The sequence below is a fragment of the Euleptes europaea genome, chromosome 9, assembly GCF_029931775.1.
Source record: "Euleptes europaea isolate rEulEur1 chromosome 9, rEulEur1.hap1, whole genome shotgun sequence".
NCBI classification, from domain to species: Eukaryota; Metazoa; Chordata; class Lepidosauria; order Squamata; family Sphaerodactylidae; genus Euleptes; species Euleptes europaea.
In genome coordinates, this window is record NC_079320.1 from 13,040,980 (window position 1) to 13,184,740 (window position 143,761).

Consider the following 143,761-nt stretch of genomic DNA (forward strand, 5'->3'; position numbering starts at 1 on the left):
CCTTCCCTTCCCCCTCATACCAATCCAACGCTAAAATTGCAAATAATAATTTAAAAGAAGAACCCTTCTCTAAAAGAGAATGAAGAAAAGCCATTGCCATTCTCCAAAGTTTAGAAGCCGGGTAGAAGACAGGCGCCGTCCTTAAAAAGAAGAAAAAGTTCAGCTTTAAAAAGGTACTCATCATTATAAAGGTCTTCTTGGTTCGATATTAACGTTAAGCCGATGCAAACTAAAGCAGCACCAAATTAAGAATGAAAACACTATCACTATCATCAGCTGCTGCCAACCAGAAAGTGTCCCTGTGCCTTTTAGTGTCCTCCGCTCGGACCACGGCTCGCTCTTGAGACGGTCAGCAGTTCATGGCACAAGCATCGCTTTTGGACTTTCCTGCCGCGTTGATGATCCTCATCAGGCAACGCCCAAACTCCTCCAGGATCATCCGTTCCGCCATTGCTTTCGACTTCCCCGCCTTCTCGGCCTGCTCGGCTTGCGCGAGTAAGCAGTCGCACGTTGCGTCTGTGACCTCCTTGGTGACAAAGGTGAACGGCAACCTAGGAGGGAAGGAGCAAATCTGAGTGTCCGCGTGCAACACAAAAGTGAATACCAGATTTTTTTTTTCTTAAGGAGTACAGAGCGTATTTGTAAGTAAGAGAGGGCAACTTTAGAGACATTTTCTACAGATAGGAGTACAATTCCTCAAACTGTGTGTGAAGTTCAGAACGTTTTCGTACCTCTCCTCTTTTCCCATAAAATCTATGAATAGGTACCTATGTGCCATCAAGTCACAACAAACATATGGTGCCCCCAAGCAAGGGGCTTTCAAGGCAAGTGAGAAGCAGAGGTGGTTTGCCATTGCCTTCCTCTGCACAGCCTTCCTTGATGGTCTCCCATCCAAGTACCGATCCTGCTTAGCTTCTGAGACCTGACGAGATCGGGCCATACCATACTGCCTGCCCTCCTAAGATCTATTAATACAGACTTATTATTGATTTTAACCTCTCTCTCTCTCTCAAGATTTATAGGGACACTGGCCCTTTAAGCCTGGAATGAGAAAAAAAGACACCAAGCAGCCAAAAGTGCCTTTTCTTTGGCTAGGAATAGCAGCAGCAGTGAAGGAAACATAAGAACTTAAGAAAGGCCACGCTGGATCAGACCAAGGTCCATCAAGTCCAGCAGTCAGTTTACACAGAGGCCAACCAGGTGCCTCCAGGAAGCTCACCAACAAGATGACTGCAGCAGTAACATCCTGCCTGTGTTCCACAGCACCTAATATAATAGGCATGATCCTGATCCTGGAGAGAATAGGTATGCTTCACGACTAGTAGCCATTTGGACTAGTAGCTATGAATAGCCCTCTCCTCCATGTACATGTTGCATCTTTGAGGGGAGTGGACAACAGAGAAGAGCTGAAGGGGTATTGTAAGGGGGAATGGGTAGAAGAAGAATGCAGGAGAAGCCCGGGGGAGCGGCAGTCCCCACTTCACAAGTTATTGACTTGCCCTCCTTATAGCCTCCTTCAGCTTGGGATTTCTTTTGAAAACTCAACAAAACATAGTACGCGAATTCACCTTCCCCCTCCACTGGACAGCGCTGGTGCCGGCCTGGTTAGCAGGTCCGAAATCTGCGAGGAGAGCTTTGTCTTGGCAGCCGTTTGTTGCTGGACTCGCACCTCGGCAGCGTCTGCCAAATGCATTAACGTCTTCCGCTCCGGGCTTTCTTCAAAGTTCTTGCAGCCGATACATTTACAAATCGAGGAACACATGATCTTCGCCTAGAAAAGAGGAAAATACAAGCAAAGAAAAATATTGTTTCCCCCATACTGTGGAACTGTGTGGTTTCTGACTTTACCGGTACACACCACAGTAAGAAAGTTGATTCATTTGAAATGTGGTGCTGAAGGAGAGTTTTACAGATACCATGGGCCGCCAAAAAGACAAATAAGTGGATTCTCAATCAAATCAAGCCTGAACTCTCCCTATAAGCGTTACCACGCTAACAATAAAATCGCCGAGTATCTAAGAACTCTAGTCATCAAAGGTAAAATCAGCCTATTTCTGACATCCCGATAAAATACACAATACAATAGGATATGGGTAACTGCCTCAGTTACAACAGAGTTACTCTAACTGAGCATAAATTTACCTGTGTTTCTCCCCTCCCACAGCAGCCTGAAAGCCCCTCTGAAATCTTGCTCCTATAGGACAGGGGACCCCCCAAACAGGATTTTTTGGGGGGTATTTGGGCTGCCATGGGGGAGCCAAGCAACTTGTGCTGTGTGGGTGGAGCTTCTTGCACCTGCGGAAATGCTGTGCTCGATCCAACTCAATGTTTGCAGATCTGAAATCCAGGCTTACATTTAACCTGAAGGCCTTCCTCCGATGAAACACCACATACCGCACAGTCGTTTCCCCAAGAACAAGCTTTTATCCACTCAAAAGGAACAGTATGAAGATTGTTATGTAAAACAAGCTATCATGTTAGATCATGATAATTCCAGTCTAGAACATAGTAAACGAACACATCTTCAAGGATATGTTGGTTAAATGTGACTAGTTTTGTACACAATTAATTGGCCATATAACGTGCATGATATAGACCAGTGGTTCCCAACCTTTTTTTGGCCGTGCCCCACCTAAGCATCACTAAAATCTTGATGCCCGCCCCCGTGACATATAATTCTTAGCAGGCTTTCCCCCTCTCCATTGTCACCAGCTGACTGCCGTGTACATTCTGATTAATTTTAAAAATGTGTATGTCACAATATATATTTATGTACTGTATATGAGGCCCCTAGAACCATAAGAAATGCAAAAAAACCACTGTTAATAACTCATTCTCGAATTGACCCCCTTAAAAATCAAATTGCCCCACATTGGGAACCACTGATATAGACAATTGAAGAGTCTAGTGTTTTACAATGTCCAAATATGCTAGTAGCCCTAGTCTGACTGTATGTAACACTTTATCTGCAAATAATACACTTTCTTCTTATGCTGGTCGTTGACCGGGATAATAAATACTGCTACACTTTCTTTTGCTTACTCTAAAATTTGTTTTCTGTTTTCAGAGTTTACTTTTTCCTACCTCTCAGATGGCAAAAATTAAGATTCAGGTGCAGCTCTCTGTTGTACCGAATAAATTGCTTGTAACAAGTTAAGGCATTTTATATTTTTAAATTATACAAATATGCCAAATACTAGAATCTTACAGGCTAACTAAACTATAAATGATACCATTTATGTCATTAAAGCAGTAAAGTGTTGCATATATTTCAATTTTCCCTCCAAAACAAAACAAAAATCTTGTTTCCCCCCATGACTTCCATGTTTCTGGAAATTTTACATCTCAGCCTCAGACAGCAGTTTCCAAAAGACAAGTCATAGAACCTTGTAAGTAGAGTATATTCTTGGTGCCTGATATATGGAAGGGACTGAAATAGTAAAGGCATGACAGAGTATTTTACCAGAAGTTACTTCCTGGCTCTGGAACACCCTCTCCCCTGCAGGTTAGCCAAAGACAGAGCCTCAGCCTTTTCCAGAAGCCATAAAACTGTTATTTCAAGTGAGCTTTTAGTGGCTGGAGATAACTTTGGCATTAATATAGTTGCAAGGCTATTTGAGTAGTTATATTAACAGGGCCTAAAAACAGTGTGGTTAGGGCTTTTCAAAATTTGGAACCACCGAGGAGCTTCCGCGAGATTCAACTAGAGAATACGAAAAAAAAGGACTCCGAAAAGAGAAAAATGCAGTTGATTTCAATTCTCACCTCGTAGCATTCACAATAGTTTTTGAGGCATCCGGACCTCTTACAGTTGCAACCTTTGCTGTGCCGTCTGTCAGACTCGCCTTCTTTTCCCTTTCCTATTTTGGGCTTGAATGCCTCAGGGTTTCTGTCAAGGCAGGCCTAGCAGGACAGACACAAAAACACAAAAAACAACAACAACAATCAATGTACATGCAAGGAAACAAGGGCCAGAGAATAATCTCTGACAGTACCTGTGGGCACCTGGCCAACACCTTTCCAGCATGGTATATTGGTTAAGAGCGGTGGTTTGGAGCGGTGGAGTCTGATCTGGAGGAACCAGGTTTGATTCCCCACTCCTCCACATGAGCAGCAGAGGCTAATCTGGTGAACTGGATTTCTTTCTCCGCTCCTACACACCAAGTCAGCTGGGTGACCTTGGGCAAGTCACACTCTCTCAGCCCCACCTACCTCACAGGGTGTCTGTAAGTTGGTTTGAGTCTTCCTTAAGTGATAGAGAAAGTCAGTGTTTAAAAACCAACTCTTCTTCTTTCCTGGTGCCAATGAAGTGTTTTTGGAAGAGGCCAAGTAGTACTTTTGCCCAGCAAGGGTTCTAAATGGCCACCGGGGATCAGATTGGCCGGGCAGGTTTTTATGAATCTTGCTTAGGCAGCAGCTGCCACCACAGCACAAGGATCTCTGTGCGTGACTGAAGGTAAGCTGTGGTAGCCTTTTTGTGCTGGCTCCACCTCCTGGTGACAGCCATTTTGTGGCTGTACCCACTATGCTGCGTCAGAATTCTAAAGGTGCTCGCAGGGTCAAAAAGGTTGGGGTCCCCTGGGCTGTAAGGCCCCAGTCTTATAAAGTAATCCTTTCATCCAACCCAGAGAGGGTGAACAGTCTAAGATCCTCCCACAAAGGAGGATGCTAAAGCAAGAGGTTTACTCCCCTTTCACAAGTCCCAGCAAACTCAGTAATACGGATCCCCCAGGAAGATTTTTTTACCTTGATCGCTTTTTGTCTCTCGTTTTCATGGTCCAGGTTATTGTAACAATTGGTACAGTTGCAGTTGTTGCAGAACTCGCCGTTGGCAAAGCAGTCGCAGTACCTGAAAGGAGATCCCAGGGAGGACTTGAACACCAGAGTCTGCACGGGGTGTGCCCGTGTGAACCCGGGAGTTCCACAAGACCTTCCCCGCCGACAAACCCCCCCCCCAAGTGGGTTTAACCCAGCAATTCTCAAAACTCTCCTGTAATGAGCGTTAAGTAAAAATGCCCACCAAAGCGAAAAGTTTCCAGTCCCAAGCTAATGGGACGTCCGTGCTTAGAAAAGGAGACCCCTTCTGACATTCCCCCCTTGGCTGCAGGCTGGCCTGGTGCCAAGGGAAATAGAAAACGTGGATCTTCTGTCAAGGTAGAAGCTGCAGAGTGGGTCTGCGATTTGTGGCTCCCGTGCCAAAATGCTACTTTCACTGTACCGCAACCTGCCAATGATGTGCCACCAGCCAACTGTAATATGGTAAAGTGTGGTCTGGCAGCAACATTTTTGCTTTCAAGACCAATCATGTATTTGGCTCTCAAGAAATGCACGCCACCAAATAGGCTATCAACCATATGGAGTTCAGTGGCAGTGTGTGTTTAAGATGGAAATGCACAAGTATACCATCCACTGCAAAGTAAATCTGGGATGAAGCGGCGCCCTTAAAGTTGAAACCTAGGGACATTTGATCTCCATTGGTTACTGACCATGTGTTTTCTTTTCTGCATGTATGCATCACAGATAGGAAAATTGGGTTTTTAACATCTGAGGGGAACAACACACCAAGGCTATACTTACAACTTCAGACACAGGGATTTTGTACAATTGCATGGTTTTCGGGGACGATTTGCAGACTCTGAGGGTATTATTCTAGAACACAAACAATTTTAACAATGGCTTTAGCTTCTTCCTCTAAAATAAGAATGCAGAGCTACTGATAACTGGCCATCTGAGTTGCATGAGGGGGACCATCCATCATCCCTCCACCCCAGATCAACCTAGACAACCTAACCCACCTTGTGCCACTATCACATATCAGGAGCATCAGAGAGTATAGCTCCACCAGAGAATATACCACAGCATACGTTCCTTCCACCCAAACAGTACCGGGGCCAGGAGAGAATTGCTAGTTTGTCACACATGTCTTGGCTAATGGAAATCTAGGAAACTTATCAGAAAGGCTACCCTCACCCAGACATCCCATCGTAACTTACGCCTGGCCTAGAATGTCCTCTTACACCCGAATTTGAGCCCAGTAGTACCTTAGAGACCTACAAGATTTTTGGGGTAGGAACTTTTGAGAGTCAGAGCTCTCTTCATCAGATAGTAGTAGGAACGAAGATCCCTGAGTCCTTGTACCACAGTCAGAACAAGGGACTCCCCAGAGCTGAATAGGGACACAGGATTCTTATCTCACTTCAGATGCTAATATACAGATTCTTAAGTGTAAGGATGTGTCACTGGCAACCAAGATGAAGTTAATTCATGCTATCATATTCCCTATTACTATGTATGGGTGTGAAAGCTGGACAATGAAGAAAGCTGATAGGAAGAAAATAGATTTTTTTGAAACGTGGTGTTGGAGGAGAGTGTTACGGATACCCTAGACCGCCAAAAAATCAAATCAGTGGGATTTAGATCAAATCAAGCCTGAACTGACCCTAGAAGCTAAAATGACTCAACTGAGGCTGTCATACTTTGGTCACATGATGAGAAGACAAGAGTCACTGGAAAAGACAATCATGCTAGGAAAACCTAAAGGCAGAAGGAAAAGAAGAAGGCCCAACCTGAGATAGATTGATTCTATAAAGGAAGCCACAGCCCTCAGTTTGAAAGATCTGAGCAAGGTTGTTAAGGATAGGATGTTTTGGAGGACACTGATTCATAGGGTCGCCATGAGACGGAAGCGACTTGACAGCACTTAACACACACACTAAACAGTTATTTCCCATGAGCCTTGCAGGAGGAACAAACTGCTAAACACATTGAAACAAACAAACAAAATGACGGGCCAGTGAGCCAAGACCACACATTACGCAGAAAGCAGAAAAGCCCCCGGCCCCACTAGCTAATCTGCTCGGGGGGGGGGGGGGGAATCTTAACCTAAATAGTGCTGAGATCTCAGCTCTTTCAGTAACTGAATACCGAATAACTCCCAATAGAGCTTCCAAGCCCTTCCCTTTAATTGCCGTCAAAAGATGGCGCAAAATGTGTAAAACTTATCTATGAAAATACACACCCATTGAATGGCAGTCGGGCTTGGGTTTGGATGCTCGATGTCGCGCTGAGACCAGTGTTGCTTGCTATGGATACATAGGAGGATTGCTGTAGCTAACAAAAACAGGAAGTTGGCACAAGACGTAATGTTTGTCATTAGTCCTTCCACAAATAGTTGCATTGATCGCATACCCCCTTTTACTCTGCACTTAAAAGGGTCAGAAGATGCTGGCTGCTACTATACTTAGGTAAGAGGACATTTACATTTAGTTACTGTAATATAGAGGAGGGTGCCAAGTTGTTTTGTGTTGCTCCAGAAGGTCGGACCAGAACCAACGGGGGTAAAATTAAATCAGAAGAGTTTCCATCTAGACATTAGGAAGAATTTTCTAACAGTTAGAGCGGTTCCTCAGTGGAACAGGCTTCCTCAGGAGGTGGTGAGCTTCCCTGGAGGTTTTTAGGCAGAGGCTAGATGGCCATCTGTCAGCAATGCTGATTCTATTACCTTAGACTGATCATGAGAGGGAGGGTATCTTGGCCATCTTCTGGGCATGGAGTAGGGGTCACTGGGGGTGTGTGGGGGAGGCAGTTGTGAATTTCCTGCATTGTGCAGGGGGTTGGGCTAGATGACCCTGGTGATCCCAACTCTACGATTCTGATTCTACATTCCTCGATATGGAGAGTTGGATCTTAAGAGTCCATTTCCAACGATGGAAGGTTACTTCTGGGGGGGGGGGGTGAAGGGGGCAACTTGTTTTGATCCCTTCCTCCCACTGCAGACTCCCACGTTGCTCCCATGAGTATCCCCTGGTCCCCAGGAAGAGTTTTGGGAAGCTCAGTAGCCTGTGGCAGGAAAGCAAGTAAGAATAATCCTGCTTTGGGAGTTGTGCTCATAGATCTCCCAGAACCCAAGCTTCTGCCTTGGATTACATGCAACCAATCCTCAAAGCTACATGAATTTCGTTAGGTTCAATTTCGTCAGGTTCACATGCTTTTTCCAATTTTTGCTCTTTTTTTTTTCATGGTGTCATTCTGGTTTTCAGATTCAGGATCTCTTCCCTCTGTTAAGAAACTGATGGCCCATCTATCTTCAACAGTGCTTCCTTCCCAGAATGCACTTGCACCTTACGCTCCAGATAGCTCTGTTTTTTCATACTCTTATACTCTTCCAGCAGAGAGAAATCTTCCTTTCCATTTTCAGCTGTGATTTGAGAGCAGATGGGGCTCGGTTTGGGTTTCAAGGCACTGTTCTAAGAGCTGGCAGGAAGAAAATTCCCCGCAGGCATTAGGTTACATATACTTCTGGCAAAAAGCTTTTCCCAACTGTTGTGGTGGTTCACTGTGGTTCCCCTTTGTACATACCATTTTTAGGGATGTGAGCTGAAAAGGTCTCTCTTCTCTGCTTACTTTTTCCTTCAATTGCTAGTGGGAGGAGATCCTCCTCACTGCCCTTTCTGGCAAGTGAGCTCAATGGTTTGTTCTCCATTAAGCCTCTACACAGCTGTGCCAGCTACAATGATCTATTCCAAGCCTTTGAAGGAAAACAGATACTCTCCGGCCATGCCAATCGACACACCTTCCACTCACCACAAATTTCTCAGAGAGATTCCTAAACTGTGTGCATGCTGCAACAGTAGCTGAAGCACACCTTGAAAAGTCAAGCCAGCACATCTGATGTATCTACTACACTCTTTGCCCATAGCAGCATGGATTTCCCCTCTAACCTAACACACTGTTTGATGTATGCACATCCTTAGAAGCCCAGCATGAAATATAAGGTGGGGCATGTGAGCCATATTCTAGTGTATATGGAATAAATAATTTTACAAGAAGCTTCATAATACTAGAAGGGCTTTTATGTGTGTTCTACTATGCATTATATTATATTGTTAGGATGTGTACTGGACTACAATTCTATGTCTGACCACTGAGGAACGGCTTTTTGAGGCTGAAACATGTTTGGTCCTTATTTGCTCCTACTTTTGGCCATTGTACAATTTCACATCAACTGTGTATGAGTTTTATGTATTTATTGATTGTGAATGACTCACCTATGATATAGGCCTTAGTTTTTTAACTTTACTGTGCACCATATTAAAATTTATTTATTTGTAATTTTAGTGTTTTTAGCTCAACCTTTTTGCTTTGGTTTCCCCTCTCTCCACCAATATATGGATAGCGACATCATGCTAAAGAATAAAAATGCACTAGAATCCCCCAATACAGACTGCAAAAAGGCCTGACAGTTATGAGAAAATTCCAGAAGTATTACCACGGAAGCTGATGCAGAAAACACTTGTGTGAGTTTTTAGCATAAGAGTGAAATACGCTTCCAACTTTAATCTGGGGAAAAACATACGCATCAAAAAACAAAAACAAAACCTGTGCTCCAAGATATCCGTCTTTCGGGGAACAACAGACTGGAACTTGCTAGCTGTAGCAAATGTTCCCAACCAACAGAACACAGAAACCAGAACATCTTGTTGCACCCCAAGAAGGCTCTCTTTCTTTTAGTCATAAAAAGAATCAAAACCATTTTTAAAAAGGATGATACACCAGGATATTTGAACCTAAATTCTTCACAGTGGGTAGCCGTGTTAGTCTGTCTGCAGTAGTAGAAAAGGGCGAGAGTCCAGTAGCACCTTAAAGACTAACAAAAATATTTTCTGGTAGGGTATGAGCTTTCGTAAGCCACAGCTCATACCCTACCAGAAAATATTTTTGTTAGTCTTTAAGGTGCTACTGGACTCTTGCCCTTTTCTACTAAATTCTTCAGACAGCTATATTAACAAAGCCCCCTCCCCTGGCCAAATGTAATAAGTATATGAATCACAAACTTCTTACGAGTTATATATTTCGGTCCATTTAATCTGCATGGTAGTGCTGTACCTGTGTGACGTACTGAGCCGGGAGAACTGCATATCCCATGTTCCCTGTGCCAGGGGCTGGAGCCAGCACGGTGCCCGGGGGAAGGTTGGTGAGGTTTGGTTGGATCTGCGGCAGTGGTGTGGCAGGCATAATAAGTCTCTGCTGCGGCTGGCTCGTGGTAACTATCTGTGAAGTTGTGTTCACTGGTTTGGGCGCCACCTGCAAGGAAGGAAATCCTCATGATATTTATGATATTTGGGGAGGGGCTGTGGTTCAATGGTAGAGCATCTGCTTGGCATGCAGAAGGTCCCAAGTTCAATCCCCGGCATCTCCAATTAAAGGGACTAGGCAAGTAGGTGATGTGAAAGACCTCTCTGCCTGAGACCCTGGAGGGCTGCTGCCGGTCTCAGTAGACCAGGGATGGGGAACCTCAGGCCCGGGGGCCGTATGCGGCCCCCGAAGACATTTTCTGCAGCCCTCGGGAGCTCCGGGGCCAGGGGTGTGGGGGGGGAGGCGTGGAGGTTGGGGCCTGGTCGCGTGGGGCCGGCGTGCACAGGTGTGTGTGTGGGGGGGAAGGCTTTTCTTTCTTTTCTTTTTCTGTCACTCTCCTTTCTCTCCCTCTCTCCCTCTTTTTCTGTCTCTTTGTCTGTCTCCCTCCGTCCTTTTCTTTCTTTCTCCCCCTCCCTCCATTTCTTTCTCCCTTTCTCTCTCTTTCCCCCTCCCTCCCTTTTCCTCTTTCTCTGTTTTCTTTCCTTCCTCCCTTCCTTCCCTGTGGATCGGCTGCCTCCTGGCGCCTCGTTTGCTCAGGCCTACCGCTGGCTGCCCTCCCGCCTGGGAGTGGGGGAGGACAAGGGAGCGGGGGTGCCCTCCAGACCTTCTCTGCGTGGTCTCCCCTGGGGTTGCAAACCTCCAGGTGGTGGCTGGAGACCTGGAAACCGTAGTCTCCCCCCCCCCGGGAGATCTACACCTAGTTATGGCCCCCGAATAATGTTATAAATGCGCAAATGGCCCTTGGCAGGAAAAAGGTTCCCCACCCCTGCAGTAGACAATACTGATTTCGATGGACTGAGGGTCTGATTCAGTAGAAGGCAGCTTCATGTGTTCAAGCCATTTATTTATTTTCTAAGCTTATATCCCGCCCTCCCCAGCAAAAGCCGGGCTCAGGGCAGCTCACATAATCTCGTAAAATTCTGCTATAAAATATAATAAACTCTTATTAAAACAATGATTAAAACCTACCCCATAACATCAATAAATAAGGATCAATGTATCAGATGGCACATTTAATTGTGACATAGAGGCCACAGCAGGACCTGCAGGTAGTTCAAGCCCCCCCACTATCTTCAGTCTTACTCTTCTGCAGAAAGTTACTTTGTAAAGGTCTTCAGAGATTCTGAGTAAATGGAGGTGTCTTTGAAAAACTTTGGATTAATAATAATAATAATAATAGTTGGTTTTTATATGCTGACTTTCTCTACAACTTACGGGAGACTCAAACCGGCTTACAATCGCCTTCCCTTCCTCTCCCCACAACAGACACCCTGTGAGGTAGGTGGGGCTGAGAGAATGTGACTTGTCCAAGGTCACCCAGCTGGCTTCATGTGTAGGAGTGGGGAAACAAATCCAGTTCACCAGATTAGCCTCCACCGCTCATGTGGAGGAGTGGGGAATCAAACCCAGTTCTCCAGATCAGACTCCACCGCTCCAAACCACCGCTCTTAACCACTATACCACGCTGGCTCTCAAGCAGTCTAACTCACAGTTCTCTGGTACCCATTCACCAGCCTAAGTAACATGAGAACAAAACAAGAGCACACGTAACTCACCTGTTTGACGGTCTGCGCTGCTGGTACAATCGGAACAGACATCCGCACGGGGGTCGCGTTCACTACCATTGGCTTAGCTGTTCATAGAAAAATGGGATCAGATGTGTAGCATGCAAGCTTCTGTGCAAAAACACAGAATGCTGGGCAAGTTCATCAGGTGATTTTGGTTAGATTCAAGTCCAGTAGCACCTTAGAGACCAAGGTTTTCAGGATATGAGCCAAGTGCATAGGTGTAAAGAAACTCAATATTTTGGTATATTTTATTCAACAGTAGATCACTTCAAAAAGGATGTGGACAGAATCGAGCGGGTGCAGAGGAGAGCGACAAGGATGATCAGGGGCCTGGAGACCAAGCCCTGTGAGGAAAGGCTGAGAGAGTTGGGAATGTTCAGTCTGGAGAAGAGGAAGTTGAGGGAGGACATGATTGCTCACTTTAAGTATTTAAAGGGCTGTCATTTAGAGGAGGGCAGGGAGCTGTTCCTGTTGGTAGCAGAGGATAGGACTCGCAATAATGGGTTTAAATTGCAGACGGAAAGGTACCGGCTGGACATTAGGAAAAAAATTTTTACAGTAAGAGTGGAATCGGCCACCTAGGGAGGTGGTGAGCTCCCCCTCACTGGCAGTCTTTAAACAGAGGCTGGACAAGCACTTGTCAGGGATGCTCTAGGGCCTAGGCTGATCCTGCATTGAGCAGGGGGTTGGACTAGGTGGCCTGTATGGCCTCTTCCAATTCTATGGTTCTATAATCAACTCAGCTCCAGACTAAGTGATGATCCTGAGCACTTATCCATACCTTTTGTCTTCATACCTTTTGTCAAACTGACTTAAAACATTAAGAATAAGAACAACTCCATAAGTTGCTCTAATACCTAAGAATGTCCAAAGGGGGTGGGGGACAACAGAAACTATGGCAAGCAACTACTGACCGGTCGAGCACACACACACCCAACTCAGAGCCCAAAATGCAAGGAACTGCAACAATTGTAATATGACTTTTACACAATTTTGAATAAATAGACTACCTGCATGCACCAAATCTTTGTTAATACAGGTTGAGAATCCCTTCTGGACATCTGATATCTGGACTGACGCGAAAACCAGATTTTTTGAGCCGGCATGCAGGCATTACTCACAGGCCCCCAGCAGCATGCCAATTTGCTTTCTGATGGTTCAATATATACAAAATTATTTAAAATTACATTCAGGCTATCTTTATAAAGTTGTATATAAAACATATATAAGCCGTAAATGAATTCCGTGTTTAGACCTGGGTCCCATCTCCAAGATATCTCATTATGTATATGCAAATATTCCAAAATGTGGAAAGATCTGAAATACGGACCACTTCTGGTCTGAGCAGTCCAGATAAGGGATACTCAACCTGTACCTCTTTGATCAACAACTGTGAAAAATCATGACAAGCTAATGCAAACAGACTCTTACTTCTAAAGCACTTTCGAGAGAAATTCAGGAAGAAGTACAAGGCAAATGAAGTCATGTTCTCAATTTAGTACTTGAACCAAGGCATAAAGAACGTAACAGTGATTGGGCACAAGTCGCACACCACACGCTCTTTTTGGAAAACCAAGTCAGCAGCAACACAGCTAGGCAAAGACCATCTGTAAACAAGCGCCCGTGACTAAACCATTAATCCAAGCATTATGAGGAAACGCAGAAGAGCTGGCATCTGACCTGCACAAGTCCCATCTTTGCCCAATGCAAACATTGCTCAGTTCCTTCACCAATCCTCGACTCCCTTTCCCTATTTGTTTTTCTCTTAAACCCATTCAAATGACAGCAGAAAACATTCAGCGAAGAACAGCTAGATTCGAGTCCAAGTAGCCCCTTAGAGACCAACAAGGTTTTCGGGGTACGGAGCTTTCGAGAGTCAAAGCTCCCTTCGTTAGTCACAGCCCCCTAACGAAGAGTCCCTAACGAAGCTCCCTAACAAAGGAAGCTTTGACTCTCGAAAGCTCTGTACCCCGAAAACCTTGTTGGCCTCTAAGGGGCTACTGGGTTAGAATCTAGCTGTTCTACTGCAGACCAACGCAGCTACCCTCTGAAGGTATTCAGCTAAGAGACTACGAACCTTGCTGCAGGGGGGCAGTGCTGGTGCTGGGGTTCTGAGCGATGGGCTGTGCCGAGCTGTTGGCGGTGGTGGCCGTGACGAGCCGGACGTAGTGGAACTTGTTTCCGGGTACGTGGATCTGCTGGACGTTGGACGCCGTCGCCAAGGGAATTATGGTTTTAAACTGGGATGTACTCACTCCCCCCACAGTGAGGGTCTGCACTGCAGATTTCACAGCCTGTCAAACAATACCATTATAAAATTACCGCCGTGGCTTTATTCTATCACCTTCTTTGATCGTTAACAAAATTTACAACCCGCCTTTCTGTGCTCACAAGGGCCACCAAGGCAGCTAACCAATTAAAACATACATAAGAGCCAGAGTGGTGCAGTGGTTAAGAGCGGTGGTTTACTGGTTAACAGCAGGTGGTTTGGAGTGGTGGACTCTGATCTGGAGAACAGGGTTTGATTCCCCACTCCTTCACAGGAGCGACAGACACTAATCTGGAGAACTGGATTTGTTTCTCCAGTCCTACACAGGAAGCCAGCTGGGTGACCTTGGGCTAGTAACAGCTCTCTTCGAGCTCCCTCAGCCCCACCTACCTCACAGGGTGTCTGTTGTGGGGAGGGGAAGGTGACTGTAAGCTGGTTTGATTCTTCCTTAAGTGGTAGAGAAAGTCGGCATATAAAAACCAACTCATAATAATAATAATAATAATAATAATAATAAAATCACATTTTTAAACTATTAAAACCACCCACCCAAAGTAATTATTTCTAATGAGGGTCAATATTATTCTCCTTCACATTCCTGATTAAAGCACTTAGAGGGAAGCACTTGAAATATGCTATGTGTTATTATTACAGGTTGAGTATCCCTTATCCGGACTGCTTGAGACCAGAAGTGGTCCGTATTCTAGATCTTTCCATATTTTGGAATATTTGCATATACATAACGAGATATCTTGGGGGTGGGACCCAAGTCTCAACATAAAATTCATTTATTCGTTTATATACACTTCATATAAATCACCGGAATGTAACTTTAAACAATATTTTTAATAATTTTGTGCACAGTGAGCCATCAATGTGCAGACCAACACGGGCCTGTGAGTAATGTCTGAATGCCGGCTCAAAAAGTCTGGTTTTCGGGTCAGTTCAGATATCGGATATCTGGATAAAGGATACTCAACCTGTATTAGACCAGATGCCATTTGCTGGTTATAAGCCAGCATTTGTTATTTGCCTTGGGCTTATGTTCCCCACACTTCTCCATTTGGCTCATCAAAATTAAAATGAAACAGAGTGTTTGAGATCATACAGTCTGGCACTGCATGCCAGAGGAGAGACACAAAAAAGAAGTAGAAGCGGCCGGAAAAAGAGTAAGGTGAGCATACCTGAGCGGTTGTATTGTTAGCTACCGCCTTGCCTGGGGAAGTGGGTGTTGAATGCTGCACTGTGAGGATCTGCTGTCCCAGGGCTACGTTGAGAGGGACACCGACCGCTTTCTGTGGGGAATTTGGAGGCTGCGAAGCGACTGACACCACCGTCAGCTGTTTTAACAAATGGATGACACCTCAGATAGTGTTCCATGGCAGACAGCTCAATACAGTAGCAGTTCCTTTCAGCTTGAAAACTTAGTGCAAATTCACAAAGGTCAGGGAGATTTTTATGTCGTTGATTGCCAGCAGTCTTTCACTGAGAAGAAGCAACACATCCTAGCGAGATTCACAGGAGGATTAGAGCCGGGGTCCCCAACCTTTTTGAGCCTCCAGGCACCTCTGGAATTCTGACACAGAGAGGGGGCACAGCCACAAAATGGCTGCTTCAGGAGGCGGAGCCAGACACAACATGGCTACCACAGCTTACCTTCAGCAATGCAGTAAAGATCCTTGTGCCAAAGCAACGTTTTTAAAAATCTGCTTCGCCAATCAACCCTCCAGTGGCCTGTCACAAACCTTGCTGGGCAAAAGCCCCACCAGGCCACACCCACTTTCTAAAAACACTCCGCAGGCACCAGGAAAGAGGTCAGTAGGTGCCATGGCGGGAACCCCTGATTTAAGCTAACCAAATGTAGCACAAATTTATCTGAAAAGCATCCTGAGTTTGTCAGTTATGTACAGGATTATGTAAACCACAAATCTAAAAGATACACCACACAGTGATACATTCATCTGTACTGCTATATTGATCTGATTAACTGTAATTCTGTGATCAGAATTATCTACGGTTAGCAATAGATGGCAATCAATAAGGCATCTGCCATCCACATATGCTAGATAGTGAGCTTTGTCTCCAGCATAAGAACAGCACCACATAAAAACTCTCTCTTATCAGGCGGATATAACAATTTATACCAGCTTAGACAACAATACACTGCAGGAGATACAGCAGTTCAGAGCCTTTTTTTTTTTCAACCAGTGGATTTTAGTAATATCCAGAGAAGTCCAGCTTAAATTAAAGAAACTTGGATTGTAAACCTTCATGCTTCATGGCTGCAGAGAAACTGAAAAACACGTTGTAAAGAAATACTAATGGGATTAAAAAAAAGCAGAAGACAATAAGGAACAGCTATTGTGAATTTGAAGTCAGTAGTTTGGCTTTTCAAGAAGCTAACATACATTTCCCATATTTGAGATTTAGAACCAGAGAACTATTACTGAAGAGAAACACGTCTACCAGTTGCAACAGTTTTTACACAGCGAAATCACCATACCCTTCACTTCAATGGAATCATGATTGCAAGAATGGTCCTTTAATATTTATTAACAGAGAAATCCAGTAACATATTAGGGGCCATTCACAGAACAATAAAGTAAAACAAATTCACTTGGTTTTTTTACCTTGTTCGGGGACTTCAGGGGGGAGATAGCTATTTTATTTGGTGTCTGCTGTATAGTAGAACTTAACGAAGTCCCAATAACTCCACTTTCTGAGATCGTTACAGTTTTGGGAGGTGTTCCTGGATTAGTCTGTGACAGAACTCTACCTGCAGGGAAAAAAGAATCACAGCAGCAATTTAGCGATTCTAGTCTCAAAAGCCTGTTCAGTCTCAGCTGCATGCACTGAATATTAAACTGCTTGCCAATTCACAGGTTCATATCATCCCACTAGAGACACTGCCCATATCATAGAATCATAGAGTTGGAAGGAACCACCAGGATCATCTAGTCCAACCCCCTGCACATCTCCTTCCCTCCCACACCCCCAGTGACCCCTACTCCATGCCTAGAAGATGGCCAAGATGCCCTCCCTCCCATGATCTGCCTAAGGTCATAGAATCAGCATTGCTGACAGATGGCCATCTAGCCTCTGCTTAAAAACCTCCAGGGAAGGAGAGCCCACCACCTCCTGAGGAAGCCTGTTCCACTGAGGAACCGCTCTGTTAGAAAATTCTTCCTAATGTCTAGATGGAAACTCTTTTGATTTAATTTCAACCCACTGGTTCTGGTCCAACCTTCTGGGGCAACAGATAACAACTCAGCACCATCCTCTATGTGACAGCCCTTCATGTACTCATCCTTCTTTCCTTATCACAGACTAGACAATTCTTGGACTTTCTGACAAATGCCAAGATGTTTTGTTTTTTTGGTGTGTGTTTTTTTTGGTAAGTTGCAGAGACTGTAAAGGAGTCTGAGGAAAATCTTATGCGGAAGATAGGATGAGATCTAGAAAAAGCTGGCAATATACCAGGCCACCATCTAACTGAAAAGCAGAAGCTTCCATTAGAAAGGCTGACCATTTTCTTACTAACTTTATTCTGGTAACTTCGAGCAGTCACCCCTACACACATTTATACTTTTGTGCCCCTAACGAAGGAAGAATTATGTACTAGAATAAAAATTCTAAATAAAAAGCAGGGGAAAAGCCATCTATATATAACCTTAGAGATAAACCCCACAAAGCCTTATCAGGGTCAGGAAATCTTCTATAGCATTCTGTCAGCAATAAACTGCTTGACTGGGAACCAAGATGAGTCCCCTATGCACGTCAAGGCAAGTCTGGGCAAACTGCAGCCCTGCCCAGACCATTACTGTTTCCTTTCCAATTCTAGCTCCAACTTTTATTATACTGCCTACTAAAAGTCAGAGGGGAATGAGACATGGGAATTTCTGCAGGTAGATCTCAACTTGAAGAACACTGGTCATTCATGTAGATCATGCCTCTTCCAGTATCTCAATCCATTCCCATTTGTTGGGGGGGGGGAGTTACCGTGGGAGTGTGGCTACATAGTAGCCACCAACCACTGGATGCAAAACATGATTTCCATAAAATGGAAACTATGAGCTTGTAAGCAATTCTGAGCGCCAGCTCCACTACCCAAGAATAAAGAATGTTCCAGGAATTTAACAGCAGCATTCCCACAAGTAAAACATGCACTCACTGATCTGAGTTATAAGTGCCTTCTCCCCCATCACAGGAGGACACATTTTCTGAACATGTAGGAAAAAGACTTCCTGATGTTCCAGAACAAATATGCAGCTCAACAATATTCAAGTTAGCAAACTGATGACAGTAGAAAGCTTTTGGCACAGGGGTCCCCAAAGTGGTGCCTCCAGGCACCATGGCACCTGCAGGCATCTTTGCTGATGCCCACCAAGTGTTTTTAGGAGGTGGGTGGGGCCAGGTAGGGCTTTTTGCCCAACAAAGCCATTGCCACCACAGCACAAGGATCTACACTGCGTTACTGAGGTTAAGCCATGGCAATCATTTGATGGCTGGCTCCGTCTCCTAACCACAGCCATTTTGTTGCTGCACATACTATGCTATGTCAGAATTCCAAATGTGCCCACAGGCTCAAAAAAGTTGGGGACCTATTTTGGCACATGAGAAACAAATCCCTTTCTATAGAGTTGGAACTCTAATCAGGTACCATCTGACTCCCCACAGTATCACCACTCCTTACCATCACCATGCTAAGTGAACTCCAATTCTAATTCCAGGTCCTAATGACCACTTGGGGTTAAAGACAACCACGTTACGATCAAGCAACTCCCCACAGCTTTATCACAGGGATGGAGCATCCTATGTTTAAGAAATTGTTGGCCAGCTCACATAACATGCACAGGAAGTCACATGACTCAGTTCTTTCACCCAGAATTGTTAGTACCGATAAAGAGTCCTAAGCAAATTACTGCCTAAGCTCTTGGGTTTTATACCAAACCTTCTGTTCCACCAGTCATGGAACCAGCTCACTTTGCTGCTGCACAGCCAGACAACACGCACAAGTAGGATACCACCCTTATATGTGGCACTACCACCGGTAGAATCACCACTGCCCTTCCCCATTTTCATAAGAATAGATCTATATTGGCATATCTGCTCATAAGCCTGCAGCAGGAGCAAATTCACCTCTGCCAGGAATGTGTCAGGAGGCAAAAACAAAAAACAAAAAACAAAAAACAGATGACTAGCCTAGCTCTTCATTTCCCCTATGACATGTCTTGCCTGCTTCCTGTCCTGTTACCACCAAATATGTTGAGCAATCACTTATGGAAGGCCAATTCGTGATTCTGAATATATGTTTTAAAGACATATGATCATGATCATCCAATTTTTATGCGTCATGTTGACATATACTGAACAGTGTTGTTTACTTATTTACTTTATTTGTATCCCACCTTTCTCCCCAATGCAGCTTACATTGTTCTCCTGTCCTCACACCAGCCCTGCCAGGTTGGTTAGGCTGAACGAATTGGCTATAATGCATGCTTGTATCTGGAATGAGGGTGATCTTTATCACGACTGTATTAATGCCATTTAAAGACATTTCAGGAAGTTATACCTGGCATATTTGGCAATAAGTGTCTGCATTTCTGAACATGACACAAACGGAAACTGGCTTGTGTTTATTACCCAAACATCTGGAAAATAGATGTTAAAGGGTCTAGGCAAGTAGGTCTCTGCCTGAGACCTTGGAGAGCCGCTGCCGGACTGAGTAGACAGTTCTGACTTTGATGGACCAAGGGTCTGATTCAGAATAAGGTAGCTTCATGTGTACATGTGTACAAAATAAGGTTTTTTTGTCCTCTGTTTAAATGTTAGCAAGGTACAGCGAAACAAATCTAGGTCAGATATATATCAAATAGGAATAAAATGTGCATTTAGATACAGACTTGGATCCATCAGAGGATTTACACAGACACAAGGGGGTGGTGGAATGATTTTTTTCCTCACCGCACTGCAGACTTCTAATTCTCGCCTGATGCTGTTCCTGGAGATCCCTGTCCCTCAAGAACAGTCATGGGCTGCAGTGGGAAGGCAGAGGAGAGGAGATCATGCTCCGAAGACAGAAATCGCTCCCATCTGCAGAAATTACTGATGGATCCACATCACAAACTGCCATCATGTTTCTACAGTAGCTGCAAATTACATTGCTACCCAGGTCAATGAATGCTTCATGGTTGCTGATACTTGTGCTTTTTATATATGGCTGTTTGTTATATATATGTTTGTTATATATATGTTTGTTTCATAGATGGAGCAGAAAGCAGCTGCTGCCAGAAGATCTGGAGGCAGCAAAGCTTCCTAGTAATCTTTCTCCATACTTTTAATTAAAAGTTAACCAATCAGTGATCCTTTAAGCTGCACCCTGGTGTAAATAAAGCCTGTTTAAAACAATTGCCAGCTTTCCAAAGCATTTGGGATGCATGTGATATAAATTAAAGCAAACTAAAAAAAAGTCAATTAAATTTTGTGTTTTTTTATTTAACACAGGAAACAGACTTTTTTAACATCTGAAGCAAATTTTGAACTATAGTATGAATGATTAAAACAAAGTTACAGTACAGTAAACCAAAGGAAAGCTTATCTGATCCATCAGATAAGCAGACACTTTATAGTAACTTAAAGTTGCAATTTTTCCAGGTAATTAGCGAAAGAGAAAAAAAAGTTTTTAGCGCATGGATTAGGTTGAATTAAGATTCTCCTTTAGAAAAGAAAAATTTGCTAATCATTTTATTTACATTGGTGTGCTGATTGCAAGAGCTATTTTATGTTCTAAAAATGCTAATAAAATCTTAAGAATAATTTTGTCCTGAAGAATTTGCATGGAATTGGAGTGAAGACACATGAGGAAGAATTTTACTTAGTAATGAAAGAACCAAAGACACAAAATTCAAAAGGCAATTAAATACAGGCACAAATGTATAATTGCAAATCTAAACAGTTTTGGTTAAGTTCCCTAGCAACAAAAAGGAAGTGGCATGTCTCTATGCGCCCTGACCTGCATGGCCCAGGCTAGCTTGATCTCGTCAGATCTCAGAAGCTAAGCCTCTGTTAGTCTCTTGCCATGAAAACCCCAAAAAAGGGGTTGCCATATGTCGGCTGCAACTTGACGGCACTTTACACACACATGTCTCTATGCTATAACTGTTTTTAACCTGTTAGAGCACAATAAAGTCATTCCGTAATCTGAGCCCGCATCTGAGGGAAAGTCGTTACGGCTTTGAATGCATTTTAATCATTTAAAATAATCTTACTGTTGAGATTCTGATATTTTACATAAATTTCACCTGCCCTGAAGAAACGTTTGAGATGTAGGGTGGAAGGTTAAGTTTGTGGCTAGGATCCAAACATTTTATGTATAGTGGGGGGTCTCCAACCTTTTTAAGCCTATGAGCACCTTTGGCATTCTGGCACAGCAGCAACAAAATGGCTGCCGCAGGAGGTGCAGCCAGTCACAATGGCTGCCACAGCTTACCTGCAGTTTCCTATTGAAGATCCTTGTGCTATGATGGCGGCTGCTGCCAAAGTAAAAAAAAAATCTAAAAGCTGCACAGCCAATCAAACTTCCAGTGCTCAATCAGAAGCCTTGCTGGGCAAAAGCCCTTACCTGGCGCCATCCACTTCCTAAAAACATGTGATGGGCACCAGGACAGGTGTTGGCAGGTGCCATGGGAGGGGCTGTGGCTCAGTGGTAGAGCATCTGCTTGGCATGCAAAAGGTCCCAGGTTAAATCCCCGGCATCTCCAGTTAAAGGAACCAGGCGAGTAGGTGATGTGAAAGACCTCTGCCTGAGACCCTGGAGAGCTGCTGCCGGTCAGAGTAGACGATACTGACTTTGATGGACCAAGTGTCTGATTCAGTATAAGGCAGCTTCATGTGTAGTGCCAATGGGAGGCATACACTGGAGACCCCGATGTATAGTATAGTAAGTTCTTCTGCAAAGCTGGGGGAGGAGGGAGAGCTGATAATTCCCCCTTTAACAACAGAAATCTTTGCACCCCATCAAGTGTCACTCTGGAGAATTCCCTGACCTTCCAAAACCAGCTTTTGGCAGGAATCAAAAGGTAGTACTGGTAAGGGGGCACCTGAGAAGAACCTATGAGCCCGCGTCCTTTGGCTTCTGGTTCATCTCTACAGCTCAGTTCACATTTCACTCCCCTTAGAAACAACAGTATGGAAGAAGCCACAAATATATATATAACCTGCAATGACTGGCGACACTTGAGTTGTCTGCCCTGTAACGGCTTTGCTGTTGATTGGTTTCGTGAAGATCAGCTTTGTGATCACCGGGGCTGACGTGGGTGTTCCGGTTTTCTTCGCAATCTGAAAGAGGGAAAAAATACCACTTCATTGATTTGGAGCGGAAATTATTCTCACCTATTAAGGCTGTGAAGCTGCTTCCCACCCCTTCCCCCTTTATACCTTCTTCCAGCCAGTGAAGGCTGGTGTCTGCAGCCCCTCCAAAGCCACGCCGCTAAGTACGCCCAGTGGAAGAACTGCGAAACAGTAAGTGATAGAAGACATCATAGGTCTCTGAGATGTCCCACTGGGAGAAGCACCAGCCAGTGGGGAGGGATGCCAATACAGGCTGAGTATCCCTTACCCGGACAGCTTGGAATATTTTGGAATTTTTGCATGTAAAGGTCCCCTGTGCAAGCACCAGGTCATTCCTGACTCATGGGGTGACGTCACATCTCAAAGTTTTCTAGGCAGACTATGTTTACGGGGTGGTTTGCCAGTGCCTTCCCCAGTCATCTTCCCTTTACCCCCAGCAAGCTGGGTACTCATTTTATCAACCTCGGAAGGATGGAAGGCTGAGTCAACCTTGAGCCGGCTACCTGAAACCAACTTCCGTTGGGATCGAATTCAGGTCGTGAGCAGCGCTTGGACTGCAGTACTGCAGCTTACCACTCTGCGCCACGGGGCTCCTTGGAATATTTTGGAATTTTTGCATGTACATAATGAGATATCTTGGGGATGGGACACTAGTCTCAACACGAAATTCATTTATGTTTTATATATGCTTTATACACACAGCCTGAATGTTATTTTAAACAATGCTTCTAATAATTTTGTTTACATTGTGCTGAGAGCCTGTGAGTAATGTCTACATGCTGGCTCAAAGGGTCCGGTTTTCAGATCAGCCCAGTATAAGTGAGTTAAAACCAACATAAAAACAGATAACAAATATAAAATATTAACATTAAAATATTAAACTATTAAAATATGTAGCTAGCATCCCCCTACTAATAAAACACCCCAAACTTGTGGATTACACACCAAAGGCCAGCCTAAACAATTCGGCCGTGCATGCCCTGCAGAAACAAAATAAATCCGGCAGGGCATGGGTGTCATCTGAGACCGCATTCCCAGCTGGCTTGACCCCATAGGGTTTTCAAGGCAAGAGAAGTTCAGAGGTGGTTTGCCATTGCCTGCCTCCATGTCATGGCCCTGATATTCCTTGGAAGTCTCCCATCCAAATACTAACCAGAGTCAGGGCTGAGAGCATGTGACTGGCCCAAGCAAGTATCCATGGCAGAGCGGGAATTTGAACCTGGGTTTACCAGACCCTGGTCCGACACCTTAACCGCTACACCACGCTGGCTCTCTGACCACCCCTTACAATTCCCATTTCATTTGTTTTACTGATTATCACTCCAACTACTTTGTTGGGGGGGATTGCTTCTCCCAGCCCTGTACCAAAGCACGCTGTCCAAAAACAGGTTCTTCATTAAGAGAGCAACTATACCACAAAATAAAAGTCCAATGAGCACAACTCATTCTTACCTGCACTGCCTTTAATTGCTGGGTCTGCAACACTGAAGACTGGGCGGCAGGATTTACCAGTTGGCTTCCTGTGGTCAAGGATGAAACGCCAAGGACGGGCTTCACCTCCGGCCTTCCTCCAATCGTCACCACTTTGAACTGCTGCGTGGGAACTTTGGAGTCGCTCACTTGGGCCTGCGACGTGGCTTTCTGGGAGGGGGGCAGCTGGCTGTGGGGCAGTGCCAAGACAATGGGCTGCCCGGGCTTGCCCAGAGTGGTGACGATGAGCTTCTGGCCTTCCTGTTTTATCGTCTGGTTGCCAATTTTCAGGTCTGTCGCCTTGTTCAAAATTATCTGGTTCGCTGAGATGGTGACAGGGGTTTGAGCGCCTAGCTTTTGGAGGCCGCTTGGAAAGGAAGGTGGCAGGGCCGCGCTGGAGTCGATTTTTGCAGGGGCAGTATTGCCCATGACGTAGCTCACACAGTTGCTGGGCACGGTGACGGTCTCTGGGGTGACTGATGACGCGGCAGTCGCTGCAGAATCCCTCACCGAGCTGATATTCGCCACTTCTTCAAGTTCCGTTTCCATGGGAATGGAGTCACCCATGGGAGACGACACAATCACAGCCTCGATGTTCTCATCGTCCTCCAGCGTTATCCCGGTGTCCATTATCTCCTCCGGGAGCAAGCTGTTCACCTCTGCCGACACCACCTCCATGTCGAAAACGTTAATGGAGAACCAAAGACGAGGCACTGCAATGATATTTTAAAGGAAATTCGGTTTCTCAACTCCACAATAACACCCAAGCTGAAGGGTCACACTTCACTGCAGGAGACCACATCACAGTGGAGAAGAAGAAGAGTTGGTTTTTATATGCCGACTTGCTCTACCTTTTAAGGAGAATCAAGCCGGCTTACAATCTCCTTCCCTTCCTCTCCCCACAACAGACACCTTGCGAGGTAGGTAGGGCTGAGAAAACTGTGACTAGCCCAAGGTCACCCAGCAGGCTTCATGTGTAGGTGTGGGGAAACCAACCTGGTTCTCCAGATTAGAGTCCACCGCTCTTAACCACTACACCATGCTGGCTCTCATGCTGGAGGTACCAGTTGTGGCCAAAATGTGTCAGGACAAACATGAATCCGCCATTACTATGCCCATTGAGATTGGCTAGGACAACAGAAGTTGACCTCAGCTTAAGATAATCTCAACAAGTGATCAGGAAAGATACCCTTGACTAGGTTATGGAGAGCAGATTTTTCTAAAACACCTCAATTGTGAGGGAGCTTCTTGAAGAACATCTGATGCTGGCACCTCTTACAGGCTAGATACTTGCCTGGCGTATGACTCCACAAGCATACTGAAATATGAAAACAATGAGTTCCATTTAATATAATTACCTGGATTTGTTTTAAACCCGGTTTTACATCAGACCACCTCCAGCAGCAATATGGCACAGCACCATCTGTCGGGAGCAAAGACAAAGAATTAATTTCAGAAGAGCTACTCCCTATAAAATCCAGGCCCCAACCACCTCTACGCTTATCAATACGGGGTTCCTGTAGACGAGTGAAAATCACTCCCAAAATATTAATTTCCAGAGCTACGCATATCAAAACCTATTTTCAAGAACGGAGAAGGGCTCCAAGCAAAGAATGTACCATTCATTCAGCAGTGGGTAAGAATTGTGCCAGCTACTGCAAAAATACTACGCGGAGAGCACAGCTCAGTGACCCTCTAGGCTGCTTTAAGTTCTTCAGTGAGCCATTTGAGCATCAAGTCAGGACTTTTTTTTTTTAAGCAAGTGATTACATTTCTCTCTTTCTGAAAAATGCTGCAAGGACAAATGTAAAGAATAGCCCAGCTAGGTTGGGGGCGGGGAAGAGATTTCATGCACCTCAGAATGGATTTGCTTGACGAGATAAATGTGTAGCGGGTTGGCTTGTCATAACAGTGAAGAACATCATCTTGAATCTCAGTTAATTTCTGCTAATGGAAGGGTTTTGGGTTTTTTTACCAATCCCTACCCCCCCCCCCCAGCAGCCCTCCAATTATCCCTAGGCAATGCTCCTTGAAGTCACCTGTACCCCAGAAATACAACTTCGTTTTGCAGCAGGAGAAGGGAGGGAAGGCAGCCCTGCTATACTGACAGAAATGCCTTCTGTTTGCAAAGATTTATAGAGGGATCCAAAGCCACAGACCCGATCAAGTGTTTGTTAAGAGGCACAAATTTAGCCTGAATTCAAATTAGAGATGTATTTCACGTCTACCCCTGAAAATGCTGCATTTTAGAATGTTTGGGAAAGCTTGGACTAATGTCAACCCACTGCCTGGCATTTTGTGAACAAGCCCCTGGTTCTTCCCCCCTTGAAGATTCCTTGTTATCGACAGCCAGGAAGCGCAGAGGATACAATGGAAGATGGGGTGACTCATGCGGAGATGGAAGAGGAAAAAGAACTTCAGCTGCAACTTTACAAGAGGATTTTAATGATTTAATAAGCCTCCATGCAGACAATCACCTGCCTGCATCAGAGGCCGAGTGGAAGAAGGCAAGGTCAAATAAATCATGCAGAGACACAAGGCAAGGCCAAATAAATCATGCAGAGAAACAATGGGCAGCCTTCCTATGGGCAAGCACCCCGGCTTTTGATTGTTTCATCTGTTCATTGTGGGAATCACTGGCTTAGAAGCGATGCAGCAGCACTAGGGTAGGATATATAGCACAACATTAGCAGCTGTAAACCTTCCCATGCAATTTAGCACCATTCAACAAGAGAGGAGCCTCAGGGCCTGCCCCCCCCTCCAACAGCAGTTTTCTTTTATACAGGTCCACTTCTCTAACTGTACTTCTCTAACTGTAGACAGCTCTCATGCTGGATGCCAGCAAACAGCAGCGCTTAGCTCCTCAAAAACCAGGAATTATAAATACCTGAACAGGCAGCAGTCAGGCCATATACCCAAGATCCCCATGCATAATTAAAAGGATTACCACTTTGGAAGGTATTATAATGCATTAATGAAATACTGTGGGCTTTGTTCATCGATTACAAAGCCGTTTCGAGTCTCAATTTGTATCGTTTTTATGATCAACGGCCAGAACGGACCACAGAATAAGTGGAGCTTATTCATCCATGAAGCACAAAAGGAGGGGGATGAATTTTCCCAGATGAACTGAACAATCACCCCACACAGGATCAGGAGCAGAGATAATAAAATAAACGCTTTTTATGACACAACTTTTAAGTTCAGTGAGATAACTCAGGATCTTTTACAAATAAAAAACCTCACAAAACTCTTGGTTTCAGGGTGTCATGGCCTCCTCTGTCCAGCCCAGCAACTCGGTCTCTGAGCGCTCAAGAGAAGAGACCGAGGAGGACCAAAGGGGCAGGGGAGCCTTACACTGCAAAGCTCCAGCGAAGCCACACACACACACCCTGCCAGAGAGACCTCACCACTGGTCTCTGAAATAACCCCCAGGTTTCCGCAGGGCAGGATGCGAGCTCGGGCCCACAGTCCCCCACGGGACGCTCTCATTCTGCAGGAACTGCAGTGGCAGAAGGCCCCGGGGTGAGGTGGCCCCAAGAAGGCGAAGCGCTCGCCTGGCTGCATGCAATCCCATCCAAGAGCCAGACAGCGAGAACAATAATTCTGTGCAGGATCCTGGACAAAGCACAGTACGGCCACGGGAGCTCAACACCTGCCAGCAAGGCAGCCGAGCCTGATTACTTCGCATGAACACATGAAGCTGCCTTATCAGACCCTTGCTCCATCAAAGTCAGTATTGTCTACTCAGACCGGCAGCGGCTCTTCAGTGTCTCAGGCAGAGAGGTCTTTCACATCATTAAGAGCGGTGGTTTGGAGCGGTGGAGTTTAATCTGGAGAACCATGTTTGATTCCCCACTCCTCCACATGAGCAGCGGATGCTAATCTGGTGAACCGGATTTGTTTCCCCACTCCAGCATGGTGTAGTGGTTAAGAGCGGTGGACTCTAATCTGGAGAACCAGGTTGGTTTCCCCACACCTACACATGAAGCCTGCTGGGTGACCTTGGGCTAGTCACAGTTTTCTCAGCCCCACCTACCTCGCAAGGTGTCTGTTGTGGGGAGAGGAAGGGAAGGAGATTGTAAGCCGGTTTGATTCTCCCTTAAGTGGCAGAGAAAGTCGGCATATAAAAACCAACTCTTCTTTATCATCACCTACTTGCCTAGTCTCTTTAACTGGAGATGCTGGGGATTGAACCTGGGACCTTCTGCATGCCAAGCATCACAGATTTAGGGGCTGATCTGTTCGAGGCAAAACAATTCTCTCTCTCAGAGCACTTAAACACTTGTATGAGTCTGAGATTAAGCTTGCCAGGGTTTATGAGCTGCTTATTCGAAAATAGCTGCCACGACCAGAGCCGGTGCTACCATTAAGGCGAACTAGGTGGTTGCCTAGGGTGCAGACCTCAGGGGGTGCAGAACTGGCCTGAGGGGCACAGTTTTAAACAGATTAGTTTCTTGGAAAAAATGCAACTGACAATTTTTATTTTTTATTTTAATTATGGAAATTAATTAATTATAACTTCTTATAAAAAGTTTTGTAGGAATGCATCAGGCTTTTATTTTTTCTACAAGATACCTGTTTTTGAAAATTGGTTAGCAATGGGGGGGCACAAGTAGTTACCCTTGCCTAGGGCGCAAAAAAGACTGGCACTGGCCCTGGCCACGACTCAAGCACGTTTACATGCCTGTATCTGGTTAAAAAAAAAAAAGGTGAACTGATGAGGTCTATGCACCTGTACTTATTTGACTAACAGTGCAATCCTAAGCAGAGTTACCCCAGTCTAAGCCCACTGAAATGAATGACTGAAAATACACTCTTTAGGAATGCAATGTAAGAGGGCTTTCAAGTCTAGCCATTTTCTTCCTCCAGTATACCATATCCAAACAGCATAGCACCAAGCAGCAATCAACCTCAGCAAACAGCAAATACTTTAAAATAGCCAAAGGCAAGAAAGTACCATGCACCGATGAACAAACTTTTAACAAAAATAAACAAAACTATATTGCATGGTAATATAACTAATTGAGGAGAGCATCGTGCAAGGCACCTACTTAAAATTGTTTCATGCAAACGTACCGATCCATCCGAAGATAAGCACCAGCTCTCTTGGGTAAACGCAATCTCTTCAAATTTCAAACTGGAATGCCACAATTTCCCTGCCAGCCTGGGGGGGGGGGAAATCACACCCTCCATTATACAGGTTCCATTAAAAGGGAGAAAGTAAACTCCTACTTTTAACTCATGAGTTAGATTGTTTTAAGGGAAGCCAAAACATCTTGGTTACATTTCTATTTGGACAAAGGGTCAAACCAAGTCATCACAAGAAAGAAGGGGATCGCCCAGTGAGGGATAATTAAACTCAACCAGAAGTATCTTTAGGAAATTTCTGCTTAACGTAACAGCTCACATACAGAAAAAATGAAAGATGCCAGGTGTGACCCAATAAAAGCTTTATTTTCTTCCAGCAGACCCCATGCTACTTCAATCAAGAGAAGTTTCAAAATCAATATACAGAACAGCATTCATTTACAGTCCCAACACTTGTTCCAACTCTCACACTCCCCAGCTGTATTTTAACATTACAAATACATTGATACCTAATCACAGATCTCCCACATCATGCATACTTCAATCCCCAAACTCTTGCTGAGCAAAGGATCAGGCATGGTGTGCTCATCACCGCTTTACTGCTCACATTCTGCTGTAAACAGCAGTGTGGTTGTAGGCCTTCAAGTTTAAAAAGGTAAAGGTAGTCCCCTGTGCAAGAACCGGGTCATTCCTGACCCATGGGGGTGACATCACATCCCGACATTTACGAGGCAGTCTTTGTTTATGGGGTGGTTTGCCAGTGCCTTCCCCAGTGATCTTCCCTTTACCCCCAGCAAGCTGGCTACTCATTTTACCCACCTCGGAAGGATGGAAGGCTGAGTCAACCTTGAGCCGGCTACCTGAAACTGACTCCTTCAAGTTTAGCATACAGAAATGCAGTTCAGTGAATTAAAAGTGGGCCTGCATAAACTCTAGAACTTCCGTGAGCAGTTCTGCTTATCCTAACGAGAAGTCAGCGATGTGAAGAAATGCACCTCCTAGCATAACGTCCACTACCAAAATTCATTTCTGTTTCTATACTTGCCTTTTCTTGAGCGATCTCAGGAATAATGTAACACTGGGCTATCACTGCGTTAAAGAATCTGGAAAATGCAAAGGGTGATCAATATAAATTAAATCGAAGCCTATGACTTTAAAACATGTTGAAATAATAAAGTAGAATTAAAGCATCCTACTGCTCAGCAAATTACAGTGTGTTTCTCAGGCACAACGAGGCTTTTTTGAAATACAAGAGGCTCTTCTATTGGCTTTTGCATCAGGGTAATGTGCAACAATTGGTTGAGGGAAGAGGTAGGATACAATTCAGTATAGCCCCTGAAGAAATATTAAACCATCTCAAGCTGGATATTTGAAGGCTCAATCTGCACTTTATTGGAGAAGTGAAGTTCCATGAAAAACAAGCCTCAGGAAAGAAGAATACAGACAACAAATAAAGAACTGAAGTTATATGGGCTGACAACTAGCCGATGAAGCAAACTACAGATGAAATACATCAGGCATTTCTTAATGGACCAAATAAGTTCCACACAATGGGCTTAGTGCCAGCAATATATGCATGGAGTCCCCCCCTTCAATTCCTTTTTCCTTCCAGGTGTGATGGGACCCCCACATACAAGCCATGCAATTCAGGGGATTCAGAAAGCAGCAACTGGATGACATCCATGAAGAGTCCCATAAACAGAAAAGGGAGGAGAGCAGCAATTTTGCCAGCTTCCCACTCCTAAATGCAGCCCCCTCTAGGGATTTTTTGTTAACTCGGGTCCTGCAACTCTAGACATCAGCCTTCCTGGGGTAAAAAGGGTTTGCTGGCACCTATCGAGAAGATCTGTTAGATCTACTGGGGAATGCCGGGTAGAGGCTGCAAATCAAATTCCCCCAAATATAGGATTATATCCAGACAGTTACCAATGGAAGACATGGGTAGATGTGGGAAGTCCACATCCACCCATGTCTTCCATTGGTGGTTGGCTGGATATAATCCTATATTTGGGGAAATTTGATTTGTAGCTACATAAGAACATAAGAAAAGCCATGCTGGATCAGACCAAGGTCCACCAAGTCCAGCAGTCTATTCACACAGTGGCCAACCAGGTGCCTCTAGGAAGCCCACAAACAAGACGACTGCAGCAGCACTGCCCTGCTTGTGTTCCACAGCACCTAATATAATAGGCATGCTCCTCTGATCCTGGAGAGAATTGGTATGCATCATGACTAGTATCCATTTTGACTAGTAGCCCTATCCTCCATGAACATGTCCACTCCCCTCCTAAAGCCTTCCAAGTTGGTAGCCATCACCACATCTTGGGGCAGGAAGTTCCACAATTTAACTATGTGTTGTGCTCTACCTGGAATTTCTATAGCATCCTGATCTATAGACTCACACATTAATACCATTTACTGGATCAAACTTGTGATCAGAGATTCTTTATAGTTTTGATATATTTGTGCGCTTAACATTATGTTATTATTTCCTCTTTAAATCTGGATGCCTTCATCTCCCCAGACAAAAGGCACCATTAAGGGACCTGAACTACTCGCTTACTATAGAAAGTTTATGATACAAAATATACATGTATGTGTATATGTATACATACATACATACACAGAGAGAGGGAGAGGAGGAGCAAGGATTTGAAAACAAATTTCAGAAAAGCTTCTGGCATTTCAAAGGCAACATTACAAAATTAGATCCCATGAAAGCAGTATTGCCCATAGGCAAAGTCTCTGTTGCGGCCTTCACCTTATGCAATGGCCTCCCCAAGGAAGTCAGGAAAGAAGAAGTCATTTTTTATATGCTGACTTTCTCTACCACTTAATGGAGACTCAAACAGGCTTACAATCACCCTCCCTTCTCCTCCCCACAACAGACACCCTGTGAGGTAGGTGGGGCTGAGAGAGCGTGATTAGCTCAAGGTCACCCAGCTGGCTTCGTGTGGAGGAGTGGGGAAACCAGCCCGGTTCGCCAGATAAGCCTCCGCCGCTCATGTGGAGGAGTGGGGAATCAAACCGGGTTCTCCAGATCAGAGTCCACCACTCCAAACCACCGCTCTTAACCACTACACCACTCTGGCTCTCGCTCTACTGACTTTCCGGAAACTATGAAAAACGGATTTATTCCAGAGGTCTTTTCAACATAGGTAATAGCGCTGTACTGTAGAGAAAAGTTTAGAAAGCTACTTGAGTGAAGGTTTAGGGACGGTAGCCAGTCCTACTGCTGTGTATAGCTCGTTCTGTCTGTTGCTGCAAGTAGGATTCTACCGTGTAATTAATAATTATGCTTTGCTTCTGTTCTGTTTTCAGATTTCTACAATACAAATCCTATTGCATCATTTATCAGATGCCCATACTGTTGATTGTATTGGCTTACTCTGTGTGATGTACCTTGGGTCCCAGTGAGAAAGGCAGACTATAAATGATGTAAATAAATTAAAAATAAATATTCATCAATAAACCACTGGCTGCCCTTGCACAAACGGTTAACTCCCAACTATGCTACCAGGTGAAAGAGCTAAAAGTAGCCACAGCAACGTGTATGTTAATCTCTCAACATAATCCTTGAAATTATTAAAACTCCCTTGTACCAGTAAGAGCTGCTGTTTGATTTCAACAGGCACAAGGTTCTGCCAGAGACAACAGCTGGTGCACCCTTAGTGCTTATAAAAGCCCATTTTAATTCGGCATGAAAGTCCTACACAAAAGCACTATTTATAGCCACCGAGACATAGGGAAACATACTGGTGCATTGAACATGGTACCAAAGCAGCCCTTACTGATGCATGGGCTTGGGTTTTAACATGCTCACTCACGCTCCTGATAAGATTTATCCTTTATCCGTAGTAGCGCCGCCACCCTTCATAAACAGAGATGTAAAATTTCTGGAAATTTTGAAGCCATGGGTTAAAAAAAAATGGGATTTGAGGAGAAATAGAAATATACGAAATACTTTCTCAACAAACCTAAACTTCTGATTTAACAACATAAAATGCATCACATATAACTCAGTCGGCATCTAAACGTACTATTTGGCATATTTGTGGTATTTAAAAGCATTAAATCATCTTCTGTAAGAAAAACTCCAAGTATAACCCAAACTGCTGCATCCCATACTACCATACCTCATAATACTTGCCATTTGAGAGGTAGGAAAAAAAAGTTTACGGTAGAAAACAAATTCTGTAGTGAACAAAAGAAAATATATTATTTGGACAGAAACACTCTCATACAGTCACAATGGGTAATGCTGCCAGCTAATTTATATATTAAGATAAACTTTATAACATTGAAAATACTGGACTCTAAAAATGTATTATCAGTAAACATACTTGCATAGTAATTAATTACATTTTTTTAAATCTTGAAAATGTATATGTATACTATGTACATCAGAATTATCTAATGCTGTATATTATTTGACATAAATTTTTCATTCTATATGTTTTGAGCAAAACCTTGTCTTTCATCTCACTCAAGGGGGGATCACAGGAGTCTTTTTCTGTATGACCCCCCCCCCAAAACATCTCAATTTTCCCACTGAAAAAAATGAATAAAGTCTTTAGGCTTTTTTTTTCATTCTATACATTTTGATTGTGAAAAAAAAGCCTAAAGACTTTATTCATTTTTTTCAGTAGGAAAATTGATGGAATCAGTAATGAATATTTAACATATTTTAGCTAAAAGTATGTTGTGAAGTGGCTCATTAATGGACACCATTTTTTCAACAGTACTCATGAAAGTATAGATCTAGCTTACTGACTGACATAATAAAGGAAATAATATTTCCATGTGAATATCCACTAAATATCTTTGTGTAATTGCTGGTACCCCCAAGGTTGTAGGTTAGGTCAAATGTACAATCCTAGATGAATCAACTAATGAACAGTCTACCCTAAGCTTACAGTTGGCTACTTTCTACAAGAGTAATGGTTTGTTGAATAATAAAACCTCATCAGGCATACAGCCACAAAGCTTAAGGTAACTTGCAAATCCAAAAATTGAGATTATCATAAATTTCATAGATGGCTGGTAAATGTTGTAATCATCCTATAATGTTTAATTTGAAAGGGAAAGCGGAAAACAAGTTTTAATGATTTAAACTTTTGCCAGCTCATTCTCAAGTTTACTTCCACAATGTCAAGAAGTGGGCACTAATTGTCATTTAAAAATTAAGCAGGGTGTGGCTGAGTAAGGGCTGGGCCTGAGACTGCACAGGGAGGGGGGAACTCATTAGGCCAGAGAGGCACAACCCCAGAGCAAGCTCTCAAGGAGAATCCTGGTAAAAGCTCCACCTGCAAGTGTGGCCAAACACCCAATCGATCGGGTGGTGTTGGAAGTCAGCATCAGCCACTATTGGGGGAGAAGGTATGTCTCTTGGGGAGGAACACACAGAAAGTCAGACTTTTCAGAGATTAAATGCAGACTTGCAACTCATGTTTTATCTGTAACACATTCCGTTTTTAAAGCAAGGGGTGATATAATTCACAGACCATACACACCGACAGTGAACTTGCTATTAAAAATATAACTAAGAGTTAATACAGAAAAAAACAAATGTGACCAAAGGTCATTAGAGCCCCTCAAGCCCTAGTATCCTTCACTGTGCTCTCTGCTCTCCCATTTATAAGCAAGCAACATTCAGTTTGTGTGTGTGTTTGTTAAGTGCTGTCCGACTCAAGGCTTCCGACTCATGGCGACCCTGTGAATCAAAGTCCTCCAAAACGTTATCTTTGACAGCCATGCTCAGATCTTGCAAACTGAGGGCCGTGGCTTCCTTTATTGAGTCAATCTACCTCTTGTTGGGTCTTCCTCTCTTCCTGCTGCCCTCCACTTTCCCTAGCATGGCCGTCTTCTCCAGTGACTCTTGCCTTCTCACAAGGTGACCAAAACACGATAGCCTCAGATTATAGTCATTATGTTTACTACCCGATATTCTCCCAGCTCGCTCTCTCCGAGTTCAGGCAGAACGCCAGCTAATACCATCCAAAACACTGGTCCAGAAATCCTGGCAACACTTCTGCATCAGACCTGGGAAGCCCCGATTAGGCCTCGACAGCTCCAAACACACCTCTCCCTCCCGACAACTCAAGCATTTGCTGCCGGATCCTCAAACCACCTGCCTTCCCAACTCAAGCCGGACACGGTTTTGCACACACCCGCAACCTCCTTCGGCCCCGGGCCCCTGGAGAGTCTCTTACCCTCTCTCTCTCTGGGGCGCAGCCGTCCAGCCCTGCTAAGTTCCAGCAGCCGCAGGGGGCTTCCCCCCCCCCCCCCCAAGCACCCTTGAAATGCTTTGAATAGCTGGACGGCGGCTGGGTCAAGAAGCAGGAGGAAGAGGGAGGGTTCCTGGCAGGCGGGGTGAGCCTCTTCGGGCTGCTGAGCCGCCGCCTCTGGTATGTCAGGGGCCGGGATAGGATTTCGAAAGATCCGCCATTTTCACTTCGTCATCACCATCACGAACCAGGCTCAGCAAACAACCCCGGCCGCCGCCTCCTCCTCCTCCTCCTCCTCCTCGATCGCCCGCTTCGGCCCCTCCCGCCTCTATCTTTCATATGCATTCACCACGGAGGGAGGGAGGGAAGGAGGGACGACGCGCCGCAGCTGACAGGCGAGGATAGCAAAAGCATGAAGTTTGCAGGTGACGACAGAGCGATCCAAACACGCGCCGTCTGTCTCTTCCCCCCCCCCCGCGCCCACCACCACCCCGGGAAAGGGGAGAGGAGGGTCCAGAGCGCGACCGGGCAGAGTTCATTCCAAACGGTAGAGTGTGGTTACCCCGCTCCAGCGAGGCTAGTCCTGTGTGCACCCAAAAGGGCTAACTAGTCTACTGCAGAATCTCTCACTCTGCAGGCAGACAAGGCGGTTGGTGTATATAACCAAGGTAGCCGACTTTTCACCGGAAAAGACAGCCATGCTAGGAAAAGTTGATCTAATTCAACTGGTTAATGGAGAAGAGTGTTACGGATTCCGTGGACTGCCAAAAAAACAAATCAGTGGGTTATAGATCAAATCAAGCCTGAACTGACCCTACAAGCTAAAATGACTAAACTGAAGCTGTCGTATTTTGGTCACGTCATGAGACGACAAGAGTCACTGGAAAAGACCGTCATGATAGGAAAAGTTGAGGGCAGCAGGAAAAGAGGAAGACCCAACAAGAGATGGATTGACTCAATAAAGGAAGCCACAGCCTTCAATTTGCAAGATCTGAGCAAGGCTGTCAAAGATAGGACATTTTGGAGGACTTTCATTCATAGGGTCGCCATGAGTCGGAAGCGACTTGACGGCACTTAACACACACACAATGTTGAAAGGATGAAGTACCCAATAATTAAAGTATATGGGATGATTATATGCAGTTTATAGAAATGATATAATGAATTAGAAAATAAATACAGAGGGGATTATATAGATATTAATTTGATAGAGGAGGGGAGAGGGGAAGTCAGAAAAGTCAATACTGATTAGGTTGATTAGTTTGAAATGGTTTAATTTTATGTAACTCTGAAGATGACAATATTGACATTGAATGTGACTTAATAAGAAAATTAAAAAAACTTTAAAAAAATGCTAGGAAAAGTTGAGGGCAGCAGGAAAAGAGGGAGACCCAGCAAGAGACCCTGAGACCCTGGAGAGCTGCTGCCAGTCTGAGTAGACAATACTGACTTTGATGGACCAAGGGTCTGTTTCAGTAGAAGGCAGCTTCATGTGTTCAAGAGATGGATTGACTCAATAAAGCGGTGCTTCCCCCCTTGGTTCCCCCCTTGGTTCCCCACTGCCCCCTTGGTTCCACAAACTCAACCCCAGGACCCCCTACTCTATCTAACAACACAGTTGAAGGGGCCCACCTCTAGCACCCCCTGCTGACCCCTTGCCTCTTAGTGCCCCTAATCTCCCCCCAGGGGGTGATACTGCCCACTTTGGGAACCACTGCAATAAAAGAAGCCACAGCCCTCAATTTGCAAGACCTGAGCAAGGCTGTCAAAGATGGGATGTTTTAGAGGACATTGATGCATAGGGTCACCATGAGTCGGAAGCGACTTGACGACACTTAACACACACACACACACACAAAACACACACACACACAGTTGGTATAGAAAGTGCCCCTTCTGAGACCATAACATATAACGCTGAAAATACTATGGCATAGAAAGCTGATGGGGAAGGGGCTATAGTGCTAGACAAAATCCTGTACATTTGCTCTCATTTTTTAAATAAAGGCATCCTAAGCAAAATTAGGAGCCATGTGGCACAGAGTGGTAAGCTGCCGTACTGCAGTCCAAGCTCTGCTCATGACCTGAGTTCGATCCCAACGGAAGTCAGTTTCAGGTAGCAGGCTCAAGGTTGACTCAGCCTTCCATCCTTCTGAGGTTGGTAAAATGAGTACCCAGCTTTCTGGGGGTAAAGGGAAGATGGCTAGGGAAGGCACTGGCAAACCACCCCGTAAACAAAGTCTGCCTAAGAAACGTCGGGATGTGACGTCACCCCATGGGTCAGGAATGACCCGGTGCTTGCACAGGGGACCTTTACCTTTAAGCAAAATTACTTCCTTTTGAGTCAACTGACCTCAATAGACTTAAGAAGGGTATAAACTCTGCTTAAGACTGCACTGATGCTACTGTAACATCCCAAACACTCTTGTGTGGAAGACTGCCCCCCTGATTGTGACTGGTCAAAATGGATTCTAAGATTCCCACAAGAACTATTTCAACCAGTTACTTGGTAAAAGCTGTAAATCCATTTTGCAATTAGATGAAAGACACAGTATTGGAGTACTGGAGAATGAATGCACAAAACTTTAGATAGGTGCTTGATGTTGCAAAGTAGGTGAAGAGTCTAGAAATAAGACTATTGCCATACATTCTTCTCCTATAGGAGCAAATTTCCCACATTACAAGCAAGATTCACTACGTGCTTTTGCAAGATAATCCCACTAGGAAAGTTAAAACATTGGAAGGATTTCCCTCTATCTACAGTGTCAAAATAAGACATGCTGTTGCATCCTTCATATTGAATACAGCTTTCAGCCACGTAATCGTTCTGTTGAATCCCTCCATGCACAGAAACTGTATCACAGAAAGCTGCCTCCAGGAAGATTTGTACAATCAGAACTTCAGCATCTAGAACAGCGCAGATCAAAGAGACCCTGCATCAAGCTACAGAGATGTTATCAAGGTTAATCATTTCAGTACATGTTCTTAACTGGTTCTAATCCAGCTACAGCAGACTCAATGAGTACACTGATTTGTATATCCACAGAATTCAGTTTGTGGCATTTCATTACCAACTGAACCTCACTGATAAATGCATTCAGTTCTACACTTCCTACAGCATTCCTTTTGGTTTTCCCATAATCAAGACAGAAAGCACTTGCTCGAGTGACATTAGACAGCTAACGAAGGTGAAGATAACTTCATTCTGTACACAGTAGAAGACACAGTGCTCACAAAATTGCTCTTCTAATTACTGAGTTTACTTCTATGAAGAAATGAGCACATTCTGAAGGTATATTTAGTCTAACTGGTTTCAAAATAATCTGTGTCATTTGCAAAAATCAGGACTATTAAATTCCCCCCCGCCCCCAGGATTCTTAAAGACTGTGTTTTAATCAAGATCTTGTTCTGTTAACAAAAAATAAAGAGCTTGCTTCAGCTTTTCTGTACTCTGATCACAGGGAAAACAGCACTGTAACCTATGACTCTAAAATATTATACAGGGGCACAAAAATAAAAAACAATTTTTTTAAAATAAATGCCATCTATTAACACAGGAGATAACAAATTCAGTAGCATATAGATTGACCAATTTTCCTAAAAATTAGGACTGATAAAATAGGTTAGCATCCTAACAAGAAAGCAAATGCAAATCAAGCCACATCCAGCAATGACAATTAACCAGCTCACTAATTTCAACACTAAACTTCCTTGTCTGAAAAAGATTATTAAAAACCAAAAACAGAGTCCTCATTTACAATGGCCATAAGAAACTCGATTGACAGTACAGTATGAAAGACTGGAACTATGTTAAATCACTGCCTGCTTTTTGATAGCATCTATTAAGAACAAAATATAGTTTATCTTAACAGAATTATCCTATTTCCCTTTCATGTAAAAATAAACAGCAAGAAATAAGATTATCTGTGAGATAAAGGAACAATCAGTGGCACCACCTGGGAGTTATAAACATTTAAAGATGATACTTAAGTTACAATCATGTGATTAACAAAATTTCTGGCAGAGTATGAGTTTTCGCTTATTTCATCAGAAGTAATGTGAGTCCAACGGCAATAGCATGTAAATGTCAATAGCAGGTAAATGACATTAGTGGGCGTGATTGGATTAGCCGTAATATACAGATGGGCACTAAAAAGGTAAAGATGCCTGTGCAAGCACTGGGTCATTCCTGACTCATGAGGTGACATCACATCCTGATGTTTACTAGGCAGACTGTTTACGGGGTGGTTTGCCATTGCCTTCCCCAGTCGCCTACACTTTACCTCTCAGCAAGCTGGGTACTTGTTTACTGACTTTGGAAGGATGGAAGGCTGTGTCAACCTTGAGCAGGCTACCTGAAGAGATGGATAGTAGGCGTGGAGAATCTTCCTTTTAAGTGTCAGAGGACTTAGAATTACAGGCTATTATATACACACCCAAACCTCTTACTAGAAAGGACAGCAGGAAGTGTTCATGCATAATTTGCATTCCTACTTTCACACAATATAAACCTTAGCCAGCAACATTAAAGACCTTTTGCCCTTCAGAAAAAAGTGCGCATTTAACCCCCCCCTCCCCCTGCAAACGTCTATGTATGACAGGTAGGACAAAATATCCCTAAAGGTGTTTGAATGGGCCTCAAGACATCATTGCCCATATACAATACACAAATTACTCTAGCCCAGCCAGGATCCTGGGTGTTTTGGGTTCCCCCCCCCCCAAAGCTGCTTCTCAGTCTCAGCAACTTGCAGAGAAGAGAACAATAAAAAAAATGCATTCCTACACAATATAAAACTTAGTCACCAACACTGAAGACCTTTTGCCCTTCAGCAGAAGTGCACATGTAATCCCCCCCAATTCCCCCTGCAAAGTTCTAGGTCAGGCAGGTAGGCCGAATTGTCCCCAAAGGTGTTTGGATGGGCCTAAAGACTTCACCACCCATGTAAAATACACAAATGACTCTAGCACAGGAAAGAGCCCGGGTGTTTTGGGTTTCTTCCCCCCACTAAAGCTCTCAGGCTCAACAACTTGCATAGAAGAGCACAACAACAACAACAACAACAACAAAAAATCAAGACACACTATAGGCTCAACAACTTGGTTTAGTGGTTTAGCCTTTGGGGATGAAACGAGGGCGGCATGGTGTTTGAAGGATGGGATTGCTGAGCTGAGCCCTGAAGGGCCGTGGCTCAGTGGTAGAGCATCTTCTTGGAATGCAGAAGGCCCCAGGTTCAATCCCCGGCATCTCCAGTTAAAGGGACTAGGCAAGTAGATGATGGGGAAGACCTCTGCCTGAGACCCTGGAGAGCTGCTGCCAGTCACACAATACTGACTTTGATGGACCAAGGGTCTGATTCAGTAGAAGGCAGCTTCATGTGTTTCAGAGAAAAGAATAATAATTAAAAAATTAGATGTACTATAGCAGTGGTTCCCAACCTTTTTTTGACCAGGGACAACTAGGACTTTTTTGTTCGGTGCAGGGACCCCAAGGTTCAAAATAAAAATTCCGAGAATCTGAAAATAAACTTTAATCATAACTATTAGTTAAACATTAAACTTAGAATAATATTTGAATATATATTTTTATAACAGAGAACTTTTAATTGAAAATATTAATTTATTATGGGTTTATAACTTTGTTTCGCGGACCTTAATTTAGTTCTCGCGGACCCCTGGGGTCCACGGACTCTGGTTGGGAACCAGTGAGTTAAAGGGACTAGGCAAGTAGATGATGGGAAAGACCTCTGCCTGAGACCCTGGAGAGCTGCTGCCAGTCAGAGTAGACAATACTGACTTTGATGGACCAAGGATCTGATTCAGTATAAGGCAACTTCATGTGTTTCAGAGAAGAGAATAATAATTTAAAAATTAGATGTACTATAGGCTCAACAACTTGCAGAGAAGAGAATAATTATAATAACAAAATAAGATGTACTATAGGCTCAAGAACTTGCAGAGAAGAGAATAATTATAATAACAAAATAAGATGTACTAAAGGCTCAAGAACTTGCAGAGAAGAGAATAATTATAATAACAAAATAAGATGTACTATAGGCTCAAGAACTTGCAGAGAAGAGAATAATTATAATAACAAAATAAGATGTACTATAGGCTCAAGAACTTGCAGAGAAGAGAATAATTATAATAACAAAATAAGATGTACTATAGGCTCAACAACTTGCAGAGAAGAGAATAATTATAATAACAAAATAAGGTGTACTATAGGCTCAAGAACTTGCAGAGAAGAGAATAATTATAATAACAAAATAAGGTGTACTATAGGCTCAAGAACTTGCAGAGAAGAGAATAATTATAATAACAAAATAAGATGTACTATAGGCTCAACAACTTGCAGAGAAGAGAATAATTATAATAACAAAATAAGATGTACTATAGGCTCAACAACTTGCAAAGAAAACAACAACAACAACAATAAAAAATAAGATACACCATAGGCTCAACAAGGCTGTCAAAGATAGGACAATTCACAGTGGGTCGCCGGGTTAGTCTGTCTGCAGTAGTAGAAAAGGGCAAGAGTCCAGTAGCACCTTAAAGACTAACAAGAATATTTTCTGGTAGGGTTATGAGCACTGTCCTTCAGTGTTCCTCCTCTGAAGATGCCTGCCACAGCTGCTGGCGAAACGTCAGGAAAGAAAATACGAAGACCACGGTCACACAGCCCGGATAACCCGCAAGAACCAATACCTGAGCGTGTTTCTCTCGCTCTCCTCCGCCGCCCCCAATCCTCGCCTCCCACAAAACCACCCCTTTTTCCGTTCCTCTCCCAAGCTCCCCCCCCCCCGACCTGCCTGGCGCTCTCGCTCACCTGTGGGCGGCCTCGCGGTCCCAACCGACAGGCAGTTGGAGCAGCAGCAGCAACCACCGCCGTCGCCTCCTCTCCCTCCTCCGTCCCCTCACCGCAGCCGCCGCGGCGGGTTCGGCGCCGGTTCAAAATCACGCGCCCAGCGCCGTTCCCCCGCCGCCGCATCCCATAATACCCAGCAGCGCCGCCCTGGCAACCGGCGCCGCGTCAGCCAGCGAGGAGCGCTCATTCCCCCGACTCCATTTCTCCCGCCTTCTCTCCTCAAAAGCTGCCTCCGACTTCCTCTCAACGCCCCCCCTCTCCCGGCCCCCGCCGTCAGGGGACTTCCGGGTTGGCGACGTCACCGCGCAGAGGCGTGCGTGCCCCCTTCTGGCGCTCGGCGCTCTATGGTGACGCCGCGGCCCTCGTCCTCGTGAGCGGTTCGGGGGCGGAGGGGACCGTCGCTGCCCTCTGCGGAAGGGCTCCGGGGAACCGGCCGGGGGGCCGAAATGTCGTCCGCCGTGAGGCAGGAGCTGACCCAGCTCATGAGCTCCAGCGGCTCTCACAAGGACCTGGCTGGGAAGTGAGTAACCCCTCGCCTCCCCCTCCCCGTCGGGGTTGCCAGTGGTAACGGGGGTGACAGGACGGCGGGGAGGGGAGGGGCGGGAGAGAACAGGTGTCTCTTCTGGCTTTGCACCTGGGGTTATCTATCTAACCTATCTACCACTACGGCTAACTCTGGTTAGTACTGCGCAGAAGAAGGCACTGATAAACCACTTCTGACCAACCTTTACCTTGAAAACCTTATGATGAGACCCATGCTGCTGTGATGGAATATATGTGCATCTTAGGTTTAAAAAAAAAGGTAAAGGTAGTCCCCTGTGCAAGCACCGTTTTACCGGCTTCGGAAGGCTGGGTCAACCTCGAGCTGGCGACCTGAAACCGACTTCTGTCAGGATCGAACTCAGGTCGTGAGCAGAGCTTTTGACTGCAGTACTGCAGCTTACCACTCTGCGCCACGGGGCTCTTGTATGTGCATCTTACCACCCCTAAAATTTCAGCACCGGCCCCTGTTTAATTACTAATTAATGTGTTAATCTGTAAAGCTTGAACACAGGTCTTTTTTCCTTCCCCCTCTTCTTTACCCCTTCTGTTTTTGTACCCTGTTATATATATAAAAGTAAAAATTATAGACCCAAAAAAATTATTATTGGACCTCTCAGGTATTAACTAGCTTAGCAAATCCTGGGACTCCACAACCATTACAAGTGGCAAGTATAATAGGTTAAATTACTGCAATACACTCTATGTGAGCTACCCTTGAAGACAACCCAGAAACTACAACCAGTCCAGAATGTAATAGCCTGACTATTGTCACCAAGAGCATGTACTGCCCATTTTGAAACAGCTACATTGGCTGCCAGTATGTTTCTGAGTTCAATTCAAGATTCTGGTAGTCCTGGCCTCCGGAGGCCCATAGAAGCCAATGGGTAGACCTGGCCTCTGAAGGGGGACTTTTTCCCCCTCCTCGGAGTCCTGTTCTACCGCCAAGAAAGCCAGTGGGTAGACATGGCCTCCCAATGGGACTCAGCCGGAGGCCAGGTCTACCAAAGGAAGCCCGCCCCGCCCAACAGCTGATAGGCGGGGGGGGAGGAACCGCTGAGCCGCCCGCCCAGCAGTTGCGCGGCTAGAGGGGAGGGGAGGCTTTAGCCTCCCAACCATTGAGGGCAAGGGAAAGGGGGACCCGGCCATTCTCCACGGGGGGGGGGGAGAGACAGCCCGTCCGCTCGCCCGCTCTCTCAGGCACGCCGGCTCCGCAGCCTGGCTGCCGGCGCGAGCGGGCGCAAGAGCAGGGGCTCCGAACCAAGTTCGGAGAGCCGCACTCAACGGGCCAAAGAGCCGCATGCGGCTCGGGAGCCGCAGTTTGCAGACCCCTGGTCTAGACATTAGGAAGAATTTTCTAACAGAGCATTTCCTCAGTGGAGCAGGCTTCCTCAGGAGGTGGTAAGATCTCCTTCCATGGAGGTTTTTAAGAAGAGGTTAGATGGCCATCTGTCAGCAATGCTGATTCTATGACCTTAGGCAGATGATGAGAGGGAGGGCATCTTGGCCATCTACTGGTCACTAGGGGTGTGTGGGGGGGGAGGAGGTAGTTGTGAATTTCCTGCATTGTGCACAGGGTTGGACTTGATGACCCTGGTGGTCCCTTCCAGCTCTATGATTCTATGAGTTAACTGTTATCTGTATCTTTATAACTTTCTGGCAGGTATCGTCAGATATTGGAAAAAGCGATTCAGCTGTCAGGAGCTGAACAGCTAGAAGCATTGAAAGCTTTTGTAGAAGCAAGTGAGTATATACCTCAGCGGTTGGGGATTACAGAGGGCTGGCTCTGTAAGTGGTGAATTGCCACCAGGAAGAGTATATGAATGGTCTCAAGGTCATTGTATGTTGAAACTCCTGAACTATTTTTGCATAAATAGGTATCAGCATGGTGTTTGGGTATTTGTGGAAAACATTTTGAGGCTGCAATCTTAAGCATTTGTGTTTGCAAATAAATTCTGTCAAAATCAACGGGACTTGTTTCTAAATAAATGTTGCTCAGATTAGTCTTCAAAAGGTTTGTAATCCTGTTGGGAGTACAGCCTTAACAGTACAGTGCTGGAGTGGTACAAGTTGAAAGTCAAGTGGAAGATTAATAATATTACTAGTTGGCAAGAAAAAAAGGTCTACTTAGCTCCCTAATTAAAATACATTTAATAAAATACACATGTACATTGATTTCTGGAGAACTTATGTTTCGGTTTGTATTGCGACCCGCTCCTGAAACGCGTTTGCTCATTGTTAAGCTCTGCTGAGTTCACTAGCAAGAGCCACACTGCATACTATAGTATGGATTGCAGTCATACTATAAATTAACTAAACAGACTCTCATTCACTGAGGTGGTGCATTCCGATGTGATGGTAAATGAAAGATTGATCACAGGAAATGGTAGTAAGAGTGAGGGGTATGTAATAAATTCTACATGTGCCTGAAAAGAGTTTGGTGTTTGTTTGCTGCTTGTTTATTTATTTACTGAAATTATACCACACATTTCTCCCCATTGGGGACCCATAGTGACTAACATAGTTATCCTTTCCTCAGTTTTATCCTCAACAGCCCTGCGTGGTAAATTAGGCTGAGTGTGTGTGACTGGCTCACTGTTACCCAGCGAGCTTCCACAACAAAGTGGGGATTTGAGGGGGCCTCAAAGGTTGAGCTGGAAACTATAACAAAACAATTTTATTATATGGGGTACGCGATAAGTTTGTTAAAAACACAGGGCTTGGAATACAGGCTACATATAAAAGCATAAGTATAGACTGTTACAGAGATATCAAATGAAGTTGATGATACACTCGTTATAATTGGTCAATTTTAGTTTATTATAAACTATTCAGAAATCATAATAACGTATGTTTTCGGTTAAATTGTTTACAATTTTTATCCTTTTATCCTTTGTACAAACAATACTAGTGTTTTACTGACGTATGCTGTTTTCATAGAATCATAGTTGAAAGGGACCACCAGGGCCATCAAGTCCAACCCCCTGCACAATGCAGGAAATTCACAACTACCTCCCCCCTCCACACCCCTAGTGACCAGAAGATGGCCAAGATGCCCTCCCTCCCATCATCTGACTAAGGTCACAGAATCAGCATTGCTGACAGATGGCCATCTAACCTCTTCTTAAAAACCTCCAGGGAAGGAGAGCTTACCACCTCCCGAAGAAGCCTGTTCCACTGAGGAACCGCTCTAACTGTTAGAAAATTCTTCCTAATGTCTAGACGGAAACTCTTTTGATTTAATTTCAACCCGTTGGTTCTGGTCCGACCTTCTTGAGCAACAGAAAACACCCTCCTCTATATGACAACCCTTCAAGTACTTGAACATGGTTATCATATCCCCTCTCAGTCCCCAGCTCCTTCAACCTTTCCTCATAGGACTTGGTCTCCAGACCCCTCACCATCTTTGTTGCCCTTCTTTGGACACTTTCCAGCTTGATAAATCCGAATCACTAATTATAAATGATCTGTACAGGACTATTCAGCCTATTGGGTCTTCCTCTGTGGTCCTAAATACAAAACATGATTATTAAAGACATATCCGGAAATATACCTTATAAGGTATTTTTTATCTGAAAATAGAGAACCTTATATCTTGTGTGGCCTGGTGTTAATTATTAACACAAAGCATGGGTCTTGCAGCATGGAAACTTGCTCACACAAAAATCGGTACAAAATTACCAATGTTTCCAGATGTGTGTAACATCATCCAATTATAAAATGTTTTGCATTTATGTCTTTTAAACTAGTGGTGAATGAAAATGTCAGTTTAGTGATTTCACGGCAGTTGCTGACAGACTTCTGTACCCATATTCTGAGCCTCCCTGATAGCACGGCCAAAGAAATTTACCAGTTCACCCTGGAAAAGATCCAGCCTCGTGTAATTTCCTTTGAGGAACAGGTAAGAGCAGGGCAATAAGAATGTATATGTGGGGGAGGGGGAATTAGCATTGGCAATTGCATTGTGGGACTTAACATTTTAAAATAAATAATCTAGTTAGGATAACCACCACACATTCCTCAATGATAATATTGCAATTTCTCCCCTGAAAACAGCAACCATCAGTCACAGACTTAATCCCAATAGGGAATGTGCATTCCTAGCTCTTCAATCTTTGAATCTTCTCTGATTTGTTGGTTCGTGCTAGATAGATACCTTCATTGTGTTTATGTTTCATACTAAGCCCTCCCTTTCCCAGGTCGCTTCCATAAGGCAACATCTTGCATCGATTTATGAGAAGGAAGAAGACTGGAGGAATGCAGCACAAGTGTTGGTGGGGATTCCTTTGGAAACAGGCCAGAAGTAAATACTACCATTTGAAAAGTTGTAATTTACCTCTTTCACTTTTTTGCCTTTATGTGTTACATCTCCTTTGGTAGTAAAAATGCTCCACCTTGGTGCATCCTGGGCCTAATTCCTTGGAAAGGCAGTAGTTGGACTTGTCTTGTGCTGTGGCAGTCAAACTGAGGTTTTGTCAGTCTCTTTTCTGCTATAACATTGTGTGGGTATTTCTCTCCTGTCTATTGCCTTTAAGCAACAGTTGCCTTTTAGCATTTTTATTACAGCAGTTCTTGCAGCAGAGTATAGCCACCCTGTAGAGCCATTTTCAGTCACTAACAGCCCATTCCTGAGCCTCAAGGACGAAAGTCCTTAGGAGGCCAGGAAGGGGCTGTGTTGGCATTCGTGCCCCCTGGCCAGCGCCCGTGCGACTTATGCCGTCCAGGGTGGCACAGACACCGGCGGGGGAACCCGGACACCATTTTCCCAGCGCTGCTGCAGCAGCGCCACCCATGGATGCCGGCTGGGCTTTCTGCTGGCATCCCACCAGCACAAAGCCCCACGCTAGTGTCACAGGGGACGTGCCCGGGGTGGGCTGGGGGGCGGAGCTTCCTGTAGGCAGCTTCCTGTCCCCTTTTGGCCCAGTACACCGTCGGTGAGAACAGCGTAGCTGCGCCAGATTTTTGCTGACACAGCCGTTTTTTCAGTGCGGCAAAATGCCCCATTAAAAAACCTACGGGCCGGGAAAGGGCTTTGGAGGCGCCGCGATGGCGCCTTGGCCACACCGTCCCTGGCAGCCAAATGCTCAGGAATGGACTGCCCAAATCTTGCAGTAAATCCAGCTCTCTTCTACCTGCTGTACTGCAGAGCAGAGGACTCTTTACTGTCTTAATTATCTTGTACTCTTGACTCTGAAAATTGAGAAGTGCCTTCTCACTTAGCTTCCTTTTTTGTAATAGGCTGCATTTAGTTGTAATTAAGTAATGTGTTTAACTTATGAAACTCTCAAGGGTTTTTTGGGTGGTTTTTATTTTATTCTCTGCTCCTTTGCTGGTAGGGCCTGAAGGTTTTGTTGTATCTCTATGGATACACGAGCCATCCTTTTCAGGCACTGGCTGGTGGGAAAGAACAGTGAGGGGTACACAGTACACAACTGCAGTTATATTGTAAATTCATGTTGGCAGCTGCTACATGTGTAAGGAGGTGTATGACACAATTGTAATGAACTTCTCCTCCCCCCCTTCTCCTTTCAAGGCAATACAACGTGGACTATAAACTGGAAACCTATCTGAAAATTGCCCGGCTATATCTGGAGGACGACGATCCCGTTCAGGCCGAGGCGTACATCAACAGGGCGTCCCTTCTGCAGAACGAATCGACCAATGAGCAGCTGCAGATCCACTATAAGGTGACATTGTTTATGTTAGATTTTGATATGGGGAAAGAAGAGGAGTTAGTGGCAGTATTGATGCTGCTTCTGTGTCCCCAACCTTTCTGAGCTCTCGGGCACATTTAGAATTCTGATACTGCATGGTGGGTGCAGCAACAAAATGGCCGCTGCATGAACCATCCACAAAACGATTGCCAAAGCTTAATTTCAGTAGCACAGTGCAGATCCTTGAGCTGTGGTGGCAGCTGCTGCCGAAGCAACATTTTAAAAAATTTGCCCAGCCTGTCAGAAGTCTTGCTAGACAAAAGCCCTACCTGCCTCCCCCCACTTCCTAAAAACACTTGGCAGGTGCCAGAAAAGGTGTCAGCAGATTCCATGACGCCCATGGGCACCATGTGGAGGAGACCCTGGACGACATTATTAACTGCCACCAGTCTTATTGGCCATCACAGCAGTCCGATGAATTAGAAAACATATTGTCTCTTTATTGGATGCAACGTCTGAATGGGAGAATGCCCCAAGCTCATGCAGTGCATCCCACCTAGCTAGGATTTGAAGGCATACCTCCCAGCTGGAAATCTAGCACACTGTACCTTCCCCTGCCCCCATTAGGAGCCCACTTTCAGAAGATGTTGGTGAGACTAGTGGACATAGATTCAGGTCACTCTAAGTGACCTGCTGACAAGTCCTATTGCTTCCCTCTTCTTTGCCTTGATGCTGGAAAGTTATTTAGGAATACATACTGTATTCCTGCAGGGGCCAGGTTTAGCCTGGGAACTGCTGTTTGCTAACCCCGAACTTGCCATACTGGCCTGCAACTTGCCAGTTTAAAAATAATAGCCAAATTGATAAATTGAGTATTGTTAGGGGGTAAATCCTGTTTTCTCCCCTCTTTAATGCTCCACCTTCCCTCCCTTCCCATGCTGTATCAGCTTACCTCCCTCTTCCACTTTCGCTTCCCTACCTGCTCCTGCCCACTTGCTTGCTCCTTCCCTGCCATCTGGGGGTGGGTGGAGATAGCAGGCAGGGTGAGGCGAGCTGGGACCTACTGCAGCTTTCCCTTGTTGCCTGCTTCTGGTATTAAAGCAGCTCAAAATGCTGCCCAAATGCTGGAGGTGGGAGATTGTACATTGCTATTAACTTCGGGAGTGTACCCCAAAATTAGATTTTTTTAAAAAACTAAGGTTATTCTCTAGGTTTACAGAATGCACTGTTGTAGCTGATTTGCCTATCTGGACATGGGCTAGCCCTTGCTTATTAGACAGGGATGTGGCACACTGGCTTGGATCCTGTACCTTCATTCTGATGATGCAGGACTGATTCCCTGTTGCAAAGCAGGTTTCTCTGATACGAGGCAGTTACCAATCTTGCATGAAGCTGCATTTGTCTAAGTGGGAAGCAGAAGCTGCGAGACCACACCCCAAAACAGGACCAAGGCAAGCAGAAGTGAAGGACAGGATACAAGCCAATTTTAAAACAATGTGCTGCTGTTCAGTCTTCATTATTATGTTAGATAACTTTAGTGGTTCTGTTTTCCTGGCTTCAGGTGTGCTACGCTCGGGTTCTTGACTACAGAAGGAAGTTCATTGAAGCCGCCCAGAGATACAATGAGCTCTCCTACAAGAGCATCGTCCACGAAAGTGAGCGTCTGGAGGCTCTGAAGCATGCCTTGCATTGCACCATCTTAGCATCGGCAGGTAAAACCCAGGGTCAAGGCATTATTTATGAACTGTTGTCTTTGGGGTTGCATGTATAATAGCTGCAGTTTCAGCCAAGCCCGTACATAGAAGCTATTTACCCGAGCACTAGATAGAAATTAGCTTGGCTCTACTTACTTGAGGTCTCCTCTGCCTTTCTTGTTGAGACTGCAGGTGGATTCCAGAATTTTAAAAACAATAGCAGTAAAGACCAATATAATACAAATAATACTAAAATTACAAATACCGTATATACTTGGGTATAAGCCGACCCGAGTATAAGTCAACCCCCCAAATTTGAGGCCAGAAAAGGGAATTTCTTATTGACCCGCGTATAAGCCGAGGGTCAGTAAGAAATTCCCTTTACCGGTAATGCTGTGCTCTAAAATGGCAGCTGGGATGATCTCGCCCCTGCCCCAGGTCGCCCTCCCGCCGGCCTCCCGGGCCCTCCCGACCCACCCCGACCCCAGTGCCATCCAGGGGGGGAGGGGGAAGAGCCCCTGAACCCCCTACTCACCGGGAGAGGCGGTGGGGGGGAATCAGCTGGCCGGCTAGAGCGCACTGGGGGGGTGGGGGAGAATCAGCTGGCCAGGGGGAGCGCGCTGGGGGGTGGGGGGGAATCAGCTGGCGGGCTGGAGCGCGCTGGGGGAATCAGCTGGCCCGGGGAAGCGTGCTGGGGGGTGGGGGGGCGGGAATCAGCTGGCCGGGGGGAGCACGCTGGGGGTGGGGGGGAATCAGCTGGCCGGCTGGAGCACGCTGGGGGGGGAATCAGCTAACCGGGGGGGAGCGCGCTGGGGGGGTGGGGGGAATCAGCTGGTCGGCGGGAGCGCGATTCAGGCGGCTCCGAAGGAGAAATCGCCCAATTACCATATTGACTCGTGTATAAGCCAAGTTGGGATTTTTCAGCCTTTTTGGGGGGCTGAAAAACTCAGCTTATACACGAGTATATACGGTATATAAATTTTAATATGGTGCACAGTAAAGTTAAAAACATAAGGCCTATATTATAGGCAAGTCATTCACAGTCAATAAATATGTGAAACTCATACACATTTGATGTAAAATGTTACAATGACTAAAGTAGGACCAAATAAGGACTAAATGCGTTTCGGCCTCAAAAAGGCCTTCCTCAGTGGTCAGACATAGAATTGTAGTCTAGTACACATCCTAACAATATAATGTCATAATGCAAAGTAAAAAAATACATAAAAGCCCTTCTAGTATTTTGAGGCTTCTTGTAAAATTATTTATTCCTTGTACACTAGAACATGGCTCCCATGTCCCACCTTGTATTTCATGCCAGGCTTCTAAGGATGTGCGTGCATCAAACAGTGTGTTAGGTGAAATGGCAAAATGGTTACTGTGTCTAGCTAATGTATTTCAAGATAATATAAATAATGCCATAAACTTGGATGACACTGTTGGAGAACAATGAAATAAAAACAATATAATATGCATCCAATGAACAATGCGCTTAAAAAGGGGAGGAAATGACCAAACTGTCTAAAATTTCCACTGAAAAATTAAAACTAGAGCCCTGTTCAATATGTGAAAAGCACCCTCCTTCCCAATTTCATTTTGCCACATCCCTATTCCTTTGATGAAAACTGCTTTCCTGATCAGTTCCCTTTTGTAGGACTTCATTGCTTATCTCCCATGTTCTCACAATAACGTTGCGATGTCAGTTAGTCTGGGTGAGAATGCCTGGCTTCCCAGAGTGACCTGGAGGGCTAAGGTTGCCAGTCTCTTGGTGGTGCCTGGAGATCTCCTGGAATTACTACTGACCTCAGACTACAGAGATCAGGTTCCCTGGAGGAAATGATACTTTTGAGGGGTGGGGAGGAGCTGAGGCTCAGGGGTAGAGCATCTGCTCGGTATGCAGAAGATCCTAGGTTGAATCCCTGACTCCTCCAATTAAAAGTACCAGGCAGTAGGTGATGAGAAAGACCTCTGCAAGAGACCCTGGAGAGCCACTGCCACTCAGAGTAGACTATACTGAGCTCAATAGACTAAGGGTCTGATTCAGTATAAGGCAAGATTCATGTGTTCATTTCAGAAAAGGATACAAGTGTGGGAGCCTATCTGACCTCACCGGGCAGGTCATGCCATCAGGTGCAAGTCACAACAGCAAATACTTGGGTATGAGCAATTGTCCTTATCCCTTTGCAGAGGGGGACTTTCAGAAGACTTTGCTCAAAGGAGCATAGCGGTCTCGACAGGGTATAACGAAGAAGGTGGTGCTGAAGATCTGTAAGCCCAGGCTATGAAGGGCTTAGTAGGTGACAGTCAAACTTTTTAAAGTTGTCCATAAGCATGTTTATTGGGAATAAGTCTTATTGAAAGAACTTGCTTTTCAGGAGGAGTACTTTAAAACCTTAGTCATATTCTCATTATATATAAACACAGATAAAGGTATACATTTTACTACTTTGTAAGTAGTTAGTAGAAAAGCAGACTGAGGACTTTGATGGGGTTATACTCCCCTTGAACAACCAGCTCATGGCTTGGGAGTGCTGCTTGATACATTGGTCACCTTAGGAAAATCCAGTGGCTGGTGGCTTGGAGTGCTTTTGCAGTTCATGGTCGTTCTTCCATTCTCCAGGGCAGCAGCGCTCCCGTATGCTAGCCACTCTGTTTAAGGACGAGCGGTGCCAGCAGCTTGCAGCCTACGGGATCCTGGAGAAAATGTATCTGGACAGGATTATCCGAGGAAACCAGTTACAAGAATTCGCTGCAATGCTCGTGCCGCATCAGAAAGCAACAACGGCTGATGGTACTTGCGTTTCTTAAATTGCGGGTGTACACTGTTCTGAATTTCTGGAGAACTCGCGCATTTGTCCTTTGGCACCTCTGTCCTTGCAAACTAAGCACTCTTTGCACTTTGAACCTCTGCAGAGAGCCAGTGTGGTGTAGTGGTTAAAAGCTGTGGTTTGGAGCGGTGGACTCTGATCTGGAGAACCGGGTTTGATTCTCCACTCCTCCACATGAGCGGCGGAGGATAATCTGGTGAACTGGATTTGTTTCCCTGCTCCTACACACGAAGCCAGCTGGGTGACCTTGGGCTAGTCACATTCTCTCAGCCCCACCTACCTCACAGGGTGTCTGTTGTGGGGAGGGGAAGGGAAGGTGATTGTAAGCTGGTTTGATTCTGCCTTAAGTGGTGGAGAAAGTCGGCATATAAAAACCGACTCTTATTCTTCTGCTTCTGCTGCTGCTGCTTCTGCTGCTGCTGCTGCTTCCTATAGAAAGATCTCATGGTCGTTTCACACGTTGTGCAGAGTCAGGGCCAGAGCTGATCATGCTGTCTTATTTTATTCCCCCCCTTCAGGGCAGCATGTATAGCTCTGCTGTCTCCATTTTATCCCACACCAGCCCTGAAGCGGGGGTGATAGCAGCACTGCTGGGGCTTAGCCGAAGGCACTGGACACCAGCTACCCCTGTTGCTTTTCACACAATTGTTGGCCAGGAGTAAGCCGAACTTGTCTTTGGAAGGCAGAGTGTAACTACCACATTGGGCACTTCTCGCACTATCGGGACTCGACTTGGTGAGGGGACACTTGCCTTATGTTTCGCAGCTGTGAGGCTGAGTTTCTGCGAGGGTACGAGTGAGGGCGCAGGGCCAAGGATGGCACTCGTCAGCTGCTTACTTTCTTTGTGAGCGAGCCAAAGTGGTGTAGTGGTTAAGAGCGGCGGACTCTAATCTGGAGAACCGGGTTTGATTCCCCACTCCTCCACATGAGCTTCGGACGCTAATCTGGTGAACTGGATTTGTTTCCCCACTCCTCCACATGAAACCAGCTGGGTGATCTTGGGCTACTCACAGCTCTATTAGAGCTCTCTCAGCGCCCCCTACCTCACAGGGTTTCTGTTGTGGGGAGGGGAAGGGAAGAGATTGTAAGCCAGTTTGATTCTCCCTTAAGTGGTAGAGAAAGACTAACAAAGACTACAGTCCACAATAGCCATGCAGATTAGTTTTGGATTTCACACGTTAACAGATCACTTCAGGATACAATGGTTCCATATTAACATATCACACCCTCATTAGCACATTATCTTGATACTTACAGGACAATGATTAGCACATTACCTTTGATACTTTTTGCAGGACAATGATTCAGCTCAACCCAACCCCTTTCTGACTATATATTACTCTTCCTACACACTTGACACTGAGAGACACTGTCCTTCAGTGTTACTCCTCTGAAGATGCCTGCCACAGCTGCTGGCGAAACGTCAGGAAAGAAAATACCAAGACCACGGTTACACAGCCCGGATAACCTACAAGAACCAATAATGCCTTACATCTGTTTGTATTCCATCTTGGGCTATGATTTGACTATGGAGCAGTGGAGTCTGATCTGGAGAACTGGGTTCGATTCCCCACTCCTCCACATGAGCGGCAGAGGCTTATCTTGTGAACTGAATTTGTATCCCCACTCCTACACACGAAGCCAGCTGGGTGGCCTTGGCCAGTCACAATTGTCTTAGAGCTCTCTTAGCCCCACCTACCTCACAGGGTGTCTGTTGTGGGGAGGAGAAGGGAAGGTGATTGGTTTTTCCAAAAATACAGCAATAATTACGCTGATTCTTTCTGTGGTTTCCCCCACTCACTGTATGGAGCATTTTCTTTAAAGGGATCTAGTTAAGGGTATGTACTGTATATGTTGAATTTTAAATATGTGTTTGACTTACAGCCAGGCATACACTGAACTTCAAACTGCTGGTTTTCTTCCTCAGGTTCCAGTATCCTGGACAGAGCTGTCATTGAACATAATTTATTATCCGCAAGCAAACTATATAACAATATTACTTTTGAAGAACTTGGAGCATTGTTAGAAATCCCTGCAGCCAAGGTACTTTGGCTTGGTTATTGTTCTTTTCTGCAGTTAAGCTAGCCATGTCTCTTATTAGCGTTCAGTATTCTAGGGTGTTGTTATGATTCAGGTAACTAGAGTAATACACTGTGTTTGTGTGTGTTTATGAAGTACAGTAAAAAAGGTAAAGGTCCCCTGTGCAAGCAACAGGTCATTCCTGATCCATGGGGTAATGTCACATCCCGACGTTTACTAGGCAGACTTTGTTTACGGGGTGGTTTGCCAGTGCCTTCCCCAGTCATCTTCCCTTTACCCCCAGCAAGCTGGGTACTCATTTTACCGAATTCGGAAGGATGGAAGGCTGAGTCAACCTTGAGATGGCTACCTGAAACTGACTTCCGATGGGATTGAACTCAGGTCGTGAGCAGAGCTTGGACTGCAATACTGCAGCTTACCACTCTATGCCACAAGGCTCGAAGTACAGTAACAGAAAACCAATTCAGTTGTAACTATTGCAAAATGAAAATTATGTTCACATTGTGTGTTAGGCAGGCTATAATAACAACTGGTTTTAGGAAGAGCCAATCTTATGCTAAATAGGGGCGCAGAGTGGTAAGCTGCAGTACTGCAATCAAAAGCTCTGCTCACGACCTGAATTCAATCCTGACGGGAGTCGGTTTCAGATAGCCAGCTCAAGGTTGACTCAGCTTTTCATCCTTCTGAGGTCGGTGAAATGAGTACCCAGCTTGCTGGGGGTAAAGTGTAGATGACTTGGGAAGGCAATGGCAAACCACCCCATAAAACATAGTCTGCCTAGTAAACGTTGAGATGTGACGTCGCCTCATGGGTCAGTAATGGCCAAGTGCTTGCACAGGGGACTGCCTTTACCTTTTAATCTTATGCTAGAAAAACATACTCAGTTTGATGGTAAGACCAGACAGGACAGTAGAAAATGCTTATTGGGGTTGGAATAAAACACAAAGTTACTATACCTGCACTCTTAAGAAGTAAGGCTTGGTATTTTATTCATGCACAGTTTTGCGGAGAGATGCTTTCAGACTGTCTACTTTCTGGGAGCCCCCAAGAGAGCACTTTTATTTCCTTTTAAGAGTCGCATCATTGGCTTATGAAATAGTTCGTGTGAGAAATAGATTGAAGGACTCACACACTACATGACGTTCTGAGAGCCAGCGTGGTATAGTGGTTAGGAGCAGTGGAGAGCCGGGTTTGATTCCCCACTTCTACACATGAAGCCAGCAGGGTGACCTCGGGCTAGTCACAGCTCTCTCAGCCCCACCTACCTCACAAGGTGTCTGTTGCGGGGAGAGGAAGGGAAGGAGATTGTAGGCTGGTTTGATTCTCCTTAAAAGGTAGAGAAAGTCAGCATATAAAAGCCAACTCCTCTTCCTCCTCCTCTGAGTGAGAATATACGGCTCCTGTTTCCAGTCCTCCGTATTCTTTTAAGATTGTGATAATCCTGCTCACATACACTCAGAATTACATCAGAAAGTTCTAGAGGGTAGCTGTGTTGGTCTGCAGTAGAAGAGCTAGATGAGAGTCCAGTAGCACCTTCGAGACGAACAAGGTTTTGGGGGCATAAGCTTTCGAGCGTCAAAGCTCCCTTTATTAGATACCAGATGGTCTCTTGTTGGTCACTAACATGATACTGGACTCAAATCCAGCTCATTAGAAACTTCTAGAGTTCTGCGGAACATGACATGATACTAGCAGTCACCCATAATGTTAAGATCAGATAGACCCCTAGGGTAATGTGACACTGGTATGCAGAGACCTCTGGATACACAAGTTGATTATTTAACTTTTCTCTGCCACTGGCATTCACGTGTACATGTATATGTTTAAAAGTCCCATTGGAAAAGCTTTTGTGACACTTTTGGAGTTCTCTTCTTTTCAGGCAGAAAAGATCGCCTCCCAGATGATAACGGAAGGCCGCATGAATGGATTTATTGATCAGATAGATGGAATCGTTCACTTTGAAAGTAAGTTTGACGTAGTGGTTAAGAGCGGCAGACTCTAATCTGGTGAACTGGGTTTGTTTCCCCGCTCCTCCACATGAAGCCTGGTGGGTGACCTCAGGCTAGTCACAGTTCTCTCCAAACTCTCTCAGCCCCACCTACCTCACAAGGTGTCTGTTGGGAGGGGAAGGGAAGAAGATTGTAAGCTGCTTTGAGACTCCTAAAAGTAGAGAAAAGCAGGATATAAAAACCAACTCTACTCTTCAACTCTTGTAAAAGTTTTTGTTTCCTCTCTGCCTGAATGAGTGTGGAAAACAGGCAAAAATAAACATGAGCTTGGTCATTCTTGATATGGCCAACAGATGGCAGTCAAAGAAACTATTGTGGGCCAAAGAAATTATTGTGCTATTTAGTTCACCTGTACACATTTTTATACTCTGGAATACCTGTATTGAGTAGACTTGATAATAGAGGAAACTTGTTTTTGCTTTGCAACTGTTATGTCTGCTGAGTTTACATGTTGTCATAGAGTCAAGATGAGTTCTGCTATCATCCATTGTTAATTGTGTCTTGTAGCTCGTGAAGCCTTGCCAACGTGGGACAAGCAGATTCAGTCACTTTGCTTCCAAGTTAACAATCTTTTGGAGAAAATTAGCCAGACTGCCCCGGAATGGACAGCCCAAGCAATGGAAGCCCAAATGGCTCAGTAGATTCCGTGCTTTTGATAAGAAACATTTTTTGTCTTCTAAAATTGTGAAACAGGCATATGAAACTGAACTTACTGCTTTGACTCAACCTCTGGTAGAACCATGAGCAGAGAAAGCGTAAAGAGTGTATACGATGTACGATTTCTAACTTTTTTTTTTTTGCTCAAAGGCTCATCAGTACAGCAGAAGAAATCATTTTCAAAGCTGTTTAAAACAACCAGATTGGAGTGCAAAAGCATGTATTAAGTTTTCTCTTTAGTTATAGCTGTTCCAATAAAGACAGGTTGGGCATTAATGAAACAATGTGTCTGAATTTGTCCGCATTCATTTGCTGCATTTTGTCTTCCCAAAGGCAAGATCCTTTGCATAAAACCACAGTGGCTTTAATAGGGCATCTCATGATGAATTTACATTCCTTGGAACCTTTCATTATTAATTTTTTAAAAATGGATGTTGATTTTAAGTTTAATATGTCGATAACTATGTGTAATATTTTAAGTAGGAAGAAAATACATGAAAGGAGATCTTCTAGCCAGGATTTTTAAAAGGAAAAAATGAAAATTGCTATTGGGAGCAGAATGCAGCAGGCAGAGAATCTAAGCTTTCGTTTTAAAAATAAAAGCTGCCAGATCTGAAGCCTGCAAAACTAGATTTTGACAATAGGTATGGACAGTGTCTGGTAAATGACAAAAAAGAGCTAGCTGGAATGTGTTCAGTCTCAGCGGTGGCAGAAAAGGACTGAGGGAAAGGGGGCGCACCTCCCTGGAGCACGTGCTTCCGGCACGCTCCGAGAGGACGTGTGCTCCCCTCAATAGTCTTTTAGCTAGAAGCTTCTTTCTTTACACAGCAAAACAGTTATTTATTGCATTTTTACCCCACCCTCCTCAACCCAAAGGTTGGGCTTAGAGCGGCTTACAGACTCTTAATAGTACAATATATTATCCTTGAATTGAGAAACACAGCAAAAATAGGAAACTGAAAAGGAAATGCAAGAAATGCTGCTGTTGGACTAGAGCAGAATAAAACTGCAGCACACTGCTTCATCATTTCAAGAAGTGCTTTGGCTGAAGCAAGAAGTTTTCTTTTTATTAATAGCTAAACGAAATCTTTTTGTAACTCGTATTCGGGGGGGGGGGAAGCTGCACTAAGCAGAGTACATTGTTTTCCCCTCGAAACAACCAATGGCGGACAATCAGCTTCCACAATGTTGATCAAAGCAGAAATTGACTTTCCAATTGTGATGACTGATGAAGCTGATTCTGGAGACACCCTTGCTGAATGTGAGCAAATCTGAAAGAGAGAGGGGAAACTACAAACTATACACCACAGGCAAATACTTATTAATCTGATAATTTGCCTTATCATTAAGGAAAGGTAGCTTAGTGAGGTGCAGTTGAGTGCATGTATTCTGGGGCTGGGGGTGCTTAACATACAACTGGAGCTGCATTTCTCCCATTGGCTTTCCAGATGCATGCTGGCGAATATGAGCCTGCTTCTGGAATTCTGCTGGGTAAAGAAGCTGGAGGGTTACCGACTCCAGCTTGGGAAATTCCTGGAGATTTGGGGGCAGTGCCAGGGAGGGCAGAGTTTGGGGAGAAGAGGGAGCTCAGAGGGGTGTGATGTCAGTCTAGGAGGTCTGTTTCTCCTAGCCTCTGGTATACCATAGTCTGCCCTCTGGAGCTGCCATTTCCTCCAGGAGATTTCTCCAGAGATCAGTTGTAGTTCTGGGAGAATTCCAGGCCTCACCTGAAGGCTGGCAACCGTAGGAGTCTGTTAGTGGAAGTCAAACACTGTTAAGCACTCCTACATAGGCTGTCCTGGGCTCTAAGTAGCCCTTAACCAAAGCTGCTTTTCCTTAAACAAACTATTCATTTGGGTTTTGTTGCATGCTTATATGAGCAATATATAGTTAGGCCCTGACGGTTAAGTTAGGGTTGCCAGGTCCCTCTTTGCCACCAATGGGAGGTTTTGGGGGCGGAGCCTGAGGAGGGCGGAGTTTGGGGAGGGGAGGGACTTCAATGCCATAGAGCCCAATTGTCAAAGTGGCCATTTTCTCCAGGTAAACTGATCTCTATCGGCTGGAGATCAGTAGTAATAGCAGGCGATCTCCAGCTATTACCTGGCTGTTGGCAACCCTAAGTTAAATGTATGTAAGAAGGAGGCACAAGAGTTTGGGGCAAAATCTAGAGTGGCGATGTCACTTACAGGTCATGCTGGAAATGGCACCGTTGCACTGGATGCTGCAGATCTCCCCCTCCCCATTTTGCCTGCCATTTTCCTCCCACCACCCAACTGAGACACTCATTTCAATGAGACGCTCGTGGGTTTCTCTGATGGGCTAAATAGTGCCTCTCGGAACTATTCGGGTCACGATCATGGTGTGGGGTCAGGGGAAAGACTGAAGCCCCTTCTCCATTCACCCCACAGCCACAATCCAAACTGGGCACTGCAAGCCCAGGAATTTAGGAGAAGCTGCAAGACGTGTGTGACTACAAGACTGAGGGTGAGGATATTGGCCCCTCCTTGCTTACTCTGCAGTATGTTAATTGGCCTTTCAAAATAAGTCTATTAATGTCAGTTATCAGGGACGGAGTGAATTCACTTTTGTAGGACAAAGGAAGGGATCCCATCCATGATACATTTTGGGCTAAACTTCTGGCCCCATTGAGCAGAGTATCTACACTACTTCTCTTTCTTCTGGAAGATGCTGAGGCCTAACTTCTGTAACTGTAGATTCTGCCCTGAAGGACCTTGCCGTTCCATTGAAAAAACCCTGGACCGTTGATGTCATAACGGGTCAATTTCCTGTCACCCATTTCATAAGTAAACCTGCAAAGAAAATCACCAACCTTCTTAGAAGATTCCTAATTGCTGCCTCCTCTTAATGTCCCTTTTTATTTGGCAAAGGGAACACAAAGACAAATAAGTGGTAACAACGGCGTCACAGCAGAGGGATCCCTGCAAAACAGAAAGACACTGAACATTCATCTTGTTTTGGAAAAGAAAAATTACAGATGGGACAGATGTAAAATGCTCAGGGGGACCCAAGGGCTGAGCACATTGCGAGCAAACATGTGCAATGGAGCCCCCAGTGGCTTTAGAAAGAAGTTTAGAGTGGAAAAGTGCTCACGGTGTTTTTCCTTTATCCTTTCCTTTATTTTCCTTTATTCCATTCTTTATGCTTGTGGACCAACAGATCATAAGCAAAACACAGTGAGGGTTACATTTGGGTCAGTATCAGCCAATAACTTTACAACTATATCTTGCTTTAGGGCAGGTCCCCCCCTCTGAATGTATTAAGGGGAGACATGATAGAGGTCTATAAAATTATGCAAGGTATGGAAAGAGTGGGCAGGGAGAAGCTTTTCTCCCTCTCATAATGTGGGGTCATCTGCTGAAGCTGGAGGGTGAGAGATTGAAAACTGATAAAAGGAAGTATTTCTTCACACAATGCATAGATAAAATGTGGAACTCCATGCCCCAGGATGTGGTGATGGCTGCCAACTTGGAAGGCTTTAAAAGGGAAGTGGACATGTTCATGGAAGGCTTTAAGAGGGGAGTGGACATATTCATGGCTATCCATGACTACTAGTCAAAATGAATACTAATCATGATGCATATCTATTCTCTCTAGTATCAGAGGAGCATGCCTATTATATTAGGTACTGTGGAACACAGGCAGGATGGTGCTGCTGCAGTCATCTTGTTTGTGGGTTTATTAGATGCACCTGGTTGGTCACGGTGTGAACAGACTGCTGGACTTGATGGGTCTTGGTCTGATCAGGCAGGGCTTATCTTATTGCTCTTATGTTCTTATGCCGAAAGTAGAGGATTAAAAGGTAGAATTTAAAATGTATTGCACAATTTATGAATTTATTTATTTATTCAAATTTATAACCCGTCCTCATCCCCAGCGAGCCAGGCTCAGGGCGGATAACAATAATTAAAAACAGATTACATCCAGACTACAGCCTCTAGATTTCAAAAAGGGGCGAGATGGGTAGGATGGGGAGGCCAGTAAAGATGGATCTTCTTCTTGGGGTTGTCCTCAACTATAGGCTCGGCGGAATTCCCTAAGGTCCCGCAGGGCCCTGATGTCACCAGGAAGACTATTCCACCAGGCCAGGGCCGAAAAAGCTCTGGCCCTTGTTGAGGACAGCCACACATTCTTCGGGCCAGGGACCACCAGTAAATTACTATTCGCAGATCGTAAGGCTCTCTGGGGGGCATACCAGGAGAGGCGGTCCTGCAAGTCGATGGTCCCAAACCGTGTAAGGCTTTAAAGGTCAAAACCAGCACCTTGGAACCTGATCCCATACTCCAGCTGGAGCCAGTGCAGCTGTTTTAACACTGGTGTTATATGATCTCGTGGCGAGGACCCCGTAAGGAGCCTCGCCGAGGCGTTTTGCATCAGCTGGAGCCTTTGGGTCAGTCTCAAAGGCAGCCCTACGTAGAGCGAGTTACAGTAATCCAGTCTAGAGGTGACCGTCGCATGGATCATCGTGGCTAGGTCGGGGTGGGAGAGGTAAGGTGCCAGCTGCCGGGCCCGGCGGAGATGGAAAAAGGCCACCTTGACCACGGCTGTGACCTGAGCCTCCATAGACAAGGAGGCATCAAGGATCACACCCAGACTCTTGACAGCAGGTGCAGATGTTAATTGCACGCCGTCAAGAGTTGGGAGCCGGCAAGGGGCCTCTAGCTCCCTTACTGTATCAAAATTGGCGGGGAGGTCGCAGCGGAGCGACAAGACCTTATCCGCAAATAAGCTTGCAAATGCCTCCCAGCTACGGGTCAAATTTGTAATTAAATTTGGCTGTCCCTTCAGCCAAATTATTCTAAATAATTGTGCTGGGCGGGAGCTAGCGGACGCGATTTCCGCTGCATAATATTCTTTTTTAGCAACTTTCACTCCCATCTCACAGGCTTTCATAAACGTCCTATAAGATGTTCTTGCAGCCTCGTTGTGAGTTTGACGCCAAACTCGCTCTAGCCGTCTAAGCCTTCGCTTCATTACCCGGAGGCCCTCAGTGTGCCAAGGGGCCCAGGTTCGGCGAGGGCGAAGAGGGCGTTTGGGTGCGATTTCATCAATGGCAGTGGAAAGTCGGCAGTGCCAGTCATCCACTATCTCATCGAGAGAACCGCCAGGCAGGTTAGGATCCCGTAGAGCCCTCTGGGATCCAATCGGATCCATGAGTCTCCGTAGGCGAGCGTAAATCGGATCATCGCCCAAACAAGGAAGAGGCAGGAAGTCAATCCGAGCCTTCAGGACAATGTGATCTGACCATGGAACCTCCTCTTTTGGCATCAGATCCAAACCTACCCCGGCCCCAAAGATAAGATCGAGTGTGTGGCCTGCTTGGTGCATAGGACCCGAAACAACTTGGGAGAGCCCCAGTGCCACCATGGATGACACCAGGTCCGAGACATGTGAAAAAGGGGCGGCATCAGCACGAACGTTGAAATCCCCCAAAATTATCAATCTGGGGAACTCCAAGGCCCAGCCTGCTGCCACCTCTAGCAAGCTCAACAGAGTATCTGCCGGTGCGTTGGGCTCCCCGGTACACCAGCCAGATAGCCAGGCTCTCCTCGGCTTCCCACACCAGACGAACACATTCAGTGCCGGGCATCTCCTAGGGAGGGCCCTAAAGGAGAAAGACTCACAAGATTCAAAAAAACAAGAAAATGCAATACGGTCTGATGGGATACTTACTGGGATGTTGTATTTGGTCCTGTAGACAGCCCTCAATGCCATGGATGGCCCCCACAAACAGCATTCATTCATATCAGCAGCAACCTCGCATCCCAAACAAAGGGGACAAAAGGCTCCATAGAGGCCTAGTTGGAGCAGAGCATGAAAAATGTTCTTTTAGGAAGTCACTTGGCAGAGTGCAGAGCTGATGCAAAGCAAAATTTGACCCAACTAGAATATCTACCCTTTTGCCAATTATTCATTCATCCTTAGGTAAGTCAGGAAATGTCATAATAAAACTCACTCATATAATCAGGGTTGCCAGCCTCCAGGTAGTAGCTGGAGATCTCCAGCTATTACAACTGATCTCCAGCCGATAAAGATCAGTTCCCCTGGAGAAAATGGCCCTATTTCAAAATAGTCTCCATCAGAATAACTCTTATTTATCCATAGTCATAAATTTCAATGCATAATTTGAATAAATATCAATGCACAGTCATTTGAATAAATAATCACACTTTTGATTCTTTGGCAGGAAGTTATCTCAAAAGATTATAGCATGAAACAGTATTTTCATTGTCATGTAATATATATAAATATATATATTGGTGTTTGTGATGTGATATATATATTGATGTGATATATATGATGTGATATATATAAATTGGTGTTTACTTGTTGATATAAATTATTTAGATATTATAATTAATTGGTGCCCTATAGCCACATACTTCTGATATGCCAGAGGATCATGAGTGATCTGGGCTACCTATGCCTTAGGTGTAATGTTTATCATTCATATACAGGCCCAATGAACACCTCTCCACTTTGGGTAAAACCCAGAAACATGGAGACCAAGTGCAAGTCATTCATGCTTCTTCTTATGCCTCTCCCTTGGCATATCTACACCTTCTCACCATCCCATTCTGCTTTCTTCATGTTCCAGCCCAAGAACCCACCAACCAGTCCTCTCAAAATCTGACAGTATGGCTTCACTGCTCTCAGAGAGAAAGCTATGGGGCAGATTATATGTCTTCCATAGTGCAAAGTAACTTTGTGGAAGTTCCCAAGATCAGAAACCTGTCTGTGTGGCAAGGAAAGTTGTGCATGTATGGGATCAAGTGTATCTTTATGGTGGTCAGTTGCACATCAACATACATTTGACATACAACCAGTCCATGGCATTGCATTGACAGAAACATTACCCTGGAAGGATGTGAGAGCATTCCTGCCTGAGCAAAAATTGGATTTTTATAAACATGATTAGTAGCCGGATTATGTTTATAACAAAGTAGGATATCTCCATAAACAGCTCATATTTATCCTGCCACTCCTAGCACCATGAGTGTGTGTGTATGTGTAATGAGCCATCAGGTTGCAGCCGACATATGGTGACCCTATAGGGTTTTCAAGGCAACGTTGAGAACGTTGCTATTCCATTCAACACAGAACTAGCTATTATGCAGTCAGTGTTGAACCCTGAAGAAGAGGCATTTCGAAACATGATGAATACCGGATCCCTGTCTTTGATTTGATGGGTTTATGAACTTTCCTCTGCCTATGTTTTGATGAGTGGAAAAGCTACCACCTATTTGACAACTTGATTGTATCCTGGCAAGATGGTGAACAACACTGGACAAGCTTTGAAATCCTATAGCATTGTGTTGGACTCATGTTGTTTCCCTATAGTGGATTTATAGGTTTATACCTGGTTGTTACACGATTGTATATTTTGTATGTTTGAATAGTTGGATTTGTATTATACTATTATTCTCATTGTTACTACTGGTGTGTTTATTATCCTATGTTGCTGTTTGTTTGCCATACTTCCTATTACAGCAGGCTAATCTTTATCTTTAGTGTTAACCTCCAGGTAATAGCAGAAGATCTCCTGCTATTACAACTGATCTCCAGCCGATAGAGATCAGTTTACCTGCAGGAAATGGCCACTTTAGCAATTGGACTCTATGGCCTTGAAGTCCCTCCCCAAACTCCACCCTCCTCAGGCTCTACCCAAAAAACCTCCCGCCAATGGTGAAGAGGGATCTGGTAACCCTATTAGCTGCAGAGATCTGATTAGATCATTCTAGCCTAGGCAATCCAGGTCAGGGCATGAGCCCTTGAGGTTATATAAAAGCTCTCGTCTGGAAAGGCTAAGTCCCCCATTAATTCAGCACTCTCTTAAGGCCACCAAACAATCCCACAGTGAAATATTTCCACAGCCACTCACATACTCCCATGTCACTGAAGCAATCACATAAATCTGTCTGCCAATGGCCTCTCTGTGGCTGGACAATTATAACCTGCTGTGGTTGAGTCGTAATCACTGGTTGAGTGGTCATTTTATTAGCTCCTAGGTAACATAGAAGGAAGTAAGACATTTGTTAACAAACCATCTGCGTTCTGAAGTTATGACAATACAGCTCACGAGTAATGTTCTGCAGGATAAAGGGAAGCAGGTAAACGTTATACACCCAGGCTTACTTCATCTGATTCAGGTTATTTTGCAGCTGACTTTTAACAGTTTTATAGAGGCTTTATTTCCATTATTAATAAATGTATTTATTCATGCTCAGATAAATCAGGACTGCAGATGTGGCAAGAAGCAACTTTTATACTAATCCAAAAATCCACACAAAATCCAAATAAAGGGTCGGACCTAGGGTTGCCCTCTTCGCTACCAGCGGGAGGTTTTTGGGATGGAGCCTGAGGAGGGTGGGGGTTGTGGAGGAGAGGGACCAACACCATAGAGTCCAATTGGCAAAGCGGCCATTTTCTCCAGGGGAACTGATCTGTATCAGATGGAGATCAGTTGTAATAGAAGGAGTTCTCCAGGTAGTACCTGGATGCTGGCAACCCTAGTTGGGCCCCAACTTAATTTCACCCAATTCTGCTCCTCTCTACAGCTCCTGTCCCAAGTGACTTTGGGTCCACGCAGGTTCCACAGTCATAAACTATTTGGTTTTCTACAAGAGCTTCTCCTTCCTCTTTCACTTGTGGCCAAGTTGGTAGGATCCAGTCCAAAGACCCAGAGACCACAGGACCTTATGGGCCTGTAGCACCGTTAATTGTTAATTACAGCTGCTTTGAGTGATTGGCAGAACAGGTGGAGAATAAACATTGAAATAAACCAGATTCTCCTGGGACTAAGCCCCATTGATTAGCATGGGACTTACTTCTGAGTAGCCCCCTTCAGGCTTGCTCTCTTAGTCTAGCTGATTGTAAAATCAGCATGCCAACAGGCAGGTGGACGGACAGATAAACATAGTCCTCAAAAAAATCAAAAGTAGTACTTATCCTCCCATTTTCTTAAATGAAAATCAATTATTACAGTATCTTTATATTATACTACTAGTCAGATCAACTGTCAAGATGGCATTCAAATTACACATTAATACAGAACTATTTTACTATGGCATTCTTTCCCAGGAAATCTCTCGAGTCAACAATTAAGTACTGAATGAAAAATTTATTGTAACATTAAATAGTATAATTGCATAAGTAAAAGCCTTTTACCGAGTGCTCAGAAGGAGATGATGATCTCTCTTTGTTGAAGTCCAGTATGCTTATAATGATATTTTAGTGTACATATCAACCTTTATGCGTTTCCAAGACTATGATTGGCAGTTGTGATCAAGGAAGTTGCCCAAAGTAAAAAATAATTGATGCTGATAATTGTCTTCTGTTAGCTTACTGGTCAGTTTTGTAGCAACATGAACCCAATACATTTTGTAAACATGGGAGGCCAAGATTTTGCATAATTTAGGCAGGTCATTCACAAAGGAAAAAAGGGGCAGTATTTATTTGTGTGTGCGGCATATAGTAGGGTTGTCAGGTATGGTCTGGCAACTGGCAGGAGACTTGAGGGGAAACAGACATGGAGGAGGAGTGCCGTTGGGCAACATTATGACATCCGTTCCAGAGGAAAAACCTGGAAATGTCATCACACATTTCTAGGAATCATTGGAAGTGCTACCATAAAACTATAGAGTTTCCGGAGATTCCTAGAACAGACTGACATGCATTCCATGTTTCCTCCAGAAGTGATGTCACACTGTCACTTGATGGCAATTTTTAAGGATTATTGTTATCCCGCCAGCTACAGGAATGGCAGAGGGAAACAAGAGCTAGTGGGAAAATAGTAGCTCTGGCTTGTAGCCAATGTTATGTGGCAAGATCTTAGTGGGTGGGAAGAAGATCTTACCCTGTGTGCTCTTAGACCATTCTAGGAGCCCACGTGACATATACTCCTTACCATCTGGCATAGCTTTTCTGGATGGTAGTGGGCGGACATGATGGTGGTGAAGGAAATTCTTTTTTACCACTATCACCACCACAGAGTTGTAGACTTCAAAATGAGTTTAAACTTATGCTTCATGTATACCAAGGAGGGTGGGGGGAGAAATTTGTGAGTGTGGGCATCTAAGAGCAATCATCAGAAACTAGGGTTGCCAACCTCCAGGTTGTGGCTCTAGGTTGTGGCTGGAGGTCTCCACAATTCACCTGGGGGAAAAGGATGCTTTGGAAGGTAGACTCTATGGCATTATGCCCAATTGAAGTCCCTCACCTCCTCAAACCCCGCCCTCCTCAGGCTCCACCTAATAACAATAACAACAACAACAAGCAGTTATTTATATCCCGCCCTCCCCTAGCAAACAGCATAAGATATATAAATAGACATATTCAGTAATACATAATAACAATAATTTAAAATTACCATCAAATCTCCAGGTATTTCCCAACCAGGAGCTGGCAACCCCATCAGAAACCCCGAAAAGGAAGAAGAGTTGGTTTTTTATATGGTGACTTTCTCTACCACTTAAGGAAGAATCAAGCTGGCTTACAATCTCCTTCTTTTCCCCACCCCACAACAGACACCCTGTGGGGTAGGTGAGGCTGAGAGAGCTCTAACAGAGCTGTGACTAGCCCAAGGTCACCCAGCTGGCTTCATGTGGAGGAGTGGGGAAAGAAACCCGGCTCTCCAGATTAGAGTCTGCCGCTCATGTGGAGGAGTAGAAAATCAATTGCACTTCTCCAGATTAGAGTCCACCACTCCACACCGGCGCTCTTAACCACTGCACCACGCTGGCTCTCGTTTTTAGAGGTCAAAGAAGTCTTCAACAGGGACACAAACCATATACAGATCTGATCTAGCATTTATTAATATCAGCTCATTCTCCCTTTCCCCCTCTGGAAAGTGCGATGTCAAGCTCAGAGCAGAAAAAGATGCGATTGTTCAAGAAGATGGGACTTCTAGGTCACAGTTGGGACTTCTAGGTCACAGTTGGGACTTCTAGGTCACAGTTGGGACTTCTAAGTCCCAGTTGGTAATAGCAGCAAAAATTGAGGTAGGAAAACAGAGGTGAACTCCTCAACCCTGGCCCTCTGGTTGCTCCTGCTTCAGATTCAGAGGGGCCCAAAGCAGCCTTGGACAGGGGAAATAATTCCCCTAGATGTTTTTGCTTTCTTCCTGGCAGCACCAGATATTATTTTTATTTAATGCTGCATTTATTTACAGAAGCTATACAGTGGAGTTGCAATGTCAAAATAAAGCCTGCCACACTTTCCTACAAGTATTCCTGGGCCCACAGGAGTGACAGGCAAAGATGCAACAGGTGAAGATTTCCCTGGCATTTGTAGGCAATGGTGAAAAAAGTTTCATCTCCGGAATCTCTGTATGCACAAGAGCCTGGGTCGTAGGGTTGCCAACCTCCAGGTGGTGGCTGGCAATCTTCTGCTATTACAACTGATCTCCAGCCGACAGAGATCGGTTTACCTGGAGAAAATGGCCACTCTGGCAATTGGACTATCATGGCATTGAAGTCCCTCCTCCCCCAAACCCTGCCCTCCTCAGGCTCCGCCCCCAAAATGTCCAGGTATTTCTCAACCCAGAGCAGGCAACTCTACTGGGTGGGGAAGGAATGAGAATGGACTAACCCTGGTTTTAACATGGTGTGTCTTTATTTTTCCTGTAAGGAAATGAAAAATACTGTTTCCTGGTGCGGTCCAGGCAGAGTAGTTTGAATAGCCTCATCGGCTCCTTTGGTGTTGCTTGGTTTCTTTTCTTCCCCCTTTTTTATACGTTATGAATGAACACAGATTGAAAAGGCTCACCTGGGCATTGTCACAGCTGACAAGTGCTCTGATACAGAGTAAACAAAACAAGTCAGGACCAGAAATTGAAATAAAAGGGAATGTATTTCTATTCACAGAAAGAAGCAGAAAGTGGGGAGGAGCTGAGCACAGCGGGTTGGTAAATGATTTTGTAAGAAAGGGCCAAACAACCTGCATTTTATATCCCAAAGGAATCCATCTGGACAACTTTTGAGGGGATTCAGACACTGGAACCAGATGATATGTGGCTAGGGTTGCCAACTTCCACGTGGCACCTGGAGCTCTTCTGCTATTACAATTGATCTCTAGAAGAACAGGATCAGTTTAGGGCTGTCGATTCGGTTCGTTCCGAACCGAAAAACAGCCGAATTTTCCCCGATTCTGTGGTTTTCAGTTCGGATGGAACCAAATTCAAAAAAGACGGGGAAACAATGAGCAGAATTCGGCGAGTTCGAGCGATTGCCTAATAAATTTGGCAAATTCGGGGGCTCCGAATCAGCAGCATAACCGTCAGTTAGTAAGCAACTAGCAGCATTCTCCCGCGGCCAATGGTGGCCAAGCCAGGTCTTCTTCTGGCCAATCAGTCATGGTTGAGTGCGTGAGCCCAGCTGCTGGCGGCCCAGGGAGAGAAAGAGAGTCTGTTTGTGTGTGACAGAGATCCCCGTGGGGGTGCTTGTGCACATTCGCGCCTTTCCGCGGCTCTGGGGGGGCATGTTTGGAGGTAGAGATCCCAAACGTTCAGTGTAGCTTGAGGGGACCCTTCTTGCAAGAACCCCCAAGTTTTGTGAAGATTGGGTCAGGGAGTCCCGAGTTATGGGGCCCGGAAGGGGTCCCCCATCTGCCCATTGCAATAAAGCCATTACAAACACATTCAAAGCCCAATCTTCACAAAACGTGGGGGTTCTTGCAAGAAGGGTCCCCTCAAGCTACACTGAAAGTTTGGGACCTCTACCTCCAAAAATGCCTTCCCCGGAGCTGCAGAAAGCTGTGAATGTGTTTGTAATGGCTTTATTGCAATGGGCAAATTGGGGGGGACCCCTTCCGGGCCCCATAACTCAGGGCCTCCTGACCCAATCTTCACAAAACATGGGGGTTCTTGCAAGAAGGGTCCTCTCAAGCTACACTGAGAGTTTGGAACCTCTACCTCCAAACATGCCCCCACCGGAGCCGCGGAAAGGCGTGAATTTGCTTTTAATGGCTTTATTCGGCCGAATTTTTTCCTGAACTCCAAACTTAGTGCCGAATTCCACGAATCTGAATTGGGGGAGTTCGGACTTCAGCATTTCCTGAATTAAAATGGGTTGAATTTTGCCGAATCCGAATTTTACCAAAAAAAAATTTCAACAGCCCTAGATCAGTTCCCTTGGAGAAAATGGCTGCTTTGGAGGGTGGACTCTATGGCATTATACCCTGCTGAGGGCCCTTCCCTCCCCAAACTCCAATCTCCTGTGGCTCCACCCCCAAAATCTCCAAGTATCTCCCAACTCAGAGCTGGCAACCCTATATATGGCAAGCACTGAATTCTCGACTCCTTCTTTTGAAGATGTGACGATACAGAAGAACATTTGCTGGGGAGGACCAACTGGTGGGACCGGGTGCTTTATTCTTTTCCTACCCATTTCCAGCTCCCCTGCCCCACGCTTTGGATTATGCATGGAGATGAGGATGATTTGACCCAGGCTGATCTCAGGGGAGATCAAAGAATCGGGATTTAACAGCATCGGGAAGACCCGGGATTTGCGAGGGCTGGGTGTGAGGTTATCTCTGAGGGATGGGAAACTCATGCATAACTCCAAGGAACAATCGAGTCAGCCCAGAAGCGAATGTGAGTCAAAGTACCCATGCATAAAGGACTGTAGTGAAGTAAAAACTCATCCTCAACATCAAAAAAGAGGTCACCACAAAATCCACAGAAATATTTTACCTGTACAACATTGTTATGACTATCCTAGCAGTGTCGGTGAAATGTTTCTAATTCCCGAAATGTAACTTTACACAAATGACAGCTGAAACTGTGAAAATGACGGCTCTCGAATGATACGCAATGCTGTTTCACAGTTTCTTCCAATTTCACATAAGTAGCACTGCTGTTCTGCTTGGTGAGAAGGTTCCTCAGACAGGACTGTTGGAGGTGGAGATAGCTCCGTAGGGGTCAAAGACTGGTTTTCTATCTCAAGTGAATTATTACAGAAGGTATCTGTGAGTCTGTCAGAAGATAATGTGAACTCATCCTCTCTAACATCCTCGAACAAAAGTAGTTTGCGCCCACCATGAAATTCAGTCACTTGTGCCATGACCTCATCCCCTTTTTGAAGATTTACATTGCAGGCTTGACACCAAAAGAGGAAATTATCCAAGTGCGCTCCTCCATGGACCTAGCTCATGTACAAATGGATGACGCTTGCATTTTCTGCAAGCTTCCCCAAGCTTCTCTACGATCTCTTCAGAATGAAATGTCAGATCATGGCACTCAGACATCCAGGTTTTCATGGTGTGAGCACTGTGAGTCTTTTGGGCTTTTGTCTGTTTCATCAGAGGCCTCCCAATCTTTGATCAAAATTCAGTCACTATTCTCCTTCTAGAGCACTTCTGAGAATCCAGCATGTGAATGCAGAATTAGGAAGAAGTTCAATACCATACATCAGGGGTGGGGAACATCAGTCCCGGGGGCCGTTTAAGGCCCGCGAAACCATTTGGTCTGGCCCTTCATGGATCCTGGCAGATCTCTAGCTCAGAAGGATCTAAGACTGGCAATCCTCCCCCTCCCATGGACAGGAATAGCCTCTATTCAAGGCGGATGTGAGTTTGTTTTGCCAAGAAAAGGAACCTTTTTTCCCCCCTTGCAGAAGAGTCATTAGCTTTGGAGCTGCTAGGACTGCCCAAGAAACTGTGTTAACCCTTTCCCACCCGGGCCATGGAAAAACTTATTGGTTGGCTAATTTTTAAGCTGATAATTTTGTATGGCCCGCGAATTATGTTATAAATATCCAAATGGCCCTTGGGTGAAAAAAGGTTCCCCACCCCTGCCATACACACACATACACAGACTGAATAAAGACTTGGGATTTCTGATTTGCTACAGTTAGATTTGAGTTCAGTAACACCTTAGAGACCAACAAAGATTACAAGGAATAAGCTGTTCAGAGTCAAAGCTCTCTTAATCAGACAAGAAGGAGGAGGAGGAGGAAGGAGGAGGTTTTATATGCCAACTTTCTCTACCACTTAAAGAAGAATCAAACCGGCTTACAATCTCCTTCCTTTCCCCTCCTCACAACAGACACCCTGTGAGGTAGGTGGGGCTGAGAGAGCTCTAAGAGAGCTGTGACTAGCCCAAGGTCACCCAGCTGGCTTCATGTGGAGGAGTGGGGAAACAAATCCAGTTCACCAGATTAGCCTCCACCGCTCATGTGGAGGAGTGGGGAATCAAACCCGGTTCTCCAGATCAGAGACCACCACTCCAAACCACCTCTCTTAATCGCTATGCTGGCTCTCTATGAGTAGGAATGGAGATCTCTCAGACTTTATATCCCAGTCAGAAGGTGGGAGGGGTGTTGTAAAGAATTATTTGCTATAGGTGCTACATAAATCTGGGACTCCCCAGCCTTTGGGAGGGGGGCAAGTGAGAAAGAGGGGATGCCATGGAAGAAAGCAAAATATCCCCCCCCCCCAAGGGGGGCTGATTTTTGTTCAGAAAGTTCTTTTCAAAACAGGAAACATTTAAATAAGAAATATATCAATTGGAGGAGAATTCAGTTGTATTCCTAACCTTGTACAAGTTAAAACATCCCTAAAATACCAACATAGAATCGCCGTACTAACATGTTAAATATTTATTTATTTAGCAAATAAACAAGGAAGTACATTTTTATCCTGATTTTCCTGCAAGGAGCTCGAGGAAGTGTACATATTTCTCCACCCCTCCGTGTTATCCTCACAAAAACCCTGTGAGGTCAAGCAGACAAGAGAGTGACTAGCCCAGGGTTACCCACTGAGCTTCCATAGAAGAGTGCCTGTTTGAACTTGGGTCAACCTGATTCTAGTCCGACACCCTAACTGGAATTGGCAGAAGTTTGGAGGCGTCTACATCCTACAGCTAAATAGGGTGCCTTTTATTTATACATGCACAAGACTTGAACTTGAATAATTTAATTTTGAAATTAGACCACGTCCGATGCACATATGCAGCAGAAAGTTACATGTACTATCACTTTGTGGAAGATGCATAGACAAGCACATTCCTGGAGATGGGCAGCTCATTCCTGAGCTTTGCTGCGGCCGGGGACAGCTTAGCCGAGGTGCTGCCGCACCACCTCCAAAGCGGTTTCCCAGCAGTCAAAAGGCTAAAAAAAGCTTTTAAAAATCTTTTTTGAAAACAGCGAGGCTGACATTATTCTTGGAGGGGAAGGGCTAAGAGTGCTCTTTAGTGAATTCCATGTCTTCATAAGATGTTGTCTGATATTACTATCATATATCTTTGATCCTGTGCCCTTTACCCCATCTTTATTCCATAATAAGAAGTGGAAACCTCGATCCAAGCCAGCTTTTTCAAGTCTGGCTTTCCTATCTCCAGGGTGTAGTATCCATTCCATCAGCGCGACTAAAGTAGCTGCTTGATGATAAAGCATAACATTTGCCAGTGCAAGACCGCCTCTCTTCTTATCATCTTGTAAAACTGTAAATCGAAATCTGGGTTTCTTCCCGTTCCATATAAATTTGCTTGTTCTCTGTTGCCATTTTTTTTTTATAATTCTGGGTTTAAGCTGTATTGGTTTCCCAGCTGTCAAAAGGCTAAAAAAAGCATTTAAAAATCTTTTTTTGGGGAAATGGGGCATTCCCCTCCCACACTGAAAACAGCGAAGCTGCGCCAGGAAAAACCTGGCGCAGCAACGCTGTTGGTGGAGGGGACGTTCCCGGGCTGGAGGGGCTTAGGAAGCTAAAGTCAGTTCTGCCCCCGGGAACGCCCCAGGAACGCCCACACACACCGGTGCCACATTTCTCTTCCGGAAATTAGGTCCCAGAGAGACTGTGGTGGCAGGGGAGCGGCATGCAGCTCAGCGGCTCCCAGGCAACAACAGAACTGCCCCTGCCATCAGCGTTAAGTGCCTCTTATCACAGAATAAGAGAACACTTACGCTGGCGGTGGGGTTATGCTGCCTCCAAATAACTTTCAACCCATTTCTCAGGAATGGGCTGTTCACTGCTTGTTGCTGAATAATAAGGACATTTATGAGAGATGTTTTAAAGATAATGTACTAACTTCAGCAATCTCTCGGTGGGATGCCTGCAAATCAGTTCTGTCTGGCCATGTAAATTATCCTAGGTTTGTATGTTTAAAAAATAAATGAAAATTCCAAAAGCAAGATTTAATAAAATAAATGGCTAATTTAGAGCAAAAATATAAACACACAATCAGATGCTATCAGAAACTTATAATGGCAGGGAAACAACTGGAGACCTTAAAAATCCAGTAAAATCAAGACATATTATAATGCTTTGATTGTGGGATCCTGAATGGTGGGGGGAGGGTTGGGGTCACTGGGGATGCCCCTCTGATTCTATGCTAATAAGGTTTCAAAACTGCTAGCGAGATACATGATAATTCCAGATGGTTTGCCGTTTGTAACAGCAAAATAAAGCTGGAGTTCAGCGGCACCTAAAATACTAACAAAATCTATTCCATCCAAAGGTTTTGTGGCTCGGAGCTCACAGCAACAGTTGCAGAGCTTGGTACACAATGCTCGAACAGTTTCTCCAAGCGACAGTGATTGAGAAATGGGAATGGAAGTAAATCTGAAAGAGAGGAAAACCAGCATTTGATTGTAACGCCGCCCACAATCTGCTAACTTGGTTGGATAATTTTCTTTCTCATAGTTATATTCTACAGTTGTGAGAAGCCCTTGTATACATTGACAAGGGCCATCTATGCATGGCTGTTTCCTCGCGGTCACCCCACCAACTACTTCGGGGATTATGCATGCATTTTCTGACCGTCAGAGGTCGCCTTGTTCTCCCCGGGCATTTCTGTGCATTTTACCCAGGTTTTCTGAATGCTGGGTAAACAAATCCAGAAAACGTGGGCAAAATGCGTGGAAATGCATAATCAAGGCAAAGCCCCCAAGTAGTTGGCCGGGTTATTGCGAGGAAACAGCCATGCATAAATGGCCAAAATATCATTGGTGGTAAACAAGACCTTGGGGAGGGGAGAGAGAGAGAGATCTGATAACTGCACTTTAAAAGCAGCGGAGGTGGTTCTTTAATGTCTGTTTGTGTTGGTGTGGGGAGGAGCTTAACATAGTTTGTTACTTGCTTTTCTCCCTGTGGACAGGTACCTGTCTGTAAATGCGAGCAAGGAGGAAAAGCAGCTGGGGCGGAAGACGTTGCAATGGGCAAATCATATGGAGCAAAGCAAACCCCTTTAAGGACTCCTTGTCTGTGCTCCAAGCAGCTCCTTCCCCAAAATTCCTTGTCTGTAGAAAACCCACTTGGCTTTTGTGACATACTTATGTGGCATACTCTTTTTTGCGGGTCCTGCTAAAATGTGCAGGATTTCAAGAACAAACTTTTATAATTGTAGACCTTGGTCATTCTGTGGAAAGACATACGGGCCATTAATATCCTAATGTGATTCTACACCACGTGCAATGCTGTGGCTCAGTGGTAGAGCATCTGCTTGGCATGCAGAAGGTCCCAGGTTCAATCCCCGGCATCTCCAGTTAAAGGGACTAGGCAAGTAGGTGATGGGAAAGACCTCTGCCTGAGACCCCGGAGAGCCGCTGCCGGTCTGAGTAGACAATCCTGACTTTGATGGACCAAGGGTCTGATTCAGTAGAAGGCAGCTTCGTGTGTTCATGTGTTCATTTTCAAAGTTAACCTTCAACCCGCAAAGGAAACTCACCAATCTGCCTAGAAGATTCCTAAGTCTCGCCTCCTGTTGATATCCCGCTTTATCTGGCAAAGGGAAAAAACAGGACACCAAAGGACAGTGCAAAAGTCATTACAGAGCGATCCCTGTGAAAGAGAAAAAAAGAAATTTAACAGTGATTTGGGGGAATGTAAAGACTGAACAGATATAACATGTATGGAGAGATCTAAGAGCTAAATGCACATTGTGTGTGAACTTGAGCAATGGAGCCTCAATGGCTTGTTTTATCTATCACTAACCCCTAGAGTTAGCCATAGATTTTCCCCTCCAAAACTGCCATTTCCTCCAGGGGAACTGATGAGAGATCAATTGAAATCAGTCGAAATCAGTTGCAATTCTTGTAGATTTCCAAGCTCTACCTGTCTACCAGGGTCGGCCCTGGTTAGTACTTGGAAGGGAGACCACCAAGGAATACCAGGGTCGCCACACAGAGGAAGGCAATGGCCAACCACCTCTGTTAGTCTCTTGCCTTGAAAACTCTATTGGGTTGTCATAAGTTGGCTGCACTTTACACCCAAGAGACAAGTTGAGGGAGGGAAGGCAGCATGTTATAGCCCAAGCTAATCAGATCTTGGAAGCTAAGCAGGGTCTAAGCTGACTTAGAGCGATCCTCTAGGGTTTTCAAGGCAAGAGGCGTTCAGAGGTGGTTTGTCCTTGCCTGCCTCTGCGTAGCGACCCTGGACTTCCTTGGTGGTCTCCCATCCAAGGACTAACCAGGGCTAACTCTGCTTAGCTTTTCAGATCTCATGAGATTGGGCTTGTCTGGACCATCCACATCAGGGCAGAGGGGGCATATCTGTACAAAATAAACCTGCAAAACCTATTTGATCAAAGATGGACAGGGATATCTAAGTTAATTCCCAGCAACCTCGAATTATAATTTCCAGAATTCTTTGGGAACAGCCACAAGTGACAATGCAGTAAAGCCAATATAGGTACATAGCGCAGAAATGCCCAGAGGAGAGGATTAGAATCATAGAGTTGGAAGGGACCAATAGGGTAATCTAGTCCAACCCCCTGCACAATGCAGGAAATTCACGACCTCCCCCCCACTCCCCCAGTGGCCCCTACTCCATGCCCAGGAGATGGCCAAGATGCCCTCCCTCTCATGATCTGCCCAAGGTCACAAAATCAGCATTGCTGACAGATGGCCAGCTAGCCTCTGCTTAAAAACCTCCAGGGAAGGACAGCTCACCACCTCCCAAGGAAGCCTGCTCCACTGAGGAACTGCTCTAACTGTTAGAAAATTCTTCCTAATGTCTAGACGGAAACTTTTTTAATTTCAACCCATTGGTTATGGTCCGACCTTCTGGGGTAAGAGAAAACAACTCGGCACCATCCTCTCTATGACAGCCCTTCAAGTACTTGAAAATGTTTATCATATCCCCTCTCAGCCTTCTCCTCTTCAGGGTAATTTGTAGCATTTAAGATGTCTTACACAAGATTCAAGTGGCAAGAAAAATAAGTGAGGCCTGATAGAATACTTACTGGGATATTGTATTTGGTCCTGTAAACAGACCTCATCGCCATGGTTGAGCCACAGCAGCAGCATTCATTCATGTCGGCAGCAACCTGGCATCCCAAACAAGGGTAGCAAAAAAATCCGCAGCAGCCTAGTTGGAGCAGAGCACGAGAAGCAATCTGTGGCGAGTCACTTGGCAGAAAGCAGAGTTAACACAGAGCAAAATTTGACCCAACTAGACTGCAATTAATATACTTTACTAACAGTGCAAACCTAAACGGCGTTACACCCTTCTTAACCCATTGACTTCAGCAGAAGGAGAAGAAGAGTTGGGTTTTATATGCCGACTTTCTCTACCACTAAGGGAGACTCAAAGCAGCTTACAATCTCCTTCCCTTCCCCTCTCCACAACAGACACCCTGTGAGGTGAGAGGTGGGGCTGAGAGAGCTCTAAGAGAGTTGTGACTAGCCCAAGATCACCCGGCTGGCTTAGGGTGTTGGAGTGGTTCACCCAGTTCACCAGATTAGCCTCCGCCCACCACTCATGTGGAGGAGTGGGGAATCAAACCTGGTTCTCCAGATCAGAGTCTACCACTCCAAACCACCGCTCTTAACCACTAACCACGCTGGCTCCCTAAATTGACTTAGAGGCGTGTAACTGATTTGGACTAAATTGCAAATCTCCAAATTCTAGTGCAGTTCCATGGAGGTGCCACTACTTACTTCCTACCATTGTGGAAATGTTATCTACCCTCTGTTTCTTGTCTGTTTGCTCATTATGTACCCATCCCTAGCTAAGTTTGGAGTTGCCCTAGCAAAATTCACTTATTTATGTTGTTTGTTTTTATTTTACTTCGATTGTACCCCGCCTTCCTCCCCAATGGGGACCCAAAGTGACTCAAAACATTCTCCTCTCCTCCAATATATCCTCACAACAACCCTGTGCGGTAGGCTAGGCTGAGTGCGTGTGATTGACTTAAGGTCATCCAACAAGCTTCCATAGCAGACTGGAGATTCAAACCTTGGTCTCCCAGTTGGTAGTCCGATAGGGTTGGCAGGTCCCTCTTTGATACCAGCAGGAGGTTTTTGGGATGGAGCCTGAGGAGGCCTGGGTTTGGGGAGGGGAGGGATTTCAACGCCATAGAGTCCAATTGCCAAAGGGGCCATTTTCTCCAGGTGAACTGATCTCTATTGGCTGGAGATCAGTTGTAATAGCCAGGAGATTGCCAGGTAGTTCCTGGAGGTTGGCAACCATATGCATTTGACATACAACCCGTCCATAGCATTGCATTGATGCAAATACTACCCTGGCTGGGTGTGAGAACATGCCTGTCTGAGCAAGAACGGGGTTTTTATAAGCATGATTGGCGGCTGGATTGTGTTTATATCAAAGTAGGCCATATTTATAAAGAGCACATATTTATCTTGCCACTCCTAGCTTCACGATCCATTCCCTTAGTAAACATACATACCACAGAAGAGAAGTAAAAGGTTATATTTTTTTTAAAAAAATGAAAATGTTTTGCTTTGGGGGCATTAAAAGTACAATCCTAAACAGTTGCACTCTAGGAGGACGAAGCTGTTGGTTAGCTGAAGAAAGGCAACAGTTCTGAGTGTTACAGTAAGTTTAAAGGGGGAGAAAGGCATCAGAATGTCTGGACGTGGAAAGAAGCCAGCAAAGCCTGTAACTGCTTCCCGGAAAACCAAGTCTGCCAGAGAAGAAGAGGAGTTGGTTTTTATATGCCGACTCTCTCTACCACTTAAGGGAGACTCAAACCGGCTTACAGTCACCTGCCCTTCCCCTCCCCACAACAGACACCCTGTGAGGTAGGTGGGGCTGAGAGAGTGTGACTGGCCCAGGGTGACCCAGCAGGCCTCGTGTGTAGGACTGGGGAAAACAACTCCAGTTCACCATATTGAAGTGCCTATAAACTTCATTTATGGGAAAACATATATTCTTTCACATGTATGAACACTCACAGAATTATAAGGTGCTATGCTCAGGTATGAGAGCATCAGCATCAGGCACATATCTATTCTGCACACATATGTAAAGGCATTGCCCCATGTATAAGGGGCAAGAGAACTAATCTTTGGTTCATATTCACTAGTGTGTGAATATGAGTTAGCATAAGCTAGCAGCCATTGCTATCAGGTGTCAGTGAACTCATCCTGCAGGCCTGGTACAGCCAGGCTCCTTAACAAGGCCTAAGAACCAGTGATTGAAGACACCAGAAGTGTCAGAAAGGAAAGTAAGGTTTTGGTTCTTCATTAAGGGAACATATGGCCACCTAAAGTGAACGCCTTAAGACCACTCTAATTGGATATGCAAATGCTTGTGTATACGAGACTAATATGTATTGGCTCTAATGTTCTACACAATTGTAATTATCGCTGTCAATCCTAACGTCCGTTTGCCTTTGTTCGGGGTGGGAAATGTTCTGACGTTTTAAGAGCATTCTCCACGCGCGCTGTTCTTTTATTGACCTAATAAAAGACTCGTTTATCCCTGACAACCTCTCCTGAATTACTTTGGGCAATTGAAGTAATTGAGGCATTTCAATATTAGCCCAAATGACACATCCCCACACTCCAGAGACTGTCCCCTCCAAGAAGACATACAGCGGTGCCCGGTCCAAACACCGGTTCTGGCACCAGTGGCTTCTTTGGGGGTCCCCCCCCCCAGAAACCTGTATTGCAAAGATGTTTTGAATAAGGAACTGGAGTCCTGCACCCCAAAATATGGCTTGGACCACCACATATCATACACCCCCACATTCAGGGGACTGTGCTCTTCGAGATGGTGCATGCTGGGTCCTGGTCCAAAGTTCGGTTCTTGTGCCAGCGGCTCCCAAGTGGGGTGACCCAGGACAGATGCACTTACAGACACTGCACCCCAAAATAATCTTTGGACCACCCCAAATGACAAATCCCCACACTCCAGAGACTGTCCCCTCCAAGAAGACATACAGCAGTGGGGAGTGGGGAATCAAACCCAGTTCTCCAGATCAGAGTCCACTGCTCCAAACCACCGCTCTTAACCACTACCCCACTCTGGCTTTCCAATTGCTGATTTGCAATTCCCAGAAAGCCACATCGAGCGGTTCCTGAGATGGGGTCTATATGCTAAAAGGGTAGGTAGAGGAGCTGCTGTGATCCTGACGGCATCTAGCCTCTGCTTAAAAACCTCCAGGGAAGGAGCACTTACCACCTCCCGAGGAAGCCTGTTCCACTGAGGAACCGCTCGAAGTGTTAGAAAATTCTTCCTCATGTCTAGACGGAAACTCTTTTGATTTAATTTCAACCCGTTGGTTCTGGTCTGACCTTCTGGGGCAACAGAAAACAACTCGGCACCCTCCTCTATATGACAGCCCTTCAGGTACTTGAAGATGGTTATCATATCCCCTCTCAGTCTTCTCCTCTTCAGGCTAAACATACCCAGCTCCTTCAACCTTTCTTCATAGGACTTGGTCTCCAGACCCCTCACCATCTTTGTTGCCCTCCATCACTTCATGTGATCTGGACACTATACTTCTGTTGATGCAGCCCAAGATCACATTTGCCTTATTAGCTGGAAAGTAATTAGTTAGAAAGTATTGTCAAGCTGCAGCCAACTTATAGCGACCTCATAGTGTTTTCAAGGCAAGAGACAAGCAAGAGGTGGTTGGCCATTGCCTTCCTCTGTGTAGCAACCCTAGACTTCCTTGATGGTCTCCCATTTAAGGGCTAACCAGGGCCACCCCTGCTTAGCTTCTGAGATCTGCCGAGATCAGGCTAGCCTGGGCCATCAGGGGCATTTTCCTCATGGGTGTCCCTCCCTGTCAGTTCTTGCCCTTTACTGCTCCAGTTTATCCCCCGATTTCTGCACACATTGTTGTGTCTTTAGTTTTCGCTTCAATTTTTTGTGCTATTCCCCAGATCCCCCAAAGAAAATAGTCGCATGGCTACTCACACACTCCGCAGTCAATGCAGCAGTCACATAACCCCGTCTGCCACTGGCCCCGTTGTGGCTGAACAACCACAACCTGCTGCGGCTGTGCCAAAATCACAGGCTGGGACATCATGTTTACGGTCTCTGGGTAACACAGGAAGAAGCAAAGAGTAAGTTAACAAACAATTGGCATCCGGAAGTCATGATAATGCAGCCCAATGTTCTTTAGGATAGGGAAAGGGCCGTAGCTCAGTGGTAGAGCATCTGCTTGGCACGCAGAAGGTCCCAGGTTCAATCCCCGGCATCTCCAGTTAAATGGACTAGGCAAGTAGATGATGTGAAAGACCTCTGCCTGAGACCCTGGAGAGCCGCTGCCGGTCTGAGAAGACAATAATGACTTTGATGAACCAAAGGTCTGATTCAGTATAAGGCAACTTCATGTGTTCATAAGAGCAGCTTGTTCCACCTACCAGCAGATTCTTCCACAAGGGAGCAATAAAATATGGCAGTATTAGCCCCTTGGAGCAGAGTGTTAAGCTGCAGTACTGCAGTCAAAAGTTCTGTTCACAACCTGAGTTCGATCCAGAAGTCGGTTTCAAGTAGCCAGCTCAAGGTTGACTCAGCCTTCCATCCTTCCGGGGTTGGTCAAATGAGTACCCATCTTGCTGGGGGTAAAGGGAAGACGACTGGGGAAGGCACTGACAAACCACCCCGTAAACAAAGTCCGCCTAGAAAACGTCGGGATGTGACGTCACCCCATGGGTCAGGAATTACCCGATGCTTGCACTGGGGACCTTTACCTTTACCTACAGATGCTCATGAGAAACAGGTGGGACTTTGTAACTCAGCTGAAAGACTTGACCCATAAGTTGAAGACCACTCATCTATACTAACAGGTAGTGCAGGTCTCAGGGATCTCAGGCAAAGACTTTTTTTTACTAGCAACTGCTACTTGAGATCCTTTAGATGGAGATGCTAGGGACAAACTGGGGTCTTTCTGTTTGCAAAACATATGCTTTGCCATGGATTCATAGCCCCTCCCATAAGTCACACACCCTTTAGAAGATGGTATGATGCCACTGAATGATAAAACACACGTGAGTGCAGCATAGCTCAGCAAAATATCAGGTTGGAGCTTCGATGCTCTTGCGTCAGGAGAAGGCACCTTATGCCGGAAGGAGGAACGTTCCACCATTAGCGGTGGTACAGATCCATGAAAGCCAACCCATCTTTTCCCAGATTAGTTCACGAATACTAGGTAAGGTTCAGAAACAGTAAATAAAAACAAATGAACATGAAGACAAAGCATTGGCTGCGAATATAGAAGAAGGAGTAGGAGTTGGTTTTTATATGCCATTTTCTCTACCTTTTAAGAAGAATCAAACCGGCTTACAATCTTCTTCCCTTCCTCTCCCCACAACAGACACCTTGTGTGGTAGGTGGGGCTGAGTTAGAAAGAACTGTGACTAGCCCAAGGTCACCCAGCTGGCTTCATGTGTAGGAGTGGGGAAATCAACCCGGTTCACCAGATTAGATACTGCTGCTCATATGGAGGAGAGGGGAATCAAAACTGGTTCTCCAGATTAGAGTCCACCTCTCTTAACCACTGCACCACGCTGGCACCATACTGGACCCGGCATTCTTTTCCCAATGACTCTTGACAGAATGCCTACAGGATATAAACACAAGTGATCCAGAAGAGAACCTTTGGGCCAGTCATGATGGATCCAGGAAATGTAGGTGCTCTTTTGGGAGCAGTCAAAAGGAAGAATGGAGGTAGATTGGGGTGGGAGATGGAGCTGGGAACTGCTGAATCCTGAAGGCCATAGACTGCAGGTAACACCCAGAGTGGAAGTCCTTTCCAGTAACCACCACAATCCTGGTGCCTTTGAAGAGAAAGGTAGAGAAAGACTCCAGGGACAACTCTATGGGGCAAGGTAGGGTGAAAGAGGTCCATGGACTGAGACAGGAACATAAGGAGATCATGTGTCTATTATGTGCTCTCAAGTCACTTCCAACCTATGGTGACCCTATTAATTAATGACCTCCAAAACATCCTATCATTAACAGCCTTGCTCAGGTCTTGCAAACTGTGGGCTGTGGCTTCCTTGATGTAGTCAACCCATCTCATGTTGGGTCTTCCTCTTTTCCTGCTGCCTTCAACTTTTCCCAGCCTTATTCTTTGATGCATAAGATCACACAAAATAATTAATGATATTATGTCATGTAGGGGAAAAATAATCACCAGGAATACCATCGGATTTGGCAGTCTAACAAGAGTAGCTGGGAATGTCCTTTCCACAACAACCTTCATCACTTGCGTGCCTCTTTTTTTGTTTCTCTTCCACATTTGTTTTACTTCCTCTAGTGGTCGTTCCTGACCACTTTAAAAATGCCCAGAAATAAACTGGAGAAACACTGATGTAATATTGAAGCAACCACTAGAAGGAGCAAAACACAAGTGGAAAAGGAAAAATAACAATGCAGTAGGGCACACAAGCAACAAAAATAAGTGCAAAAAAGCAGAAAGATGGGTTTTGAATGTCTTTTTTCAATGGATGTATGGAGTATGTGCTAGTTCCAAAACCAATGCCATGCTAATTGTGATTCATGGTAAACTGTGAACATTACAAATTGCATTATAAATTGTAGGGAAAGCTAGGGCTTTTCTGCATTCTCATTTTCCTCCCTTGTGTCTTTCTGTTGCTTGGGTGGGGGGGTTTCCCCGTTTTTCTCCCTCTAGTGGTTGATTTGATATTACATCGGTTTATGTCCGACATATCTCCCTGCAGATTTAAACACTGGTTTTTATGCCAGACACAAAGAGATGTACTGTTGAATTGACCACTAGAGAGAGCAAAACATGTGCAGAACAGAAAAATAACCCCTGAAGCAACAGGAACACACAAGCAAGGATAATGAGAATGCGGAAAAGCCCCTAGATCTTGAAGTTTGTTGCACCTTTTGAAAGGCTGCGTCCACACAGAGGTTTTGGTCCAGTTTGACATCCAAACCAGAGCAGGCTTTTTTGGGCGCATTTGCACAGCATAATCCCTTAACTGTCCTCTTTCAGTTTTCCTCTGCTTTGCTGCAGTCTTTCTTAAAACCAGTTTGATATGATCTTTTGGAAAGACTGCAGTCAAACCATGTGTGTATGCCATGTGGACAGAAGATGTGCCCGTTTGCAGGCTCTGGCCATGTCAACACCATTTTCCTTCCCTCAGCCATACCTAATATTGCCAGCCCCGAGTGGGGCCTGAAGATCTCCTGGAATTACAACTAGGTAGTCTCCAGAATACACAGATCACTTCCTCTGGAGAAAATGGCTGGTTTGGAGAGTAGGTTCAGCGGTATTATAACCTGCTGAAGTCCCTCCCCCTCCCCAAGCCCCACCCTCCCCAAGCTCCTCCCTCAGCTCCTCGGGAATTTTCCAGCTCGGTGTTGACAACCCTACCCATGCCCCCCCTGGGTTGCCAGATCCCCCCTCTTTTAGGGAGGTTTTAGGGAGCGGGGCTGGGGCAGCTGCATGCACACACTATTGCCGCTCTGGAGCAACTGGGGGGATTGGCAGGCAATTGCCTGCCGAAACCACCCACCTGGCAACCCTACTACCCCCCCCACCCACGAACAAGGGCTTTTCAAGGTTTTTAAAATCAAAATTGGCAATTGACATATCCCTATAGAGTGATAACATTATAACTGCCTGCTAGGTTCTCTGAATTCCCAGCTTTCAGGTTTTTTTAAGTCTTATACACAAAAAAAATACAAAAAAGTTGGTCAGCAGGAAAGGTTGTATTGGCTGCTGTATTGTATTGGCTTAAAGGAGAGGTTGTATTGGCTGCTGACCTAAACAGAAATGTTTTGTAATAATCTTAATTCCTCCGTCAGATACTAGTTCCAAGAATCATTCAATCCTGTTTGTTAAATGTACATTGCAAACAGTTAAAGAGAGATTTTCATCAGATAAGGATGATACCTAAGGAGATTTGCATCAGGTAAGGATCATTTGGATAGACATTAATCCTACTCAGGGATTGATTTCCTTTTCACAATACCTCACGATATAAGAGATTCTATAAATATAAAAATAGATCCTATGCTTTGGGCTGACCATGCCTAGGATACAGGTTTGAATTTTAAAAGGAAAGAGGCAGAAAGTAGCAAATTGTAATGATTACAAGAAAAAGATAATCTCCCTAGTAATAAACAAATTTTAGGTGTTGCAAAGGACATATTAAAATTACTTGGTCATATAGCACTGCAAAGACAAGGTTCTATAAACAAATAACATTTGAATTTGCAAATACATGCAAACTACTTGCAAAATTATTGGGTTGGATTCCATAGATCTCATGTATAGATGGGCAGAGAAATTATACAGGAATTTCTTCTATAGTATGAAAAATCGCATCAGGTGAATAACCCTACACTGGAAGCTATTAAAAACTTTCTTAAAAAACTAATATTTCTTAAAAAATGTTAAATGAGTCGTTTTCTACCCCATAGTGGGATGTACTAAAACGAAAGACAAGTCAGCCCATTGGAAGCAATGGGAGAGGCTGCCCAGCCCATTGAAGATAATGGGAGCAGAGAGGTACATCCCTCTATAGTAGAACCACGTCACATTTTAGACATTTTTTCGTTCGCAGAATTCACAGCTATTAGGGCTGTGCTTTTAAAGGGAAGACCAGAGATGGAAGGATGTTCTTTTTAACTTGATCCTCTGTCTGCATTTCCCACTGAAATGCATTCTCTTCTAGATGTTTTTTAACCATGTTGGGGGAAACTTACGGGTTCATGTCTCCCCCTTTCATTTCTAGCTCCACATGCTGCATTCACTAAAATACAAAAAAAATCTACAAACAGGAGAATAAAACTGCCCTTAAGAAAACACCTGGCCAGGTTGTTTTATAACTCACTTTTAACATTTCTTATGAAGGCTTTATCTCTTTTACTGATCAATGCATGTATTCATGCTCTTCATATTTTTATAAAGGACCATTCTCTGTGGGGATGGCCAAATTATGGAACATTCTGCCAGAGGCTATTGGGAAGACCACCATGCTTATATGGTTTTGCCAAAAGTGCAAAATAGAATTCTTCAGGAGGGCATTCTTGAAGCAGAGCTGTGGTGTAATGAGAGTTGATCTCTTCGAGGGATACTCTGTTTTTCCCCCTCCAGTTCTTCAGTTTTAAGAGGTGTGAGGTATAATGCCATAAAGCCCACCCTCCGAAGGTGCAATTTTCTCCAGGGAAACTGATCTCGGTATTCTGGAGATCAGTTGTAATTCTGGGAGCCCACCTGGAGGTCAGCAACCCTAGCCTCCTGATACCCCTTGGCATCTGGCTGATTTGTAGAGTTGCCAACCTGCAGGTAGTGAAGGAGAAAAAAGACACCTCTGTACTATTATCAGGAGGATGAGAAAACCAGTACAGGAGCAATGCTGCTAACAATGCCAATATATTATAGCTACATATACACTTTACAGTATGTGGTAATGAAACCACCAACAACACATACATTCAGTACAACAGTGGATGTACAAAATTTCCACAGCTCATTTGAATTCCATCTGGGAAGTATCAAATAAGTCCTTTAAAGTAATTATCTTAGTCTTTTCTCAAAACAGATGCTGCAAGATGAACAGTCAAGGAGAATACGATCGTTTTGGAGCACAAGGTCTCCGTTCTTCATCAGTTCTTCAAAAGCTGCAATGCATGCAATCCTATATCAACATCCATGATATCAGGTTTCAAAGAATAACCTTTTCAAAGAATAACCTTTTCCAGAATAAAGTGAATAATACTTCCCCAGAGGGGTAAGATGCTGAGTTCCTTCCACTCCTGGTAAGGACTCAAGTGGCGTTATTCACATAGCATATTCAGTAAACTGTAGCTATAATATATTGGCATTGTTAGTAACCTGCAGGTAGTAGCTGGAGATCTCCCAGAATTACAACTGATCTCCAGCCGATAGAGATCAGTTCACCTGGAGAAAATGGCCGCTTTAACAATTGGACTCTATGGCATTGAAGTCCCTCCCCTCCCCAAACCCCGCCTTCCTCAGACTCTGCCCCAAAACCTGCTGCTGGTGGCGAAGAGGGACCTGGCAACCCTACTGATTTGCCCTCCGATGCCTGAGGCACCAGCAGGAGGAAATGCGGGGGGAGAGGGCAATGAAACATGTGCCAGCATCGTGATTAACTTTTTATGGCTTGTTTCCGGTGGGTAGCTGTTAGTCTGTAGCAGTAGAACAAAAATTCGCGCCGTAAAGACCAACATTTTTTATAAATGGCTTGGTCTTCTCGTGTTCACCTCAGCAATTTCAGAGCTACTCAATACCTTCCGATTTTTGCAATGGTCCAGTTTTTGCAACTAGAATATATATTTTTTAATCAAACAAATGTAATCGAGATTTGCCTGACTTGTAGAATTTGTTTATACAGTTAGTTCTTTTGCTTGCCAAATCCGCATGTCAAGGTACATATATACATATAAGCAATTAAAAGCAGCATTGTTTCTGTGTGTATCATCCCATGTTCTTAAATGGGAATCAACAATCTTTTACAATACTTTATGCCACACACATTTGCAGCTTTCAATTCTGATAGAGTAGGTAATATTATGCAGGGCTGAGCTTAGAGGCAAGTTAACAGAAACTGGAATTAGCAATATATAATTTGATTAATTATGTATGCTAGGTTAAGTCTTTAATACAAAAAAGCAATGATTTATTACATTGAATAGTAAAAAGCAGTTAAAAACATTGGCTCTTAATAATAGCAGCTATCTTATTTTACGGGAGCAATCTATTGATTTGCAGCTAGTATGTTGCTAATACTCGACATCCTTCGGAAGGTTTAATACACTGGATGTTTGGATAGTATGTATGTTATATTTCTTTTCTCTTTAATAAAAATGTATTTTAAAACTTTTTCCAGCTTTCAAATGAAACATTAAGACAGATCTTATTTCACTGTAGTTTCGCTTTCCAAGAAATCTCTAACAACAACTCAGTACTTTTAACTATTTACAGCAAATTACTTTGTAATGCTAAACAGGTAAAGTGCAAAAATCCAAGCTACTTACCAAGTGCTTAGAACGTGATGGCGCTCCCCCCGCTTTTGAAATCTGGTATAACTGTAAATGTATTTTTATCTAGAAACCAACTTGTGTAAGACTGTGATTGGCTATTTATGTTCAAGGAAGTTGCCTGAAAGTCAAAAATCGCTGAAGCTGATAGCTTCTCTTTGATCACAGATCAGGTTTGTAGCACACAGAATGGGGAAGTGTTTTGTGCCATTCAGGCGAGTAGTTCACACCAAACAAAGGGGGTAGTGCTTATTTCTGTGTTTCGTATGTTCAAGAAAAGGCGAGTTATACAGAAACGAAACTGACGGGAATACTTTTAGCTTGTTTTGCCACCTTAATCATAATTTCTTCTGGGTAAAGAATTTTATTTATTTATTTACATGTAATATTCCTATCCTGCCTTCGGACCATGCGATCTAGAGAGTGATACCTTAAACATTTAAAAGTAATCACAAGATACTGCACGTTAAAGTGATCAAATATTAAATAAAATAGTTGTAAAACATCTAACAGTAGTGTTGCCAACGTCCAGGTACTGGTAACCAGTGCTAATCGGTATATAGTTATTGCTGTGTTCCGTATGGAAAAATACCGAAACAATAAACAAAATTTACAACTAAACCTTGTTTGCTTTTACTGGATGTTGTATATACTTCAAACTTTATTTCCCGGGATTGGGTAAAGTTTCAATAATCTTTATCAAGGCATTAACCTAATAAATAATAATGAAAACATTTATAATCAAATACAAACACCATAGATTAATTCCTTTTACCTTTACCATACTTACTGAATTGGAGGCAACAGCCTTCCCCTGCCGGTCACAACTGAAAAGTGCCGGACCTAACATGAGGTCCCCATACTTTTTATTCATCTTAATGCATTTAACTTTTTTCAAAAAGAGGACAGATCCTTTCAATACATAAAGAAAAGCTGACAAGCCCAAGAGTGTTATATTTAAAGGAGCCGACATGGTGGATATGTAATGTATGGTGGATATGTAAAAAAATTAATTTTTTTGGAAAAAAGTAATAAGAGAAACTAATAATTTGATTAATATTAGAGTAAAAAGGAATCCCACATTTTGTTTATTGGGGATTCCACAAGATGATAAGGTCATATGTCAATACAGTTTTGCTGCTGCAAGAATCATAATAGCAAAAGTTTGGCAGCAAGTAAATAAACCAATTAATGACTGGAGAGAGAAATTATGGATGTATATGAAGATGGCCAAACTAACAGAATTCCTACATGGAAAAGATAAGGAAGAATTTAAAAAAATATGGGCGAAGGCCATCACATATTGGGATAAACTGGCGAAAATGGATTTTACTATTTTAGTTAATGAGTTATAGAAACAACGTTTATATTTTTCTGTTAATGTTAACATTGTAATCTTTAAACTGTTCAGACACTTCTCCGGAAGTCTGGTGATGGGTCACTTTCTATGGTGGGTGGAGGGCTGAAAGGGCATTTTTGAATTTTGATTGTATTAAGTAGTTTAAATAATTGATACTCTTTTGTATTTTTTATGATTGTATATGTTTGTTTTGTTTTATCTTTTATATTTTATGTTATAAAAATAAAAATAAAAATAAAAAAAGTGTTATATTTAAAAATATATTTTGATTCCATTCTGGATAATGCCTTTTCAGCAGAAATTTGTGCAGAACACCTATCTACTGAATCCAAAACACAATTGCTAATTTTGTTACAATCATGATTGCAGAAACCCTTGGTAGCACTAGGAAAACAAGATGGAGATAGCTTGGCTAACTCAGATAACAACCAAGGGATCAGATGTGAAAATGACAAATAGGTCTTTACCACAAGGTTCCTTCAAATGTGGAAACGGTAAAAGATGCACAAATACGCTTGAGGGGCATGAAACTGAGATATGGCAAACATTATATTACTAATTTTTACAACTGAAACTCTGCCCGTGTAATTTATTATGTATTATGTGAATGTTCAAAGGGCTACATTGTGCAAACGACACGCCCCGTTATATTGAGGATCATGGAACACCTGTCTCGCGTTAGAAGGAAGGAACCGTCGGCTCCTTTAACAAAACATTGTTGGGACAACAACCATGCTTGTAACAAAATTAGGTTTTGTGTTTTGGATTCAGTAGATAGGTGTTCTACACAAAATTCTGCTGAAAAGGCATTATCCAGAATGGAATCAAAATATATTTTTAAATATAACACTCTTGAGCCAGTGGGATTTAACAGTGCACTGGGCTGGTCAGCTTTTCTTTAAGTATTGAAAGGATCTGTCCTCTTTTTGAAAAAGTTAAGAAGTTAAATGCATTAAGATGAATAAAAAGTATAGGGACCTCATGTTAGGTCCGGCACTTTTCAGTTGTGACCGGCAGGGGAAGGCTGTTGCCTCCAATTCAGTAAGTATGGTAAAGGTAAAAGGAATTAATCTATGGCGTTTGTATTTGATTATAAATGTTTTCATTATTATTTTTTAGGTTAATGCCTTGATAAAGATTATTGAAACTTTACCCAATCCCGGGAAATAAAGTTTGAAGTATATACAACATCCAGTAAAAGCAAACAAGGTTTAGTTGTAAATTTTGTTTATTGTTTCGGTATGTTTCCATACGGAACACAGCAATAACATCCAGGTACTAGCTGGCGATCTCCTGATATTACAACAGATCTCCAGCCCATAGAGACCAGTTCACCTGGAGAAAATGACCACATTGGCAACTGGACTCTATGGTATTGAAGTCCCTCCCCTCCCTAAACCCCATCCTCCTCAGGCTCTGCTCCCAAAACCTCCTGCTGGTGGTGAAGAGAGACCTGGCAACCCTAAAACAGAGGTAAAACAGCAGCAATATAACTTAAAGTTCTGTTTTAGCTTGGGGTCAGGGTACCAGGGCTCAGTCCAGGGATTAGGGTTGCCAGGTCCTGAGGAGCCTGAGGAGGGTGGGGTTTGGGGAGGGGAGGGACTTCAAGGCCATAGAGTCCAATTGCCAAAGTGGCCATTTTCTCCAGGTGGACTAATCTCTATCGGCTGGAGAACAGTTCTAATAGCAGGAGATCTACTATTACCTGGAGGATGGCAACCCTACCAGGGATGCAAGAAGCCAGAGGTGGAGTCAAAAGCAGTCCATGATTGGATTTTCCAAGGAGTCATATGAGGGTTTGAAGGCCAATGGCAGGAGATGATGTCAAAAGGCAGACACAGTCTAAAAAGGGAAGGGCAAATTTAAGCTTGGTCTGGACTTGGTCTGCTGACAGCTGATGTTGCCCAGCCTGAACACATGTCCCGTTAGATCAGACCAGTGGTCCATCTAGTTCAGCATCCTGTTTCACACAGTGGCCAACCAGTTGCCCCAGAGGGCTAACAAACTGGGCATAAAGGCATTGGCCTTCCACTGCTGTTGCCTCCTGGGTCTGATATTCAGAGGTTTACTGCATCTGAATACGGAGGTTCCCTTTAGTCACTATGGCTGGTAGCCATTGATGGATCTATTCTCCATGGATCTATTTAATCCCACTTTAAAACCATCTATGCTTGTGGTCATTGTGATGTCCACTGGTACCGAATTCCACAATTCAATTAATTATTGAGTGAAGAAATATGTCCTGGATTTATTGTCCATCAAATTCATTGGATACTCCTAGTATGCAAGGCAACTAGTAGTATGAGAGAGGTAGAAAAAAAATCTCATTATCCACTTTCTCCAGCCCATGCATAATGCTATAAATCTCTATCTTGCCTCCCTGGTGTGTGTAAAGGGCCGTCAAGTCGCAGCCAACTTCTGGAGATCACATAGGATTTTCAAGGCAAGTGATTAAGCAGAGGTGGTTTACCATTGCCTTCCTCTGCAAAGTCTACCTTGGTGTATGATTTATTTGCAGTCATAGACCATCAAATAGAGTGAATTTACATAGCTAAATAGTACAGGGTAAAGCAAGTACAAAATACAATTGAAATTAAAATGCTTAAAAATGGCAAAGGTTACAAAAGTACCTAGCCAGTTAATATCAAATAGAACAAATACTGAATATAGTTAAAATTGTAATACTTATTAAAAGCAAAAGATTACAAAGGATAAATCTGTCAAAAATAAACTTACTTAAATATATAGATACATACAGTATGCATTCATTATTTCCTTGACTATTGTACTTAAGTGATCTCTGCCTTATTTTAATTGCTAGCCAAGCAAATCTGGCCATGCTAGCAGATAAGTTATCCATTTTATCTGATAGGAAGAGCACTAGACGTCATTTTCTCAGAGATCTGGGGCACTAATAATGAAATCTATGAACCTGTGTAGATATGATCATATAATTTACACTCAAATAGCACTTGTTCAGTGGTTTTAAGCACACCCTGTTTACTTATGCACCTGCGTACTTCTGATGGTCATTTGTTATATATCCCATCTAGAAACGTGGAAGGCAGGGCATTTTGCCAAAGAAGTATAAAGGCTCTGCAGTATTCTGGATTTGTAATATTAGACAGATATTGCATAGTAATATTTCTAATAAGCAGATCCTTTCTAGTCTACCTTGGTGGTCTCCCATCCAAGTACCGACCCTCCTTAGCTTCTGAGATCCAATGAGATCATGCTGTACTATACCATTCCACATTTCCTTGTTGCCTTGCAGGCTACTAAACATCTGTGCAGTAGGTAATATTGATTCTCCTACTAGATAATGGGTGAAGTCATGAAATGATGTGGGAAAGGGGAAGCATAACTTCCATAAGGCACGTGTGAAATAATGTTGATAAAATGGATTTAAACAAATGACAAATGGTAAGACCTTTTTAAAAGCACAGCATTTAGAAACCCTGGCTCAACAATTGATTTGCTCACTCTTAATTTATACTTGTTGAACAACATACAACAATAGGTATGTGGGGGGACTAGGACTCCCATCAGGTTGTGTGAAACCATGCATGTATAAAATACTGCTGATTGACTTGTACAGTACTATGCCACATGAATAAGCAAGAACATACCCAATGACCTTGTTTAAGCTGCTTATAACAGCTGAACTGACTGATGAAAAACTGGCTCCCTGCTAGCAACTGACTAGCAGAATGTAAGCTGAACTGGAAGGTGTTCAAGCTTCCTTAGTATCAACATCTTAATCATAATGGTTTCTTACTTCTATGCTTTTTCCAGCTCTTGACAAGAATATGTCAACAAATAAAGAAAATGAAACAATGGACCACAGACTAGTGGAAACAGTCAATTGACATTCCAATTCCCAAAAAAGGAGACGTCAAAGACTGCAGCAACTATCAGACCATCACATTAATTTCATGTAAATAGAGAAACGGCTCCCATGTTATATTCTGAACATGTAATTAAATAGGAATTAAGATTTCTTTTTTAAGGAAGAAGGGGGGGGGAACAGGAGTTGGGGTCAACAAGGAAGTCTCAGCTGCAGTTGTAATGGGTCTGGGGAATAGAGTTGCCAGGTCCCTCTTCACCACTGGTGGGAGGTATTTGGGGTGGAGCCTGAGCAATTAGTAAGGGCTGCAGCATTAATCACTGTGCTCTTGGGTCCTGTCTGTTCCTTCTGACACCTGTGGCTTGAAAACAAATCCCCAGCCAATTGGTTGAAAGAAGGGGAGAATTTGATCACTTCTCCCCATCTCTAGACTTCTATAGAATTTTATTTCTGACAGTGGGGATTCCCTGTCCTCAGCTGGTGGTTTCCCCTTGCTGCTTCTATAGCTGGTGGGAGAAAAATAGTTTGAAAATTGCTGTTGGGTGATGGCATGATGTGACTTCCTGGTATGGTTGCCAGGTCCCTCTTCACCACCGGTGGGAGGTTTTGGGGCAGAGCCTGAGGAGGGTGGGGTTTGGGGAGGGGAGGGACTTCAATGCCGTAGAGTCCAATACCAAAGAGGCCATTTTCTCCAGGTGAACTGATCTCTATCAGTTGGAGATCAGTTGTAATAGCAGGGGATCTCCAGCTAGTATCTGGAGGTTGTCAACCCTACTTCTAGGGAAATCTGGAAGTGATATCAGTCTGCTCTAGTAATTGCTGGAAACTACAGTTTTACTAAAGAGCTTCCATCAGTGCCTAGAGAAGTGTGACATCACTTCTGTTTTTTTCCAGAAGTGCCATCACACTTTCACATGATGGTGCCCCTCCCATGACTTCCCCCTTCCCAGACTCTCGCTGGTTGCCAGCTGCTGGAATGCCCTGGATCTTTGTTGCATACAATAGAATCAGGGAGCTGAGTGGACTTTTCTGTAAGGCAGAGGGAACTTAGGAGCAATAGTTCTTATTATGAATGGACTGGACTCCCAGATAGCTTTGAGAGAATTTCCAGCAGATATGGCTACCAATTGTGTTAATGATTAAATGAGCCGTAAGTGACATCACTGTGTTGGTATCACACTCTAGGATTCACCTTACCATAGAGTTTTAAATAAATCCTAGAGGGTCATGCCAACACGGTAACATCACTTCCGGGTTCACACCAGAAGTGATGTCACAGTGTTAGCACAACAGTATTTGTCGCAACTCCACCCCGTCCCCTCCCGTCTCTGAGGAGTTGTCAATGATGGGTTAGCAACCCTATATGTGTGTGGGTGTAAACCAAAGAACATTTTCCTGGGAGTAGGTCTCATTGAATAAAATGGGAATTACATCTGAGTAGACCTTCTTCGGATTGCTCCCTGTTATCTCTGTTTCAGGAAATATTATGACTGAAGTTTAAAAGCAGAATTTTACTTTTTTTTATTTATTTCCAAACAAAACTTTCCATTAACAAAATCACATATTCAAAATAGAATCTGCATTAAGTAGAATACATTATTTTCCAGTTAAAAATATCCTTTATAGCAGTTACTGGAGAGCATACTTCTGGCATATTGGTCAAAGCTGTGAGATCAACTTCTTCATTATGGTTATGCATCACTGCTAGCACTAGAATATACAGTTGCCGTACAGAAGCAAATCTGAAAAAGAGAGGAAACAAACATTCAAAGGAGATAACCAACTTTCATAATATACAGAAGCAACTCAAATTCACTCTTAGGCAATTTTTTTCATCGTTCTGTGTGTGTTGGTGTAAGCTGCGCTGCAGGCCAAACAGGTAGAAAAGCAAGACATCCATTTGGATGTAAATCAGGGGTGGGGAACGTCAGACTGGGGGGGGAGTCACTTAAGGCCCCTGAAATCATTTGGTCTGGACCTTTGTGGGTCCTGGCAGATCTCTAGCTCTGAAGGATCTAAGCCTCTATTCAAGGCAGATGTGAGTTTGTTTTGTCAGAAAATGAACCTTTTTCCCCCCTTGCAGAAGAGTCATTAGCTATGGAGCTGCTAGGACTGCCCAAGAAACTGTTAACCCTTTCCCACTCAGGCCATGGAGAAACGTATTCCCTCTGTACTACAAGAGGGCTGGGGGCAGAAGTGGTGACAATGGAGGGGTTAAAGGGGCAGGGGCAGAATGCACGGGGTGGGGGGAGTTCTTAGCCAGTGTGTCCTCATTTCATCCCTGCAGGCGGAGGTAGCAGGAGCTGGCTGTAGAATCTGGCCCAACCATGCAGAGCAGGAGCAACTCTGGCGTGCGGCTGGATGGCTACACTTGGCTGGTGCAACAGACCATCCTGTGCTACCAGGTGGGTGAGTGCACCACCAGTTGGATGCCTGCCTGCTTGCCCGTGCCGGGGGGGGGGGAGACATCTGGGGCAGCTGCCTGCTTGGGGCTTGGTCGGCTAATTTTTAAGTTGATAATTTTGTATGGCCCGCGAATGATGTTATAAATATCCAAATGGCCCTTGGCGGAAAAAAGGTTCCCCACCCCTGATGTATATAAACTAGCCAGCCTCAGGGCTGGACTGTGCACAACCCACAGGGCTGAACTGTGCACAACCCACAAAGTGTGTGTGTGGGTGTGTTGTCAAGTCACAGTTGACTCACGGCGACCCCGTAAGGATTCAAGGCAAGAGACATTTGGAGGTGGTTTGCCATTGCCTACCTCCGCGTGGGCTGAGAGAGTTCTGAGAGAACTGTGACTGACCCAAGGTCACCCAAGACTTCATGTGGAGCAGTGGGGAATTGAACCTGCTTCTCCTGATTAGAGTCTGCCTCCTTAACCACTACAGCATGCTGGCTCTCTGACCCACAAAGATGTGTATCAAAACCCTGCTGGCTGATCAGTATTAAGGGGAAACAGCTTTTTGGTAGGGATGCCAAGTTTCCCTCCTTATGGCCATTATATGTGGATCAGTAATACTGTACTGTGATTCCAGAGCAGTTGAAAACAAAGCTACCAACCCTACAAACAAAGCCACCAACCTTCCTAGAACATTCCCATGTCTTTCCTCCTGTTGATGTCTCTCTTTAGCTGACAGAGGGAACACAGAGGGCAACAGCCTGTAGCAATGAAGTCCCCCATGAGAGATCCCTATTTGGAGAAGAAAAAAAACTTTTGACATCAGCATTTTCAGAGAAAACATTTATACACAGGACAAGTGAGAAATCCCTAAGCATGCTTTTTCTTTTTTCTTTTTTTGGCCGCCAAGTCACAGCTGACTTATGGTTACCTTGCAGGATTTTCAAGGCAAGAGACGTTAAGAGGTGGTTTGCCATTGCCTGCCTCTGCATCAGTACCCTGGTATTCCTTGGAGGTCTCCCATCCAAGAAGGAGGAGGAGAGTTGGTTTTAATATGCCTACTTTCTCTACCACTTAAGGAAGAATCAAACCGGCTTACAATCACCTTCCCTTCCCCTCCCTGTGAGGTAGGTGGGGCTGAGAGAGCTCTAAGAGAGCTGTGACTAGCCCAAGGTCACCCTGCTGGCTTCATGTGTAGGAGCGGGAAAACAAATTAAGTTCGCCAGATTAGCCTCCGCCGCTCATGTGGAGGAGTGGGGAATCAAACCCGGTTCTCCAGATCAGAGTCCACAGCTCCAAACCACTGCTCTTAACCACTACACCATGCTGGCTCTTGACAGGGCTGTGGCTGAGCGTGTGTGACTGGCCCACAGTCACCTAGCAAGTTTCCATGGAAGAGTGGGGATTCGAACCTGGGTTTCCCAGATCCTAGTCTGACACCTTAACCACTACACCACACTGGCTCACCATAAGTATGCATACTCAGACATAAATTCCGGTGGGTTGGATTCAGCAATGCATGAAGGGGGAAGAAAATGTATTTAGCACAGTTCCACTTTCACAAGCCATAGCACAATGACATATCAATGTGCATATGGAGCAATGAATGTACAAGAAGTAGTCTGCTTGAGTTTATTTAATTTGTCATTTGGAATTGTGTCAAAAGAAATCCCTTGTGCTATGTCTTGAGCACACAGAATACAGTGAGGATGCAATAACTTTCATTTTATCACAAGTAGACAGCAGACAAAGGGAGCTTTGACTCTCAAAAGCTTATACCCTGAAAATTTTATTGGTCTCTAAGGTGCTACTGGACTCGAATCTAGCTCTTATGCGAGGACTGTCAGGCATGCAGAAAGCAGAAAGCAGAGTCCAATCAACACCTCTAGATCGGTGTACGTTTTGCAAAGATTGCTTCATCAGTTGGTCTCCAAATATCAATGGCCCTCAAGGGTTCTCCTGTCTTCCTAAGGGGTAGACGGATCTAAACCCCTTAGGAAGACAGGAGAACCCTTGAAGTCCATTGATCATATTGTGTGAGGTATTGTATACCCTTATAAACTGGAGACACTATAGCAATTCGCAGTGATGATAAATATTTTGGAGACCAACTGATGAAGCAATTTTTGCGAAACGTACACCGATCTAGAGGTCATCTTGTTGATTGGACTCTACTTCTCACTGGAAACGCGGAGTGCACCGGCTGGGCACGTTCGCGACTTTGGAACAGTGGAACTAGCTACGGCTTACCACTTCCTTGGAACCACCTTGAAATACCAAATGACATATTCTTTCATGAACTTTGTTCCCCTGAGAAATTGACAGTTCTTTATTTGTGTTTGACGTTATGTAATATGTTTTACATTGCAGAGAGTTATAACAGATGTTATAAGTATTCAGTAAACTATTGTATCATTGATTCCAAACTAGAGCCTTCGTGCTGCTTTTTGCTAGCATTACCTGGTAGTTGGCAACCCTAGGTGGGGACAAGCATGCTGGCATGTGACATCACTTCCAGCAAAAACCACAAGTGATGTCAGGGGTGACACTTTAGGATATGCCTAAAAGTGAGTTTTCAGCAAATCCTAGACCATCTGACTTAGGGTTGCCACCCTCCAGGTACTAGCTGGAGATCTCCTGCTATTACAACTGATCTCCAGCTGATAGAGATCAGTTCACCTGGATAAAATAGCTGCTTTGGCAATTGGGCTCTATGGCATTGAAGGCCCCTCCCCAAACCTCGCCTTCCTCAGGCTCCGCCCCAAAAATCTCCAGGTATTTCCCAACCTGGAGCTGGCAGCCCTACCCAGACATCCTGATGTCACTTCTGGTTTTCACCAGAAGTGGAGTCGCCCCCATTTTTGGAGTAAAAATCCATTACCCCAGAAGCATCAGATCCCTTACTATCAGAATAATTAAGGTTGTCAACTTCCAGGTACTAAGTGGAGATCTCTTGCTATTACAAGTGATCTCCAGCGGATAGAGATCAGTTCCCCTGGAGAAAATAGCTGCTTTGGCAATTGGATGCTATAGCAATAAAGTCCTTCCCCTCCCCAAACCCCACCCTCCTCAGGCTCCGCTGGTAGCAAAGAGGGACCTGGCAACCCTAAGAATAACGTTAAGCGGATAAATATTGGGGGGAATTCAATAACCACTCAGTACATGTGATCTTGGGCCCCGTGGTGCAGAGTAGTAAGCTGCAGTACTGTAGTCAAAAGCTCTGCTCACGACCTGAGTTCGATCCCGACGGAAGTCAGTTTCAGGTAACCGACTCAAGGTTGACTCAGCCTTCCATCCTTCTGAGGTCAGTAAAATGAGTACCCAGCTTGCTGGGGGTAAAGGAAAGATGACTGTTGGCAAACCACCCCGTAAACAAAGTCTGCCTAGTAAACGTCAAGATGTGACATCACCCCATGGGTCAGTAATGACCTGGTGCTTGCACAGGGGACCACCTTTACCTTTACATATGACCTGGGACCTATTAGAGCCAGTTCAAGGTATTTTGTGCCCCAAACACCATGTCACTATTGGTTCTTCCTGCTCCAGCCCTGGCCAGCTTCTATGAGCTCCATGACAATGCCTAGTCCTACTGCATTATTCGCTGCTTATGTTGGCTGATTGCACTGTTTTATATCCTATAATCCACCTCGAGTCTCAGCGAGAAAGGCGGACTACAAACGAAGTACATAAATAAATACATACACATTGTCGCACAGGATTCAAGTAATAAGGAAGGGCAGCGCGGTGAGACAGTACACTTACCGGGATTCTGTATCTAGTCCGGTAGACGGATCTCATCGCCATGGTTGGGCCACATAAGCAGCATTCGTCCATGTCAGCCGCTACTTGGCATCCCAAGCAAGTGAAACAGAACAGTCCACAGAGGCCTAAGCAAAAGTTGGAGCAGAGCGTGAAAAATCTCTGGAGGAAGTCCCTCGGTAGGATGCAAAGCTGTTTTGAGGCAAAGTTTGACCCAACTGTTCTATACCTAGGGTTGCCAGGTCCCTCTTCGCTACCGACGGGATGTTTTGGGGGCGGAACCTGAGGAAGGAGGGGAGGGACTTTGATGCCATAGAGTCCAATTGGCAAAGCAGCCATTTTCTCCTGGTGAACTGATCTCTACTGGCTGGAGATCAGTTATAATAGCAGGAGATCGCCAGCTAGTACCTGGAGGTTGGCAACCCTATCTACACCCCTTATTAATTTTCCAAATTCTGGTACAGATTGGGGGGGGGGGCACCAGGGCTGGCCTCAACATATTCTGAGGTGGGTCAGCTGCCAGGGCCCAGGGCTTCAAGGAGGGCCCATTGCTGCCAACCCCCGCCCCACTTGCTAGCACTCTACCACCCGTGCTCCCATGCACTTCCTGGTAGGGTTGCCAGCACTGGCTTGGGAAACATCTGGAGAGTTTTGGGGTGGAGCCTGAGGAGGGTGGGGTTTGGGGAGGGACGTCAATGCCATAGAGTCCAATGGCCAAAGCAGCCATTTTCCCCAGGGGAACTGATCTCTATCAGCTGGAGATCAGTTGTAATAGCGGGAGATCTCCAGCTACTACCTGGAGGTTGGCAACCCGACTTCCTGGTAACACTGTGGGTGGTGCAGGTGGCTGCTTCCTCTCATGCCTCTTCTTCAGAATATCTAAGGGAGCCATGTTTTCCCCACAATCCCATTTTATTTCCTTTTTCCCTACTCCAGGCAGGGCTGTTCAGTTACATCAACTGATTCTGACCAATTTGTTTGGCTACAGGAGTTAGACTTTGAAGCATAATAAAAGCCAGATTTTGAGGGCAGGGCCTGGAGAAGCTGGAATTTGATGAAGATGTAATGTCACTTCTCAGTGATGCTCTAGGCATTTCCATATCCTCTACAGAAAAGACCACAGGGACATGCGGAAATGCTTAAGTGTCAACATGGAGGGCATTTTCTGGCCATTTCTCTCTCACTCCTCAATAAGGTTGCCAGGTGTCCGGTACTGTCCCGGACCGTCTGGTATTTTGACTGACCGTCCGGGGGGAAACCTGAAAAATGCCAGACATTGAAATGTCTGGTATTTTTTCAGCGTTTCCCCTCAAAAGTCAGTGAAAATACTGGACCGTCCAGATCAACTGGCAACTTTACCAGGCACAAAAGAGTGAAACACGCTGTTTGGGCTTGGAGGAGGCAGCCCAACTGTGAAGCTGGAGCTGACTGTGCCTACCAGGGCAAACAGCGAGCTCTGTGGTATTTGCTCTGGGAGGAGGAAACTGCAGCACCGGACGCTGCTTCGCACTGGGGCTGGGTGCTCCTGCCATAGGGTTGCCAGATCCCTCTTCGCCACCAGCGGGAGGTTATTGGGGCAGAGCCTGAGGAGGGCGGGGTTTGGGGAGGGACTTCAATGCCATAGAGTCCAATTGCCAAAGCGGCCATTTTCTCCAGGGGAACTGATCTCTATCGGCAGGAGATCTCCAGCTAGTACCTGGAGGTTGGCAACCCTATCCTGCCAGGACTAATAGTATAGAATAGAATCATAGACTCATAGAGTTGGAAGGGACCACCAGGGTCATCTAGTCCAACCACCTCCACAATGCAGGAATTTCACAACTACCTCCCCCCCCCACACTCCCCAGTGACCCCTACTCCATACCCAGAAGATGGCCAAGATGCCATTGTTTGCCCAGGGAGGAGGGGGTGGAGCCTCGATGGTCCCATATTTTTTAAAAATATCCGGCAACCCTACTCCTCAATTTCTCAAGGGTGGGGAACTGGGGTAGGGCAGTTCCCCACCTGGGGTAGGCCATTTGCCTGCCCACTCATTGTGGGCAGGCAAATGGCAAGCCCCCAAAAGGGAGATGTTTCCACATTCTCCCAAATCTACATAACAGGTTGGATTCATTCTACTTCTCTCAATTCCCCTCCTTACCACAGCCCTCAACCCATGTGGCTCTTATACTTGCAGGTCAATAATACCCAGGATAACCTTTTTTGGTGGCCAAAGGGAACCCTTCCTTCCTTTTATACTAGCAGAAAAGCTGGCTGACTTCAGCCCAAGAGTTGAACCTAGGTGGTAGCTGGAGATCAGTTCACTTGGAGATCAGTTCACTTGGAAGATCCTTGGAGATCAGTTCACTTGGAGAAAATGGCTGCTTTGGAATGTGGAATTTGTATTATACCCCATTGAAATCCCTCCCCAACCCCCACCTTCTTCAGGCTCTGCCCCTCCAGGGTAGCCAACCTCCAGGTACTAGCTGGAAATCTTCTGTTATTACAACTGATGTCCGGACGATAGAGATCACTTCCCCTGGAGAAAATGGCCGCTTTGCCATTGGACTCTATGGCATTGAAGTCCCTCCCCAAACCCCGCCCTCCAGGTATTTCCCAACCCACAGCTGGCAACCCTACCCAAACGCCTTCCTTCTGTGTTGAGGTGGAAGATCTCTCATCCTCAGAAGGTCTTGCACACCGGCACTGATTTGGAGAATAAGGCCTTTGGCTCCATGATGGAGAAAATGGGACGCGGACATCAGCAATGGCATGAAGTCACTTCCAGGAAAAACACAGATGTGACATCACACTTCTCTAGGAACAGCTGGAAACTCTATGATAAAACCACAGAGTTTTTGGTGATGTTTAAAGAGAGCTGATGTTACTTCTGTGTTTTCCCTGGAAGTGATGTCAGTTCTATCTGGGAATCACCAAAACAACTATGGTTTTACCGTAGAGTTTCCAGGGATTCCTAGAGATGTAATATAACTCCCAGGTTTGCTGGAAGCGACAACATGCCACCACTGATGGCTATTTTAAAATCTTTGATTTTCTCTTGCCGAAATTCTGGAGTCAGTCAGGTGAAAAGTAAAGGAAGCTTTATTAGCACTGTGGCCACAGGGCAACTCTGGGGTAGAGCCACCCTTAATGACTATAAATGCAAACTTATATAGACCTCTCTCAGGGGGTTTTCAGAGCATGCGCAAAGCAGTCCTTCACAGTGGAATTTTACTAGATATCCTCTTGTGGTACAGAAGCACAGATTGCTTTGATCTGGTCTAGGAGTTGCCTTGTGGTTAAGTGTGTCCTGTTACAAGGTACATTTCTCAGAGACAGGCTAGCAATACATTTACTAAGAAAGGCGAGAACATCCGGTTGCAAGTTGCATTGTTAACAAGGCAGAAACTTTCCACACACACTTGTGTAACTTTAACTCTCTTCATGATGGAGACAGAGAGGTCTCATTAGAAGCACGTGGTTGGCCATTGTGTGAACAGACTGCTGGACTTGACGGGCCTGGGTCTGATCCTGGAATCACACCCATCTATACTACAGACAGCTCAGTTGCGCATCAGCACGCGTACAACATGAAACTAGCACTAAGGTAGATACCGTTCCAGTCGGTTGTGAGATGTGGGATTTTATAAGCCTGATGAGTGCCTGGGTTTTGTTTGTAAGAAAGTATGACATCCGTATGCACAGGGCGTACCGATCATACCCCTCTGACCCATTCAGTCCTTCCCTTAGTAAACAGGCACCACCGACAAGACAAAGGAAAATTGTTTCTGTCATGCGAAGCTTCTGGTCTGGTCCAACAAGTCTGCGACACATCCCCCAAAGTTAAACAGTAGCATGGGTCACTCACATACGCCGACGTCACTGCAGCAGTCACATAAATCGGTCTGCCACTGGCCACTTTGTGGCTGGGTCACCACCATAACTGGTTGCGAACTTACGATCACAGGGTTCATTTTAAAGGGCCGCTGGTTAACACAGAGAGAAAGAGGGAGGCCAAACACATTTGTTAGCAAACAATCTGCATCCTGGAGTTATTTCTGGTTACACAGGAAAGGGGATGAGGTGGGGCCATGGCTCAGTGGTAGAATGTCTCCTTTGCATGCAGTAGGTCCCCGGTTCCATCCCTGGTAGTGGGTGATATAAAAGACTTGAGACGCTGGGAAGCCTCTGCCAGTCAGATGTTTTCCAGGATTCTTTATGACACATTGCTTAGCTACAAAGCCTATTTTGTAACTGAGTTTGCACTCTATAGGACAGCGCAACCATCTCTGGCTTTGTTGAGTGTTCTCGTACAATGCAGAAGTCAGTCTAACTCTTCACACTGTGAATTGACATCTGGGATCCACTGAATTCTGGCCTCGTTGTGTAGCCAGTGGTACTCCTATACACATGTATACAAGGCAGGGTTGCCAACTTCCAGGTGGAGCTCAGAGATCTCCTGGAATTATAACTGATCTTCAGACCACAGAGAACATTTTCTCTGGAGAAAATGGCTGCTTTGGAGGGTGGCCTGTATGGCATTATACCATGCTTAAATCTGGCCCCTCCCCTACATCTCACCCCAATCACCCCCCCCCCCCAATTCCCAGGAATTTCCCAGCCTGGAGTTGGCAACCCTAATACAAGATCTCCCCCTTTAGTTAAATGGAGGGGGCAGATCCATATTCTCACTCCACAACATGGAAGCAAAGGAGCTGACCACTTCTCTTTTTTCCAGATTTAAACTTTTCATTTCAGATGACACATTATAAGGCATATTACAGCAAAACAGCAGACTATGACAGCAAAGAGGTGAAAAGGGTAAGTGCAGAGAAAGTTGTATATTTAACAGCTTCACAAAAGAGTGTTGAAGTCCTGTTGAAATATGAGCATTACTCATGTTAAAAGAATAGCTTGATTACAAGATGCTCAGTGTGCAATAATATTATAGGAGATGTGATGAAATGTCAAATTCAATAAGGTTTGAACCAGATTAATGATTTATTTTGTTTATGGGTATCTGGCCCCAACAACATGATAAGTTGCCCTGGAGATGTCCCCATGTTAGGTAGAGAGGTGTGTTCTGGGCTTCGCAGGTGTATATGGGCCCAATCAGGATCAGGGCCCCCATGTTTGGAGAGAGGGGCTTAGACTTTCCCCTGTGCCATTTCCCTGACCTGAAATGGCTCCGGGGAATGCCTCAGAGTCCACCTTACAAAGGAGCTGTTTTCTCCAGGGGGACTGATCTCTGTTATCTGGAGATCGGTTGTAATTACAGGGGATCTGCAGGCCCCACCTGGAGGCTGGCAACCACACCTGTAGACACAACTGTGCAACGTATCATGTTGCAAAATGTATTTGAAAAAGGCAAGTGAACCATTTCTTTTTATGGAGGAGGCAGAGGATGGGTGGTAAGAACTTCCATGGGGAGAAAAATGGAAATAAAACAGTGAAGATGGGAAGCCTGAGGAATGTTGAAGGGCAGAGCAGGGGACAAACAGCTGAGGTGTTGTTTATTTATTTACAGTGAGGCAGCAGACCTGTAAGAGTTAAAAATTGAAAATTATTATTAAAAAGATCCAAAATCAGAGGGCCTCTGGAGAGATATATTTAGAATGAAGTAAAAGAAGCCAAAAAGAGATTACAGTCGAAGCCAGACAGTGTTGTTTGTTGGGCTCAAGGTTGACCAAAGTTAGAAGGAACAAGGGGGCGCCAGGGTGGCTGGTATGTCAAAAGGAGTAAAAGATTAATTGTAACTAGATAGAAATACCAGGTGCACTAACAATAACCCTTAACAAGTATTATCTAGACCCGTGTTGGCGAACCTATGGCACGGGTGCCACTTCCGGCACGCGTAGCCCTTTCTGCCGGCACGCACGGTTCCTCCAAGCCGCTGGCCTTTCCGGCTCTGCCCCACCCCGGATGGGGGAGGCTGTAGCCCAGGGGTGGGGAACCTCCGACATCATTGGCGGTGGCCCCCGGACTCTCCCACAGAAGCTGCCGCCATTGCCGCCGCTGGAGCGTGCGTGGCCAGCCAGGCGGGTGGGAGAGCGGGGAACAGAAGCCAAGCACTCACACTCGGCATGGCCGGCGGCTTCTCCGGCGCCCTCTGGGCCTGTGCGGGCGGAGGGGCATGGCTGGTCAGTGGGTGCGAAGGAGGCACCCTCTGGCCCACCCTGCTCGCCTCTCACAAGCCTGCCGCCGCGCCCCACCGAGTGGCAAATCCAAGGCAAAACCTCCCATGCATAAATGGCCTCTTTCTTTTTCTGTCTCCCTCTGTCCTTTTCTTTCTCTCCCTTGCTCCATTTCTTTCTCCCTTTCTCTCTCTTTTTCTTTCTTTCTCTCCCTCCCTTCCCTTTCCCCCTCCCTTCCCTTCTTTCCTTCCTTCCTTCCTTCTTTCCCTCCAGCGGCTTCTACGGCACCCTCTGGGTCTGTGCGGGCGGAGGGGCGTGCAGTCCTATTCCACCTTTGAAGTGCCCACAAGCTATCCTCCAAACACCTTTCCATTTGTCTTGATATGTAGAGAGAAAACACTAAGGAACTAGTTGCCAATCTCCAGGTACTAGCTGGAGATCTGCTATTACAGGTGATCTCCAACCAATAGAGATCAGTTCCCCTGGAAAAAATTGCCACTTTGGCAATTGGACTCTATGGCACTGAAGTCCTTCCCTAAACCCCGCCCTTCTCAGGCGCCACCCCAAAAACCTCCCACTCATGGCAAAGAGGAACTTGGCAACCCTAGCCTCTCCCTCTGGGCCCCCTCTGGGGGTGGTATTCAGGTTAAATTGCTGCATTGGCACTCGGCGATAAATAAGTGGGTTTTTGGTTGCAGTTTGGGCACTCGGTCTCTAAAAGGTTCGCCATCACTGATCTAGACCAATGAAATTATTTTTATATTTCTGTAAACTAATGATTTTCCTTATGTTGTAACCCAATAAAACTATATTATAAACCAATGAAATCATCCCCTAGAACTCTGAGCCAATGACAAGTTATTATGTAATATGCATAGTTAGAATATTATAATGAGCTAATTAAAAGGTTATAAAAGTCTAAACACACTTATGTCTGGTGCTCCGAACTCCATTTTGAAAAGCCTAAAAGGGCAGAATTTGGAGACTCAAACAGCTGTTTGGAATAAAAGAAATGTTCTTCCAGAAATTGGCTTTGTCGGTGTTTGAAAATCCAGCTCCTGAAATTCTTCTGTAACATCAGCTTTTGCCAGAACACAGTCAACAATTACAATCTTAAAAAGGATTTTAAAAGGGTAGGTATCAAATCTAAAAGTATCTCCATAGCTTAAAAGAAATATATTAAAACGATAAAATAGTTGCAATAAAAATGTGATACTAAAATTTACCTAAGAGTTAATTGTGACCATTAGTGATCAACTGCTGCGGTAAATATCTCATTACATAAGGAGGGCTCAACGGTAGCACATGTAAAATAATGGTCCAGAGTGCCCTTAAGCATGTGCTGAGTGTGTTCCTCTCACCAACGAGCAGCTTCCATTTAAGGAAAGGATTTCAGAATCAGAGCTGTCTTGCATGGAGGCTACAGTGCCAGCCCTTTTGGTTTTCCCGATTAACTGTGGAGTAAGCTCAAATCTGCATATGAGCTTCAAATAGACAGAAAGGAAATGACACACTTGCCCCTTCCTTGGGTGTCCTTAACACAAAAAGATTTGTTAGTGCAATATAATCACAGATTCTCAGTAGGGTTTGCATGTGCTTCTCTTTGAATAGGATATATACAAACAACCACAACCACAACAGGAGGAGAACACAGCACCTTCAAAGTAATATAGCCTTTTCAAAAGAATTTCACAAAGAACATGAGGGTTCAGAGATTATAAATAAAATAAATGTTCCTGAAGTTTTCAACCTTACTAAATGATGTGGAGAGAACTGCATATACTGCCAGAGATCTTTGAAATTCAGCACATCTACTCAAACTCCCAATTTAAACCAAACATCTTTCCTGTTGGGCTGTGTGACTGGGCATAATAGAAGTTACAAGGCACCTCCAACAAAATATATACCTTTCCCCATAAATCTAAACTGGTCTTTGATTAATCTTTATTCATACACGCACACACAGAGAACCTTGGAAGTAGGGTTGCCAACCTCCAGGTACTAGCTGGAGATCTCATGCTGTTACAACTGATCTCCAGCCGATAGAGAACATTTCACCTGGAGAAAATGGCCGCTTTGGCAATTGGACTCTATGGCATTGAAGTCCCTCCTCTCCCCAAACCCTGCCCTCCTCAGGCTCCGCCCCCAAACCTCTTTCAGTGGCAAAGAGGGACCTGGCAAATCTACTTAGAAGACAACCATTTCCAACCTTGCAGGTAGGTATTTGCTTCACGGCACATTCCAAGGGTGTGTTGGGGGGGGGGGGAATCCAAATTACACATTACACATTAGTGTCCATTATCTTCCACCAATGACCAACCCATACCAAACTTAGTAGGAAAGTCATTTCTCCACTTTACCTAAGAGAACAAAATGGTTGCGATGCAATGTTACGTGGCACAACACTTTCTGGATCCTTCACTCTGAAACGGGAACTGACAAATTTCCTGAGTTGTACTGAATTTCACAATCCTCCAGTTTTTAGGAGTTTGCGATCAAGAAAGAGACAATATACATTTTCCAGCTAGAGATATCTTGCATGTCAGAATGTGCCTTTGAGGCAAGGTTAGGAAACATATTTTGAAGGTAATATTCCATAAACCATCTAAACTTTAGTCTGCATTAGCCATTAGGGCAGTCATGGGTCAAGGTTAGGTGACTTCAAAAGGGCCAGCTGAGAAAAGGAAGCAAGCAGCTCTTCTTCAGACCCATCCAGGGCTTTTCTTGTCATAAAATAATCAAATGTTTGGTTCCAGGAATGTACACTGTTATGCAAACGTCTATGTTGCTCCTCTCCATAATCCATAAATTCTAAAGGTTAATCTCTTCTACCTGCTATAAAACATGAATTAATGGAGCAGTAAAGCAGCAGCAACCTTTGATAATAAAATCTGGATATGGTCCTGGGGTGAGGGACCCAGCCAGTGTGGTGGAGGGGTAAGCGTACCACCCTGGTTGGAATCCCCACTCTGCCCTAGAAGCATGCTGGGCAACCATGAACTAGTCACACACTGTATGCCTAACCTGCCTCACAGGTAGGGTTGCCAACTTCCAGGTACTAGCTGGAGCTCTCCTGCTATTACAGCTGATCTCCAGCCAATCAAAATCAATTCCCCTAGAAGAAATAAATAAATAGATCCTTGCTGTATCAGACCAATGGTTCATCTAAGTCCAGCAACCTAGGGTTGCCAGCTCTGAACTGAGAAATACCTGGAGCCTGGGAAGGGTGGAGTTTAGGAGGGAGTGCCCTCAGCAGGTTACAATGCCATAGGCTCCACCTTCCAAAGCAGCCATTTTCCCAGGGGAACTGATCGTGGTCATCTGGAGATCAACTGTAATAGTGGGAGATCTCCAGGTACCACCTGGAGGTTGGCAAGCCTATTCACACAACAGCCAGCCAGTTACCCTGGAAGGATGACAAACCAGGCATAGCAGCCAAGGCCTTCCCCGGAAGTTGTCTCCCAGCACTGGGATTCAGAGGAATGATGCCTCGGAATATGGAGGTTCCCTTTAGTAGTCATCATGGCTAGTAGCCATTGATGGACCTCTCTTCCATTAAACTAACCCCTTTGTAAAAGTAGAGGGCATTACCACGCCCACTGGCAGTGAATTCTGCAATTTAATTACTTGTTAAGTAAAGAAGATAAGACTCACTGGAATCATAGAATCATAGAGTTGGAGAGGTCATCGGGGTCATCTAGTCCAACCCCCTGCACAATGCAGGAAATTCACAACTACTTCCACCCCACACCCCCAGTGACCCCTACTCCAGGCCCAGAAGATGGCCAAGGTGCCCTCCTATCATCTGCCTAAGGTCATAGAATCAGCATTGCTGACAGATGGCCATCTAGCCTCTGCTTAAAAAACCTCCACGGAAGGAGAGCTTACCGATAAAAAAAGCTAGGAAATGTTGAAGGCAGTAGGAAAAGAGGAAGACCCAACATGAGATGGATTGACTCAATAAAGGAAACCACAGCCTTCAGTTGGCAAGTCCTGAGTGAGGCTGTTTACAACAGGACATTTTGGAGGTCATTAATTCCTTGGGTCACCATATGTCAGAAGCAACTTGATGGCACACAACACACACAAAGACGTATTTGATTTTGTCTTCTGAAACTATTTCTCAGCAACTTGGTTGGATGCCCCCAAGTTCTAGCATTATAAGAGAAGCAGAAGACGGTCTCTCTGTCCAGTCTCTGTGTTCTGTGCATAATTTTATAAGCCTTTATCATGCCATTTCCCCCCTCCCCCGTTGCCTTTTTTCTAAACAAAAAAGCCCCAGACTCTTTAATCTTTCCTCATGGGGTAACTATGCAGCAAAAATAAATAGGAGTCCCGTTGAAAGGTTTTTCTGTTTGTTTAATTTATTCTAGCATAAACTCTTTAGTGCACAAAAGCTTGTGGTAGAATGTTTAAAAGGGAGAGAGACATCTTAGCCCCTTCCAAACTGCCTTTATAACCCGTTTCAGCAGCTGGTTGCTAAGGGATTTTTTTGTGTCATTTCAGACACAACCAATTCGGCTCCTGGCTACTAATGTTTTTTGGGTTTTTTTTTTTTTTTACCTTTTCAGGTAAAGCCGCTTGCCAACAACGGATGACATCCGGTTTAGACCGGTAATCTGAAAGGGGCCCTTGTTAGTCATTAATGTTTCACAAGACTCTTAGTTATGAAAAATAACAGGAAGGCCATACAAAGAACTGAAATGAAGCTTTGCCACCTGAGAAGATAGAAGAAGAGGAAGAGGAAGAGGAGGAGGAAGAAGAAGAAGAAGAAGAGTTGGTTTTTATATGCCGACTTTCTCTACCACTTAAGGAAGAATCAAACCGGCTTACAATAACTTCCCCTTCCCCTTCCCAAACAGACACCCTGGGAGGTAGGTGGGGCTGAGAGAGTGTGACTGGCCCAGGGTCACATAGCTGGCTTCGTGTGTAGGAGTGGGGAAACAAATCCAGTTCACCAGATTAGCCTCCACCGCTCATGCGGAGGAGTGGGGAATTGAACCCAGTTCTCCAGATCAGACTCCACCGCTCCAAACCACCACTCTTAACCCCAACCACCTCACTGAAGTAGCAGTTCTATTTCCAACCAAAAAAATGAAAGGATGAACTTTAGAGAAAGGAAAAAGTTTTATATTATATTAATATTATTAATTATATTATATTAATATTCCAAATGTGTGATGATAAGAGAGTGTATTAGAATCCTAACGTTAGTTCTCACATGCATGGTCATTTCCAGAGGATCACATGGTTACGTGCACATGTGAAGAAGCCAACCTGGCCAATGCTTTCATGGAAAACACTGAAGGGATCTGTTCTCACATTAGTTTCAATCTGGTGCCACCAGCTCATGATAAATCACAAGATGTACATACAAGCAACCTCACCAAACTAGAAGGAAGAGAGGAAAAAAGGGGAAGTTGAGGAGGTGAAGAAACAAGAGAAAGGGAAGGGTTCCTGGAGGAAAGAGGAGTTTCGGTTGGATCAGCTCTTGAGAAGACCGCAAGTCTTCCCATACAAGACTGCAGAAAGACAAGCATGGAGACGTAAAGTCAGAAAATCACCAATGCAAAATATCAGGAAAGTCCGAGTGCACAAATGAAGGGTCCAATGAGAAATAACAATGGGATCAAAGGTAGCTCACCCAACAGAACATCTAGCAACAGAACAAAGAAAGAGAACACACTGCAGGAATTATTTCAAACCCTGAAGTGAAACCATGCAGAAGAGAGCCATAAAACCTCAGACTGTGATGAAGAAGAGCTGTTTTTTATATGCCAACTTTCTCTACCACTTAAGAAAGAATCAAACTGGCTTACAATCACCTTCCCTTCCCCTCCCCACAACAGACACTTTCCTAGCTGGCTTCATGTGGAGGAATGGGGAAACCAACCCGGTTCACCAGATTAGAGTCCTCTGCTCATGTGGAGGAGTGGGGAAACCAACCCGGTTCACCAGATTAGAGTCCACCACTCAAATCATAGCTCTTAACTACTACACCACTCTGGCTCTCCAGGAGAATAGTGAAGCGGGAGAATAGTGTGATCAACAGTTTCAAAAACACAGTCAAGTTCAAGAAGGACATCAAATAAGAGTTTGAGATCTGGAAATGATAAAACAGCCCAAAATAAACCGGGAGGGGGGCGGACGGGAGGAATCCTTATCTAGGAAACACAAACACAAAATACAGACTGAATGTTCACCAAGCTCATATGGGAGAGAAATATGAGAAATAAGACAATACTTACTCAGAGAAAGGGGTTCAAGATCAGAGGTGTTTTCAGAAGAAGGGGAATAACAGCCAAATCAGAAGGGGAGGTGGTGAAAGAGGCTGAAGATGTGAACTGAAGAGGGGGGAAGTATGTCCAGGAGAACAGCACAAGCAAACAAGAGGGAATAAACAGGTGCCAACGAGGGCGGGGCTCCTGTACCTTTAATCGCAGTACACAAGAGAGAATTTGGGCAGGTGAAACTTGTCCTGGCCTATAGTGCTGCAGAAGTGGAAACAGCTGCGCCTGCTGGAATTCCCACTTGCACACTATTAAAGGTGGCGAAGTGCAGACTGCATTGGATCACCCTGTTTTAGCTCACTGGTTCAGGCTGTAGAATCACAGCAGCATTTCAGTTCCTAGTAACGCTGACGTTAAATGCGAAGAAGACAGTAGTGGCCTTTTATGCACGGGTTGTTTCTGGGGCGATCGCCTCCCCCATGACCTCTCTGGCGCTTCGGCTTCATTATGCACGTCCCTCCTGACCGTTAGAAGTCACTTCATTCTCTCCCCGCATTTTATGGATGCTGTTTCTGGCGGCATCCAGAAAACACGGGGGAAACATGGGGAGTGAACAAAGCGACTTTTAAAAAACGTTTTTAAAAAAGCACGATGCCATTTTTTAAAAAATAAAAACAAATAAGATTAAATATTCTCAGCAATTACAGTTCATTCTGGGATAAAACAGTAAAGCACCAAGTATGACCAAAATGTCACGCTCCAGCAGAGCAGTTGTTATTTTTACAGTGGGAAGAATGACGCGATACTTGAAGAAAGGAACATACAAGTATTGAATAGGAGTCGGAGCTCCTGTCTACATGGCAGCTGTCACAGAATACTTAGCAGCAGAAATATTGGAATGGGCTGGCAATGCAGCAAGGGATAACAAAAAGGGGAGAATTTCCCCAAGACACGTTCTTCTGGCAGTTGCAAATGATGAGGAGCTGAACCAGTTATTAAAAGGAGTAACCAAAGCGACTTTTAAAGGTCAGAAAAAAAACGTGCATAATGAAAATGAAGTCCCAAAGTCGTTGGGGGATGATTGCCACAGAAACAACCCATGCGTAAAAGGCCAGTGAGAGATTTCCAGCAAACAGAGGAATTTGGTCCTCTTCAACTTGAGGTTCTTCTCTGTCCTTTCCTCCTTCATACGGCCCCGTTCCTGGATTTTTTCTCATCCCTGGCACTGTAGTCTGTATATTTGTGTCTCTTGGCCACATCCTGGCAAACGGTATTCACTTTGTCTCCCTAAAAGTGGTGCTGCGTTGGAGTTCAGTAGGTTGTGCTGCCTTCAGGTTTTCTGAGGCTCCCTTGGATTCACTAATTTCTTTGTATCTGATGAAGGGAGTTTTGACTCTTGAAAGCTCATATGCTCCCAGAAATCTTACCAGTCTCTACGGTGCTAGTGGACTTGAATCTAACTTTTCTTTAGCTACTTGTTTTGATGTGCATACGAAACTGTCTTCTCCTTTCAAGGTCAATGTTGTCTACTCTGACTGGCCGCAGCCCTCCAGGGTCTGGAGCAGAACACTTTCACATCACCTTTTCACAGGAGTTGCCAGAGACCGAACCTGGGACCTTCTGCATGCAAAGCAGACGCTCTACCACTGAGCCGTGGCCCTTCCCCTATTGAATCTTTCATGGCTTTGTTTTCTTTGTGGTCTCTTCAACACTGTTCACACCTCTTCCAAATCTTGCAAAGTGGAATATATTAGGGAAATCAAACATTGTAAGGCAAATTTGCCTAACGTATTTGGGCAACCAATTTTCTAAATTTCCTAAACTCCAGGATACATGCATAAATGTAATCCTAATGAACATTTTAAAGCAACTCCGTACCCTTTTGTCTCCCCTTAAATAAAAAATACTTCATTATAGCATCCTTTCTATGGAGATCTTAAAGTCAACAGCACTACTTCTGAATATTTACAGAAAATCGTATTGTAATTTTTAAAAATATACATACGTGCCACTTTCCAAGTACTCAATAGCACCCAGAGATCCCTCTTAGCCAAGATCAAGAGTGACTATAAATATACTTACACAAAAGAACCAACCTTTGTAACTTTCCAAGACAGTTAATTGGCTGTTGTGTTTAAGGAAGTTAATAGCTGATCCAGACTATTCAGGCTGAAAACTGCTGCCTCGCTGCCTCTCTCTTTGTTAGTTCAGCAAGCAATTTGGTAACACCAATAAAAAGGACTTTCAATAGCCCAAGATTTTACGCAATTCGGGAAAATTGAGAGGTGACTTAGTCATGGCTTATTGGTGCACTTGCTGTGTACAGGAAATGCTTATGTGAAAACAAAACTTTACAGTATAGATCTGAAGAAGTGAGCTGTGGCTCCCGAAAGCTCATACCCTACCAGAAAATATTTTTGTTAGTCTTTAAGGTGCTACTGGACTCTAGCCCTTTTCTACTAGTATAGATTGGGTAAGATTTTTTGCTTGAATCCCAACCCAGTCATTCTGTCACTGAGATAAATAATTCTTGCTTTACTTCCTTACCGAATCACAACGATAAAATTTCTTCCTTTTTGCAAGGCCTCCTGTGCCAACAGCTGTATGACTGGCAGAAATTCAACAGGATTTCTATATCTTGCTGCCAGGTTGCAGCCGACTTATGGCAACCCTGTAGGGCATTCAAGGGAAGAGACAAGCGGAGGTGGTTTGCCATTGCCTGCCTCTGCATAGCAACCCTGGTATTCCTTGGTGGTCTCCCATCCAAGTACTAGGGCTGACCCTGCTTAGTTTCTGAGATCTGATGAGATCTGGCTAGTCTAGTCCATCCAGATCAGGGCAGCGTGGATATATAAAGGTGAGGAAAAGCTTTAACTGTTGGTTATTTTACTGCTGTTGAAAATACAGAAGCAGGGGGGAGTGATATACAGGGGGGGAGTGATAACCATTTAACACAGATTCATTTGTATTTGTCCTAAAAGAACAAAGAGCGCTAAAAGTAGAGCGGTACATGATGATCAGATCGATAGTCTACTAGGGTTGCCAGGTCACTCTTTGCCACCGGCGGGAGGCTTTTGGGGCAGAGCCTGAGGAGGGCAGCGATTGGGGAGGGGAGGGACTTCAATGCCATAGAGTCCAATGGCCAAAGCAGCTATTTTCTCCTGGTGAACTGATCTCTGTTGGCTGGAGATCAGTTGTAATAGCAGGAGATCTCCAGCTATTACCTGGAGGTTGACAACCCTAACTGGTACACTGATACATTTCTTTCTGTCTTTCTGAGAAAGTTGCTAGGCTCATACTAAACACCTTTATATCCTAGGGTTGCCAACCTCTGGATGGCGCCTGGAGATCTCCTGCTTCTACAATTGTTCTTCAGACTACAGAGATCATGTCCCCTGGAGAAAATTGCTGCTATAGAGGGTTTACTCTATGGCATTGTACCCTACTGAGGTCCCTGTACTCCCCAAACCCTGCCCTTCCCAGGCTCCACCCCCAAAATCTCCAGATATTTCCTAACCCAGAGCTGGCAACCCAACAAGTCCACATGGGACACATCCAGGCAATTTTCAAGGATACCTTTAGGCTAGAATAGGGTTGGCAACCTCCAGGAGGCACCTGGAGATCTTCCATTATTACAATCGATCTCCAGATGACCAAGATCAGTTCCCCTGGAGAAAATGACTGCTTTGGCGGGTGGACTCTATGACATTATGCCCTCCTGAGGTCTCACCCCTCCTCAAACCCCACCTCCAAAATCTCCAGGTTTTCACAACCAAGAACTGGAAACCCTAGCCCGGAACAAGATGAATCATATTATATAAAAAATCCCCAACTCTATGTTTACTGTCTTTTGTGGCTTCTGTGATGAAGAGAGGATTTATAACAGAGATGTGGGAGTAAGCGCTTTATCCCTGTGATTCTATCCCTTCTTCACCTTCTGTTCCTCCCCACAACATCTCTTCCTAAGCAATTTTCCTTCCTACAGCCAGATTTCTTTTGAGGGTAGGGTTGCCAGGTCCCTCTTCGCTACCGGCGGGAGGTTTTTGGGGCGGAGCCTGAGGAGGGCGGGGTTTGGGGAGGGGAGGGACTTCAATGCCATAGAGTCCAATTGTCAAAGCAGCCATTTTCTCCAGGGGAACTGATCTCTATCAGCTGGAGATCAGTTGTAATAGCAGGAGACCTCCAGCTAGTACCTGGAGGTAGGCAACCCTATTTGAGGGTCAGAGCCCAGCAGAGAAATAAAAGGTCAAGGAAGAGTCTGGAGAAGGGAAACAAGAGATGGATAAAGTGCACCCTTTTACTAATTCTTTCCTGAATTCCCCCGCCCCTTTAAAAATTGCCTAGATGGATTCCATCCAGCCTTAGCAACAGCTCCGGTCCACAGAGATGGGGGAGACACTAAGGCCCTTCTGGCCATTTTAGCATCAAAGAGAACAGCAAGGAGCTTGTGGAGGGGAAGGAAGTGTTTGAAGCAGAGGGGAATAATCCCTGGAAGATTTAACGCAATAACCGCTCCTCTGTCTCTAAATTCTCTTAATCTGCAGTCTGTATGGGGTTTGGGGTAGGGTTGCCACCTTCAGGTTGGGAAATATCTGGAGATTTTGGGGGTGGAGCCTGAAGAGGGCAGGGTTTGGGGAGGGGAGGGACTTCAATGACATAGAGTCCAATTGCCAAAGCAACCATATTTCCCCAGGGGAACTGATCTCTCGCCTGGAGATCAGTTGTAATAGTGGGAGATCTCCAGCCACCACCTGGAGGTTGGCAACCCTAGTTTAGGAAGAAGAGGGACCTCACCAGGGTATAAACCCATATAGGCCCACTTTTCACAGAAGATTTTGATGCTCTCTTGCCGCGGAGCAAAAAAAAAAAAAAAACGATTTAAATTTATTTTTAATGGGAACGATTTAGATTCATGTTTTCATATCCCCGTCAATCCAGACGTAGTGTTGGTTTTTCATGGGAACAAAGCAAGCAGTATTCTACAACGGTTTGGTCTGTCCCCTTCTGAAAAGCTCATGGTTTATGCCCGCCCCAACTCTGCCCAGCGAATTACCCAGTGCAGTTCACCTCTGTGGACACAGCCCCAGCCAAAAGAAAGCCCCAGTCCCTCCGGTTTCCTTATATAACTTTGCTATTTACCATGCTCCCTGTTTTTCCCCACCCCTGTACTTGGCCACACACCCCTTTCCCGGACTTTGACAGACGGTCATCATTGTGCCCCCCACCCCCCGTAGAACTCCGGCCATCCATTGCCAGGAACTTCCATCCAGATAGAGAAGGGAGACCCAGAGCAGACTGGCTGCCCCTCTTCAGAAGGGAGCTTTGGCTTGGGTTTGCAGGAGGGACATCTGTCCTGCCTTGGAGGGAGGCTGTCCCCCGGGCTTGAAACTCTCCCAGGCAATCGCCGTTCACAGGGGAGGAGAAATTAGCCGACATGGGCGGGGACAGTTGGTCCGAACCCAGGAACGTTTTTCATGGAGCGAAAAAAAAATGCGTCGCAACCACAAAGAACGGACCAACACAGGTTTGAGAAGACGCGGAGTTGACGTGGTTTTTCTGCTAAAACTCGAAGCGTTCATGAAAAATCAAAAATTTGCAGCGGGGCAAAACAAAGGCGAAAGTGCCAAACCTCCGTGAAAAAATGAAGAGTCGAAGAAGAAGAGCTGGTTTTTATATTCCAATTTTCTCTACCTTTTAAGGAGAATCAAACGGTTTTCAATCACCTTCCCCTCCCCAAAGCAGACACCTTGTGAGGTAGGTGGGGCTGAGAGAGTACAAAGAGAACTGTGACTGGCCCAAGGTAACCCAGCAGGCTTCATGTGGAGGAGCGGGGAATCAAGCCCGGTTCTCCAGATTAGAGTCCATTACACCATGCTGGCCCTCTAGCCTTCAAAGCCGATCTTTTCTCCAGGTGAACTGATCCCTGTAGCCTGGAGATCAGATGTGATCCCAGGAGATCCCCAGCCCCCACCTGCAGTCTTGCAACCCTATGCTCTTCATCTGACAAAATGGGGCTTCCCCACAATCTTCAGATAAGTCTGGGTGCCGTACAACACCTGGGTACAAAAGTACATTTGTTCATTGGTTCCAGGAGTAAGAGTGCAGTAGGCTTCCCAGCCTCCAGGTGAGGCCTGAAGATCTCCCAGAAACACAGAGATCAGCTCCCCTGGAGAAAAGGACTGCTTTGGAGGGTGGATTATGTGGCATTATACCCCACTGAGCTCCTTCCCCAAACCCTGCCCTCTCCCAGCCTCCATCTCCAAATCCCCAGGAAATTCCCAGTTCAGAGCTGGCAATCCTTTACATATGATAACTCTAGGGTTGCCAACCTCCAGGTACTAGCAGAAGATCTCCTGCTATTACAACTGATCTCCAGCCAACAGAGATCAATTCACCTGGAGAAAAGGGCTGCTTTGGCAATTGGATTCTATGGCATTGAAGTCCCTCCCCTTTCCAAACCCCGCCCTCCTCAGGCTCTGCCCCCAAAACCTCTCACTGATGGCGAAGAGGGACCTGGCAACCAGGCCTGTAAATTCCAGATATCCTCCCATGAATTACTCCTGTACACACAATCAGAAAGAGGAAAGGGTTTATATGACAATCTATTTGAGGCCAAATTAGGCATCATTGCGGAGATGTGTAAACTGTAACACAATCTACCAAAAAGAAGAGGAATTATGGGTGTGTGTGTGTGTGGGGGGGGGGTGCTTAACCGTTTCTTGATGTTTATTCAGAATTCCCCTAAGGGGAAGAGATATGGGGATCCCCTCTTTTTTCCTCCATGGCTGAAAAGCCTTCTTGGTAAGCAGAAAAACAGACAGAACTGAAAGTGCTGAGCAGCTCCTTCCCACAAATGCTTTTCTGCTCCAACTGGTCTCCTCTGGAGAAACCAATCTAAAGACTTTTCATCTGTTTCTCTTTCCTGTAGGGTTGCCAGGTCCCTCTTCACCACTGGGAGGAGGTTTTTGGGGTGGAACCTGAGGAGGGCGGGGTTTGGAGAGGGGAGGGACTTCAATGCCATAGAGTCCAATTGCCAAAGCGGCCATTTTCTCGAGGGGAACTGATCTCTATCAGCTGGAGAGCAGTTGTAATAGCAGGAGATCTCCAGCTAGTACTTGGAGGTTGGCAACCTAGTTTCCTGTGATACCTAGTTTGGCTTTTGTACGGCATGAGTATGTACCATTGTTTTGGGATTTCTGTCATTCTTGTGTACATTTCTCACAAGTAGTCACTGTAAGCAACCTATTCCACATTTATAATTCTGGATACCAAAGTTATGTACAATAGCATGCCTGCTATTTAGAGCAGAACGACACGTTGTTTCCTGATCCTTTGTAGACATTTCTGCCTCACCCTGAATGGCACTCAGCATGGTTTACTAAGGTAGAAACGAGTGCAAACTCCCCGTATTATTTAAAAAAACCAACAACAGTAAAAGCAGCAGAAAAGAATAAGGTCTGAAACATTAATTGCAGGTGTTGAGATTTTAAGGTGGAAACCGGCAATGAGGGTATTTCTTTCTTTCTCCTTGTTCTGTTCTGCTGCCAAAAACCCAACCCTAAACTGCTTTTACTCCTGCCTATAAACTCAGAGGAAGTGAATTTGGATGGGAAAACAAGGGATTGTATAGATTTACAGTCACAGGTCGCTTCCACTGTTTTGCAGTGGTTTGGCATTCAAACTGGAGTAGGTTTCTTTTCTTTTTCTGTTTTGGCATTCACAGAATGCCAAACCCTCTAATCATTTGTTACCTAGGTTTCTCCCCACTTTGCTCCAGTCTTCCCAAAACGTAACTTTACCTACCGCCACTGCTGGAGGGTAATTGGTAATTGACATATTCTGATCCAACATGTCAGACAGCACAGCTGTGGTCAGACCTCAGTTTCAGAGGCTAGCTCTGTTGGTCAGCAGTAGAAGGGCAAGATTGAAGTCCAGTAGCCCCTTAAAGGCCAACAAGCTTTCGAGAATCAAATATCCCTTTATCTGGACAAAAATACTCCAGGTATCTGATGAAAGGAGCTTTGACTTTCGAAACCTTATACCCTGGAAATGTTGTTGGTCTAAGGAGCTACTGGAGTGACATGTCAGTGATTGATTTCAAGTGACAGTGATATACCAAAAGCCAGACAGAGCCCTTTGGTAGCATGTGTAGGCCCTGACCTGGATAGCCCAGACTAGGCTGATTTTGTCAGATCTCAACTAAGCAAGGTCAGCCTGGGTTAGAACTTGGATGGGAGACCTCCAAGGAAGAACAGAGTTGCTATGCAGAGGCAGGCAATGGCAAACCACCTCTGTTCATCTCTTGCCTTGAAAACCCTATGGGGTCGCCATAAGTCGGTTGTGCCTTGACGGCACTTTCCACCATAGGGTTGTCAGCTCTGGGTTGGGAAATACCTGGAGATTTTTGAGGTGGAGCCTGAGGAGGGCGGGGTTTGGGAAGGGGAAGAACTTCAGTGCCACTGAGTCCAATAGCCAAAGCAGCCATTTTCTCCAGGCAAACTGATCTCTATCAGCTGGAGGTCAGTTGTAATAGCAGGAGATCTCCAGCCACTACATGGAGGTTGGCAACCCCAAACTGACTTCATTCTCCTCTCCTCCATTTTCTCCTCACAACAGCCCCGAGAGGCAGGTTAGGCTTACAGTGTGTGACTGCTTTCTTCATGCTCCAGCCCAAGAAACCACCATCAGTCCTCTCAAAATCAGACAGTATGGTTTCACTGCTCTCAAATAGAAAGCTATGGGGCAGATTATATGTCTTCAATAGTGAAAAATAATTTTGTGGAAGATCTCAAGATCAGAGACCGGGAAAGTGGCAGGGAAGGTTGTCCATGTATGGGAGCAAGTGTATATTTATGGTGGTCAGTTGCACATCAACATACATTTGACATAAAACCAGTCCGCAGCATTGCATTGACTCCAACACTACCCTTGCTGGGTGTGAGAGCAAGCCTGTCTGAACAAGAATGGGTTTTTTATAAGCATGATTGGTGACTGGGCTGTGTTTATAACAAAGCAGGACATCTCCATAAAGGGCACATATTTATCTTGCCACTCCTAGCACCATGAGCGTGTGTGTGTGTGTGTGTGTGTAAAGAGCCATCAAGTTGCAGGCAACATATGGTGATCCTGTAGGTTTTTCAAGGCAAGAGGTGAACAGAGGTGGTTTGCCAACGTTAGACTTCATCGGTGGTCTCCCATCCAAGCCTTAACCAGGCCGATCCTGCTTAGCTGCAGAGATCTGATGAGTAGGGTTGCCAGCTCCGGGTTGGGAAATACCTGGAGATTTTTGGGGCAGAGCCTGAGGAGGGTGGGGTTTGGGGAGGGGAGGAACTTCAGTGCCATAGAGTCCAATTGCCAAAGTGGCCATTTTCTCCAGGTGAACTGATCTCTATCTGCTGGAGATCAGCTGTAACAGCAGGAGATCTCCAGCTAGTACCTGGAGGTTGGCAACACTATTCCACCACCACCAGGGTATATGGGGGAGAGAATGCTGACTGGAGGAGACTGAGTCAAGCAAAGTATGGGGGAAATAGCCATGGGATCACTCCATCATTCAGAGGGGCAGCGAGAGCTCCCGGAGAAAATCACTGACATGTGAAAGCAGCAATGATACCTTGGCCAAGACTGAGCAGTGAAGCTGGTAAAAACCAAATATCTATTATGATCTCAGTTAGCAGTGGCTTGGGTAAGACACCCTGTCTCAACTTCAGTCTCCCCAGATGGTGAAAATTAATATGACCTACCTCAAGGGGTTGTTGTAAGGATGATAGAGATAACAGGTTGGATTCTATGACCCATGAGTGTAAGGCAGTCCCAGAAGCAGATCTTTCCCTGTGTTCTCATTCCTGCAATAACTCCCCAAGAACCCGTCCCCCATGAGTGAGTCTTGTGGGGATGCAGTCAAGATTGGGGAATCAGGAATTAGAAAATGAAAAGAAGAAGAAGAGTTGGTTTTTATATGCCGACTTTCTCAACCACTTAAGGAAGACTCAAACTGGCTTACAATCTTCTTCCCCTCCCCACAATAGACACCCTGGGAGGTAGGTGGGGCTGAGAGAGCTCTAAGAGAACTATGACTAGTCCAAGGTCACCCTGCTGGCTTCATGTGTAGGAGTGGGGAATCAAACCCAGTTCTCCAGATTAGAATCTACCGCTCATGTGTAGGAGTGGGGAATCAAACCCGGTTCTCCGGATCAGAGTCCATTGCTCTGAACCACTACACCCCGTGCTATATGTAGGGTTGCCAACCTCCAGGTGGTGGCTGGAGATCTCCCACTATTACCTCCAGATGATAGAGATCAGTTTCCCTAGAGAAAATGGCCGCTTGGCCAATTGGACTCTATAGTGTTGAAGTCCCTTGCCTCTCCATATCCCTCCCTCCTCAGGCTCCACCCTCAAAATCTCGAGGTATTTCCCCACCCAGAGCTGGCAATCCTAGCTACATTGTAGTCCCACAAGTACCTCCCTTCATAGATTTGAAAGCAGCAGCATTAGAGCAAAAAGCTATGTTTGCCTCACATAGACACATGGACTGCCAAGGGGATGCACTGAAATGGACATATGATGCTACCTTCTTCTGAACCGGATCATTCATCTATTAAGGTCAGTATTATCTACTGTGAATGGCAGAATTCTCTGACAGTGGTCTTTCATATCACCTTCTACCGGATCCTTTTTTTAACTGGAGATGCCAGGAACTGAATCTATGAGCTTCTGAAAACGAAGCAAGTGCTCTACCACTGAGCCATGGCCCCTTTCCAAAAGGAAAAAAAAAACTCATGTTGCAGTTAGTTGAAGATGCATCCAGGAAATACTTTCAGGAACTGTATGTTACGAAGCGTATTCTGGTTAGGTTCACAGTTAAATTGAGAAATGACACGTTATGAAACAGTGTGCCCACATGCATGAAATGCAGATTGTAGATTGGAGACAGGTATCTTGTTGCTTCAACCCCCACAGCCTGAAGGAAGGGCTCCCTACCAGGCCATGTGTTATACCTTCAAGATCATACTGAGTTCTGTCTCCCAGATAGGGTTGCCAGCACTGGGCTGGGAAATAACTGGAGATTTTGGGGGTGGAGCCTGAGGCGGGCGGGGTTTGGAGTGGGAATGCACTTCAATGCCATAGAGTCCAATTGCCAAAGCGACCATTTTCTCCAGGTGAAGTGATCTTTGCCTCCTGGAGATCAGTTGTAATAGCGGGAAATCTCCAGCCACTAGGGTTGCCAACCTCCAGGTACTAGCTGGAGATCTCCTGCTATTACAACTGATCTCCATCCGATAGAGATCAGTTCCCCTGGAGAAAATGGCTGCTTTGGCAATTGGACTCCATGGCATTGAAGTCCCTCCCCTCCCCCAACACCGCCCTCCTCCACCCTGCAAACCTCCTGCTGGTGGCGAAGAGGGACCTGGCAACCTTACCAGCCACCACCTGGAGATTGGCAACCCTACTTTCTTTTCCATCTTGTAAACTACATTAAATTGAGAGCCAACAAGGATCAACGAGGATTGGATGTCACCTGAAATTTTTGCAGGCAGAAGGATATATATATATATATATATATATATATATATATATATATATATATATATATATATATATATATAATTTTTATTGTTTTCTAGTTACAGCATATTTATCAATCATCCAATGTCATACATTTGTAATATAAATATTACCTTTTCAATCATTGTATATAATCCTAACAATATTGACTTCCCCCCCTCCTCTATCTTTTTGATATACCTGTTCTTCCCTTTGTATTTAATTTCTAATCCATTATAGTAATGTAGATTTAAATTTAAATAAACTTTCAATTATCTTAAAATATAAAATTTAACATTAATACTGATATTTGGTAAACAGGATTAGAGCAATACATATCCTTTAATTCCTCCCGTATACAGTTCATTTACACAGTAAGTTGTCCATGCTTCCCATTCTCCCACAAATTCCGTATTCTCTTTTTAATTTATTAATGCAGTTAGTTTAGCCATTTCTGCCAGTTCTAACATTTTTTGTATCCAGTCACTCTTATCTGGTGTCTCTGATAATTTCCATTTTGCTGCATATACCAGTCGTGCAGCCGTGGTGGCATATATCAAAAATGATCTCTGAGTTAGAATAGAATCCGGTATGATACTTAGCAACATCATTTCCGGTGTTTTAGGAATATTTTGTTGTAGTAGCAATCTTAATTCATTGTAAATCATATCCCAGAAGTTCTTTGCTTTTTCACATAACCACCAAACATGATGAAAAGAACCAATCTCGTCCTTACATTTCCTACAGTTTGGTGACATTGTTTTATACATTGTAGCTAGTTTTTTTTGGTGTCAAATACCATCTGTAAATCATCTTGTATATGTTCTCTCTCAATGATTGTGAAAGTATGAATTTCATATCTCGTGACCAGAGTCTTTCCCATCTATTCAAAGGAATGTTGTGACCCAGCGTCTGTGCCCAGGTAATCATCGTAGGTTTAATCTGTTCTTGCTCTGTATATATAGTTAACATTTATACATCTTTGAAATTAAATGATCATTGGTATCCAACAGCGTTTGTTGTAAAATTGATTTTTCTTTGATAAAACCTATCTTCATATCCTGAGTATAAACAGACTTTATTTGATGGTATTGAAACCAAGTCAGGTGTTATTTTAATTCTTCATGTTCTTTTAGGGCACATCTGTTGTAAATCCCATTTTAAAAGGTCCTGATATATAACAAATTGGGAATGTCTCAATGGTCGTAATGTCAACATCTCTTGCGATGAAATCCACAATGGCGTTTTAATTTCTAAAAGATTTTATACCTTTGCCAAATTTTTATTAAAGAAGATTTAACAATATGATGCTGAAATGACGTATATATTTTAAGTTTATCATACCACATGTAGCCATGCCACCCGAATCTATTATCAAAACCTTCTAAATCCAGTAAACGAGTATTCTTCAATTGAATCCAATCCTTTAGCCACACAAAGGCCGAAGCCTCCACATACAGTTTAAAATTAGGAACAGCAAATCCTCCTCTTTCTTTAGAGTCCACCAAGTATTTATAAGTTGTAATCCCAGGAGATCTTCAGCTACCACCTGGAGTTTGGCAACCCTATTGACCCATCATAGCTGTGTGGTGTAGTAGTTAGAGTGTCAGGCTAGGATCCAGGAGAGCCGGTTTCAAACCCCCACTGTGCCATGGAAGCTTACTGGGTGACTGTGGGCTTTTCATTCACTCTCAGCCAAACCTACCTTATGGGGTTGTTGTTGTAAGGATAAAATGGAGGAAGAATGATATTGTAAGCTGGTTTTGATCTCCATTGGGGAGAAAAGTGGGGTATAAATAAATACATAAATATATTCACATATTACTGATGCCTGCAAGCATTGGGTTGGAGACATTCGATACAGTTGCACCAGCTGAAAAATACCACATCTTTTCAAATACATTTGTAAGCCTCCTTGAGCAACAGAGATATTGGGGTATAAATAGGGTTGCCAGTTCCAGGTTGGGAAATATCTGGAGATTTTGGGGGTGGAGCCTGAGTAGGGTGGGGTTTGGGGAGGGACCACCCCAGGTTATAAAGCCATATAGTCCGCCCTCCAAAGCAGCCATTTTCTCTAGGGGAACTGATCCCCGACGCCTGGAGATTAGTTGTAATAGCGGGAGATCTTCAGCCACCCCCTGGAGGTTACACACATATACATAAAGTACCACTAATGCATTGAATTTAATGGCTTATGTGGTTTCAAAAATGTGATTTCCAACACATAATTCCAGTTATACAACAAAACAACTTATACAAGTTGCAACAAACTATGCAAGTTTACAAGGATTTGCGAATCTTATCCTTGTTTCGCTAACTGCTTCATCAGAACTCTGCGAAACTTTGTAAACTTGCATAGATTGTTGCAACTTGTATAAATTGTTTTGTTGTATAACTGGAATTATGTGTTGGAAATCCCATTTTTGAAACCACATAAACCATTATATTCAATGCATTAGTGGTACTTTATGTATATGCGTGTTCCAGGTACCACTCCCCTATGGGTATTGTATACTCCCTGGAGGTTGGCAACCCTAGGTATAAATTATTTTAATATAATTCGGGGAGGGGGGAAACCAGTCAAGGGTTCAAATACGGTAATTCATTTATTAGAACAGTAACAAAGAGTGGATCATTTGTGACATGCAAATCCCCGTGACGATGGCCTGCCTGTCGTCCTTCTTCATGTGCTCTTGGTCACAGTCCCCTTGACATTACAGCACATGGCCAATCAGAAAAACTAAGCACTGTGGCTGAATTCGGACAAGAGAAAGAAGAGGCTCTAATGGGGATTGCAGGGCAGTTATGTTCCTGCTTGTAAATGAGATGCAAATCCATGTGGCCCTGATCCTGCAGGGCTAGGGGGGCAAGCATGATAAAAAGGATGATTTACAGAAGGGCATTCTTTACTACATGTAACACTGGGCTGTATTTGGCTGCAATCAAATAATAAACAGACACTTGGCTGATGTCCCAGCCCTACCTGTAGGTCACCCCAGCAGATGGTTAACGGGATGCAAATGGAGCTGGGTGCCTCTGAGGGCCTTCCTGCAATCCTCTTGGTGCATTTGTAGGGTTGCCAGGCCCCTCTTCACCACAAACAGGAGGTTTTTGGGGCGGAGCCTGAGGAGGGCGGGGTTTGGGGAGGGGAGGGACTTCAATGCCAAACAGTCCAATGGCCAAAGCGGCCATTTTCTCCAGATGAACTGATCTCTGGCGGGTGGAGATCAGTTATAATAGCAGGAGATCTCCAGCTAGTACCTGGAGGTTGGCAACCGTATGCATTTGCAGTGTTAAAATCTGCTCAAATTATAGTATGGGAGAGGTGGTGGCTCAGTGGAAGAGCCTCTGCTTTGTATGCAGAAGGTCCCAGGTGTAATCCCCGGCATCTCCAGTTAAAAGGGCCAGGTAGTAGGTGTTGTGAGATTCTGGAGAGCTGCTGCCAGCCTGAGCAGGCGATCCTGACCTTGATGGACCAAGGGTCTGATTCAGTAGAAGGCAGCTTCATGTGTTCACAGTCAGTCTGGAGTGGCTACTGGCTAGGATTTTCCCAAAAAACCTCTTGGGTAACCAGCTGCAGACAGGGCCAACCTGTCCATTAGGTTCACTTAGGGTATTGCCTAGGGTGCCAGAGACGTAGGGGTGCCAGCCAGCCCTGTTGCTACCCCATATGCCATGGCAACTGACAGCCCTGGGGGGTGCCCAGGCAAGCCCTTTCTTCCTTCCCTGGGGGGGGGGGGTAAGGTGCAGGCAGCATCTTCCCGCCTCCCTGCAGCTTGGGGGGTAGCTTCCCCTCCCTAGACTAGGGCATGCAAAATCCTTGTGTCAGCCCTGGCCCAAGAATCTGGATTTTATACAAACACTACTGGCTCAGAAGACCAGAGACTGGACTGGGTTTCCTTTTTTTCTTTCTTTTTTTACAGAGGGCTGGCAATCCAAGTGTTACTGTGTTGTTTCCTGGATACTGTAATGAAGCATAGTGGAAGACTCAGTGCAAGGTTCTGGGTACAGAAACCTCTGAAATGGTAAACGCAGGAACACCTGAAACGACAGAAGGACGTGATCTGGTTACAGAATGCTGCTGGGTCACTCTAGTCAACTGGTGCACCATTAATAGGGTTGCCAACCTCCAGGTACTAGCTGGAGATCTCCTGCTATTACAACTGATCTCCAGCCGATAGAGAGCAGTTCACCTGGAGAAAATGGCCACTTTGGCAAGTGGGTTCTATGGCATTGAAGTCCCTCCCCTCCCTTAAACCCCGCCCTCCTCAGGCGCCGCACCCAAATCGCCAGGTATTTCCCAACCCAGAGATGGCAACCCTAGGAACTGATCTCTGTAGTCTGGAAATGAGTTGTAATTCCAGAAGCTCTCTAGGCCCCTCCTAGAGGTTGGCAACCCTGGGTTGGCAACCCTGGGTTTAACATCTCCACACCACCACCTGGGAAGAGATTATAAAGGTGCCAACTCTGGATTGTGAAATTCTTGGAAATTTTGGGGGTGGAGCCACAGGAGAGTGGGGTTTGGGGTATAATGCCGTTGAGTCCGCCTTCCAAAGCAGCAGTTTTCTCCAGGGGAACGGATCTCGGCAACCTGGAGACCAGTTGTAAATCTGGAATTTCTAGCTACCACTTGGAGACTGGCAACCCTATTCGCACATCAGCTGTAGGAATGCCATTTTAAAGATCAGCGGGAGCCTTTTTTGAACTGCTGCTTGGGGAGGGGAGAGGCTCTTGCCTTCTGCCCCCCAGGGTTGCCATCCTCCAGGTGGTAGCTGGAGATTTCCCACTATTACTACTGATCTCCAGCCGACAGAGATCAGTTCACCTGGAGAAAATTGCCGCTTGGGCAATTGTACTCTATGGCATTGACGTCCCTCCCCTCTCCAAACCCCGCCCTCCTCAGGCTCCACCCCAAAAACCTCCCGCCGGTGGCAAAGAGGGACCTGGCAACTCTATCTATTAAAGGCTTGGATCCAGTTGTAATTTCCACTAATGGGTGTTCCCTGCCTCTCTCTCCTGCAGCAGCCCCAAATGCCCGCTGGGATATTCAGACTGGCATTATCACCGATGCATGCCATCTTTGATGCCCGTCATCTTCATCAAAGCCATCCCCGTGACTTCTTCACACCCAAATGCCTCTATGGTGAGAGCTTCCGTAGCTGAGGCCTTATTTTTCTTTTTAATTTTTCTCCTGGTACAGTGCCCCTTACAACTCTCCCGCCAGTTGCCAGGCTCTGCTTGACCACCCTAATAAATAAATTCGCATATCAATATAATCCAAACCTTTCTAGAATATTCCTAATTGTTTCCTCCTGTTGATATCCCGCTTCAGCTGGCAAAGATTACAGGGAGCACAACAGATGACAGTGAGGCAGTCTGAGCAGATGGATCCCTGTGGAGTATAAAAAGGCAATATGTCAGAGGCCTGCACAGATACTTGATTGCAGTACTTTTAATCTGTATTTGCAATACTGGAAGGAGACCCTAAACTGGGCACGTGCCCACACTGGGGATGTTTGTGTTCGTGCCTTTTGCTCACAACTCAAAAGGCAGAAGAATCCCTGGAAGAGGCTGATGTTGGTTCTCTGAGGCCATTTTTGCACGGTCAATTTTGATGCTCGCTCAAAGCTCTTTTTTAAAATGCGACTTTAAAAATGCCTATTCACGGCCCCGACCAAAAGGAGAAATTCCACCACCCCCATTCGCCTGCTCTTTTGTTCCTGTTTGCATAGCCATTAGCATGTGCATAGCTAACGCGCATCTGTTGTTTTGCATGATTCCTTGAGGGGGATTCTTGGCAAACACCAAAGGTTGCGTTAAATGGGATCTTAAGTAATGCGAAGCAGGTAGGCGCCGGCTTCGCAGTCACTTCCGGAATGACAGTTCAGCGTGCAAAATTCAAAAAAATATGCGGGGAAATTCAGCCTGGAACGCTAATTACCATGCAAAAATGGCCTGAGATACACCCCTGCTCAAAGGGGTGTAGAACTTATCTCGGTAGTCTGGCGATGAGGTGTAATTTCGGGGGATCCCCCGGTCCCACCTGGAGGCTAGCTTCCCTACTTCCAGGTAGTTTTTGAATAAATAGTTCCTAGGTAAGCACTGAAATTTCTTATGTTTTGTTGTGCTGTTCCTGTAACACAACATTTAGCCTGATGACTTATCTGTCCCAGAGACAGAAGCTGAAGGAAACTGACAGACAACTTTCAAAAACTGAGTAACAATTAATTGGATTCTTAAGGATACACGCTGTTGTTTTAAAGGCCTGCCTGTGGAACTCCCTGACACATGAAAATGAAATGATTATGACATCCTATTACCGGGATCCTATACTGGGTCCGGTAGCGAGTCCTCATGGCCACGCTTGGCCCGCAGCAGCAGCACTCTTCCATGTCCTTGGAAATTTTGCACCCCAGACAGCAGAAGCAGAACAATCCACAGAGGCCTAGGAAAAGGTGAAACCGTTTCATGCAGACCGTGCCGCTTCACGACTTGCTTTCGGGGGAGAAGAAGGAATAATTTTGAACTTCTTTGAGTCATGGAGTCATTGCTCTTTACCAACTGCTTCTCATTTCTAGATTATCTCTCCCCATCTCTCTTTTTTTCAGTTGTGTGTGTGTAAAGTGCAGTCAAGTCGCAGCCGACTTATGGCAACCACTTTTGGGTTTTCATGGCAAGAGACTAACAGAGGTGGTTTGCCAGTGCCTTCCTCTGCACAGCAACCCTGGTATTCCTTGGTGGTCTCCCGTCCAAATACTAACCACGGCTGACCCTGCTTAGCTTCTGAGATCTGACGAGATCAGGCTAGCCTGGGGCTTCTCAAATACAATAGGGTTGCCAGGTCCCTATTCACAACTGGGAGGAGGTTTTTGGGGTGGAAACTGAGGAGGGCAGGGTTTGGGGAGGGAAAAGACTTCAATACCATAGAGTCCAATTGCCAAAGCGGCCATTTTCTCCAGGGGAACTGATCTCTATCGGCTGGAGATCAGTTGTAATAGCAGGAGGTCTCTAGTACCTGGAGGTTGACAACCCTAGGGGAAAGGAAGGGGAAAGAGACTCGGGTGGGAGCTAAGTCTGATCCCCACACCTGGTGACTCCAACCATTAAGAATCAAGCATGCTCATATTCAGCAGCTCTCAGATATTTGGATAGGACCCTCGCTCTTTTAAAGTTCCTCTCAACCTTCAGAGAGCGTCCCAACCGATCAGCAAGCCAATGCACCAGACCAAAGAGTTTTTTTTAATTTTATTTTTAATGCTAGGGCATCCACTATGTCAGTTCTGGTTTTTACCGGAAGTGAGGCCAGTGAGCTGGTGCAGTGAAATTATGCACTCAGTCCCCACTACTTCCTGCCTGAGGTGTCGTCGGGCAAAGAGCTGGGATCTCCCGCTGTAGGGGGAAGCCTGACATCCCTAGATGGGGAGTGTAGTGGTTAAAGCAGGGGTCCCTGTCCAATATTGAGCTCGAGGGCACTGCTGGAATTCTGACGCCGCGCGGTGGGGGCAGCTGCAAAACGGCTGCCCCAAAACGTCTGCCGCCGGAGGTGGAACCAGTCACAAAATGGGTGCCACGGCGTCCCTTCAGTCACACGGGGAAGACTTTTTTTCTGTGGTGGCAGCTGCGGCCAAAGCAACATTTTTAAAAATCTGCAGCGACAATCAAATCTCCAATGGCCAATCAGAAGCCTTGCTGGGAAAGCCCCATCTGGCCCCACCCATTTTCTAAAAGCACTTGGCAGGTGCAAGGAAAGGTGTTGGTGGGCACTGTGGAGCTCCCTGGGAGGAGGAGGAAGAAGAAGAAGAAGAGTTGGTTTCTCCAGTATTTAAGGGAGAATCAAACCGGCTTACAGTCTGAGGAGGGGAGGGGCTTCAATGCCATAGAGTCCAATTGCCAAAGCAGCCATTTTCTCCAGGTGAGCTGATCTCTATCGGCTGGAGATCAGTTGTAATGGCAGGAGATCTCCAGCTAGTTCCTGGAGGTTAAAAAGAAAAATCACAGCTGCTATGGCCAGCCAATGTTCATGCAATGAAACATAATCTGTTTCACTTATTGGTTCTTGTAGGTTATCCGGGCTGTGTAACCGTGGTCTTGGAATTTTCTTTCCTGACGTTTCGCCAGCAACTGTGGCAGGCATCTTCAGAGGATTAACACTGAAGGACAGTGTCTCTCAGTGTCAAGGGTGTAGGAAGAGTAATATATAGTCAGAAAGGGGTTGGGTTTGAGCTGAGTATTGTCCTGCAAAAGTAATGTGCTAATCATTGTCCTGTAAGTATCAAGATAATGTGCTAATGGTGGTATGGTATGTTAATATGGAACCATTGTATCCTGAAGTGATCTGTTAATGTGTGTAATCCAAAGCTAATCTGTATGGCTATTGTTGAATGTTGTCTTTGTTAGTCTGGAGGTTTTTCAGGGCAGGAAGCCAAGCCTTATTCATTCTTAAACTCTACTCTTTTCTGTTAAAGTTGTGCTGATGTTTATGAATTTCAATGGCTTCTCTGTGCAATCTGACAAAATAGTTGGTAGAATTGTCCAGTCTTTCAGTGTCTTGTAATAAGACCCTGTGTCCTGTTTGTGTCAAGACACTTATTCCAAGACACTGAAAGACTGGACAATTCTACCAACTATTTTGTCAGATTGCACAGAGAAGCCATTGAAATTCATAAACATCAGCACAACTTTAACAGAAAAGAGGAGAGTTTAAGAATGAATAAGGCTTGGCTTCCTGTTCTAAAAAACCTCCAGACTAACAAAGACAACATTCAACAATAGCCATGCAGATTAGTTTTGGATTACACACATTAACAGATCACTTCAGGATACAATGGTTCCATATTAACATACCATACCATCATTAGCACATTATTTTGATACTTACAGGACAATGATTAGCACATTACTTTTGCAGGACAATACTCAGCTCAAACCCAACCCCTTTCTGACTATATATTACTCTTCCTACACCCTTGACACTGAGAGACACTGTCCTTCAGTGTTACTACTCTGAAGATGCCTGCCACAGTTGCTGGCGAAACGTCAGGAAAGAAAATTCCAAGACCACGGTTACACAGCCCGGATAACCTACAAGAACCAATGAACTCTGACCGTGAAAGCCTTCGACAATGTTTCACTTATGTTGCATCATTTTGTACAGGTTGTTGTTTGATTAGTTCGGTGCACTTAGCTAGCTGATAATTGAATGTATACACATAATATTGGTCTTATAAATATCAGTGACATTTGAGCTGCATTATTGTCTTCATTGTATGAACATTGGCTGGCCATAGCGGCTGTGATTTTTCTTAACCATAATTAGTACAACACAAGTTTTTTTTTTACACTACCAGGATGTTGGCAACTCTAGGGAGGGGTGGGGCGGGGCGGGAGGTGACGGCAGCAGCAGCAGCAAGCAGAACGAGAACAGACCCCCTTTTCTCATGTGTTCCCAGTTTGCTGCCGCCGCCGTAGCAAACGCATGTCATCATTCCCCTGCATAGATGCAGCCAAAGTACGAGCACATTAGGTCAGAGGTTCAAAGGAATTCAAGATGGCAGCATCCCAATATCAGGCTGTTCACTCACAGGTTCGGCAGTCGCTGCCACAATCACAGAGATCGGTCTGCCACTCGAAACTCCGTGTGGAGGTGAAGCATTGTGGCTGAGACATTATCACGGGCTGGGATGTCATTTCCATGGACGCAACGTTGGGTCGGACGTCACAGTCTAGCAAAGAAATAATCAATTGGGGATTTAAGAAAAAATTGCAGGTAATCAAATGCCATAATTAAAGAATGGTTGCAATATTGGTGCAGTGAAGAAGAAGAAGACGACGAAGAAGAGGAAGAAGATGACGACGATGAAGAAGAGGAAGACTACGACGAAGATGACGACGAGGAGTAGTAGTCGGTTTTTATATGCCGACTTTCTCTACCACTTAAGGAAGAATCAAACCGGCTTACAATCGCCTTCTCTTCCCCTCCCCACAACAGACATCCTGTGAGGTAGGTGGGGCTGAGAGAGTGACTAGCCCAAGGTCACCCAGCTGGCTTCATGTGTAGGAGCGGGGAAAGCAACCGGGTTCACCAGATTAGCCTCCGCCCCTCATGTGGAGGAGTGGGGAATCAAACCCGGTTCTCCAGATCATAGTCCACCGCTCCAAACCACCGCTCTTTAACCACTACACCACTCTGGCTCTCTTAGAAAAGGATTCCCCTGAGCAAGATGGCTTTGGCTGTATATAACCATGGCCTGTTTTGAATTGCCGTTGCTCTACCCTTGGGCCTCTGCCATGGACTCTGTGGAGATCAGCAAGTTGATCACTTCCTCAATGACCTGCCTCAGTGGTTCTCAGATTTCCTGCTGTCAGAGAATACTTTCCACAATTGATTTGTCGTCCAAGGGTCCCCTGCACATTGCAAAGGATTCTGGGTATATTTCAAGGCACACATGCAGTTCAAGCAAGGAATTGGCCGAGTCTGTGAGGTCTCATGGTTGTTCCACATGAATGGAGAACACATCCTAGAACACGATGAACCCTCCACTGCTTCTGCACAGTGTAGGGAAAGATCCACTGTGGTGGAGTGCAGGTTTTTATTCATGGGATTCACGTCTCATTACCAATGCTGATTTCTCCACGCCTACCACCCCTCTGTGGTGCTGGAGGAGAGTGTTCAAGATATCCTGGAGAGCCAACAAAACAAATCAGTGGGTTCTAGATCAAATCAAGCCTGAACTGACCCTAGAAGCTAAAATGACTCAACTGAGGCTGTCGTACTTTGGTCACATTATGAGAAGGCAAAGAGTCACTGGAAAAGACAATCATGCTAGGAAAAGATGAAGGCACAAGAGGAAGACCCAACAAGAGATGGATTGACTCTATAAAGGAAGCCACAGCCTTCAATTTGCAAGACCTGAGCAAGGCTGTTAAAGACAGGACATTTTGGAGGACATTGATTCATAGGGTCGTCATGAGTCGGAAGCGACTTGACGGTACTTCACACACACACACTACCCCTCTGCATATCACACCTAATCCAATTATGCCCACTAATGTCATTTACCCGTTATTGACATGCTATTGCCACTGGGTTTCTGAATTCACTCTTTACTTAAGGACAGATGGACTCACATTCTAGGTGTATCTGAAGAAGGACTCATGAAAGCTCATACCCTGCCAGCAATGTTGTTAGTCTTTAAGGTGCTACTGGACTCTTGCTCTTTTCTACTGCTACAGACAGACTAACACGGCTATCGTGATCTATCTGCAGGTTTTCAAGGGAAGCTTGTACGCTATTTCCGAGTTTTCTCACTGAGAGGCCTGATCAAATGTCAAACACTTGTCCAGAATCTCCCAAAGTATAGTTTGAACACAATTACCTGGCTACGTGCCAAGAAGATAACCAGTGTGACGTGGAGAGATATCTGATTGAATCTTCTTTGGAGAGTAAATAACAATTAATTTGGATTGGGGATGTATTCCATGGGTGGGGCAAATCTTTCCCCCCTGCACGGTTTTTCCAGTTTGACTTGCTCCTCCCAATGGTTATTTGTGTCATGAGGGAAACATGAAGGCAGGATACCAACCCCATAAAGCCCATTTCCCCCTGTCGTCTCCCTACTGGACACAGAGTTTAATGAATCTGTGAGTAATATGTCAAGAGCACTCAAGCATTTACGACAGCAAAACGATTTGAGCCAGCATGGTGTAGTGGTTAAGAGCGGTGGTTGGGAGTGGCGGAGTCTAATCTGGAGAACTGGGTTGGTTTCCCCACTCCTACACATGAAGCCAGCTGGGTGACCTTGGGCTAGTCACAGTTCTCTTGGCTCCACCTACCTCACAGGGTGTCTGTTGTGGGGAGGGGAAGGGAAGGTGATTGTAAGCCGGTTTGAGTCTCCCTTAAGTGGTAGAGAAAGTCGGCATATAAAAACCAACTCTTCTTCTTCAGTAGAATTTTTGACACAAAATCTTACCAGTAGTATTTTTGGGGTGCACACCACCAATCGTTGCATGAACTCAAGGCGGGGGGGAGTTCCATACCCTGAAGTTGCCCTTCTGCAACTCCGTGCCAATCACTCCTCCAATAAGAGAAGTTGTGGAATTCCTGGAGATTTGGGGATGGAGCCTGGGAAGGACAGGGTTTGGTAAGGAGAGGGACCTCAGTGGGGTATAATGCCATACAGTCTACCCTCCAGAGCAGCCATTTCCTCCAGGGGAACTGATCTCTACTCTGGAGATCAGTTGTAATTCCTGGAGATCTTCAGGCCCCACCTGGAGGTTGGCAACCCTACCAATAAAGCACATTGCTGCAAGAAGGCCACTCCCACTGATTTTGATTGACATACATATTTATATATTTAAAATATTTATATCCCGTTTTGCTTATTCATATAAATGAAGCAAATGCTTAGCTGGAGATCCCCTGCTATTACAACGGATCTCCAGGCAACAGTTCACCTGGAGAAAATGACCACTTTGGCAATTGGACTCTATGGCATTGAAGTCCCTCCCCTCCCCAAAACCCGCCCTCCTCAGGCTTCGCCCTCAAAACCTCCCACCGGTGGCGAAGAGGGACCTGGCAACCCTACCTGAACAACTATTATGTTCAGGCGCTGAATAAAGAAAAATTATGCCCCCCACTAAGAGTAGCTCCAATTTCTTTCTATCTTGTGGATTTTTAATCCCATCCTTTCAGGAAGGAGTTTAGAGCAGTTGTGCGGGGTTCTCTCTTCGTTATGTTATCCTCACAACACCCCTATGAGGTAGGTGCAGTTCAAAGAAAGTGAGTAGCCCAAGGTCACCCATTAAACTTCATAGCAGAGTGAAGATCCTCGTCTGATATTCTAGGCAGTACACCACAGTGGGTCTCTACTAGCAGGAGATGGGGGGATTAACTCCTCTTGCTACCACAGTCCCAATCCAAATTAAGGTCCCTGCCACTGTTTTTAAAATGAAAGAAAATATCTGATCATGGATCTCCTACAGACTGCAAAATATGGAGCCTGGCAAATGTATAGAACAGCGTTTAATTTGTGCCGGATCTATGCCACGCTATTAATCTCTGCCTTGGGAGAGGTTGTTGTTTTAATGTGATCAGTTAAACAGTCTATTACATTTTAATTCCACTCTTCCTTTAAAGAACTCTAAGCAATATCCATCATTCTCCTCTCTTTGGATTTATCTCTAGAACAACCCTCTGAGTTAGGCTAGGAGAAAGTGACTAGCCCCAAGTCAACCGGGAAACCCCCCAGTCCTTGTCTAACCACGACACCACACTGTTCTAAAATTAATCCCTCCTCCACTTTCTACAGCCTGGAGTGGTACATCCACATAAAAGCTTTGCCATTTGATCCTGCTGATTAGATAAACTGGCCCACTAGAATCATAGAATTGGAAAGGACCACCAGGGTCATCTAGTCTAACCCCCTGCACAATTATCTCCTCCCCCCCACATCCCCAGGGACCCCTACTCCATGACCAGGCGATGGCAACAAAACCCTCCAGGATGCCTGGTCAATCTGGCCTGGAGGAATATTGCTTCCTGACCCCAAAGTGGCGATCGACACTACCCTGGGCAAGTAAGAAAGGGCTATGAGAGTCAAACACTGACACAACCCTTCCTGCCCTCCCTCTCATGATCTGCCTAAGGTCACAGAAGCAGCATTGCTGTCAGATGGCCATCTAGCCTTTGATTAAAAACCTCCAAAGAAGAAGAGCCCACCACCTCCCGATAAAGCCTGTTCCACGGAGGAACTGCTCTGTCAGAAAGTTCTTCCTAATATTTAGCCTGCTATATGATAACATAGCCACGTAGAGAGCTGAAATAAAAGATAAAATAATTTCTTTACGCTTGATAAATGTTTGAATTACAGAAGATAGTGGGCTCAGTGCAGCAAACACTGGCCATGGCAAAAGCCAACTAGATGCAATGGAGTGGGATTTTCTGCATCCAACCTATTGACTTGCAGAGATACCTTCTATCCCCACCAGAATATATTTCTATTTATTTAATATTTATATTTTTTTAGTATTATAAGCATTTATATTTATTTGGTATATTTTTATCCTGCCCTTCCTCCAAGAAACTCAGAGTGGCAACCGTCATTTCCCACCTCCTCCATTTAATCCTCACAACAATCCTGAACAGTAGGCTAGTCTGAGAGAGAAAACTTTCAAATATCTCCAATTAATCAAGAAAAAAAGCTGTACACATACCCTTTGCTGAATTATTCCAGAAGGAGGGTTTTCTTTTCCCTGTGAGATTCAATCAACAAATCTTTTATATGTAAGGAGGTTCCGGCGTCACATCAGAAGAGCTCTGGTGTTTTCAGAGATGTCAGTGGCATTTAATGTGTTGGCAAGTTAATTAATAGTTGCAACAATTGATCTGACATGATAATTGTTGAAAACAGTCATCAGCCCTTCATGACAAAATAGTAAATTAGATGCTGAGGTTATTTGAATTGCACAATCTTGGAAACCTAAGGGCTTGGTACATCAGTCTATTCTAGATTACACACTCCCCCAGAGTTATATGTTTCTATATTTGGAGAGGCGTCATTTGTATGTCTGCTGTTGGGAGAAATCACGTTTTCAAGGCTACTCTAAATGTGATGAATGGAAAATGAAAACAAACCAGTACAACTGCTTTATTTTAAAGTTTAATTTAGGGGGAAGAACCACATTTTGTAGGGTTGGATCCTGTCTGTGCCTTCTGGGGGGATCCAACCCAGAGGCTAATTACCCAAGACCTATATGCTGCAAAAAATCATGAAGGATGACTAGCCTTCCTGCTTTTAGGTACAAAAATGCAAATTGTGAAATCTTCAAAATTCAAACTTACACCTGCCAAAAAGGGCTTGGTGTGAAATTAAACAGGAAATGTTGATAGCCGAGCAAAAAACAGGATACCTTAAAGCCTCCCACAATTCTGTGAATAATTACAGAGAAAAAATTTGTTTCCTTTTTTTCCTTTGGGTTGACTCAATGGAAATCCATGTATAAGAGGTCTTTCAGTCTTCATGAAAGCTAGTTGGATGGACTTACTGAAATTCGGTTTCTTTCGCTATATTGTAATATCCTTTTAAAAATTAAATCTTCCAACATGCCACACCTCACAATTTATACTATTCAGAACAAAAAGACATAACGACACCACCTACGCACCTTCATCCATGCAATACACCGTAATGCATTTTGTTGTATATTAATTATGTTATTTGTGTGATTCCAACAATCAAGACATGATTGCCATTGTTGGGAAAATATCTCATGCTTATAGTTTATTGCCCCTAAATGCTTCTACATGGCAAGTTTGTTCAGCAGTATTAAACCTCATACCTTTCTCAGCCGCTCCTGAATTCTGGATAAAATTTTCCGTTTCCACAACTGAGCAGTTAATAGTCTAGCAACCACCAATAAATTATATACCAAATATTCTGTATTTCTTAGGTGCTGCTTCGGGCATAATGTGGTTAAGCGTAAGTCCCATTTTGTGACTGAGGAATGTAATTATTGTTTCTCCACTTGCATTGAGGGATGTAAATGTAAAAATGTAACATAAAATAGAAATGAAGACAAAAAAATTGATTAACTAATAATAATGTCCCAATAGAAGGATTCTTGAGAAATGGAAGATCTTTGATTTCTAGCGCAACTATTTACACTCAAAATAAAGGGATTCTGCTTCTTAAAAATCATCTGTGGCTGGGCTAATTCTTTCGATAGCTCAATTTGGTGAGTGAGTTTTTTCATCAATAAAATCCTCCAAATCCTTCGATGCTACTGATTTGTTTTTGACCAGAGTGTGGATGCAGGGAACAGCAGACTTTCTATTTCCCTTCTCCCAGCCAGCACAAGAGAATCAGTACTGCCCTGAGGCAACATGGCTTGATTTATGTTGCTTTTTGAGTTTTTCCATTACTTTGCATATATTGGTTCAGAAATTCTTATTATAAGGGAATTTAAATTACTTTTATTTGTTTCTCGTAATTAGGGAGTATCTCCTTTAATACTATGGCAATTAATTCTACAGACCTATGAACAGGACATGGTTACAACTGCTCCATCACGTCAATTATTTTTTCTCTTCGCTATCTGGATATATAAAGACATTCTGTAGTACAAACTGAAGAAGATACTATAGTTAGTGTAGAAATGAGTTGTTCTTGGGACCTCGCCTTTTTTGTACAATGTTGGTATGTATGTTCATTTTGTTGTTCTCTACTTCTATGTATAAATGTTGATATCCTTTTTTCTTAGTGCTCATAGGGTATTAATTCCCTTATTTAATTTGTAATTATATCGGACAGTTTTGTTCTGCACACATTCATTATCATGATATTTATATTACACAATTATTATTACTATATATATAATTTATGTATCTTAATTACTCCTACTGTGGTTACTTTCCTTCTATTTTATTTTGCCGACAGGTCACAGCTGATTTATGGCGAGACCATAGGGGTTTCAAGGCAAGAGACGTTGGGAGGTGGTTTGCCATTGCCTGCCTCTTCATTGCAACACTGGGTGGTCTCCCATCCAAATTCTAACCAGGGCCAACCCTGCTTAGCTTCTGAGATCTGACAGGTCAGGGCTTCCTTCTGTTTAGAGGTCCTTATTTTTGTCTTTTTTTCTTGGTTGGAGGGCTACTTGTCTCTGTTCAGTTTTTCAGAAATTCTTACGGATAGCACCATCCTGTTAGGTAGGCCACTGCTAATTAATATGGATGGGAGGAGTTAGCCTGAAGTGTGGTGGCAGGGTGTAGCCCAATCTCATCAGCTCTCTGAAGATAAGCAGTGTCAATACTTGGAAGGGAGGCCACGAAAGAAGACTCTGTTGAGGAAGGCAATGGCAAAGCATCTTCTCACTTGTCTTGAAAGCCCCTTGCTGCGATCACCATACGTTGGCTGCAATTTGACTGCACTTTATATACATACACACACATTTTGGAGATCAGTTGAAATTCCAGCAGAACTCCAGGCACCACCTTGAGGCTGGCAACCCTGTGGGCAGTTGAGAGAGCCAGTGTGGTGTAGCGGTTAAGAGTGGTGGTTTGGAGCTGTGGTCTCTAATCTGGAGAACCAAGTTTGATTCCCCACTCCTACACATGTGTGGCGGACACTAATCTGGTGAAGAGGGTTGGTTTCCCCACTCCTACACATTAAGCCAGCTGGGTGACCTTGGGCTAGTCACAGCTGTCTTAGAGCTCTCTCAGCCCCACCTACCTCACTAGGTGTCTGTTGTGGGGAGGGGAAGGGAAGGTGTTTGTAAGCCAGTTTGATTCTTCCTTAAGTGGTAGAGAAAGTCGGCATATAAAAACCAACTCTTCTTTCTTCTTCTTTCTATTGGAATTTGCTGCCAGGATGGCCATAGAAGTGGACTAACCACATTCATGAAGGAGAAGTTCATCAACACCTGTTAGCCATGACAGCTAAATGAAACCTCTATGCCACTGAATTTCAGTTGCTGGTATGGGTGAAGCGACAGCAGAAAAAGGAAATGAAAGATCAATGTGGGCTTCCCAGAGGCATCTGGCTGGTCACTATGGGATACCTATGCTGGACTCAATGGAGTGATCCAACAATATTCTTCTTATGCTGTTACTTTGCACCAGCTATCAAAGACTTGGGTCCTAATTTGAGCTTTGCATATGAGTAAACCCGAACCAAAAATAAATCCGAAACAGACCTTTTCAGCTTTTTTCAGGTTTAAGCCGAATATTAAAACCGGAAATCAAGCCTAAACTGGATAGCCGATTGCCAAAAAGCCGAACAGGTATTCAGCTTTTTTTGGCTTCGGCTTTCCCTAAGATTTTTCCTATGGGGATTTTTTTATGAGCTCTGGGGGGAGGACCCCCTGAACCAAACTTTACCAAACTTTGGGGTTCATGCAAGGAGAGTCTCGCAACTACTCTGAAAATTTGGTGATGCTACCTTAAAAAATACCTCTCCAGAGCTTCTTAAAAAAATTCCATATATACAATAATGGGCTCGAATTTTTTCGGGAAATTTGAAAATAAGCCGAAATACCCATTTACTGGTATGGGTATTTGGCTTATTTCCGATTTCCCGAAAAAAATTGGGTTTACTAAACCCGAACCCAACATTTACCAGAAAATATTTTTTTTGCACAGCCCTAGTCCTAACACCCGATCAGGTTTTATGGACAACGATCCCTAGTGTGAGATGCACCCACAACTATGGGCTGTGTACCTGTAGCTGTACAGTTTCCCTGTCTCCCACCGCCCCGAGGTGATCAGTAGTGTATGGGAGGCTTAATAGATTTGATTAATTTAATAGATATAGCAATTAGTTGAGGTTGAAGTACCAAAAGAGCTATGAATCTCCAATTAAATTCTGTATTTCTATAAGATATTTTATTGCAGGGTGAGATTAAATGGATGGGTTATCTTGGGCATAGACACAAAAATGAAATGTTAAATTTACCCTTTCTGTCCTTCCCTCTTTCTTTTCCTGTACCCCATTTTAAAAAATGAATAAAAATTTATTTAAAAAAATAGTGTGTGGGAAGTGCAGGGGCATATCAAATCCCTTCATTCCACCAAGTACCTTCCTCCCACCCCCGAGTGCTGGGGCTTTCGTTTGGCGAGATGTACTTGCATTAATGGAAGAGAAGGCCTGTGTGCAGAACAGTTGGCTTGGGGTAAAGGGCTCCAGATCATCTATGTCTCGACACCTGTTAATCTGGAATGTTCTGCAGCTGACAAAAATTGCCTAATGGCCCCAAAGGAGCTGCACATCACAAGTTAGAGTGGTTGCTGCATGAAGGCTGTTATTGTAAATAAGAGGAAGTGATATCTGACACAGGAAGCCAAATGAAGGGGAAAGAGAAGTGCGTCTTCTCCCTTTCGCTTGTGCAATGGAGCACCACCAAAGAACTTAACCACAGTGACAAATATCTAACCAGGTATTCATATTTATTTTCTGCAGCATCAAGTTAACTTGAATTTTCCAGTGGAATGTGACACATTAAACTGGTCCTGGGAGTGATCTGAATTGCAACCAAAGACCAGATCTTTTCCCAGGACTTAAGATTCAATGGGTAGGAAGGGGGGGGAATGCAAGCTCACCCCTGCCCCCATCACCATCTGCAATGAAATTATTTGGACAGATTGGATCATGGATGGATGAGCATTGCGGGTACCAATTGGCTGCTGTCCCAGACATCATCCTTACCTAGAAATGCATGCTTAAAGGCATTTTGGCTGCAATCCAAATACACTTTCCTGGGAGTAAGTGCAACATACAATAATCAAAAGAAACTACAGAAATCACCACAAGGAGGAGGAGGAGGAGGAGAAGGGCAGTTGGTTTTTATATGCCGACTTTCTCTGCCACTTAAGGGAGAATCAAACCTTCCCTTCCCCTCCCCACAACAGGCACCCTGTGAGGTAGGTGAGGCTGAGAGAGCACTAAGAGAGCTGTGACTAGCCCAAGGTCACCCAGCTGGCTTCATGTGTAGGAGGGGAAAACAAATCCAGTTCACCAGATTAGCCTCCACCGCTCATGTGGAGGAGTGGGGAATCAAACCATTCTCCAGATCAGAGTCCACCGCTCCAAACCACCGCTCTTAACCACTACACCAAATGCCCACTAAAGGTTTTTTTAAAACCTTTGCTGCTTTGCAGAGAAATGCAGATTTTCTAACCTACCCAGGAAGGGCATTCAGGAGTTTAGGAGCCCTTGTACTAACCTGGTGTTTAGACATGGTAGCAAGAATGGATTATACAATTTATAAACAAACCGCAGGCTGCTGTCACATGCTGCTTCACGTTTGTGTTCTCCCACTGTAATCATAGAAGTGGCACTGATCCCAAATCCCAATAAAAGCAAATGCTTTGACCTGGCAAAGGTGAACTGGGAGGGAAGCGTCCTTGCATCTCCAGCCAACATGGCTGGTG

The 143,761-nt window shown here is 44.7% G+C and overlaps 5 protein-coding genes across 5 annotated transcripts; 1 reads left to right on the plus strand and 4 right to left on the minus strand.

Annotated features, from left to right (window-relative positions):
- Positions 1-348: 348 nt before the first annotated feature.
- Positions 349-41,965, minus strand: LIN54 (lin-54 DREAM MuvB core complex component). Its single transcript, XM_056855395.1, has 16 exons — positions 41,935-41,965; positions 28,870-28,949; positions 25,149-25,213; positions 23,773-24,503; positions 22,188-22,308; positions 16,602-16,747; positions 15,156-15,311; positions 13,780-13,996; positions 11,691-11,767; positions 9,886-10,083; positions 7,019-7,110; positions 5,578-5,649; positions 4,747-4,849; positions 3,766-3,903; positions 1,569-1,771; positions 349-551 (listed from the first exon to the last, which is right to left on the minus strand). Exons 4-16 carry the CDS (start codon positions 24,466-24,468, stop codon positions 350-352), a joined length of 2,421 nt encoding a protein of 806 aa, XP_056711373.1. The 5' UTR covers positions 24,469-24,503; positions 25,149-25,213; positions 28,870-28,949; positions 41,935-41,965; the 3' UTR covers position 349.
- A 439-nt stretch (positions 41,966-42,404) lies between these two features.
- On the plus strand, positions 42,405-57,379 carry COPS4 (COP9 signalosome subunit 4). Its single transcript, XM_056855293.1, has 10 exons — positions 42,405-42,493; positions 44,177-44,256; positions 46,263-46,414; positions 46,713-46,816; positions 48,047-48,200; positions 49,729-49,879; positions 52,482-52,652; positions 54,617-54,732; positions 56,609-56,693; positions 57,246-57,379. The coding sequence occupies exons 1-10, from the start codon at positions 42,420-42,422 to the stop codon at positions 57,377-57,379; spliced, it is 1,221 nt and encodes a 406-aa protein (XP_056711271.1). The 5' UTR covers positions 42,405-42,419.
- Positions 57,380-76,082: 18,703 nt separating this feature from the next.
- On the minus strand, positions 76,083-81,627 carry LOC130482544 (placenta-specific gene 8 protein-like). Its single transcript, XM_056855305.1, has 3 exons — positions 81,516-81,627; positions 77,590-77,714; positions 76,083-76,187 (listed from the first exon to the last, which is right to left on the minus strand). Exons 1-3 carry the CDS (start codon positions 81,625-81,627, stop codon positions 76,083-76,085), a joined length of 342 nt encoding a protein of 113 aa, XP_056711283.1.
- Positions 81,628-95,504: 13,877 nt separating this feature from the next.
- LOC130482543 (placenta-specific gene 8 protein-like) lies at positions 95,505-103,906 on the minus strand. Its single transcript, XM_056855304.1, has 4 exons — positions 103,801-103,906; positions 99,957-100,081; positions 96,878-96,986; positions 95,505-95,535 (listed from the first exon to the last, which is right to left on the minus strand). Exons 1-3 carry the CDS (start codon positions 103,904-103,906, stop codon positions 96,882-96,884), a joined length of 336 nt encoding a protein of 111 aa, XP_056711282.1. The 3' UTR covers positions 95,505-95,535; positions 96,878-96,881.
- Positions 103,907-129,127: 25,221 nt separating this feature from the next.
- Positions 129,128-133,533, minus strand: LOC130482985 (placenta-specific gene 8 protein-like). Its single transcript, XM_056855864.1, has 3 exons — positions 133,422-133,533; positions 130,161-130,285; positions 129,128-129,232 (listed from the first exon to the last, which is right to left on the minus strand). Exons 1-3 carry the CDS (start codon positions 133,531-133,533, stop codon positions 129,128-129,130), a joined length of 342 nt encoding a protein of 113 aa, XP_056711842.1.
- Between the last annotated feature and the right edge of the window lie 10,228 nt (positions 133,534-143,761).

Coding starts and splice junctions, on each gene's coding strand:
- LIN54 (XM_056855395.1), bottom strand. CDS start 24,468: ATGGAGGTGGTGTCGGCAGAGGTGAACAGCTTGCTCCCGGAGGAGATA. Junction 22,309..23,772: donor AGCAATTAAAGGCAGTGCAG/GTAAGAATGAGT, acceptor TCCCTCTTTCAG/ATTGCGAAGAAAACCGGAAC. Junction 552..1,568: donor CTGTCCAGTGGAGGGGGAAG/GTGAATTCGCGT, acceptor CTTCCCTCCTAG/GTTGCCGTTCACCTTTGTCA.
- COPS4 (XM_056855293.1), top strand. CDS start 42,420: ATGTCGTCCGCCGTGAGGCAGGAGCTGACCCAGCTCATGAGCTCCAGC. Junction 48,201..49,728: donor AGCTGCAGATCCACTATAAG/GTGACATTGTTT, acceptor TCCTGGCTTCAG/GTGTGCTACGCTCGGGTTCT. Junction 54,733..56,608: donor TAGAAATCCCTGCAGCCAAG/GTACTTTGGCTT, acceptor TCTTCTTTTCAG/GCAGAAAAGATCGCCTCCCA.
- LOC130482544 (XM_056855305.1), bottom strand. CDS start 81,627: ATGATGTCCCAGCCTGTGATTTTGGCACAGCCGCAGCAGGTTGTGGTT. Junction 77,715..81,515: donor CTGCATTGACTGCGGAGTGT/GTGAGTAGCCAT, acceptor TGCTCCAACTAG/GCTGCTGCGGATTTTTTTGC. Junction 76,188..77,589: donor GGACCAAATACAATATCCCA/GTAAGTATTCTA, acceptor TCTCTTTCACAG/GGATCGCTCTGTAATGACTT.
- LOC130482543 (XM_056855304.1), bottom strand. CDS start 103,906: ATGAACCCTGTGATCGTAAGTTCGCAACCAGTTATGGTGGTGACCCAG. Junction 100,082..103,800: donor CTGCAGTGACGTCGGCGTAT/GTGAGTGACCCA, acceptor ACTTTTGCTTAG/GCCTCTGTGGACTGTTCTGT. Junction 96,987..99,956: donor GGACTAGATACAGAATCCCG/GTAAGTGTACTG, acceptor TTCTCCAAATAG/GGATCTCTCATGGGGGACTT.
- LOC130482985 (XM_056855864.1), bottom strand. CDS start 133,533: ATGGAAATGACATCCCAGCCCGTGATAATGTCTCAGCCACAATGCTTC. Junction 130,286..133,421: donor TGGCAGCGACTGCCGAACCT/GTGAGTGAACAG, acceptor ACCTTTTCCTAG/GCCTCTGTGGATTGTTCTGC. Junction 129,233..130,160: donor GGACCCAGTATAGGATCCCG/GTAATAGGATGT, acceptor TATACTCCACAG/GGATCCATCTGCTCAGACTG.